Below are 122,643 nucleotides of genomic sequence, written 5' to 3'. Positions count from 1 at the left end.
ACAAATTGAATATCAATCAGATAAATAGTTTGTAGGTTACGGGCTCAAAGTTTTAAGTTAGAATACAATTAAATTAATATTGGGTTCTCGAAATAAATTCTAGAGTTCGAAAAATAGACAAACGTCAGAGAAATGCTACGCGAAAACTTAAACACACGCACAGTCATATGAAAACAATACAGAATATAAAGTTTGGTTTTATTTTCAACATCAAATTCATTCTTGTTTTAGAATTTAATTCTATCAGCTTATTTATATATACATATTTATATATATATATTGTCATATAAGTACGTCTAAATACGCGACAACACTACGCCAGATCCATGTATTAGATCACCAGTGAAGGTGGTACACATATGCACATCTTTTTAAGTCATTGGTACGACAAAAAATAAATACCTTGTAAAAGTCCCAATTCCTTAATTTTCAAATATTTTCAAAGCTGTCATTTTTTTTAATTTAAAACTTAAAACGATAAAATAAACAAATTTGACATAAAGACAAGTAGTTACTCAACAATAGATTCTGCCTTTCGAACATATATTACCGAATACTTGTCAACTTTATTCCCGGTACTATGTTGTCTAGAATTATAAAATTAAATTTCAATCTAACAACTGACTAAAAGTTTGATTAGATAATTCTATTGATTTTCAGCTCTGATAAATTCTTATTAAATTGACAGTCTTTCTAATTTATACGTAGGTGTAACATTTTCTGGGATTTGAAAATAATTGCAAATATTTTTATTTCAATTCAATCCAACAAAATCTATGAATTTCAACCGTAATAAATTACAAATTTCAAATAATTTTCCACTTTTATACATACTTATAACGAGACACTATAAAATTATATTATAAATCTAATGCAAACCATGTAAATCTCCCAAATTCAATTTTCTTAAACCTTATATTCTATAGAAAAATCTATAATTATGTAAAAATCAGAAAAAAAGTAATTTGAAATTATCTCAAGCTGAAATTTTATCAGTTATGGAAACGTCCCATAATGTGTACAACACCAGTTCAAACGGAACACAATTATGGCAATTGAAATAAGGTTTCCGCTTTCAAAATGAAATAGTCTTTCAATTATAGTGTTATTCTTTTCCCCCATTGTACTACTCCAACATGACTTGTGATGGCCTTTTATTGCATATAAACTATATAATGACAAATTTGACCTGCCTGTACTGATAGAATGTGATCATATTTCTAAAAATGGGGACGGAGTACCGACTCCTGAATTCACAATGAATAACCCTCATTTACAAGAACTCAGAGTTAGCATCCACCAATAAAGGAAAATTGCAAAATTCTTCTCTAAATTGGCAGAGACCTTATAGAGGCACACCACGTCCTTGATCAGCGCATAAGACCACCAAGAACTCCATATGCACAACAGTTGAAGCTTGCTAGGAGAAACTTGCAATATAACAAGCAGCATTTGTCTCTTGAATTAAATGTCAAATTAACCAACATTATATTTTTTGGTGAGACGACCGAAATACCGGCAATGTCTCGAATAACCTTAGTATCCAAGGTCGACATCACATCGGCGACGTCACATTTGCTTTAGTTGTAGTAGCAAGTCAATATATGTAAATAAAATTCAGAGATATATAATATCTACGAACGGGACAAGAAATACTCAAATCTAAATCACTGGGAAAAAACAACTTAAATGAATTAATAGATACCTTTTTCAAAAACAGTAAATGCATTGTTGATACGTATATATACAAATGTGCGACGAAATTGTACTATATATACGACAATTTAAAAGTGCTTAGGACATATTTACACAATTAACTTAGTCAACTGTTCTAATTCTACAATACTATACCATCCTAGTAAATAACTATTATGTATCCAAGAAAGATAATGTCGACTAATTGATTACTTTCACTGTGTCATTCAAATTTTACGTGGTACACTATAATACCATTAATAGCAATGGTCTGTCAATAAAGTACAAACCATTTTCTTATAAATTACCAATTGTAAAAAAATAGATTTAGGGCGGCAGTTTGATAACATGGGGATATGTTCAGCTGTACACATCAAAAGCTTGGTACTTACTGTAAAAAAAAAACCAAGATTATGTCGGGATTAAATTAAAAAGTTGTTTTGTTTAACAATAATAAATTAAAATGTCTGTGCTAAGTTAGGAATATGACAGTTGTTATCCATTCATTTGATGTGTTTGAGTTATTGATTTTCCCATTTGATTTGTGTTTTGAATTTTCCCAGGAGTTTGGTACTTTTGTAATTTTAATTTTTGGTATATGTTGCACAATTATCTGTTGTGTCCAACCTGAAAACATCGCATTTGAAACCCAACGTAACAACGATCTTTTTACAAATCACGAAATTGGATACGAAAATAGAAAAGTATTTCCACAGTATTATGTATGCATATGTGGTTCCGATTAATCGTATTTCAAAACATTATTATTTAAAGATACCAATTCATACAGGAAAGGACAAATTTTTATCTTATTTTAGAATTATGTAATTTTCTGTTATTTGAACTAATAATTTGTAATTTACATGCTTATAAAATATTTTCGTTTGACTCGCTAATTACATAATGCTTTGAAATACTAACTCAATTATACTGAATAATAATATTAACATTTATTTTGCGGGGTCTGTCGTTTAATGTTACACTTGTATAGTATCCTTTTACTTCTGATGATGAATGTCAGTAGAATCTAAAAATCAAAACCTCATAGTTGGTTCCTGCTAAGTTAACAAAACTAGATGTGCCAGAACTGCAAATATGAGACCATACAAATCCAAAACAATAGATAATAAACCAAACAACACCCAACAGTTATAGTAACAACACCTGAGATCACCCCACGTTTTTAGTGGGGATCGTGTTGCTTAGTTTTTAGTTTTGTATGTTGTGCCTTGTGTACTATTATATATCTGTTTGTCTTTTTCTTTTTTTGTTAGCCATGGCGTTGTCAGTTTGTTTTCGATTTATGAATTTTAATGTCCCTTTGGTATCTTTCGCTCATCTTTTATAACTCCGCATAAATTCGCTATCATTAATTGAAGTAGATTAGATCTCATTTTAAAATTAAATAACTATCATTTCTTTATATGTAGCGAGAGTGTTCAAAAGAATTTCGTATCGTGAACAGATAGATGTTTTTATCATGCACGTCAAGCAGGTAATTTCAAATTTTATCATTATAAGTATAAGAGGATTGAAATAAAAATTTTAATAGTTTTCACAGTACAACTGATCTTAGAATGCATTTAACACCTCCACTGTGCAGATAATTCAATCGAGCATTTACAGTACACGGTGTGTGACAATAGTATTCTCAATTGTATTATGCATTGGAATTGGCCAAAGTGTTGTAGTTTAGTCTAATCATATGAAAGGATCAGACACAAGTAAATTACGTTTATTTTGTATAATCAAAAGTACTAGTATTATTACAAGAAATTGAAATGAACATTTTGGTGTGAGCCGAGGCTCCATGTTAAAAACAAAAGGGATGGTATAAAGACAATCTCGTGGATTAGCAATGCAATGGTAGTGGTATCGATACAGATCAGATCAGATCAGATCAATGCATGACTTCTGAATCTGAGACACCTGCGAGAATTCACAGTATCAAATACTAAAACAGCTCTGATTACTTGCTTCTTGATATGAGATAGTATCAGGGATTTTCAGTTCTTTGATTTTGATATCGAACCAGCAGTTTGACTTACAACAAGAGAGAAGCCGGGTTTGGTGATTTTCAATAAAATGACAGAGGTATGGAGCCAGAAGTATAATATACAACAAGACATAAACCAGCCTCTGTTATTTACAGTGAACTCAGAGTGGTGTGGAGTCAGCAGTATATAACTTACCACAAGATAGAAGCCAGTCTCATTGATTTACAATACATCGATAGTATTATCGAGTAAGTAATATAACCTACAATATAGATGGAAGCCAGCCTAGGATCCGGAGATTTAGAGTACATTGACAGTGGTATCGAGCCAGCAGTATAACCTATTTGTAGTTAGCTAAGGGATTTACAGTACATTGGCAGCGGTATCTAGCCAGGAGTATAACCTACTACAAAATAGAAGCCAGCCTAGGATATTTACAGTTCATGGACAGTGTTGTCTAGCCAAAAGTATAACCTACTGACTGGATTCGATATCCATTCGTTTGATGTGTTTGAGCTTTTGATTTTGCCATTTGATTAGGACTTTCCTTTTGAATTTTCTCCGAAGTTAAGTATTTTTGTGATTTTAGTTTCTACAGCAAGTAAGGAGTTAGTATCATTGATTTACAGTACATTGACAGTGGTATCGAGTCAGCAGTATAACCTACTACAAAATAGAAGGTTGGATAAGTTGTATCAAGTACATTGACAGTGGCATCGAGCCAGCAGCACACGTTAGAAGCCAGTATCATTAATTTACAGTGCAGGGAATAAATCCAGTAGCACTACAAGAAAGAACAGTTTTGAAGACTTTTAGTAGTGTGACGCTTTTATCAGACCGGTTGCATTACTGACTAGTACAAAAACTTGGATTACAATTCCTTAATAGCATTATCGAGTTCGTTGCGTTAGAGAATTTGAAAACATAGTGAGCGAATAATTAGTAAAACTAAATCAAAATATTCAATTCGTTCAACAGCTGTGTTTGTGTTCTGTTCATTGTTTACCTTTTGGTGTTTACGTCATCTTCTATTGTTATATTTGGTGAATCATTCTTATTAGTAATCACACAGCATCTGTCAGTTGTCATGGAGGATAAGTCTGTTATAAAAGAAAGAACAGTTGCTGTCACACTCAATCACCTTATTGTTCTTTCTGTAATGTTCAATTCCGTTTCTTAAAGAAAAACAATACCTATGCACTAAACTTACTCAGTTACAAGACTTTTAATTTGGCATTTTGAAAGATCTGAATACGGAATTATCTGTTTTTTACTATTTACTTGAAAGCGTTAATTTTAACGTTAATCAAACCTTCCTCCAGCGACATGGCATTAATTTCGTTACCCCTAATAAAATAAATATCATTACAATAGCAAACATAAAAAATAAAGGAACATCCCATAAACAATGTTGATCTCAGAAGTCACGCATATGTGGGGTTATTGTTTTTCCACAAAGCTATGCACTCTTAACCAAGAATTGAGTTCGAGGCATGAACCTACACGATTATTATAATTGTTTATAAGTACAATGGAACGTGTTGAAGAGACTGTTCATTCTATAAAACTAACCTAAGTTCACGTTAATGAATAGATAATAAAGTATGAAGAAAATATTCTTTTATATGTGAGATCATAAAAATGTTACTTTTTTTAACAATGTTTTACTTATATCCTTTTATAAATAAACAATTGAAGATAAAAGAGGGACGAAAGATACCAGAGGGAAAGTCAAACGCATTGATAGAAAATAAACTGACAACGCCATGCCTAAAAATAAAAAGACAAACAGACAACTATTAGTACAGAAGACACAACAAAGAAAACTAAAGACTAAGCAACACGAACCCCACCAAAAACTTGGGATGATATCAGGTGCTCCGGAAGGGTAAGTTAAGACGGATGTACCTTAAAAATCACAATAAAAAAAATAGCATTTTTGAAATACTATGCTTTTCTACCTGATGAATAGATTACCTTAGCTGTATGTTGCAAAACTTTTAGGATTTTTTTGTCCTCAATGCTCTTCAACTTCGTACTTTATTTGTTTTTTTTTTAACATTTTTTTATTCGGGCGTCACTGATGAGTCTTTTGTAGACGAAACGCGCATCTCGCAATCCTGGTATCTATGATGAGTTTATATATTACGACATAAAGGAACTATAATTATTCTTAATTGTGATATGTCAATTCATATAAAAAAAGAAGATGTAGTATGATCACCACAAGAGACCGGTCCACAAGTGACCAAAATGACACACAAATTGACAACTATAGGTCACCGTACGGCCTTCAACAACGAAAAAAACCAATACCGCATAGTCAGCTATAAAAATCATCGTTTGTATTTTCTTGTTTGATATGACTATTTTAATGAAAAAGTTAACCGCAACAATAAAAAACGATTTTGATACATGAAATTGTAAGTGCACTTTATTTACCTTTACTCGGATCGTTAGTTTCTTTTTTTATATAAATCGTTGGTTTCTTTTGTGAATTGTTAAAGTATTCGTTTTTTGAAGCCTTAATAGATTATTATGTTTTTTACTGTAAAGCTACCTTGCCCTTTGAAGTGTTTTTTTGGTTTGTTAGTTTTTTGGGGAGGAGGGGGTCATTAATATTTGTGTCATTAGCAATATTATCAACACTACAGAATTTAATCAGTTTCTTATGACGATCTATTTTTTACCAATATATTTAAGAAGATGTCGCATGAGTGCCAAATGAAAAAGTGTCCATCCCAGTCACAATTAGAAAACGTAAACCATCTTAGGTCAAATTATGGTCTTCAACACGGAGCCTTAGCTCACACCAAACAGCAAGACAATATATTGTGGATTCAATATTAAACGTTGGATATCAATTCTCAATTTTCGTGGATTTCGTGGGTAAAGGTTAACCACGAAATTAAATGTTTATTGGCTGGAATGCAGACCTCGTCAAAACCACAAAATGAAATGTCAATGAACATTTCAGTTTTCCTTAAAAAAATTAATCCACAGAAGTAAATTATATGTTTATGATACATTTTCATTAATCTGCAACAAATTATAAAAGCATGTTGTTTATTCTTAAATTGAGAAAGGAAATGGGGAAAGTGTCAAAGCGACAACAACTCGACCATATAGAAGACAAAAGCCGAAGGCCACTAATAGGTCGTCAGTGTGGCGAGATTTCCCGCACCCGTAGGTGTCCTTCAGCTGGCCCCAAAAAATATGTATACTAGTACAGTTATAATGGACGTCATACTAAACTCTGAATTATACACAAGAAACACAAATTTCAAATCATACAAGACTAACAAAGACCAGAGGCGCCTGACTTGGGACAGGCTCAAAATTGCGGCGGGGTTAAACATGTTTATGAGATCTCAAACCTCCCCTTATATCTCTAGCCAATGTAGAAAAGTAAACGTATAACAATACGCACATTAAAATTCAGTTCAAGAGAAGTCCGAGTCCGAAGCAAAAGATGTAACAAAAGAACATAAATAAAATGACAATAATACATAAATAACAACAGACTACTAGCAGTTAACTGACATGTCAGCTCCAGACCTCAATTAAACTGATTGAAAGATTATGTCTTCAACTTATGAATATCAGGCAAAATCCCTCCTGTTAGAGGTCTAGTATCTTACTATCATAAAATATATGAGAAGAAAATAACCCGTGTGACGCCAACAACTGTTTTTTTTTTTTTAAAGTGAATCAATATTAAAGCCAAAATATGCAATCTTTAATGACCTGACAACGGTATCGTAACTATATCTCTTCTCAATAATTCTGTTTAAAGGTTTTGTAAGTATTTGAGATGAATACTGACATAGTTGTGCTTTGTAAAGAATAGTACCATAAAAGATTGGATGTGAAATACCTGAACGTATAAGATGTCTGCATGTTGTGTTATGTTTGCGAGTTATTTCCTTATACCGATGATAAAATTTATTAAATGTTTTGACTAGTTTGTCATATTGAAAACACTGGTGTAATAATTTTTCAGTAATACATAAATTTCTCTCGCTAAAATCTAATACGTTGTTAAATACACGAGCGAATCGTACAAGTTGAGATATATAAACACCATAAGGTGGTGACAAGGGAAGGTCACCATTTAAAAATGAATAATTAACGATAGGAAATGAAAAATCATCTCTTTTATCATAAATTTTTGTATTAAGCTTCCTGTTAATGATATAGATATCAAGATCGAGGAAAGTTGTTTTGTCATATATTTTAACATCATATCTTGTTATGTCGGATATTCAAACGAATCAAATGGCTCCTTCTAAAAAGTAAAATCACAAAAATACTGAACTCAGAGGAAAATCAATTTGGAAAGTCCATAATCACATGGCAAAATCAAAAAACAAAACGCATCAAAAACGAATGGACAAGAACTGTCATATTCCTGACTTGGTACAGGCATTTTCAAATGTAGAAAATGGTGGATTAAACCTGGTTCTATAGCGCTAACCCTCTCACTTTAATAACAGTCTCATCAAATTCCGTTACATTTACATGATGCGTTAAATAAACAGTCACAATCAATAAAATAGTCAAAATATGGGAACATCAGTCATCATCGTATAACAATTTAACAGGACACAACAACATCTACTATCTACGAACACATGGATTGATTTGAGTGTCTGACGTCAGAAAAAATATATACGTCACATAAATTTGTCGTTCAATGTGCATACAATAGTTATCAAAAGTACCTGGATTATAAACAATTTTAAATTTTACATAGGCAATGAGCGCAGACAGGGTTAAAAAATCAAAAGTATGTAAGAATAAATTACAGAAATCGAACTAGTCCAAAAGTTATACATAGAATAACTAATATTTACACTCATCACTTTATCCATCGCATATTAATTGGAGATTTTTGGTTTTTGATAATACAACATTTCATAAAATATACATAATGACTGGAAAGCAAATAAAACAAAAATGTATCTGCATAATGAACAAAAAAACTTGATATTGAGAACATCTTCTTAATATTTATCGATCGACCCCCTTTATAAAAACGGGTTAGCTAAGAAATCCATAAAAGAAGAGCCGCCAGCAATCGGACAGATCAGCTTGGAAGAACCTGCATTAGGACCAACAGCTTGTGCAATTTGTGCAAAAAATGCGGCATCTGCATGAGGACAATTTAGCTTGGTTAATTCATAAGAAAAGAGAGGCCTGCCTAAAGACAAGTAAGTTTATGTAGTATTAAACTCCGAGGATAATTTAAAACTGAAAGTACCTAATCAAATGACAAGATCAAATGATTAAACACATTTAACAAATGGACAACAACTGTCATATTCATGACTTGGTACAGACATTTTCAAATGTAAAAATGGTGGATTGAACCTGTTTTTATTTCGCTAAACCTCTCACTTGTATGACAGTCGCATCAAAGTTAAAGTATCATAACTATAACCATTAAAATTTGATTCAACGGTTGAAATCTGAAAGATATGATGTCATGGTATTGTCGATGCAGCCATTAGTTATGAATTATAGTGTAAAAGTAATTAATAAAACCACTATGTATTGCCATTTCTATATGGCCTTTGAGAGTTGACTGTGGACAATTCATTCGTACTTTTTTGAACCCTTTCATTTTCAAATATAGTGTGCAGTAAGCATGTTATTGAAATATTTATTCCAAACCTAATGGCCGTTTAGAAATAGAAATCAAATCTTTTACAAATAATTACATCACGGAACTACGTACAGTTCAGTGGATTAGGGAAAACATTAGATTTATCAAGTCCAATTATATTTACATCTTCAAAGTTAACTTTCTATAATGAAATAAAAATATTACAATGAGAGTACATTTGTAATTCGTTATTGGTAACGATGAAATCTTTGATGTATGAGTATCTAAATAAAGTTTAATATAGATAGTAGCTTGATAATTCCATAATTGATGTCAATGGAATAGTTATTAATTAATTTTATTTTCTAAATCTGTCGAAATTACGCGTTATAGCGATATCAAAGTATTTGGTGGAAATGATGAAAATGCTATAATTGTTGTATTTAAGTGTTTAGTTGTATGGACCGGGAATATTTTGTAAACCACTGCTTAGCATGATAAGAATCATCAATGGGTTTTTCGTGTAGGTCCACAATCTTTTTAACTGCGTTATCTGATTACAGAATTTCCTAATTTCACTTAAATGTTTTTCTTCTATGCTTTTGACGTTTTGTAACATGTTTTTACACGTAACAACTTTGTTATTTCGTAAAATAAATTGGATTTGATGGTTTAAATCAAAAGAGAGATTGAAATGAAATTGTCATGCATGAGTCTGTTGTATAATATGGACGTTTGTTAAATATGAAAGACGTGAAGTCTTGAGGATAAAAAAGTTGGTATAAGCAATCGGTAGGATAAAATATTATCCCTCCTAAAAGATCAGTAAAAGAATCGCTGGAATATGTGAAAAATTTGTAAGGGTTCCGAGGAACCCAATGTCTCGCCTACTTTTGCTGTAAATCGCAGGCTCAACAAAAATGAGGAAAAAAATTAATAAAAATATTCCTCTTGATACTATCTCATGATTGTAAGAAGCTTCTGTCCAAGTTTGGTAAAATTCTAGGATAGTTGATGAATCTAATAAATGTTTTGAAAACTTTAACTGCAGACTGTATGTAATGTTAACTGGGAGAAAATCTAAGTCCATATAAAAGTAAAATACAGAAATGGAGTTATCTTTTTTTACAAAATTTACTTCCGGATACTATCGTATGATCATAAACAAGCTTCTGTCTAAGTGTGGTGCAAACCCAGGATAGTTTAAGAAAGTTATTAAAATTCTAAAAACTTTAACCACAGAGTGAATGTAATATTTCCCGCAGAAAAACTAAGTCCATTTAAAAGTAAAATACGGAAAAAATGGATTTATTTTTTTACAAAATTTACTTTTGGATACTACCTTATGATCATAAACAAGCTTCTGTCCAAGTTTGGTACAAACCCAGGACTGTTTAAGAAAGTTATTGAAATTCTAAAAACTTTAACTACAGAGTGAATGTTATGTTTCCCCGCAGAAAAAAACTAAGTCCATTTATAAGTAAAATGTGGAAAAAATGGAATTTTATTTTTACAAAATTAACTTCTGGATACTATCTTATGATCATAAACAAGCTTCTGTCCAAGTTTGGTAGAAATCCAGTATAGTTTAAGAAAGTTATTAAAATTTCAAAAACTTTAACCACAGAGTGAATGTAATATTTCCCGCAGAAAAACTAAGTCCATTTAAAAGTAAAATACGGAAAAAATGGATTTATTTTTTTACAAAATTTACTTTTGGATACTACCTTATGATCATAAACAAGCTTCTGTCCAAGTTTGGTACAAACCCAGGACTGTTTAAGAAAGTTATTGAAATTCTACAAACTTTAACTACAAAGTGAATGTTATGTTTCCCCGCAGAAAAAAACTAAGTCCATTTATAAGTAAAATACGGAAAAAATGGAATTTTATTTTTACAAAATTAACTTCTGGATACTATCTTATGATCATAAACAAGCTTCTGTCCAAGTTTGGTAGAAATCCAGTATAGTTTAAGAAAGTTATTAAAATTTCAAAAACTTTAACCACAGAGTGAATATTTGTGGACGCCGCCGCCGCCGACGACGACGACGACGACGGAATGTAGGATTGCTTAGTCTCGCTTTTTCGACTAAAGTCGAAGGCTCGACAAAAATTAGGAAATGGAATTCAAAACATTAGGGAATAATATTTCATAGTGACAGACGATTATCTTTATAGTCCTGAATTTGAACATGTTAGATATATTTATATGGTAATACCTTCAGTGTTATTTATTAAGGGGTACTCGGTTTTAACGTCACGAATATGTCTTGGGTGACAAAAAAGTCATCAAACATCTAGCCCTCCATGCTGTATATTATCTACAAATTAATCTCTTCTGTGCCAAAATTTAAAATACTCCTATCTACTATCTTTACTTCGAATTTGAAGCTTTTTTGCAAGATTCTCTTTCTCGTTGGGTCGCTTTCCTTAATGATTCTTTTTTTCATAGCCCGGGCTTCTCTCTTTCTTTTGGGTTTTTTGTCTTCTCTTTCCCTAAAATATCATGCCATATAAAATTTGATATGGTTTTACTGTTCATGAGACATTATCCACCACACACCGATATATAAACAGGAGGATACAATATTACTCGAGAATGACCTAGACAATATGCAGAAATGGGAAGGCACATGGTTCATGGAATTCAATCCTTGAAAATGCGAGGTTCTACTGGTAACCAACAATTACCTCAAACTACACAATACATGGAAAGACATAAGTAGTAGTAAAGATCGAAAAAACCTAGGCCTTCATATCAACAACAAATCATCATGGAACTATCATATAGGTAGAGTAACCAAGTAAAAAAACAACATAAATTCTTTCTTGTGAAGAAATATCAGCTCCTGTCCAAATAAGATCAAGGCACAATGTTATACCTCACTAGTAAGAACAATTATAAAGTATGCTTGTATCATTTGGGACGATGTAACTCAGAAAAAAATCGGAGAAATAGAAATGGTGCACAGAAGAGCAGCACGCTTAGTACCTAGAGACTACAGACCCGCCAGCAGAGTAACCCTTATGTTTTAAACCCCGGAATGGGCTGAAATACAAGAACGCAGAAAGAGAGTAAAGACTATCATGCTCTGTCGCATAATACACCATTCTATTGCAATACCATCAGAGCAATACTTGATACCACGGGATGAAGCAGTAACAACAAAAGGACATGAAATCAGATTCATACTACCCTAATTATGAATACAAAACCCTCAGCAATCATGTTTTCCATCTGCAATTCGTCTGTGGAATGATTTACCATCTGCAATTCGTCTGTGGAATGATTACCATCTGCTATCGTCACAGCTTCCACAATGGAAGGATCCAATGACAGCCTCCAGACACTTGCTTCATGTTAGTCATTTCAGTTTTAATTGAATATAACATCACGATCGGTATGTGTACATAGTATGTTGAAAGGATGTTTCCTTTGGGCATGTGAAAATAGTTATTTGCGATAATACATCAGAGGTGGTATGCAATTATTATTAGAAGGAGAAGAACCGTAAAGAGTTAAAATCTGCTCATGTTGTGATCATTGAACGACAATCAGTAATCTGCTCAGTCCTCTTCGTTAAGGTATAAACATTTCTGTAAAAGCAAACGTAAATGCACTCTAAAACCCTTTGGCAAGACAAAAGTAAAATCACAAAAATACTGAACTCAGAGGAAAATCAATACGGAAAGTCCATAATCACATGGCAAAATCAAATAACAAAACGCATCAAAAACGAATAACAATTTAAGTTTGTTGGAGGTTCAAACGTTTTCGTTCGGGCTCAATACCCCATCATCCCCACTACATCTACCTGTACATATGCAACTGTTATACGTTTTTTTAACAAAATATTCAAGGACTCTCAAACCCAAAACTCAGTTTTTATTTGCGGAGTGCCCGGAGAGAACCAATGACTTTCGGCAGGAAACTGGCAATATTAAATCTTATTTAATTAGATTGGAATCGAGAACACCTGCCACGTGCAGAGTTCGAACTAAAGGGATAGTAATAGTTGGAGTTTTTATATCACTCAGCCACTATGTCTCCTAAATATACAGATAAACAACCCCAATTAAAAAGAAACAAAAACAAAAAAGACAGTGCAAAGCTTAATCGAATAACATGCAATATACAACGACCATAAGATAGAATCTTTCTTTTTTTTGTCACATTGTACACAACGCTCAAATGAAACATAGTTAACAACCAAGACGCTAAGAGATAACAAGCAGTGTGGTAAATGTTGATCCATTGGATAATAAATAGCCAGTTACAGGTCAATTCTACCTCTACACAAAACTGTTTTTCGTCCAAATATGTGTATATCCCCCTTAAAACAGTAGGTGTACTGTTTTGCCTCTGTCCGTCCGTCCGTCCGTCTCATGAAAATATTTCGTCGCATCTTAGTCAGAAACAACATCATAAGGATTTTTGAAATTTTGTTTCAGGGTTTGTATACGTCAGCTATACCGTATGGTGCATTTTTAGAATCGTCACTCAACATCTTTATCGGCGGGCAGGGGTATCATCAGTGAGAAATGGGTCGCAGTTTCACTTGGTTTTTTTATTCTCTTCTCTCGTTTGTATCAAATGTGTTATATTACTTTGTGTTACAAAATTATTGAACGGATATTTGACAAAAAGCTTGTGCAAACACTTCCATAATTATATAACTGTGAATGTTATGGTACGACCTTATGTTCCGTGACTCCGATCCTAACAGACACATCCTATTACTTACAGTAAATAGCTTTCAGACGTCCAGACAATGCATTCATAGACATGATATTAATATACCATTATACAACGCGGACGTTCTTGTAGACACTATTTAAAATCTAGACTAAAATCGTGACTTCGTCTTCGGGCAATAATGTGTATTGTGACAAATTATATCCATCATCGCTAGCCAAGGGTTACGATCCACTCCCGCACTCTCTCACTTGGGAGAGAGCGGGAGTGGATCGCAACCCTTGGCTAGTGAAGATGAATTATATCAAACTGTATATTTGAAATTCATAAAAGAATTAAAACAATTGGAATTCATAAGTCAACAAAACAATACGCACCAACATACAGTCAGCATCAAACCCGTTATTATTTTGCTTAGGTTTTTTGCTTAAGAAATATGATTACACCTAGAGTGATCGATTTTCCCCCTGATAAAAGAAATTAAACTAAAATTCATAGAATTTGTTTTACACTGCAAAAATAGTAAATACCAAAATTATAGAAGATACGATTTGTGACAAAGATGTTGAGTTCTTATTAAGAAAAAGTATTAGTAAAAGAAAAAAAACATATTCTGCGATAAGATTTGAAATCGCAGCTATTGAAACATCAGCGGAATACCACCTGCGCATATAAATCAGCGCCTTGTGAAACTGCATCAACTATTCCTTATAAAGAATATTTACGTGTATCTCCTGTTGTTTTTCCTCTATGGTATATCTGCACGGCTCATTTTACTTTCACTATACCGCATAACAATATGGCATTTAAGGAATTTCCGGTTGTTGTGGCGGATTAATTCACATGTTTCCATCTCACTTCTTCTATAAATATATCCCATAGCTTCTTTGTCCATTATATGCGTGTGATTGTCTGTATATATGTCTTTCGGAAATTTTCTATTTTTTTGTTTGAACATAATCTCCTTAAAGACATATATTTTAAAATATCTAAAAATATATGAGGGACATAAGATAAAAAAGCTTTGCTCAATTCGGTTTGTTGGTGACATGATATATGACAAAAAAAGTCATTAGTAATACAATGGTCCAATTCAAATTTAAGCTTTAAATAAATTTCGAGAATCATGAGAGAAAATTGCTTTAGTTTGCATGGAGTAGACAAATATTCCTCACTTTAAGTACATTTGATAACTATTTACACCACTGGGTCGATGCCACTGCTGGTGGACGTTTCGTCCCCGAGGGTATCACCAGTCCAGTAGTCAACACTTCGGTGTTGACATGAATATCAATTATATGGTCATTTTTATAAATTTTCTGTTTACAAAACTTTGAATTATTCGAAAAACTAAGGATTTTCTTACCCCAGGAGTAGATTACCTTAGCCGTATTTGGCACAACTTTTTGGAATTTTGGGTCCTCAATGCTCTTCAACTTTGTATTTGTTTGGCTTTTTAACTATTTTGATCTGAGCGTCACTGATGAGTCTTATGTAGACGAAACGCGCGTCTGGCGTATAAAATTATAATCCTCGTACATTTGATAACTAAGCCCAAAATCCAAAATAGTTTTGTGCTTTGAAAAACAGCCAAAAACAGCATGCAATAAACGTAAAACAATAGTGTATAGATTAGTAATCATTCGACCATTGGAAGAGAAATGCATATGTAAACTTAGTTTTTCGTTTTCATTTGCAAGGACATAAATAATTTTGTATTTCGTGATGCAACGGCATGAGTATCGGATGACAAAATCTGATTTTACAGAAGCCATTTCCGTCTCGTGACCATCAGAGCAGACGACAGTTTCTGGGACATGTTTTACGTTCTATTTCCGGTAGCGACTATCAAATTACGTAAGATAGGCTTTTAAAGTATTTTTTTCTTGTTTTCTTAATAAAAATAGATCAATTTATTGTTAATTAAGTATTTATTTTTCCTAGCAATTTTTAAAGCAATCTCCATGAAATGATAGGTCGGGAGACATTGGGACTAAATTGCCAGTAACAATTATTACTGCTGATTGCATGTTTATTTTATTATATAGTCACATAATAGAGCCAGCATTATAAGTTGTATTTATAGGTAGCTCATAACAAAAATGAAAGACGATACAAAAGAGGTCAATCCAAAAAAAATGGCGTATGGCGCCGTTTCACAAAGGAGGGGGGCAAGGGGTTTAACTGTTATTCTGTTATGGGGCATTTTAATTCTTTGTTATCTGTTATTTTGAAAATATATTTACTGTTAGCTGTTATTGTCTTATTCTTTGTTGGCTGTTATAGGACTATTATCTATTTTGTTATCTGTTATTGTGAGAATCTATTTGCTGTTAACTGTTATTGAAAATTGGAATGTTAGCATTTTGACAGCCAATATTCCGAAGAAATTGAAGATAATTGAAAATTGTGATTTTAATGGATAATAGTCTCATTGGCACGCTTACCACATCTTCTTTTAATGTATATCTATTGGGGTCTTTCTACTGGTAATATCGGGTGGCCGTATTTGCAGAAGAATTTCAGTAACATACATCGCATAAACAAATAAAATCAGTTGGACCCAGGACCATTCCAGTATATGTTATTATTATCCTTTGTAATAAATTCCATTGTCTGTGAACATGTAGCATTTTGTACAAATTATAATTCACTTATTACTTGTACAATAACTTATAGTATGGATTTTGTTATAAAAAAGGCATTGGTACACCCGATACATTTTTTGTATTCAATGACCACATAACTAATCTTCATGTTAATTGTACTATTCCACTACTGTCCCTGATTAGGGGAGGATTGGACACTAACTAGCATGCTAAAGTTGACGCAGTCACATTCTGTATGTGCCTATTTCCAAGGCAGGAGCCTGGATTCAGTGGTTGTAGTTTGTTATTGTGTTACTAAGTTTCTCGTTCACTATTTTTAGGCAGTTAGTTTTTCCCTTTGAACTGTTTTATATTACTAAGTGGTGTGGGTTTGAATTATGGCTTCGGGAATTAAACATATTTTTCTTTTAGCACTTATATTTTTAGAATTTATATTATAAGTGCTACTCCCTCTCTTTTCCTTTACATGAAAGAGAACCCTGACCACCATATTTTTAAAATTAAGCTTTTAATTGCTTCACATGGCGAAAATTGAAGCTCGGAAACCATTGATGCAAATACAGATGTGTCTTGATAGTTTAATTTTTCACCGAAGAACTCTCTTTTTAAAATCCTACAGTTTCTCCCATGCTGTACCCAAATTTTCCATATTCTATAATTTTACATAAGATACACAATTTTCACTAGGTCCAATTTCTATTATACTATCAGAATTGTCACTTGAGTCAATTTCTATTATCAGAATAACCATAACTGTCATGCGTGTTTTAGTTACATGTTCTGTCTTCACTGATCTGAGTATTTTTGTATTTTATAAGTAAGTTTTATCATGAGGTCAATAAATACAAAAAATATATTGTGCATCATTGGTTTTTTCATTACTTGTAAAGTATATATTGCTTTTCAGATTTTTTTCTTCTAAAAATCAAATTGATAATAAAGTGTCACTGGCTGCACTATTTTCAAAAATTAAATAAAAAAACCTAAATCATTAAAAATGGATCCCTCAAATGCCCTAGATTAAAAATTTCCCTATATCAAAAACAGAAACTAGTAATTTCGTTAAAAAAAATCAACATCGATACTATAACTTATTGTACATTGTTACGGAAAAAATCAACCAAAGCAGAACTGCCTCAACGGCCGAAACATCTTGTTTAAACAAATAACAATTTTCTAGGTCCATACCACAAGTTATATACTAAGATCTACGAATCATCTTCTGGATTGGTCCTGGACAGATTTATTTTCATATTTTATTTACTGTTATCAGTTTTTATCCCTTTTTAATTCCTTGTTATCTGTTTTTCACCAAATCAATTCACTGTTTTGCTGTTATGGGGACCCCCTTGACCCCTCCACAAAGGGAGAAGACTGTGGATACTTATTCTCAAACGTTTCAAGGTGTTCTAAAGTAAAGCCAAATACATGTAAGTGAGCAAACTTGGTTAAAAATGTAAATCAAAATTTGAAAATCTGTGTTGCAACATATGCTAGTAGATAAATTTAAACAGATGAAAAAAAATGTTGTCAATTTGTAAAGCGTTTGTTGAAAAAGTAAATTACATAATATAGAGTCAATCGTTCTCTACAGATTCCTTAAGTATCAAACGAACATAATGTCAAGCTTGAGTAAGAAATAATATAAAATATACATTAAAATAATTTGGCACTACAATGCATTAATACTGCTTCACTTCAGTTTATCATAATGTTTGTTTGCATATTGATCGTGGTTTTAATGTTACAATTACTATTCCCGTTGTGTTTCTTTATAAAAGGATAGCTACAATTGCTATTCCCGTTGTGTTTCTTTATAAAAGGATAGCTATTCTTTGAGCCGTGACACTTTTGCTCATCAGGAGACAGCAGAAATTCATAAAATCATAATAGCTGGGATCAAACTCAGTCTTCAGGAAACACTCGATAGGAGCGTTTAATGGTTAAAGTTAGAACGATTGCGTACATGTAACAATTTGACGACATCGGGAGATGAATTTCACTAGAAAAGACGGATTAGTTTATCCTCTTGAGCATCAGAGGTCACTCCCGATTTTTCTTATAGAATATTTTTTGGTGTAGTGTTTATATGGACCGAGTACACAGTTATTTCGTAGTGCACTTCTTTTAGACAATAAATGAAAATAAAAAAATACCACCTGTGCTTTCTCAATAATGTTTTTACAGTGTGTTGTACTACTTTTGGGACAAATTATATCAAAATTATAGAAAACTTCATCAGCTCTAACTCAAAATATGGACAATTTTATGTTAATGGGGTCTTGAAATCTTTTGACAGCTTCCGAAATGCTATTTTTTTTTACCTTTTTCAACTGGACCAAATCACTACTTTACATTATAATTCATGAATCAAATTTTTTTACAATGTGATTATTAGAGTGTAATTCTATCCCCCTTCTTGCTACTTAGGCATTAAACATAAAGAAATAAATTTGGAAGGGGTATACACAAAATTGACAAGTAACACACTGTCCACACTAGGGACGAAAAATCAAGGGACGATAAATGTGTACTCGGACCATATGACTGTTTATACACTGGGTTATTTTATTTGTAAGCTCCTACTTTTTACCATATTTTTTTCGTTTTTTCTCTTACGTATGATGTTTTATTGTCCTTTTGGTATCTTTTATCATTTCTTTTTGTTTTGTCCATTTTGTTTCTTATGTCTTTTTTTGGTATCTGTCTGGTTTTTTTTGTTAATTGTGTCACACATGCAGTATCCTATGCTCATGTCAACAAGCAAATAGTTGAATGAATTCAATTGTAATATAAAGATTTTAATTGGGCAGCATTTGAAAGATTTTTTCGCTCATTCAACGAAACTGGTGATGTAATAGATAATTTGAGAAAAATTATATTAGCCGCCATTTAAACTTGTTCATTTTCAATTTATCTCCCTTACTTTTCATTGTTTACTTCCTGCACATGTCAATAACTACACGTTTGTTTACATTTTTCTAGAAAACATTTAAACGTTGTTGTTTATCGCTCTGTTTACATGATATATATGAGAAGTTAGTATAAAATATGGTGCTTCATTCTGGATTATAAAACTTTTAATGTTCAGTGTCCAAACGTGTGCCAGTTACGTACATGGCTTACGTTGTTCCAGAAACATTCCAGCCATGTAAAGGTGCACGGAAAGAACTCCCACCAGGGCTGAAGGAACTTGCAACACTTAATGAAGTTCAAATAAGCAGGAATGTTAACTTCTTTGAGCGTAGGTTTACTGTTACATTTTTATTATTCTTTAATTATTACCCATGTTACCCGGTCTTTCCCTCCCCCATTAGTCGATTTCCGCTGACAAACTGAATATTTCGGCATAGTTCAAGGTTATTAACAAATTTATATAAACATGTATAGATTTTTATGAAACTTTCTCATCATCAATCCACTTCAATGACTACAAAGTCATATTGTATTTAAAGATAGCAAATGTTTGTATAAAACTTTTTTTCAATAAGAATGTGTCATAGGGTGAAACTTTGCATATTTAATTCTTATCTCAGATCTGTATTTAATTGCCCATTTTAATTTCCTATGGTCATGTGTATTAAGTATTTGTAGTTTTATTGTTTTCATGAACTTTAGCAGACTGTCTGATTGACCGTTAAATTTAATGTATGATGCAGCTGTGTTTTAACTGTAATCATTTCTAATTAGAAGCGTATAATTTATGTCTCTGTTTGTTTATATTCTGTCCCTATAGTTGTGTGGTCTGGGAATGAATGACGATTTTATGTGTGAGAAAGTCATGAAAGTAGCAAAGGCCTTTGCGATGATAAAAGTGAGTGAATGTAAAGTTTTGGGAGGATTGAAGTAAGTTAGTGTAAGAGAATGGACGTGTCTCTGGATTAACAATGTAAATTAATTGAACTGTATATTTTGAACCTGTGAATAATAAATTTGTATATATCTGAACACAGTGTTAAAAACCAGTGCCTTATAACAGCTCCGTGACATTATGGTGGCCAGCGGCGGGATTTATTGATTTATTGATTTATTGATTTATTGATTTATTTAATTTGGATTTATTTTGGATTTTAATTTAACATTTTGGACTTAACTTTTTCTCTTCAAAATGCTACCTAAAGGAGGAAAAGGAGTATATCGGAAGAGATTGCAACAATAACAATAAACTTGAAGCTAGCCTGCTTCTTTAGCGAAAGGGAAGGCAGAAGAAATATATGGCATGTGGATTATCCTATGTACATGTATGTGAAAATAGAACTTTCAGAAATTCGTCTATCGCGACGTCTGTTCTGAAGTATGTGGAATTTACTACTGAATAAGGAATTTCGGAAATTCGTCTGTCGCGACGTCTGTTCAGAATGAAGCTTATGTCAGATATTGTAAAGGGAAAAGGAAATGAATCCTGTTGTGGAAATACAAAATTCGGAAATTCGTCTGTCGCGACGTCTGTTCTGAATGGAGGTTATTTCAGATGATGGAAAAGTAAATGTGGAAATAGAAATGTTGGAAATTCGTCTGTTGCGACGTCTGTTCTCAATGATGTGAAAATTAGTACTGAATATTCTTGTCTCGCCAAGATTATGTCAGATGTTCTAATGAAAAATGGTATTACATGTTATTCAAATCCGAAGTTTTTGTGTCGCCAAAATCAGAAGATGACGAGTAAATGTGAAAAGGGTCTTAAATGTTAGTTGATATGGAATCAACAGTCAGTGTTTTGGAAAATAAGTGTGATTTTGTGTATAATGTTTATGTAGCTAGAAATTGTTTGTATCCGGGTATTATATGTCAGGATTAGATATTCTGTGTGATTTTTCATGCACGTCCATGTAGATTTAGGAAAATTTATTGTGTTAATGATAATGTTTGCCGTTTTAAAGTTGTTTGGCGTCATGGGGCTCCAAGACAGTTAAAAACTTTCGATCAAGCCTTTTGAAAGAAATATGTAAACTTAAAGAACAGCATACCATCCTGAGACTGAGGGCTTATTGGAACGTTTAACAGAACATTAATTGCAAAGTTATTAATGGATGTTAGTGGACACCAGCGTGATTGGGATACCTTTATTCCTTTTGTTTTGTTCGCTTACAGAACTTTGTTTCACGAAAGTATGCAAGAGGAGACTCCGTTTTTCGTAATAATTTGCCGTGATCCCGTACTATCAGTAGATGCAGTGATGTGTCCGCCTATTACAAACTGTACAGGTACATGTTAATCGTATAAAACAATTTGTTGATCCTGATGATAGGCCCATTACAGATGAAAGAGATATTGGTCAGAACATTGATCCGACAATAAAATGGTGAAAATTTTAGATATAATTTGATCGCGAAATGAGTCTAAGAGATTAGAGAACATTATTTTGACAGACCCAATTAAAGATTTTGCCATTATAAATGACTTTCATATGTTGAGAACAATGTATATAGAGACGTTGACTTTGTTTAAATATGTTAAAAAAAATAATAGTTAAAAAAAAATATATAATAATATTGTGTATGTATATACTTATACCATGTATGAATAAGAGTGTGTTTGTGTGTCGGGACGCCACAGTTAATTGGGGAGGTATGTCATAGGGTGAAACTTTGCATATTTAATTCTTATCTCAGATCTGTATTTAATTGCCCATTTTAATTTCCTGTGGTCATGTGTATTAAGTATTTGTAGTTTTATTGTTTTCATGAACTTTAGCAGACTGTCTGATTGACCGTTAAATTTAATGTATGATGCAGCTGTGTTTTAACTGTAATCATTTCTAATTAGAAGCGTATAATTTATGTCTCTGTTTGTTTATATTCTGTCCCTATAGTTGTGTGGTCTGGGAATGAATGACGATTTTATGTGTGAGAAAGTCATGAAAGTAGCAAAGGCCTTTGCGATGATAAAAGTGAGTGAATGTAAAGTTTTGGGAGGATTGAAGTAAGTTAGTGTAAGAGAATGGACGTGTCTCTGGATTAACAATGTAAATTAATTGAACTGTATATTTTGAACCTGTGAATAATAAATTTGTATATATCTGAACACAGTGTTAAAAACCAGTGCCTTATAACAGCTCCGTGACAAATGTTACTATAGTCGATCCTGATCCTAAGGTCATCAATTATATATGTTGACATTATTCTCGTCTTAAATATTGATACCAGTGTCTGATCCATGGGGTTCCGGGAGTTGGACCCCCTTTTTTTTGACGATCAATGCATTTGAATGGGGATATATAGTTGGACCCCCTTTTTGTCCTTGGTTGGGAACTCCCCCTTTTTAAAATGGCTGGATCTGCCCCTAGATACTATAGTTTCTTCGAATAATGTCACACTGTACTTGTGTTAATTTGTTTAGGTGCAGGATTGGGATTATTCAAGGCTCAGTGTGTTTGAATTTGTTTGTTAGCCTTTTGGTCATGAATGTTTGTCTCTAATATTTAATTAACTGTGCAGTTGTATTCAGATATCGCAGATCAAATTTATTCGTTCATTGTGTAATCATACGTTTTTAGATTGAGTTAAGTCTGCCAATTGATATTTTATCGTATGTTTTTCGATGTTGTGATGTTATGCTATTGTTTCAGAAAAAGGGAGAAGGTTTGGGCCCATTAAAACGTTTAATCCCGCTGCAAATGTTTGCACCTGTCCTAAGTCAGGAATCTGATGTACAGTAGTTGTCGTTTGTTTATGTTATATATACGTGTTTCTCGTTTCTCGTTTTGTTTATATAGATTAGACCGTTGGTTTTTCCGTTTGAATGGTTTTACACTAGTAATTTTGGGGCCCTTTATAGCTTGTTGTTCGGTGTGAGCCAAGGCTCCGTGTTGAAGGCCGTACTTTAACCTATAATGGTTTAATTTTTAAATTGTTATTTGGATGGAGAGTTGTCTCATTGGCACTCACACCACATCTTCCTATATCTAAGTCAGTGTATTTTGATATTGCTCTGAACTCTTTAAATATTCTCATATAACACGTATAAAATGTTCCGCTGTTCTCTCGTATGTTTCTTTCTTTACTGGTGTTAAAAAGGTTTGAAAATCTATTGGGATGTTTGTATATCCAGATTTTCTGACAGTATCTCATACAATTGACATTATTTATTAGGAAGTGTTCTGTGATTTCTTCTTCACCACATTCGCAGTATGCATTGCCTGCGGGATTTTCCTATATGATGTTGGTATATGTGATCTATTGTTTGTTGTTCTTAATTCTGACATGATTCTTCTTATAATTGGATTTGGATAATCAATAAGATGTTCCTTACCAGCAATATATGCTAATTCGTGTAGTCTCTAAGTTTAACTTCTATAGTCCATCCAGTTTGCCATAATTTTCTCACATCTGACATTGTTATAACGTTGTACTGGTCATTCAGATGTGATGTGCTGTGTATTTTGCTTACCGGACTGCTATCTCAATCCCGGCTACACCTAATATTGCCTAGAATCCAAGATACATGAAGGGTAATTTTTTTCCGACTCTCGGAAAGGTCACAATGATTTCTTTAATTCTTTCTTTAATTTTGGTGTTAGTGTCAATGTACATTGTAGTTAAAATTGAGAATGAAAATGGGGAATGTGTCAAAAGAGACAACAACCCAACCAAAGAGCAGACAATAGCCGAAGGCCACCAATGGGTCTTCAATACTCCCGCACTCGGAACCAGACTCAAGCTGGCAGCCACTTTTATCGGCCAATCAAGTTAGCAGCCACTTTTTTCCAGCAGCCAATTTTGACGATATGTCTAAAAACCCAAAAACCGCATGAGACTCAAACGTTCCAAAAATTGCTAAATCTTAGTTAAATAAAGTTTAACAGCGGAATTCGACAATTTCGCGGCTTGTACTGCTTCTAAAAGCATTTAATTACGTTTTGAATATGTATGTGAAGTTAGCTGCCGGTTTGTTATTAGATATTAGATATTCGATATTCAATATACAACCGGTTGCTAGCAGTCGGTTCAACATCAAATTTAGTTGAAAATCAAAAGTATGATTTCATAGTTAACAGGAGTGAAAAATTACGTCGCAAATAGTTTTATGACCCCTTCAAGCTGTCGTAAATTCTCGTTGTCCTCGAATATAAACCCTTATATAAGTTGCATATTTGTCTTTATGTAATACAGATTTTTATCAATAAAACGAGAGATTCAACAAAGATTTAATTCAACATATAATATATAAAACTAAAACTAAAGCCGGCAACTCTAAAAACATTCCAAAATATAAAAAGAAATATCTATGGAAAGCCAAAAATAGAATAAATATACTGTGAAAACCTACGGGAGACTGCTCAGGTGACAGTTATACCCCTTGTGTTTTAATACACAAAATGCAACGATATTATAGACTCTGTAGTATATAAAATTGGGTGTAGAGATTAACGTGACTATGAGAATCTTGGATTATGGGTATTGAAAATACATAAATGGGCAACTTTGAACCTCTGTGGTGGCCAGACGGGCCCGGATCCCAGAAAAATATTTAAGTGGGGAATAGCTTGGGTTAATACCTTTAAAATGAGCTAGGTCCGGTTCGGAACTTTGCCGTAGGGATATACCGAAGAGTACCGAATGTGTAGTTGATATGAAAAATACGTAAATGGGCAACTTTGAACCTCTGTGGTGGCCAGACGGGCCCGGATCCCAGAAAAATATTTAAGTGGGGAATAGCTTGGGTTAATACCTTTAAAATGAGCTAGGTCCGGTTCGGAACTTTGCCGTAGGGATATACCGAAGAGTACCGAATGTGTAGTTGATATGAAAAATACGTAAATGGGCAACTTTGAACCTCTGTGGTGGCCAGACGGGCCCGGATCCCAGAAAAATATTTAAGTGGGGAATAGCTTGGGTTAATACCTTTAAAATGAGCTAGGTCCGGTTCGGAACTTTGCCGTAGGGATATACCGAAGAGTACCGAATGTGTAGTTGATATGAAAAATACGTAAATGGGCAACTTTGAACCTCTGTGGTGGCCAGACGGGCCCGGATCCCAGAAAAATATTTAAGTGGGGAATAGCTTGGGTTAATACCTTTAAAATGAGCTAGGTCCGGTTCGGAACTTTGCCGTAGGGATATACCGAAGAGTACCGAATGTGTAGTTGATATGAAAAATACGTAAATGGGCAACTTTGAACCTCTGTGGTGGCCAGACGGGCCCGGATCCCAGAAAAATATTTAAGTGGGGAATAGCTTGGGTTAATACCTTTAAAATGAGCTAGGTCCGGTTCGGAACTTTGCCGTAGGGATATACCGAAGAGTACCGAATGTGTAGTTGATATGAAAAATACGTAAATGGGCAACTTTGAACCTCTGTGGTGGCCAGACGGGCCCGGATCCCAGAAAAATATTTAAGTGGGGAATAGCTTGGGTTAATACCTTTAAAATGAGCTAGGTCCGGTTCGGAACTTTGCCGTAGGGATATACCGAAGAGTACCGAATGTGTAGTTGATATGAAAAATACGTAAATGGGCAACTTTGAACCTCTGTGGTGGCCAGACGGGCCCGGATCCCAGAAAAATATTTAAGTGGGGAATAGCTTGGGTTAATACCTTTAAAATGAGCTAGGTCCGGTTCGGAACTTTGCCGTAGGGATATACCGAAGAGTACCGAATGTGTAGTTGATATGAAAAATACGTAAATGGGCAACTTTGAACCTCTGTGGTGGCCAGACGGGCCCGGATCCCAGAAAAATATTTAAGTGGGGAATAGCTTGGGTTAATACCTTTAAAATGAGCTAGGTCCGGTTCGGAACTTTGCCGTAGGGATATACCGAAGAGTACCGAATGTGTAGTTGATATGAAAAATACGTAAATGGGCAACTTTGAACCTCTGTGGTGGCCAGACGGGCCCGGATCCCAGAAAAATATTTAAGTGGGGAATAGCTTGGGTTAATACCTTTAAAATGAGCTAGGTCCGGTTCGGAACTTTGCCGTAGGGATATACCGAAGAGTACCGAATGTGTAGTTGATATGAAAAATACGTAAATGGGCAACTTTTAACCTCTGTGGTGGCCAGACGGGCCCGGATCCCAGAAAAATATTTAAGTGGGGAATAGCTTGGGTTAATACCTTTAAAATGAGCTAGGTCCGGTTCGGAACTTTGCCGTAGGGATATACCGAAGAGTACCGAATGTGTAGTTGATATGAAAAATACGTAAATGGGCAACTTTGAACCTCTGTGGTGGCCAGACGGGCCCGGATCCCAGAAAAATATTTAAGTGGGGAATAGCTTGGGTTAATACCTTTAAAATGAGCTAGGTCCGGTTCGGAACTTTGCCGTAGGGATATACCGAAGAGTACCGAATGTGTAGTTGATATGAAAAATACGTAAATGGGCAACTTTGAACCTCTGTGGTGGCCAGACGGGCCCGGATCCCAGAAAAATATTTAAGTGGGGAATAGCTTGGGTTAATACCTTTAAAATGAGCTAGGTCCGGTTCGGAACTTTGCCGTAGGGATATACCGAAGAGTACCGAATGTGTAGTTGATATGAAAAATACGTAAATGGGCAACTTTTAACCTCTGTGGTGGCCAGACGGGCCCGGATCCCAGAAAAATATTTAAGTGGGGAATAGCTTGGGTTAATACCTTTAAAATGAGCTAGGTCCGGTTCGGAACTTTGCCGTAGGGATATACCGAAGAGTACCGAATGTGTAGTTGATATGAAAAATACGTAAATGGGCAACTTTGAACCTCTGTGGTGGCCAGACGGGCCCGGATCCCAGAAAAATATTTAAGTGGGGAATAGCTTGGGTTAATACCTTTAAAATGAGCTAGGTCCGGTTCGGAACTTTGCCGTAGGGATATACCGAAGAGTACCGAATGTGTAGTTGATATGAAAAATACGTAAATGGGCAACTTTGAACCTCTGTGGTGGCCAGACGGGCCCGGATCCCAGAAAAATATTTAAGTGGGGAATAGCTTGGGTTAATACCTTTAAAATGAGCTAGGTCCGGTTCGGAACTTTGCCGTAGGGATATACCGAAGAGTACCGAATGTGTAGTTGATATGAAAAATACGTAAATGGGCAACTTTGAACCTCTGTGGTGGCCAGACGGGCCCGGATCCCAGAAAAATATTTAAGTGGGGAATAGCTTGGGTTAATACCTTTAAAATGAGCTAGGTCCGGTTCGGAACTTTGCCGTAGGGATATACCGAAGAGTACCGAATGTGTAGTTGATATGAAAAATACGTAAATGGGCAACTTTGAACCTCTGTGGTGGCCAGACGGGCCCGGATCCCAGAAAAATATTTAAGTGGGGAATAGCTTGGGTTAATACCTTTAAAATGAGCTAGGTCCGGTTCGGAACTTTGCCGTAGGGATATACCGAAGAGTACCGAATGTGTAGTTGATATGAAAAATACGTAAATGGGCAACTTTGAACCTCTGTGGTGGCCAGACGGGCCCGGATCCCAGAAAAATATTTAAGTGGGGAATAGCTTGGGTTAATACCTTTAAAATGAGCTAGGTCCGGTTCGGAACTTTGCCGTAGGGATATACCGAAGAGTACCGAATGTGTAGTTGATATGAAAAATACGTAAATGGGCAACTTTGAACCTCTGTGGTGGCCAGACGGGCCCGGATCCCAGAAAAATATTTAAGTGGGGAATAGCTTGGGTTAATACCTTTAAAATGAGCTAGGTCCGGTTCGGAACTTTGCCGTAGGGATATACCGAAGAGTACCGAATGTGTAGTTGATATGAAAAATACGTAAATGGGCAACTTTGAACCTCTGTGGTGGCCAGACGGGCCGGATCCCAGAAAAATATTTAAGTGGGGAATAGCTTGGGTTAATACCTTTAAAATGAGCTAGGTCCGGTTCGGAACTTTGCCGTAGGGATATACCGAAGAGTACCGAATGTGTAGTTGATATGAAAAATACGTAAATGGGCAACTTTTAACCTCTGTGGTGGCCAGACGGGCCCGGATCCCAGAAAAATATTTAAGTGGGGAATAGCTTGGGTTAATACCTTTAAAATGAGCTAGGTCCGGTTCGGAACTTTGCCGTAGGGATATACCGAAGAGTACCGAATGTGTAGTTGATATGAAAAATACGTAAATGGGCAACTTTGAACCTCTGTGGTGGCCAGACGGGCCCGGATCCCAGAAAAATATTTAAGTGGGGAATAGCTTGGGTTAATACCTTTAAAATGAGCTAGGTCCGGTTCGGAACTTTGCCGTAGGGATATACCGAAGAGTACCGAATGTGTAGTTGATATGAAAAATACGTAAATGGGCAACTTTGAACCTCTGTGGTGGCCAGACGGGCCCGGATCCCAGAAAAATATTTAAGTGGGGAATAGCTTGGGTTAATACCTTTAAAATGAGCTAGGTCCGGTTCGGAACTTTGCCGTAGGGATATACCGAAGAGTACCGAATGTGTAGTTGATATGAAAAATACGTAAATGGGCAACTTTGAACCTCTGTGGTGGCCAGACGGGCCCGGATCCCAGAAAAATATTTAAGTGGGGAATAGCTTGGGTTAATACCTTTAAAATGAGCTAGGTCCGGTTCGGAACTTTGCCGTAGGGATATACCGAAGAGTACCGAATGTGTAGTTGATATGAAAAATACGTAAATGGGCAACTTTTAACCTCTGTGGTGGCCAGACGGGCCCGGATCCCAGAAAAATATTTAAGTGGGGAATAGCTTGGGTTAATACCTTTAAAATGAGCTAGGTCCGGTTCGGAACTTTGCCGTAGGGATATACCGAAGAGTACCGAATGTGTAGTTGATATGAAAAATACGTAAATGGGCAACTTTGAACCTCTGTGGTGGCCAGACGGGCCCGGATCCCAGAAAAATATTTAAGTGGGGAATAGCTTGGGTTAATACCTTTAAAATGAGCTAGGTCCGGTTCGGAACTTTGCCGTAGGGATATACCGAAGAGTACCGAATGTGTAGTTGATATGAAAAATACGTAAATGGGCAACTTTGAACCTCTGTGGTGGCCAGACGGGCCCGGATCCCAGAAAAATATTTAAGTGGGGAATAGCTTGGGTTAATACCTTTAAAATGAGCTAGGTCCGGTTCGGAACTTTGCCGTAGGGATATACCGAAGAGTACCGAATGTGTAGTTGATATGAAAAATACGTAAATGGGCAACTTTGAACCTCTGTGGTGGCCAGACGGGCCCGGATCCCAGAAAAATATTTAAGTGGGGAATAGCTTGGGTTAATACCTTTAAAATGAGCTAGGTCCGGTTCGGAACTTTGCCGTAGGGATATACCGAAGAGTACCGAATGTGTAGTTGATATGAAAAATACGTAAATGGGCAACTTTGAACCTCTGTGGTGGCCAGACGGGCCCGGATCCCAGAAAAATATTTAAGTGGGGAATAGCTTGGGTTAATACCTTTAAAATGAGCTAGGTCCGGTTCGGAACTTTGCCGTAGGGATATACCGAAGAGTACCGAATGTGTAGTTGATATGAAAAATACGTAAATGGGCAACTTTGAACCTCTGTGGTGGCCAGACGGGCCCGGATCCCAGAAAAATATTTAAGTGGGGAATAGCTTGGGTTAATACCTTTAAAATGAGCTAGGTCCGGTTCGGAACTTTGCCGTAGGGATATACCGAAGAGTACCGAATGTGTAGTTGATATGAAAAATACGTAAATGGGCAACTTTGAACCTCTGTGGTGGCCAGACGGGCCCGGATCCCAGAAAAATATTTAAGTGGGGAATAGCTTGGGTTAATACCTTTAAAATGAGCTAGGTCCGGTTCGGAACTTTGCCGTAGGGATATACCGAAGAGTACCGAATGTGTAGTTGATATGAAAAATACGTAAATGGGCAACTTTGAACCTCTGTGGTGGCCAGACGGGCCCGGATCCCAGAAAAATATTTAAGTGGGGAATAGCTTGGGTTAATACCTTTAAAATGAGCTAGGTCCGGTTCGGAACTTTGCCGTAGGGATATACCGAAGAGTACCGAATGTGTAGTTGATATGAAAAATACGTAAATGGGCAACTTTGAACCTCTGTGGTGGCCAGACGGGCCCGGATCCCAGAAAAATATTTAAGTGGGGAATAGCTTGGGTTAATACCTTTAAAATGAGCTAGGTCCGGTTCGGAACTTTGCCGTAGGGATATACCGAAGAGTACCGAATGTGTAGTTGATATGAAAAATACGTAAATGGGCAACTTTTAACCTCTGTGGTGGCCAGACGGGCCCGGATCCCAGAAAAATATTTAAGTGGGGAATAGCTTGGGTTAATACCTTTAAAATGAGCTAGGTCCGGTTCGGAACTTTGCCGTAGGGATATACCGAAGAGTACCGAATGTGTAGTTGATATGAAAAATACGTAAATGGGCAACTTTGAACCTCTGTGGTGGCCAGACGGGCCCGGATCCCAGAAAAATATTTAAGTGGGGAATAGCTTGGGTTAATACCTTTAAAATGAGCTAGGTCCGGTTCGGAACTTTGCCGTAGGGATATACCGAAGAGTACCGAATGTGTAGTTGATATGAAAAATACGTAAATGGGCAACTTTGAACCTCTGTGGTGGCCAGACGGGCCCGGATCCCAGAAAAATATTTAAGTGGGGAATAGCTTGGGTCAATACCTACGAAGTGAGCAAGGTCCGGTTCGGAACTTTGCCGTAGGGATATGCCGAAAAGTACCGATTGTGTGGTTGAAATGAAAAGTACGTTAAAACACAACTTTGAATCCTTACGATGGCCGACCTGCCCGGATCCCAAAAAATTACTTAAGCAAGGAGTAGTCCAGGTCAATACCATTGAAATGAGCTAGGTTTGGTTCGGAACATTGCCGTATAAATGTGCCGAGAAGTACCGAATGTGTTGTTAATATGCTAAGTTTGCTGAGATGCTACTTTAAACTTCAGGGTTAATATTAAACGTTACAGTCTGACTGCTGTTAATTTACACTAAGTTCTGTAAGTTTATTGCATCAATACAGGATATAAAAAAATACCTAAAATGACAAAAATCCGAGTAAAACTGATGTCATACCTAGCTAATAAAACAGGGTCATATTTTCATAGAACCCTTTCAAGATAATTTACAATTGAATTTTTTTGTTGTTGTAAAGAATATTTAAGTGTATGTTGAGTTAAAGAAATAAACAAAGTTTTTAGAAAAATGATGCATTAGATTGGGTATGACAGCGAGTACTTTCCAGAATACCAAGTCAAAAAGGCACAATCATTTAAAAAAATACAATTCGAAACATTACGATATTTGCAGGAATATGTACAAGAGGAACTTTTCAAAAACCACCTTGAGCTGGGTAGACTAGTCACATTTTGCATGAAAATAATATAAAGGAAACAAATATTTTCCGGAGTAGGTACTCACCAGAAAATCATTCCCAACGTCTCATAAGGGCTAGTGATGCCCGACAAGTATAAGTTTACTTCTTAAAACGGGTACCCTCTTGGCAAAGGATTTTGGGTTAAAGGGATAAAGTAGAAAACCAAAGGAAGTGCTGGTAAAGCTTATTGATGTCAACGCATCATGTGTAAACCCGTACAGAAGTGTTTCCTAAAAATGAATTTATACTACAAGCAAAAAAAACGTGGAATACCTTAAACATCTAGATTAAGGAAATACGACTTCAACAAGACATAGCAAAGGAATCTGTTATGAAGGCGAAAGATGGTAGAAAATTACCACAGTGACCATTGAACCATTTTTAGGCAAGTCGAAGTGCTTTGCATACACTTGATTAGTAAAATGTCAGAAGCACACAAGTTAAGAAGGCATCGAATGTACAGTAGATGCTTCGAGTAGAGTTGGTAAAAACCAACCCCGTAACAGGTGAAAGTTGTTCCATTTTTTGGTCAACTGAAGTTATTTTTACTGAATCAACTAACTAAGACACTTAACTAACGTTCAAAGTTATGAAAGTATAGCATATTGCATGCGTGATTGAAGGGGGTGACCGTTAAGACATATTGTAGAATTACACCTTCATATGTATAAATTGTAACCCTAAAGGGTAAATCTTACATTCGCCTTTCAGTAAAACTAGCACAAAAGAACGCCATTATTAACGTTAGCTGTGTTATAAAGAGTACACATAAAGAGGTGAATCAGAAAAGTACACACAAAGTGCGCCAATATAAAAAAAACACGTGAAAATGAGTTGAACAATAAGGGTTTAGTTTCCCCCATGTGTTTGAAACACATTGACCAATTGTAAAGGCTAAATACTAGAACTAGCTTTTCTATCAACGTGTTTGGGTATGATGGTGTTGAAATAAACAACAACGATTGAAAAAATGAAGAACCCGAGAAAAATTTCAAAGAACATCGGAAAGGACAGAACCCACGCAGACATGTAACTAAACAACATTACTGATAGATAAAAAAAAAGTTTATCACATTTGTTCAGAGCCAAAGTGTCATCTACAATGTTAAAGTATTTTTATCGAAAGTGTAAGAAGCACTGTTTGAGAGAAGACATTTAAGACGAAAATTCATAGTACTAGTATTTTGATTAGAGGGCTGGAGTGAAAATCAAGATACCTGAAGAAGATACCTTTATAAGATATACTGTAAAAGTAAAATGCGATTTCCTTATGTTAATTATGGTGACGTTTAATGTTACTTATAACATATAGACACATGACAACCTGACAAGTCAAAAGCTCACACGAATGCTTACCAACAAAATACACCTTCAGGTTTTTTACTACCGCGTCAGGTATGATGGCGGAAATTCAAAATACAAAGAAACAAAAGTGTACCCAGGGGGTGACATGGTTATATATGTGTGGCTTGTAAGGAAGAGGAGATGAAGGACATTGCAGACTTGTACATGGATAAAAAGACCTGGTGATGACTGAAGAATATCCCCAATGTTTTAAAGCGAGTTCACGTTGTCACATGTACGATGATGAATTAGGGCAAGGCAAAGTGCGTGATCGCGACCACTTGATCGTAAGTATCGTGATGCAGCACAGATAATTAATGTAACTTAAACTTACTTACCTATGTTTCCATTATATTTCACAACTTAACAATGTATGACGCCCACTTGTTCGTAAAGGCATTGGGGTATACTGTGTTTTGAAGTGAACTGCATTCCAAATACCGATGAAGAGAACATTAGTCTTTCTAAGAAAGTTGATGGGTAAGACATTCTATTCATTGATTAGTGTATGTTTATGTTATTTTATATATCTAGCCATTTAAAGCTGAACCAGTGTAAGGTATTGAAGTCTTGTTTTAGGAGCATTATGAATGAATGATAAACAAAGTGTGTACCCTTACGATTTCATGAAGGGTCCTCATAAGAAGAAGAAAATACAACTACCATTTGCTGACCAGTTTTACAACCGACTTAACAATGAACACATTAGTGTGGCTGACTGTGCTCAAGCAAAACATGTGTTAACTAGATTTAATTGTCAAACATTACAAGACTACCGTGATGTGTACTGGAAAAGAGACGTTGTGTAATTGGATGATATATTTGAAAACTAGTGTCATTTGTTTAAAAGCTTACGGGCCTTGATGTATTTCATTATTACACACACCAGGGATAGCTTACGATTCGGCGTTAAATATCAGCAAAGTTAGATCATAATTGTTACACGACCCAGACATGTTACTTCTGTTTGAATAAGCAACACGAGAGGGGACTGTGCTCAAATAAGCCATGGACATTGGGTGGCCAACAACAAATACACGAGTGAATGCGACCCTCCACAACCTTCCTGTTAGATTTGAAATGTAATTCCAAATTGTTGGGTTACTTCATTAATTATTACTGAAGTTATTTATTTTATTTGTAATACTTGTAGATACGATTTGGGGTATTTGCGCATACATGTAACGTTGCGCTCTTATGAATTGTTATATTTCCCGTTTTTAAAGTTTTATGACGTTAGCCTTTTACGTACGTTACGTTGTCTAGTTTTTATTCATTACAAATTATTTGATTACGGAGACACATCGTTATTTATAGAGAGATCATAATCGGTAAGAAATAATTTATGTACATTTTTAAGAACAATATTTATTTAAAGAAAGAATATTAAGAATTGTAAAAGTATTTATAAAGTAATATTTATTTAAATTAACTTTTTACTTTAACAAGTTATTCATTAAGCGTGAAAGAAAGTGTTTCCTATTGTTTGTTTAGTATTATGATTTTAGTGTTTTAAGTTATATTTTTACTTACGATGTATGTTTATGTGTATTTGTATTCTATTGTAGAGAATCGGTTGATATAATATATGAGTATAAGAAGCCAAAATTAAGTGTAATTTTGAGGAATAAAAGATACATATTTATACCGCATACTTGAGTTATCGTCTTATTATAATTTGATGCCTGCCTGAATGATGTGATCCGCTACACTTCCCAATGACTTTTTTTGGAATACTTAACTAGTAGTACTAAGTATGAGTATGTGTTGGCCATGTCAGAACCGTAGCCAACAAGGGTTTTGAATTAGTGGACGACTTTGAAGTCATTGACATGTGGAAAGAGGAGGATGAGGTTGGGTACATAATTGAATGGGATTTGGTTACTCAGTCGACCTTTAAGATAAGCTTAACGATGTATAGTTTTCACATGAAAACAGAAATTAATAAGTTTCATAAGTTGGTACCGTATTCAAATCCGACAAAGGTGTACAGTATGTTCTTTATGATAGAAATTTGAAACAGAGTTATTCAAATGGGTTGGTATTAACAAAAGTGTATCATGTGTTAAAATTTAAACAATCATGTAGGCTTGAAATTTGCATTTACCTGAATATTCACCTTATAACCATAACTACCACTCGCACCCTGTCTGTAAAAAACCCATTTTTTTCAAACTGATGAACAAAGTTTGGAAATACCATGGTACACATACTCAAACGGATGAATATAAAATAAGTGACTACCGAAAAACAATCGTACACATGAAGAAAACCGAACTCAAATTTGACAAGCCTGTGTATTTTGGAGCATGCATCTTAGACATTTCAAAGATTTTAATGTACGACATTCATTATGAAACCTTCGGAAACAAAGTTCGACTATTATTTACCGACACTGATAATCTAGTCTATTAAATTCAAACTGACGACTTTCTAAAGACATGGTATCTCAAATTCAAACAAGTCTGACACACTTAACTATTGTACGAACACCCTATAGTTGAATTCCAAATAACGTCAGCAAATAGTGATTGATGTGTTTGAAGGTACGTTTGGTGGTCAAATGATTGCTGAGTTTGTAGGGCTTCGTGCAAGATGTTTTAATATCGAATGAAAGATGGTTAAAACACAAGGAAAGCTTAAGGAAAAACCAAACAGGTCAATCGACAGAATATTCCGTGTAACCATTACCAGCCGTGTTTTATGACCTACCAAAGTTGTCATAGAAAAATGAACGTCATTCGCAGTTACCTTGAAATCGTGATGACTTAAGAAACTAACACACAAGATGACACACGTTACATTTTAAAAGATGGAATCAGAACACTGGCACATGGACATTTTCAAATTGAAAACGAATACCTAAGAGACGTATGGTGATAGAAGTAACAATGCCTGGATTTATCAAACCTCTAAAACATATTGTTATATAAGGAACAACAACATTTATCATATGTTAAAATAATATGAATGATATTGAAAGATGATTGCAATTTCGCGCCCGTTTGGAGGCTCGAAAACTTCAAATAAGTGTTAAGTGTACACAACATTCTGCTTCCAAAAAAGCCACTCTCAATGGGAAATTGTAGAGAACAGTTAAAACTTTTCATATTTGAGAAGTTTGTTAATGCGGGTTACCCTGCTTTCCAAACCTTTTTATCCTACCGTTATGGAACATGTAACCCATTGGACGACAACTAGCAAATAAAGTTGAGAATGAAAATGGGGAATGTGTCAAAGAAACAACAACCCGACCATAAAACTTCCTTCCCTCCCTACTTAATGGTAAATTTCTTGAAATCAAGATCTGCTACAACACATGACAGACAATTTTGGATTCTATGGAAATTGAGAAATACCGGTACATTACAATCCCAGTGTAACCTATTGGAGACGAATATAAAACGACTAGAGAAAGATTTAATAACAACCATTAAAGAACTTGAGAAAAAGGTAGATGAGTTTAAGACCACTCTGCAACAAAAATTTAGGTAAATAAGATTAAAAACTTGACCCATAAAAACATTGATGCACTCTTGGAACGTCCATTGTCAATGGAAGCTTAAGAGCAAAACAAGGAAGATCGAGAGAGTCTGATGATCTGTGAATTATTGAAACATGCTGGTGTGAGATCAAAAACCCTAGGTGGTTCTTCACCTGGTAAAGATATAACCCAGATGTTTAAGCCTTCACCATATTGCTCGCATAGGGAAAGTAGCCTTTATGATCTTGTGCAAACTGCCAAAGCTTACGACTATACTTGCTAAAAGGTTTTTACTGCAAATCTGATTGTTAAATACAGGAATTAAAGGACTTAAAGTACATTTTCCATTGAATAAAGATCTATTTCAAACCACCCTTGGTTCGGTTTTTTTAAGTTAAGGTTCTTAAAAGGACCCTTTTACGTAGACTTCATTAAAATCCATGGTACGATTTTTACAGATGGCTTATCATTAAACATGTTAAAGAATTTCAAAATAAAAAATGGGGGTCACCTGGCAAATTTTTTCAAGGCATTTAAATGGGTAAAACCAGAGAATTCCGTAAATCTGACAAAAAATCCAAAACATGACAAGCCAGCTTCCTTAAACACGCTTTTCTTAAAAAGTACGTCAAACTGTATCGACTACTTTAAATTTACCCTGTTTTAATGGAAGAAGATTACCATAAAAGTTCCGTACACGTTGTGTTCGTGTTTAGTTTAACTGTCATTAAAAGGAGTCATCCTAATGGATCTATGTTTGGAGGTGTTATACTGATGAACGAGATTATTCAACACATCGATGTTAGTACGCGTAGAATAAGCCAAAAGTATTTAAAAAAGATAATTTTCATTGTTCTCATCCAACATTCAAAGAAACTTGTTTTTTCTTCATTCTCGGTAGAGTACAGTTCAATGTTGTGTTTCTGACGAAACTCTTCAGCCTCTTTGCTGCAAAGTTCAGCACCTTTATCTGTTCATAGCTTTGGAACAACCCATGATGGTGAGATGAACGTTTGTAATGCAAATTTGACCGTGACACATTTCTTGTTATGAGGGACCAATGCTTCCCCTAAAAATTCTGTCCTTACCAACATCACATTAAGTACTTCACGGGATATCACTACGGAAAATTTTCTATCAAAACCCATCCCAATATCTAGGTATTGACACGGTCTATTACCTGCTTAAATATTTTTTTCTGGGATCCGTGCCTGTCTGGCCACCACAGAGGTTTACAGTTGCCCATATTAAGCGTATTTTGAATTATAGTTTTAATGAAAGGGTGTTTTTATAATGGCCTTGTTATATGTCCAAGGTCTGTATTAATGGTCGAGGATGTCTATAATGGCCCGAGGCATAATTACTACACATTCGGTACTTCTCGGTATATCTCTACGGCAAAGTTCCGAACAGGACATACCTCATTTCAAAGGTCTTGACCCAGGCTATTCCCCACTTAAATATTTTTCTTGGATCCGGGCCCGTCTAGCCACCACAGAGGTTCAAGTCGCCCATTTACGTTGCCCTTATGGCAAATTTTCATTATTAATCCCACACTCGGTACATTTCGGAATATCCCTACGGCAAAGTTCCGAACCGGACCTAGCTCATTTTAAAGGTCTTGACCCAGGCTATTCCCCACTTAAATATTTTTCTGGGATCCGGGCCCGTCTAGCCACCACAGAGGTTCAAGTCGCCCATTTACGTTGTTTCCATACCAAACACACATTCGGTACTTTTCGGCATATACCTACGGCAAAGTTCCGAACTGGAACTAGCTCATTTCAAACGTCTTGACCCAGGCTATACCCCATTTAAATATTTTTTTGGGATCCGGGCCCGTCTAGCCACCACAGAGGTTCAAAATCACCTATTTACGTATTTTCCATACCAGACACACATTGGGTACTTTTAGGCATATACCTGCGGCAAAGTTCCGAACTGGACCTAGCTCATTTCAAAGGTATTGACCCAGGCTATTCCCCACTTTAATATTTTTCTGGGATCCGGGCCCGTCTGGCCACCACAGAGATTCAAAGTTGCCCATTTACGTATTTTCCATATCAACCACACATTCGGTACTTTTCGGCATATCCCTACGGCAAAGTTCCGAACGGGACCTAGCTCATTTCAAAAGTATTGACCCAAGCTATTCCCCACTTAAATATTTGTCTGGGATCCGGGCCCGTCTGGCCACCACAGAGATTCAAAGTTGCCCATCTACGTATTTTTCATATATACCACACATTCGGTACTTTTCGGCATATCCCTACGGCAAAGTTCCGAACCGGACCTTGCTCACTTCGTAGGTATTGACCCAAGCTATTCCCCACTTAAATATTTTTCTGGGATCCGGGCCCGTCTGGCCACCACAGAGGTTCAAAGTTGCCCATTTACGTATTTTCCATATCAACCCCACATTCGGTACTTTTCGGCATATCCCTACGGCAAAGTTCCGAACGGGACCTAGCTCATTTCAAAAGTATTGACCCAAGCTATTCCCCACTTAAATATTTGTCTGGGATCCGGGCCCGTCTGGCCACCACAGAGATTCAAAGTTGCCCATCTACGTATTTTTCATATATACCACACATTCGGTACTTTTCGGCATATCCCTACGGCAAAGTTCCGAACCGGACCTTGCTCACTTCGTAGGTATTGACCCAAGCTATTCCCCACTTAAATATTTTTCTGGGATCCGGGCCCGTCTGGCCACCACAGAGGTTCAAAGTTGCCCATTTACGTATTTTCCATATCAACCACACATTCGGTACTTTTCGGCATATCCCTACGGCAAAGTTCCGAACGGGACCTAGCTCATTTCAAAAGTATTGACCCAAGCTATTCCCCACTTAAATATTTGTCTGGGATCCGGGCCCGTCTGGCCACCACAGAGATTCAAAGTTGCCCATCTACGTATTTTTCATATATACCACACATTCGGTACTTTTCGGCATATCCCTACGGCAAAGTTCCGAACCGGACCTTGCTCACTTCGTAGGTATTGACCCAAGCTATTCCCCACTTAAATATTTTTCTGGGATCCGGGCCCGTCTGGCCACCACAGAGGTTCAAAGTTGCTCATTTACGTATTTTCCATATCAACCACACATTCGGTACTTTTCGGCATATCCCTACGGCAAAGTTCCGAACGGGACCTAGCTCATTTCAAAAGTATTGACCCAAGCTATTCCCCACTTAAATATTTGTCTGGGATCAGGGCCCGTCTGGCCACCACAGAGATTCAAAGTTGCCCATCTACGTATTTTTCATATATACCACACATTCGGTACTTTTCGGCATATCCCTACGGCAAAGTTCCGAACCGGACCTTGCTCACTTCGTAGGTATTGACCCAAGCTATTCCCCACTTAAATATTTTTCTGGGATCCGGGCCCGTCTGGCCACCACAGAGGTTCAAAGTTGCCCATTTACGTATTTTCCATATCAACCACACATTCGGTACTTTTCGGCATATCCCTACGGCAAAGTTCCGAACGGGACCTAGCTCATTTCAAAAGTATTGACCCAAGCTATTCCCCACTTAAATATTTGTCTGGGATCCGGGCCCGTCTGGCCACCACAGAGATTCAAAGTTGCCCATCTACGTATTTTTCATATATACCACACATTCGGTACTTTTCGGCATATCCCTACGGCAAAGTTCCGAACCGGACCTTGCTCACTTCGTAGGTATTGACCCAAGCTATTCCCCACTTAAATATTTTTCTGGGATCCGGGCCCGTCTGGCCACCACAGAGGTTCAAAGTTGCTCATTTACGTATTTTCCATATCAACCACACATTCGGTACTTTTCGGCATATCCCTACGGCAAAGTTCCGAACGGGACCTAGCTCATTTCAAAAGTATTGACCCAAGCTATTCCCCACTTAAATATTTGTCTGGGATCCGGGCCCGTCTGGCCACCACAGAGATTCAAAGTTGCCCATCTACGTATTTTTCATATATACCACACATTCGGTACTTTTCGGCATATCCCTACGGCAAAGTTCCGAACCGGACCTTGCTCACTTCGTAGGTATTGACCCAAGCTATTCCCCACTTAAATATTTTTCTGGGATCCGGGCCCGTCTGGCCACCACAGAGGTTCAAAGTTGCTCATTTACGTATTTTCCATATCAACCACACATTCGGTACTTTTCGGCATATCCCTACGGCAAAGTTCCGAACGGGACCTAGCTCATTTCAAAAGTATTGACCCAAGCTATTCCCCACTTAAATATTTGTCTGGGATCCGGGCCCGTCTGGCCACCACAGAGATTCAAAGTTGCCCATCTACGTATTTTTCATATATACCACACATTCGGTACTTTTCGGCATATCCCTACGGCAAAGTTCCGAACCGGACCTTGCTCACTTCGTAGGTATTGACCCAAGCTATTCCCCACTTAAATATTTTTCTGGGATCCGGGCCCGTCTGGCCACCACAGAGGTTCAAAGTTGCCCATTTACGTATTTTCCATATCAACCACACATTCGGTACTTTTCGGCATATCCCTACGGCAAAGTTCCGAACGGGACCTAGCTCATTTCAAAAGTATTGACCCAAGCTATTCCCCACTTAAATATTTGTCTGGGATCAGGGCCCGTCTGGCCACCACAGAGATTCAAAGTTGCCCATCTACGTATTTTTCATATATACCACACATTCGGTACTTTTCGGCATATCCCTACGGCAAAGTTCCGAACCGGACCTTGCTCACTTCGTAGGTATTGACCCAAGCTATTCCCCACTTAAATATTTTTCTGGGATCCGGGCCCGTCTGGCCACCACAGAGGTTCAAAATTGCCCATTTACGTATTTTCCATATCAACCACACATTCGGTACTTTTCGGCATATCCCTACGGCAAAGTTCCGAACGGGACCTAGCTCATTTCAAAAGTATTGACCCAAGCTATTCCCCACTTAAATATTTGTCTGGGATCCGGGCCCGTCTGGCCACCACAGAGATTCAAAGTTGCCCATCTACGTATTTTTCATATATACCACACATTCGGTACTTTTCGGCATATCCCTACGGCAAAGTTCCGAACCGGACCTTGCTCACTTCGTAGGTATTGACCCAAGCTATTCCCCACTTAAATATTTTTCTGGGATCCGGGCCCGTCTGGCCACCACAGAGGTTCAAAGTTGCTCATTTACGTATTTTCCATATCAACCACACATTCGGTACTTTTCGGCATATCCCTACGGCAAAGTTCCGAACGGGACCTAGCTCATTTCAAAAGTATTGACCCAAGCTATTCCCCACTTAAATATTTGTCTGGGATCCGGGCCCGTCTGGCCACCACAGAGATTCAAAGTTGCCCATCTACGTATTTTTCATATATACCACACATTCGGTACTTTTCGGCATATCCCTACGGCAAAGTTCCGAACCGGACCTTGCTCACTTCGTAGGTATTGACCCAAGCTATTCCCCACTTAAATATTTTTCTGGGATCCGGGCCCGTCTGGCCACCACAGAGGTTCAAAGTTGCCCATTTACGTATTTTCCATATCAACCACACATTCGGTACTTTTCGGCATATCCCTACGGCAAAGTTCCGAACGGGACCTAGCTCATTTCAAAAGTATTGACCCAAGCTATTCCCCACTTAAATATTTGTCTGGGATCCGGGCCCGTCTGGCCACCACAGAGATTCAAAGTTGCCCATCTACGTATTTTTCATATATACCACACATTCGGTACTTTTCGGCATATCCCTACGGCAAAGTTCCGAACCGGACCTTGCTCACTTCGTAGGTATTGACCCAAGCTATTCCCCACTTAAATATTTTTCTGGGATCCGGGCCCGTCTGGCCACCACAGAGGTTCAAAGTTGCTCATTTACGTATTTTCCATATCAACCACACATTCGGTACTTTTCGGCATATCCCTACGGCAAAGTTCCGAACGGGACCTAGCTCATTTCAAAAGTATTGACCCAAGCTATTCCCCACTTAAATATTTGTCTGGGATCCGGGCCCGTCTGGCCACCACAGAGATTCAAAGTTGCCCATCTACGTATTTTTCATATATACCACACATTCGGTACTTTTCGGCATATCCCTACGGCAAAGTTCCGAACCGGACCTTGCTCACTTCGTAGGTATTGACCCAAGCTATTCCCCACTTAAATATTTTTCTGGGATCCGGGCCCGTCTGGCCACCACAGAGGTTCAAAGTTGCCCATTTACGTATTTTCCATATCAACCACACATTCGGTACTTTTCGGCATATCCCTACGGCAAAGTTCCGAACGGGACCTAGCTCATTTCAAAAGTATTGACCCAAGCTATTCCCCACTTAAATATTTGTCTGGGATCCGGGCCCGTCTGGCCACCACAGAGATTCAAAGTTGCCCATCTACGTATTTTTCATATATACCACACATTCGGTACTTTTCGGCATATCCCTACGGCAAAGTTCCGAACCGGACCTTGCTCACTTCGTAGGTATTGACCCAAGCTATTCCCCACTTAAATATTTGTCTGGGATCCGGGCCCGTCTGGCCACCACAGAGGTTCAAAGTTGCTCATTTACGTATTTTCCATATCAACCACACATTCGGTACTTTTCGGCATATCCCTACGGCAAAGTTCCGAACGGGACCTAGCTCATTTCAAAAGTATTGACCCAAGCTATTCCCCACTTAAATATTTGTCTGGGATCCGGGCCCGTCTGGCCACCACAGAGATTCAAAGTTGCCCATCTACGTATTTTTCATATATACCACACATTCGGTACTTTTCGGCATATCCCTACGGCAAAGTTCCGAACCGGACCTTGCTCACTTCGTAGGTATTGACCCAAGCTATTCCCCACTTAAATATTTTTCTGGGATCCGGGCCCGTCTGGCCACCACAGAGGTTCAAAGTTGCCCATTTACGTATTTTCCATATCAACCACACATTCGGTACTTTTCGGCATATCCCTACGGCAAAGTTCCGAACGGGACCTAGCTCATTTCAAAAGTATTGACCCAAGCTATTCCCCACTTAAATATTTGTCTGGGATCCGGGCCCGTCTGGCCACCACAGAGATTCAAAGTTGCCCATCTACGTATTTTTCATATATACCACACATTCGGTACTTTTCGGCATATCCCTACGGCAAAGTTCCGAACCGGACCTTGCTCACTTCGTAGGTATTGACCCAAGCTATTCCCCACTTAAATATTTGTCTGGGATCCGGGCCCGTCTGGCCACCACAGAGGTTCAAAGTTGCTCATTTACGTATTTTCCATATCAACCACACATTCGGTACTTTTCGGCATATCCCTACGGCAAAGTTCCGAACGGGACCTAGCTCATTTCAAAAGTATTGACCCAAGCTATTCCCCACTTAAATATTTGTCTGGGATCCGGGCCCGTCTGGCCACCACAGAGATTCAAAGTTGCCCATCTACGTATTTTTCATATATACCACACATTCGGTACTTTTCGGCATATCCCTACGGCAAAGTTCCGAACCGGACCTTGCTCACTTCGTAGGTATTGACCCAAGCTATTCCCCACTTAAATATTTTTCTGGGATCCGGGCCCGTCTGGCCACCACAGAGGTTCAAAGTTGCTCATTTACGTATTTTCCATATCAACCACACATTCGGTACTTTTCGGCATATCCCTACGGCAAAGTTCCGAACGGGACCTAGCTCATTTCAAAAGTATTGACCCAAGCTATTCCCCACTTAAATATTTGTCTGGGATCCGGGCCCGTCTGGCCACCACAGAGATTCAAAGTTGCCCATCTACGTATTTTTCATATATACCACACATTCGGTACTTTTCGGCATATCCCTACGGCAAAGTTCCGAACCGGACCTTGCTCACTTCGTAGGTATTGACCCAAGCTATTCCCCACTTAAATATTTTTCTGGGATCCGGGCCCGTCTGGCCACCACAGAGGTTCAAAGTTGCCCATTTACGTATTTTCCATATCAACCACACATTCGGTACTTTTCGGCATATCCCTACGGCAAAGTTCCGAACGGGACCTAGCTCATTTCAAAAGTATTGACCCAAGCTATTCCCCACTTAAATATTTGTCTGGGATCCGGGCCCGTCTGGCCACCACAGAGATTCAAAGTTGCCCATCTACGTATTTTTCATATATACCACACATTCGGTACTTTTCGGCATATCCCTACGGCAAAGTTCCGAACCGGACCTTGCTCACTTCGTAGGTATTGACCCAAGCTATTCCCCACTTAAATATTTGTCTGGGATCCGGGCCCGTCTGGCCACCACAGAGGTTCAAAGTTGCTCATTTACGTATTTTCCATATCAACCACACATTCGGTACTTTTCGGCATATCCCTACGGCAAAGTTCCGAACGGGACCTAGCTCATTTCAAAAGTATTGACCCAAGCTATTCCCCACTTAAATATTTGTCTGGGATCCGGGCCCGTCTGGCCACCACAGAGATTCAAAGTTGCCCATCTACGTATTTTTCATATATACCACACATTCGGTACTTTTCGGCATATCCCTACGGCAAAGTTCCGAACCGGACCTTGCTCACTTCGTAGGTATTGACCCAAGCTATTCCCCACTTAAATATTTTTCTGGGATCCGGGCCCGTCTGGCCACCACAGAGGTTCAAAGTTGCCCATTTACGTATTTTCCATATCAACCACACATTCGGTACTTTTCGGCATATCCCTACGGCAAAGTTCCGAACGGGACCTAGCTCATTTCAAAAGTATTGACCCAAGCTATTCCCCACTTAAATATTTGTCTGGGATCCGGGCCCGTCTGGCCACCACAGAGATTCAAAGTTGCCCATCTACGTATTTTTCATATATACCACACATTCGGTACTTTTCGGCATATCCCTACGGCAAAGTTCCGAACCGGACCTTGCTCACTTCGTAGGTATTGACCCAAGCTATTCCCCACTTAAATATTTGTCTGGGATCCGGGCCCGTCTGGCCACCACAGAGGTTCAAAGTTGCTCATTTACGTATTTTCCATATCAACCACACATTCGGTACTTTTCGGCATATCCCTACGGCAAAGTTCCGAACGGGACCTAGCTCATTTCAAAAGTATTGACCCAAGCTATTCCCCACTTAAATATTTGTCTGGGATCCGGGCCCGTCTGGCCACCACAGAGATTCAAAGTTGCCCATCTACGTATTTTTCATATATACCACACATTCGGTACTTTTCGGCATATCCCTACGGCAAAGTTCCGAACCGGACCTTGCTCACTTCGTAGGTATTGACCCAAGCTATTCCCCACTTAAATATTTTTCTGGGATCCGGGCCCGTCTGGCCACCACAGAGGTTCAAAGTTGCCCATTTACGTATTTTCCATATCAACCACACATTCGGTACTTTTCGGCATATCCCTACGGCAAAGTTCCGAACGGGACCTAGCTCATTTCAAAAGTATTGACCCAAGCTATTCCCCACTTAAATATTTGTCTGGGATCCGGGCCCGTCTGGCCACCACAGAGATTCAAAGTTGCCCATCTACGTATTTTTCATATATACCACACATTCGGTACTTTTCGGCATATCCCTACGGCAAAGTTCCGAACCGGACCTTGCTCACTTCGTAGGTATTGACCCAAGCTATTCCCCACTTAAATATTTTTCTGGGATCCGGGCCCGTCTGGCCACCACAGAGGTTCAAAGTTGCTCATTTACGTATTTTCCATATCAACCACACATTCGGTACTTTTCGGCATATCCCTACGGCAAAGTTCCGAACGGGACCTAGCTCATTTCAAAAGTATTGACCCAAGCTATTCCCCACTTAAATATTTGTCTGGGATCCGGGCCCGTCTGGCCACCACAGAGATTCAAAGTTGCCCATCTACGTATTTTTCATATATACCACACATTCGGTACTTTTCGGCATATCCCTACGGCAAAGTTCCGAACCGGACCTTGCTCACTTCGTAGGTATTGACCCAAGCTATTCCCCACTTAAATATTTTTCTGGGATCCGGGCCCGTCTGGCCACCACAGAGGTTCAAAGTTGCCCATTTACGTATTTTCCATATCAACCACACATTCGGTACTTTTCGGCATATCCCTACGGCAAAGTTCCGAACGGGACCTAGCTCATTTCAAAAGTATTGACCCAAGCTATTCCCCACTTAAATATTTGTCTGGGATCCGGGCCCGTCTGGCCACCACAGAGATTCAAAGTTGCCCATCTACGTATTTTTCATATATACCACACATTCGGTACTTTTCGGCATATCCCTACGGCAAAGTTCCGAACCGGACCTTGCTCACTTCGTAGGTATTGACCCAAGCTATTCCCCACTTAAATATTTTTCTGGGATCCGGGCCCGTCTGGCCACCACAGAGGTTCAAAGTTGCTCATTTACGTATTTTCCATATCAACCACACATTCGGTACTTTTCGGCATATCCCTACGGCAAAGTTCCGAACGGGACCTAGCTCATTTCAAAAGTATTGACCCAAGCTATTCCCCACTTAAATATTTGTCTGGGATCCGGGCCCGTCTGGCCACCACAGAGATTCAAAGTTGCCCATCTACGTATTTTTCATATATACCACACATTCGGTACTTTTCGGCATATCCCTACGGCAAAGTTCCGAACCGGACCTTGCTCACTTCGTAGGTATTGACCCAAGCTATTCCCCACTTAAATATTTTTCTGGGATCCGGGCCCGTCTGGCCACCACAGAGGTTCAAAGTTGCCCATTTACGTATTTTCCATATCAACCACACATTCGGTACTTTTCGGCATATCCCTACGGCAAAGTTCCGAACGGGACCTAGCTCATTTCAAAAGTATTGACCCAAGCTATTCCCCACTTAAATATTTGTCTGGGATCCGGGCCCGTCTGGCCACCACAGAGATTCAAAGTTGCCCATCTACGTATTTTTCATATATACCACACATTCGGTACTTTTCGGCATATCCCTACGGCAAAGTTCCGAACCGGACCTTGCTCACTTCGTAGGTATTGACCCAAGCTATTCCCCACTTAAATATTTTTCTGGGATCCGGGCCCGTCTGGCCACCACAGAGGTTCAAAGTTGCTCATTTACGTATTTTCCATATCAACCACACATTCGGTACTTTTCGGCATATCCCTACGGCAAAGTTCCGAACGGGACCTAGCTCATTTCAAAAGTATTGACCCAAGCTATTCCCCACTTAAATATTTGTCTGGGATCCGGGCCCGTCTGGCCACCACAGAGATTCAAAGTTGCCCATCTACGTATTTTTCATATATACCACACATTCGGTACTTTTCGGCATATCCCTACGGCAAAGTTCCGAACCGGACCTTGCTCACTTCGTAGGTATTGACCCAAGCTATTCCCCACTTAAATATTTTTCTGGGATCCGGGCCCGTCTGGCCACCACAGAGGTTCAAAGTTGCCCATTTACGTATTTTCCATATCAACCACACATTCGGTACTTTTCGGCATATCCCTACGGCAAAGTTCCGAACGGGACCTAGCTCATTTCAAAAGTATTGACCCAAGCTATTCCCCACTTAAATATTTGTCTGGGATCCGGGCCCGTCTGGCCACCACAGAGATTCAAAGTTGCCCATCTACGTATTTTTCATATATACCACACATTCGGTACTTTTCGGCATATCCCTACGGCAAAGTTCCGAACCGGACCTTGCTCACTTCGTAGGTATTGACCCAAGCTATTCCCCACTTAAATATTTTTCTGGGATCCGGGCCCGTCTGGCCACCACAGAGGTTCAAAGTTGCTCATTTACGTATTTTCCATATCAACCACACATTCGGTACTTTTCGGCATATCCCTACGGCAAAGTTCCGAACGGGACCTAGCTCATTTCAAAAGTATTGACCCAAGCTATTCCCCACTTAAATATTTGTCTGGGATCCGGGCCCGTCTGGCCACCACAGAGATTCAAAGTTGCCCATCTACGTATTTTTCATATATACCACACATTCGGTACTTTTCGGCATATCCCTACGGCAAAGTTCCGAACCGGACCTTGCTCACTTCGTAGGTATTGACCCAAGCTATTCCCCACTTAAATATTTTTCTGGGATCCGGGCCCGTCTGGCCACCACAGAGGTTCAAAGTTGCCCATTTACGTATTTTCCATATCAACCACACATTCGGTACTTTTCGGCATATCCCTACGGCAAAGTTCCGAACGGGACCTAGCCTTTTCAATACCCATAACCCAAGATCCTTTTAGAAACGTTTGTATTTCACCCAATTTTATATATTACAGAGTCTATATAATATGTTGAATTTGGGACATTTAAAGCCCACGGGGCTATAGGTTTCACTATATATGTTTTTGGCTTTCCATAGATATTTCTATTTATATTTCAGTATGTTTTTACAGTGGCCGGCTTTAGTTTTAGTTTTATTTATCAAGTTAAATCTTTGATGAATCTTTGATGTCGTTTTATTGATAAAAATCTATATAACATAAAGACAAATATGCAACTTATATAAGGGTTTATATTCGAGGACAACGAGAACTTATGACAGACTGAAGGGGTCATTCATAAAACTATTTGCGGCGTATCTTTTCACTACTGTTAACTTTGAAAATCATACTTTTAACTGATTTTCAACTAAATTTTAATTTTGAACCGACTACTTTCAGCCGATTGGATATTGAATATCGAATATCGAATAACAAACCGGCAGCTTACTTCATATACATATTAAAAACGGAATGAAATACTTTAAAAATCAATAGAAACTGTGAAATTGTCGATTTCTCCTGTGAGATTGCATTTTACTAAGATTTAGCGATTTTTGGAACGTTTGGGTCTCATTCAGTTTTTTGGTTTTTAGACATATCGTCAAAATTGGCTGCTGGAAAAAAGTGGCTGCTATCTTGATTGGCCGATAAAAGTGGCTGCCAGCTTGAGTCTAGTGCACTCCGGATACTAGTTCAGTGATAATGAACGTCATACTAAACTTCAAAATACAATATATATTAGAAACTAAATAAAAAATCATACAAGACTAGTAAAGACCAGAGGCTCCTGACTTGGGCCAAGCGCAAAAATGGGGAGGGGTTAAAAACATCTCTTTTGAGATCTCAACCGTCCCCCTATACCTAAAGCCAATGTAGGGGGAAAAAAACACAACACTACGTACAGTAAGACTTAGTTCCAAAAAGTCAGAGTCCGATATCCGAAAAGGTAACAAAAGAAACTAAACAATATGACAATGATTCATAAATTAACAAGCAGTGAACTATTCTTTAAGTTGGTAAATGCAGTGTAACAAACCCATCAGGATATATACTATTTCAGCTAATACTATGGTGTATTTGATAGCTACTGGTTTTTTTATCTGCTTCCTTTTCGGTTCTTGGTATATATAAATACTCCTTCTCCACATGGTCCTGAAATTCCCGACAAGAGCCATCTGTAAATGAAAATAGGTGTTGAGTCTGGGCTTTCTCCTATAAGTTCGTGTTCCATTTGTTTGCTCTTGGCAGTTTGTTGAAAAATATCAAAAGTTTGTATTAACAACTAATATTTAAATTTATTAAATTGATACTAATACATTATTTTGATATGAGACTGCAAAACAACATTTCATATTAAAAAATAATGAAGGAAAATCAGAATGTCTGGAACAATCATAACTTCAAATTTTGACAAGGTTGGAAAATCATATTATGATAAAATGGATAAGTTTTACTCGTTTTTTTTTATCTTAATTTCAATTCTACAGTTGAAGCACGCTGTTCCTCTTGAACAAGTTTATAGATAGATTAATTTCAATAATATAGTTGAATCGCGATGTTTTGCTGGTTAAAGATTATGCTATAACAGTACTATAAGCATGATAAGATATATTAATTCAATACTACAGTTGGAGCGTGATTTTCCGCTAGTACAAGTTTATAGATATCTTGATTTCAATCCTACATTTGAAGCGTGGTGCTCCTCTGGTTCAAGTTTATAGATAGATTAATTTCAATACTATGCTTAAATTTAAGCGCGGTGAGTTTAAAGATATCTTTATTTCTGTTCTATAGTCTAAGCGCGATGTTCCGCTAGTTCATCAAGTTTGTAAATATCGTAAGTTTAATACTAGTAGTTAAATCGCGATGTTCCGCTTGTTTAAGTTTAATGATATATTGTTTAAGTGCGATATTCAGCTAGTTTATCAAGTTTTTATTAATCTTAAGTTAAATGCTATACTAGTAGTTGAAGCGCGATGTTCCGCTTGTGCAAGTTTCAAGATATGTTGATTCCAATCTTATAGTTGCACGATGTTCCGCTAGTCTTCTTCTTCGTTCGTAGTTCCCTCCTGTCTAGAACCACTCGGATGAGTACAAGTTTACCAAATAAATATCATTTTTTTAGATGGGTACTTTTTCCGTTATATGTTTTTTTTTAAATGTTTTCTCCAACTCTGCGAAATCAGCGACATTGTACCGTCTCATTTATATTTATGTAAGTCATATCTTGTATAACAAGGACTTAGGTCATTGTTAATGAATATATGTGAATGCGAAGGATCAAGAACCGTTTTTTTCACAACAATCTGTTTATAGTATGGTATCAGTTTTAATCAAGGGAATTACGAATAAAGAACACAGTAATACTGACCAGAATAAACTCTTGTGTTTTTTTTACGTTAAAGTAGAAATCCATTATTGAGAACCTTGGATGTTGAATACATATTGTGTCCGTTAATGCTTCAGAGACGTCCCAACATGCCAGTGAGTGAAGAGCGTTAATTAGTAGCGTTTTTTCTTTGCTTATATTCGGCACCTAGTAGTTTTTTTTCTATTCTTAAGATAAAAGACTTCAAAATTATGCTGACACCGGCAGAAAATTTATACAAAAGTGACATTGTCTGTTAACATTTTCCTGTGAAAGCCATTAGGAGCTTCTATACTGAATTTTATTATTACAGAGTTTTCATTCTGTACTCCTCGTCATAATATGATTAACGAATGGTAATGCTGTACTCCGCGTCATGCCAGTTTTATTGTTTCAGAGTGTGTATGATGTACTGCTCGTCAGTTTAGTTTGATCATTTTAGAGTTTCGTTCTGAATTCTTCATCAGTGCAGTTTTATTATTTCAGAGTATTCATCAGTGCAGTTTTAGTATTTCAGAGTATTCATCAGTGCAGTTTTATCATTTCAGAGTATTCATCAGTGCAGTTTTAGTATTTCAGAGTATTCATCAGTGCAGTTTTAGTATTTCAGAGTATTCATCAGTGCAGTTTTATCATTTCAGAGTTGTTATGTTATACTCCTCGTCGCAGTCCAGTCTTATTATTTCAGTCGCTTTATGCTGTACTTCTCGTCACTCTTGTATACATTCTCCTTTGTACTTTAATTATTTGTATTTTAGTTTTTTTATGCTGTACTCCCCGTCAAGCATCGTTTACTGTTTCTACATGTTCAACATCACCAGAAGAAATCTTCTCTATTAAAGAATGTAAGTTTATGTTTTTAGACATTCTGTTTGTATCGTCTTTTTGAATATTTTTCTCTCGCATATCCTTTCATATGAAAACAAAGGGATGGTACGATTGTCAATGAGGCAACTATCACCAGAGTTAGAAAGAAGTAGATATATTAAAAAGAAGATGTGGTATGATTGCCAATGAGACAACTCTCCACAAGATACCAAAATGACACAGAAATTAACACTTGAACTATAAGTCACCGTACCGCCTTCATCAATGAGCAAAGCCCATACACCGCATAGTCAGCTAGCCTATAAAAGGCCCCGAAATGATATACGCAATTATAGGTCACCACATGGCCTTCAACAAGGAGAAAACACATATCGTACAGTTGGATATGAAACGCCCTGACATGAAAAACATGAGTGCGAACAAATAACTCAGCATATGAGCTCAACATACAATCCGTCGTACGAGCAAACAATAAAGAAACGAAGACATGTGATAAAGTGCTCCGCCATGAGCATATGATACGTATGTCGCTTTTTAAAAGAATAAGTTCCACAACTCCTCAAGTCATATCAGAAATTTATTAAAAAGAAACAAAAACTCAAAGGATATTATTTCAACAGTCATCAAAATTTCATGAAAACAGCACAAAGCACTTTAATGTTATCGTCCGAAAACTGTAAAATATCTTCCTTTTATATATATGATCTCATAGCTCGGAAACGTAATTCTAAAATTTATAAAAATCGAAAGGAAACTTACGTCAATAAATAAAATCAAAGTTTCATGCAAATTCATCAAAGTCTTTTTGTTGTATTGTTCGACATGTTGACGACAGACGAAAGGACGGACAACGGTTTACCATATTATGGTCCGTAAACGGGCGTATAAAACAGGACGATTACTACAATACGCGTACACAACAATCAAACAAAAACAAATGAACCATAGAAATACAAATGCATAAGGCACGTGTTGTGTTGTCTTGTAGTAAATTGAAGCAAGACCATGAGAAGTGCATAGTTTGTTTTAATTTGTTATATTATTAAATATAACATAATTGCCAATGAAGCAACAATCAACCAAAGACCAAAGAGACAATGATGTGAACATACAATTGGTTTGTACATACTGTGCATGTTACCTTTATGTCTGGGGTTATCTTCGATGTTATAGCCCCAGTATCGTATTTTATTTTATACTTCTTGTAAGCTGCTAAAGAATAAAGCCGTGTTTCTTAGATGTCTGTGTTTATTTTCTTTATAACAGCGTGGATGTACGTGTTTCTTAAATGTATGTGTTTATTTTCGTTATAACAGCTTGGATGTATGTGTTTCTTAAATGTCTGTGTTTATTTTCTTTATAACAGCTGGTATGTGCATGTTCCGTGAATGTCTAGGAGGGGCAAGGAATCTAATGCTTCGGATGAGCAATAACGAAGATGAAGATGTAGCGTTCTTTTCACGTTCTATGACGTGTACACGTGGGTGTTGCGGTTCTGCCTGTTGTCCACCTAATATGGGCATAAATTCTCCACCATATATCAGGATAGGAACTATACAGGAAAGGTAAAGTGTCATATTAAATAAGTCAACTCACTTGTATTTTCTCCATCTGATGAGTATAGCCTTTTTCAACTATTTTTTATAGTTCGTTCTTACATTTGTATGTTGTACTGTTATACCACGTCCCAGGTTAGGGGAGGGTTGGGATCCCGCTAGCATGTTTAACTCCGCCACATTATGTATGTATATGCCTGTCCCAAGCCAGGAGCCTGTAGTTCAGTGGTTGTCGTTTGTTTATGTTTTCGCTCATTTTTTTTAAATAGATAATTAGTTAGTTTTCTCGTTTGAATTGTTTAACATTGTCATTTCGGGGCCTTTTATAGTGACTATGTGGTTTGGGCTTTGCTGATTTTTGAAGGCCGTACGGTGACCTATATAGTAGTTAATTTCTGTGTCATTTTGGCCTCTTATGGAGAGTTGTCTCATTTGCAATCTTATCACATCTTCTTTTTTATATCGTCCGCCTACTAAACTGAATATTCGTGATAATTATTTCAATTTTTAAATGATCATAATGAGGTTTCTATTTGTTCTGATACAGATAAATATGTTATGATGACATAGATAAAGGATAATTTATTAAAATGTGCATTGTGTCCCTTACGGAAGTCACTGTCGTTTTCCATGTCATTATTGCTTCGCACCATGGTGCGAAGCTATTAGTTTCATTCGATTATCACGTCAGGTTGAAAAATATTACTTAACAAATGAGTGTTCTGATTTGTGTCCTTATGATGTGGGATAGAATGAGATGTAACATTGGGAATATGTCCCAGATAGAAGAATATATTAGATACGGAATACACTTACAATATATATGTATTAAATACCGGAGCAAAATAATTGCTTCATGTTGACGCACTGTATGATAATTCAAAGTACTCCATACCTTTTTAGGATGGTAAAAATTGTAACTACGTAAATGCTTTTTAGAATATTAGAATGGTTCTATCTTTTAGTACTTTTAATGTGTTTTTTTTCGTCATGGTTATAAAATTTTATACACTTTTATTCCAGAGTAAATTGTTGCTACCCACGGTTTGATGCTATGAATTATAAAGACAATGAAAACTTGCTTACATATCATACTGACTGTTGTTACATAAAAACATGTGGACTCTGTTTTGATCTAGAAATAACTGTAAGTATGTTGTTGGAAAAGCAGGTTCACGTGAGTTGTAAGGTACAAATGACTTAATTGACCTTACAAATTGACCTTCTGCTGTTGTTTTTTTATTTGGTCGGGTTGTTGTCTCTTTGACACATTACCCATTTCCATTCTCAATTTTACCTCTGCGTGATGCATGACATTTTGTATTGAAGATTCTGTAATGTTGGAATACCTGCATATAGCGTGCATTACAAGTGAATATTATGACCTCATTCAATCCGTATTCCCTGTGACCTTCAATTTGATATTTTAATCTATAGTATGATATCTAACAGACCTAGAAAATCCAATTGTATGAGTTCGCTATCTATCTTTATTTTTTTATTTTGGGTTACATAGCCGTCGGTAGTCTTCGGATGTCACACCAAAGCTTAATACGGTCGAACCCATGTACTGTATTTTTGACTTTTTATAATTTGGATATATGTAGTATGTAATAAATCATACATGAGAATTTGAGTCAAATTGGTGAACATAAATTTGACAGCTACATGTCATACCCCTTTAATAAGCTATCCAACCTTGTGTTAGCATTTGTCACAACGGGCACATAATTTCACTTCACGTTTATTTTAGGTCCATGATGCTAGCACAGAAGAATGTGTTGCTAAAATAGTAAAGAAATCAAAATCCGATTGTCTGGAATGGTGTAATTTTAAAAATGATTTTATTGTACAATGTAAGTATAATCTTTTACAAATTTTGTTCAAAGAGTATTAGTGTGTGTTCTTATACAGAGGATTGTTTGTAGAATGCTAAAATTTAATCTATCAAATAATGGGATTGGTTAAACATGTGTATATAAGTTGTAAATTTTAATTCTTTTGTATCAATTCTGCTTAACTTGGAGACTGTGTTTACAGAACTGCGATTCCTCCGAAGTTATATGGTAACACAGTTAAACCAACAATGTTTCACTAAGAACAACGCACCAGTATATCCTTATATGAAAATAATAAAATTGAAAATTGATCAAAGACTAACAATATTAAGTGCATGGCAATACATTAGTAATAACTGCAAGAAAATAACATAAAATCTAATTCACTTGCCGACTATTCGGCATACATTTTGTAGTTGTGATCTTTATTATGGCCAATACAATATTTAATGGACAACTAATACACTTGCTAATGGCATGACCTAATTATAAAATTCAAGGTAGCAAATACCGTTAAAAATAATATAGTCTTCTTGTATAGGACAAATCTTTTTAACTTTATTTAGGTCGTTCACGCTAGACTAGAGTGGATGAAAGATTTTACTTTCGGTACATCTTTTTGAAACCGATTATATCGTCCTATGTTGTAAATTAAATGTAAGTTAAATACTGCTATTTCAGGTTAGGGCGAATGTTGGCGCCTGTTAAATCATTTAAACCCGTTGCATTTGTTTGCACTTGTCCTAGGTCAGGAACATGTTATTCATTGGTTGATGTTGTTCATAAGTGTTTCTCGATTTTATACGGCCGTTTACGGGACGTATTATGGTACACCGTTGTCAGTCAGTCCTTCCGTCGTCAACATGTCGGACATTAACCCAAAAACGCTGTAACCAATTTATTTAAAAACTGAATTGTTAATATCTATTGACGTGAGCTCCCTTTTTTATTTTTTTATTTTAGAATTATCATTTTATGGGGTTTTATTCATTAAAAAAGGGGAATTTTCCAGTTTAAGTACATGAACTGAAAAATCCTGTCTGCAGTTCTCATGAAACTTTGGTGAATACTTAATATCTATTGACGTAAGCTTTCTTTTGATTTTTATAAATTTAAGATTTTACATTTCCGAGTTATGGGGTTTTATTTCATAAAAGGGGAGATTTATTTCATTTTTCGGACGACAACTCAAAAATGCTTTCAGCAGTTCTCATGACCTTTGGTGAATTGTTTATATCTATTGTCGTAAATTTCGTTTCATTTTTATATATTTCTGATATGACATTGAGACGTTATTGAACTTTTTCTTTGAAAACGTGACTGGCGTATCATGCGCTTATGGCGCAGCTGTTTATTTACATAGATTAAACCGTTGGTTTTCCTGGTAGAATTTTTTTTATTAGGCATTTTGGGGCCCTTTATCATCTGAACTCATCCCTTCGTAAATTTTACGGACGCCATTACGAGTTGGTTAACCGTTATTGAATAACCGTTTCACAAATGATATCGGATATGTTCCTTACGTCGTAACTACAATCCCCTACCCTTTCATTAATGTGACCTACCGAATTAGACTATTTACCGGATTTGTTATCACATAAGCAACACGACAGGTGCCACATGTGGAGCAGGATCTGCTTACCCTTGGAGCACCTGAGATCACCCCTAAATTTTGGTGGTGTTCGTGTTGTTTATTCTTAAGTTTTATATGTTGTGTCATGTGTACTATTGTTTGTCTGTTTGTCTTTTTCATTTTTTAATTTAGCCAAGGCGTTGTCAGTTTATTTTCTATTTATGAGTTTGACTGTCCCTTTGGTTTTTTTCGTCCCTCTTTTATAGCTTGCTGTTTGGTTTGAGCGAACTTGAAGGCTCCGTGATATAGGCCGTACTTTTACCTTTTATGGTTTACTTTTTACACAGTGTGACTTGGATGGAGAGTTGTAACCTCATTGGCACTCATTCCACATCTTCTTATTTCTTTATAGCTTAATATTTTTACTGCTTTGCTATTTCAATAGTTAAACTCTGGCGATTAAGATTTATAGGTTGCTTGTTTATTTCATTATTTACATCAAGCTAATTGTTTTAGGCTACAATTCGGACGGTAAGGACATTGCACTAATTTAATATTGCATTACAAATTTTCGTTTGTACAATGCTACTATAACATGCACAGACAAGTCATATAATGTTTATAACTCCTAAATTATTATATCTCTCGAACGTAATAGTGAACATATATATGAAATGACAAGTGTAGATTCATCTTAGTTTTACCTTTTATCTTTTCCAGAATTTTTAAAAATTGCAAAAAAATGTTTTAATGATGGCCACATTTCTGGTAAAATTTCATATGCAAATGTGCTTCGCGTGGTTCTTTAGAAAAAAATATCGAGAAATGTTGTAAACAACTAATTCAAATATATATAAGAAGACGTGGTATAAGTGCCAATGAGAGAACTCTACATCCAAGTCACAATGTGTTAATTTTTAGGTCAAAATACGGTCTTCAACACGGAGCATTTGCTCACAACGAACAGCAAGCTATAACTGGCTCCAAAAGTATTAAACCATTCAAACGAAAAAACCAACTGTCTAACTTATAAATATAGAAAAGCGAGGAACACTTATGGGCCACATCAACAAACGACAACCAGGTCTAAGAGGGGGCCCACTGACTGCCTAAGAGGGGGCCCACTCCAGTCACGCTACCGTGATTCCCTTTATAAGCAACAAAATTGTTTCCCCAAAAAGGAGGCCGGGCCCCCTGCCCTCCCCCCTAAATCTGCCTGTGCGCAATATAGCATGTTTGTGTTCATACGGCGTAAAACAAACACCAATCAATCAATCGCAACATAAAGGATACAAAGTGTGAAACTGTATACCGCGGTCTAGCTTTTAAGTCAGAACTTATCACACACAAATGTTTTAGAACGTGACAAGAGAGATAACTCTGTGCATTCTTTTTCTTCTTCAGATTTAACAGACTTAGACATTATAAAAAGACTAATGGTGATAGGTGCCTGTTTATTAGCAGATTTTAACAACTTTGAACATGATCGAAGATACTGCTGTTGATTTGAACAATTGCTGTCTTAGTCAATATATGAAATATCCGAATTGTTGAAATTTATGCTAAACCATAACTTTTATACATATATTTTTTTTTATATATATCTAGTCAGTCAAATATTATACACTTTACAGATCTTTACAGAACTATAATATCAAGATTGAAGCAGGCATTTAGTAATTCTATTTATTTCTCAAACATTTTTGTGATACTGTGTACAACTCTTACATACATGATTAGCAGTGACTTTTCTGTTCCGAAATTGTTAGCAGTTACTTTTCTGCCCCGGAATTGTTAGCAGTCCTTTTTGACCACCGTTAAATATCTTTTTCTGGTTAACAAGTTGAACCCGTCGTGTTTTCAGCAACACGTCAATATTAAAGTGCCCTTTTTTGCTCCGAAATGATCAGCAGTACAAAAATAGTCATTTACTGTTCATGAATGGTTAGCTGAAGTTAGAACCTTGTATGCTTATAAAAAGAAAGCAGTTCCATTTCTGATCTGGAATAGTAAGCGCTCTGTTTTAAATCGGAAATGGGTAATACTAACTTTTCTGCTTCGGAATGGTTAGCATTCCTTTTTAACAACCGTTACAAGTTATCAATGACATGTCAAAATTCTAAAAATAGGTTCGAGATGAAGGGATGAATAGGTGGATGGCTGTTTGAATTCCAGTGGCAAATCAAAATGCATATTCAAGGTCAGAACATGTTAACTCAATATGCATATTATGGACTTGAATTTGTACTCGATATGCAGAGACGGATTTTTTCGTACTAGTCCACAAGGTAACTTTACTATAAACTTTATTTACCAAACCGACAGGTAAAATTTGATATACAAATTACTTAAACAAAATGAGTAAAAGTAATATGGGAAACAGATAACACAACATCTACGAAACAACCACAATTAAACTCGCATGCCACAGAGTTGTCACTTTCAAACATCCAAAGAAATCTTACTCAAACACACCCAGCAAATCATTCAGCATCTACATTTTCGAACTCCAGTATGTACCATAAACTACAAAAGCTTAACCATAGAGATTCCTTTTGTACAGCAGTACATGAAAATTTGTTCATAAATGATTTACAGAATTTTAACTATTAAAAGTCTCAACTGTACGGAGAAGGACGCCAGTGCATCTCAGGTTTACAAATTTCGCCAAAGCCTTACATAATACATGTAATGACGGGATGTATAAGTACAGAGCCACGTCATATATGTATCAAAGAAACATAAAAATGCATATAGACAAAGCATATATAAAAAATGAAAGACAAGCATATTATAAACATGTTTTACAATAGCAAAAAAACGCCCCTAAATAACCTTGAAAATCCGTAGTTATGTGATTAAGTACTTACTTCATCGAAGAGAACACCTACATCTACATCGTTGAAATGCAAAGGGTCTATGACCCATCACGCAAGTACTAATTTGGTAAATCAATATGGAACTCATTAAAAACATATTTACATGTGAATTTAAAATAAAATGTTTGTTGCGTGATTACTCTGTTAAATAAGATGTGAGGCTGTTCTTGGATGCCTCTGCATCTTCTATATTTAACAGTCTTATTGGTAGGGTATTCCAGTCTGTGATGGTACGTGGAAAGAAGCTGTATTTGTAGATGTTTGTTGAAGTTTGAAGGTTTCTAAATTTACTTTGGTGGTGTTTCCGTGTTGTCCTGCCTTGTTGTTCTACATAATTTGGAATATTTATGGCTATCTTTTTATGTAAAGCTTTATGAAACAAGCAAAGCCTTTTTATTTTCCGTTAAGTTTCTAATGATGGTAATTTTAGCTCATTCATTAGACTAGTAACTGACCCAGGTTCTCTGCTGTATTCATGTTTGATGAAACGTAATGATCTTCTTTGCACCATTTCAATCTGTTTGGTGTGGTTTTCTTTATATGGATCCCATGCACTGCTAGCATATTCGACGTTTGGTCTGACAATGGCTTGATATGCTCTATTCTTAATTTCTTCTGGGGGTTTGCCGATGTTTCTCCCCAGAAAGCCTAATAATTTATTTGCTTTTGTCATGATTTTATTGATGTGTATATCCCATTTCAGAGTGTTAGTAAACTGAACTCCAAACTATGGGTTTTGGCTTGCATTTTCTTTAAACTTGGCCATGCATGTGATAGTTATCGGTTATTCTTAGAACATTACATTTTGAGGCATTCAATTTCATCTGCCATTAAGATGTTCAGTCAATCAATTTGTCCAGATCTTTTTGTGGTGGGTTACAGTCATCTTTGCAGTCTTTTGCTAGATATAATAGGCTGTCATCTGCAAAAAGACGCAGTTTTGACTTGATGTCATCTCCAATATCATTGATGTACAAAAGAAACATCAATGGACCTAAAACTGTACCTTGTGGTACTACTTATGTTACAAAGGCATTTGTTTCAACTGCTTCACACGGCTGTCGTTGTGTGAGCCAGGCCTTTACCCACTCTTTTATTTTGCCAGTTATTCCATAGTGCTCAAGTTTTTGCAGAAGCCGTATGTGAGGCACTACATCAAATGCTTTGCTGAAATCTAGTATAAGCATATCCACTTGCTATTTTTTATCTAGATGTTTTGCGCTATCTTCAATTGCTGTTACTAATTGAGATTCGCATGATCTTTTCTGTGTGAAGCCATGTTGGTAATCGACTTATATTTCATATTTTTCAAGATGTTGAAAAATGTGTTTGAATGTAACTGACGTCAATGAAACAGGTCTCTATAATTTACTGGCAAGCTTTTGTCTTCTTTTCTAAGAAGTGCTGTGATGATAGCTGTTATCCAATCGTTTGGGACAGCCCCTTCATCATATGTTTTCTTGAATAATGTTGTTATGTATGTCGAGATACTTGTAGCATATTCCTTTATGACTCTATTCGGTATGTTATCTGTTCCATTTGCTTTTTTCGGATTGACATTGTAAGTAGTTTTCTTACTCCTTCGACTGTTATCTCTAGATGATCTATATCAGGCGATGGGCTGCCATTTAATTTTGGTTGACTTGATGTATGTTCATCAGTAAAAACAGTTACAAATTGATGGTTTTAAAAGTGATCCTGCTTTCTCTTTGCTGTCCATATGTTTTCCATTTGATATAAGTAGTGCTACTCAACGGGGGATCTCTTTTCATTGATTTGACCATTTCCAAAACTTTCCTCCAACAACAGGTGTTTTTCTCTCACCCTCTTCGTCTATATAGCTACTTCCAATAGTTGTGATATGTAGTTTTGATGTGCTTCTTCTAATTTAGTCTTTACTGTTTTTCTCAGGAGCTTAAATTCTTTCCAGTGTTTTTCATTATTGGTACGTTTTGCCTTGTTGTAATCCCTTTGTTTTGTTTCTGATACTAGTAATTGTTTAAATCTCTCGATTGATCCAAGGTACATTCCATCTAGTTGACAGTATTTAAGTTGGGATATTTGATCGTTTAGCCTGTGACAATATATCTTTAAAATCATTCCAGCATTCTTGTATGGTACTTGTATTTGCTTTTTGTATAAAACTATTCAGCTCTTTATCTAGTTGTTTATTTATTTCGTTCATGTTGCCAATATATACTTTTCTTGGTACTTGCTTTTAAATTTATGTCAGTGATGACTATGCTATAGTCACTCATTTCATTTTGGACTGATTTATTTTCAATGCTTGTTGGATTTGTTGTTAGTACAAGGTCTAATATGTTGTCTTCACGTGTTGGTTCTTTTACTATTTGTTTTAGACCGTTTTCTTCAAGTGCTTCTATAAACTTGTTATTGGTTTCCATATAGTTGTGTGTTTTTTTTTATTTGAAAACTGTTATCTTCATCTATTTCCCACTAGGTTTGGTAGATTATTTGAATATGTTAGCCTGGTTAGCGATGTATTCAAGGTTTCAATGGGTTCTATATTATTATCTGGTGGTCTGTAAAAGCAGCCTGTATAAAGTGGTTTACTTCCTTTTATCTCAATCTTATTCCAGCATATTTCACAATAGGTGTCTAGTGTGATTCCAGCTGTAGATAATAGATATTTTCGTACCAAGTGTAATACCCCTCCACCTTCATGTCCTACTCCAAATACACGATCTTTTCTGTACACTTCATAAATATTTGTATCAATGAGTTCTGCATTTGAGATGGTTTTATCTAGGTGTGTTTCGGTTGCATTTATTATATGGGTTTCATGTGTATCCAAAAGTGTGGTAAATTCGTTTCTTTTTTGCTCACTTCTCACGCCTCTACAGTTGACTGTTATGATTCAGATGTTATTTCTTCGCCTTGTTGATGAGTCATGTATATTTGCGGAGTCAAGTGATGTTTCAATTTGACTTATTTCAGATTCAGATATATTTTCCGATTCGTTAAAAGAATTTTGTTGGACAAGATAATCTTCTATTTGGCCTGATGTATCTGACAGGTTTATTGTGGAAAAAGATGGACATTCCCATGAGAATTCTTCACATTTAATGTATAACACATGGATTGCGTGTTGGACCTGGATAAGCATGTATGTCATTTTTTTTTGAAATACTAAGGCTTTTCTACCTAAGGCATAGATTACTTACGCGGTGTTAGGCAAAACTTTTAGGAACTTTGGTCCTCAATGCTCTTCAACTTCGTACTTTCTTTCGCCTTTTTAACTTTTTTGGATTCGAGCGTCACTGATGAGTTTTTTGTAGACGAAACGCGCGCCTAGCGTATATACTAAATTTAGTCCTGATATTTATTATGAGTTTATTTACAACAACTGGGTCTATGTCACTGCTGGTGGAGATTTATTTCCCCGAGGGTATCACAAGCTCAGTAGTCAGTATTTCTTGTGCTGACATGAATTGTCATTGATATGGTTATATTAATAAATTTACTATTTACAAATTGTTGAATTGTTTTTATTAACTAAGGCTTTTCTACCTCAGACATAGATTACCTTAGCTGTGTTTGGCAAAACTTTTAGGTATTTTGGTCCTCAATGCTCTTCAACTTTGTACTTTATTTGGCCTTTTTATTTTTTTTGGATTCAAGCGTCACTGACGAGTCTTTTGTCATTTTTGTTATTTGTTGGTCTGCTGACAATTGATTGAAGCCAGAAAACATGAACTATTCTTTTGCACTGATGAGTCTTTTGTAGACGAAACGCGCGTCTGGCGTATATACTAAATTTAGTCCTGGTATCTATGATGACTTTATTTACAACCACTGGGTCGATGCCACTGCTGGTGGAGATTTATTTCCCCGAGGGTATCACAAGCCCAGTAGTCAGTATTTTTTGTGCTGACATGAATTGTCATTGATATAGTTATATTTATAAATTAACTGTTCACAATTTTTTGAATTTTTTGAAATACTAAGGCTTTTCTATCTCAGGCATAGATTACCTTAGCTGTATTTGGCAAAACTTATAGGAATTTTGGTCCTCAATGCTCTTCAACTTCGTACTTTATTTTGGCCTTTTTAACTCTTTTGGATTCACTGATGAGTCTTTTGTAGACGAAACGCGCGTCTGGCGTATATACTAAATTTAGTCCTGGTATCTATGATGAGTTTATTTACAACCACTGGTTCGATGCCACTGCTGGTGGAGATTTATTTCCCAGCGGGTATCACAAGCCCAGTACTTTTTGTGCTGATAGTCCTGATATGAATTGTCACTGATATGGTTATATTTATAAATTTACTGTTTACAAATTTTTTGAAATACTAAGATAGGAAGTTTGGTCCTCAATGCTCTTCAACTTCGTACTTTATTTTGGCCTTTTTAACTCTTTTGGATTCACTGATGAGTCTTTTGTAGACGAAACGCGCGTCTGGCGTATATACTAAATTTAGTCCTGATATCTATGATGAGTGTATTTACAACCACTGGGTCGATGCTACTGCTGGTGGAGATTTATTTCCCCGAGGATATCACAAGCCCAGTAGTCAGCACTTTTAGAGCTGACATGAATTGTCATTGATATGGTTATATATATATATATATATATATATATATATATATATATATATATATATATATGAGGGTGGACGTGCATCGTGATTTTCAAAGTCTTAGTTTGCGTGCTCGTTTTTTTTTTTAAATAAAATTCAAACACAGGCAGGGATCGTCAAGAAATACTTTTTTAAAAGCCGTAAACCAATTATCTCCGACATAAATGTGTACTGTGTATATATACTAAATCGGGAATGTCAAGTAAAACAAAGATAAATATATACAAGAAGACAGTGACTCAGTCACAAAAGGTTCACATAAAAGTATTTATTTTTTTCGTGCAACGTTCTATACAGATATTATTTCACGTTCAACGTATAGAACGTTGCACGAAAAAAATAAATACTTTTAAGTTCACGTTTTTTTTCGTGCAAGCACCCCCTTTACCACCCTCATATATGGTACACATATTTCTTTTGCTGATCGTGTTTGTAGATGTTTTCAGCGATCATTAAAATCTAGGCGTATTTCTCATGGTTTCAGGATTGAATTAATATTATATTGTACTCCAGAGTCTATAATCTTTACAAAAAGTTTAGAAAAAAATTTCACTGAAAAAAATAGAGCAATCATATTGAATGACGTATTTCCTGTAAAAAAAAAAGGGAAAAGGGGCTTTCAGTGCTCATCTCTACTGGTTGTGTGATGAAACAGAAGTTCATTCATATAATTAGTACCAAATGGAAGAAATTGGTATTCTTTCATGTCCCTTTTGGTTATAAAACTTATCTATCAAAGTATGGTGAACGATAAATAGTGTTTATTTAAGAAGAAAAGACATGCTTCTGTTCTTACAAATACATCTTGGACTTTGCCTCCTTTTAAACTGTTCAATCATAAAAGTATTAAAAACTACTTACCTCCCGTACTTTATACAATGTTTACATCCGGCACATGTCAATAACTATGTACACAAGTTTTTAAATTAGCAAATTGTTGAATGAAACTTAGCATTTTCATTTATTTGATTAAATGATTTATACGAAGGATAGCAGTTAATTATGTAAACGATCACATAAACATAATTATGTACATGTATTACAACTCACGGGCCGGCTACTACACTTTAGCCTGAGTTTTTTGGTGTTGAAGTCAGATGGCATACACTGTGCCGGAAACTCATCAGCCCTGTAAAGGAGAAAGGAAAGAATTACCAAATGGCCTGAGGGAACTTGCAACTTTATCTGAAGTTCTAGTCAGTCGGAATGTCAATGTATGTGAAGGTTCGTATGTTGTTATATTTATATGTCTGCCGGGTTGGTATAATGGTATAGGTAGACTCTTCTTTATCCACCTGGAGTCGAACTCACAGTTGCGGAGGAGCCTAAGGTTGGGGTTTTATAGAACTTGATAGATATACGTCGATAAATACAAATTAATCATGACACCGCACGTGCATTAAGTGGGTCATCTTCTTCTTTCTCTTCTGAGCATGCTGAGTTGGGATAGGACCTTTATCGGGACTCTGGGATCGGGTGTTTTCAAGCTCGGGATTTCGGGGTTGACCCTTTCGGGGTCCGGGAATTCTTTTTTCGAATTTATGGATGTCGGGATTTAAATTTATTTTAGTTCGGGACCTCGGGATTTCGTGATAAAGACCCTTCATACCCCTTCTTCTCTTCTTCCAAGTAAGGAACCGAATTCATATTGAATGTGTATGGTCCTGCGAAAACTTTGTAACGTTGCACAGTGTCGGGCATTATTGCAAGTCGTCTCGATGTATTTCCATTTAAAGCATGCACCAATTTACATTAAAACTATTTAGTACTATTTAGTAGTCTTAAAGCCAATCTAATTAAAATATTGATCTCTGATTACGTTATACTGCATATGAGCAGTATAACGTAATCAGAGATCAATATTTTAATTAGATTGTCTTAAAGCCTGCTTTTATATGTTTTATGGCAGTTCTGAATACCACTATAAATATAATATTTTGACTTAAAGAAAATCAATTCGGAGTGGAAAGATACTGCTAAAGATGACATGCTTAAACTTAAAATAATACTTAACCCCACATTTCACAGTCAAATTAAAAATACAGTTTCCTTTATAAGACAGTCATTAGAACTGAGGACGGGAGACCCAAAACAATAATTTTAACTGATACATTTTGTATTTTAATATTGTATTGTGTATTTTGTATATAATTTATGTGTTATGTTTGCCACATATCATGTTTTTGATTTATATGGCAATAAAATTATTTGATATACTAGTAATCGTGTCCCCCGATGTTGTTTTAGATGAAAGTTGATTTCAAGCCCTGGTGGTCTGGGCGTATTGCATTTCCGCTAATTTTTCAAAGTCCTAATACTACGTTTCCGCAAATTTAAAGTATACGTTTCCGCAATTTGTATTTATTACTTTTCCGCAAATTTACCTGGTAAAGTATAAAGATTTGAATGTACATATATAATATTTTTCAATATTTTTTTTTAATAAAGAAAATGTTCTGATCTCAGTATAGCTAAAATTCACTAGATATAACTATTTTACTCGAGTAAGGGTGAGTTAAACTTCATTGAGAGATCTTTGGTTTGGCTTACTTGCCAACTAACATGATTGAAGAATGCTTTGTTGAATTAGTTGCGATGCCCCATCTGACGATAAATGCATGAGGTCTGCCGATTAAATGCTGGAATTTATATAGATGGCAATTGAGATTTCCACCAACCATTTGGGCATCACCTCCTGATCCCGATGAAAAGAGAACAACGAATGGTGTCGAGTCTTTTCGTGCCTATCTGAACGAGCAGTTTTACGCTAGCCATCCTAGCATATTTGTCGTTGTCGATGTTTTATTGAAACTGAAGACAACACCTTACATAAAGATTAGAACTCTAACTGTAAAAGCACCCGTTAGGAAATATGAAAAGGAGAAGATGGACTTTCTTCCTGAACAAAATACAAAACTTGTAATTTTTAAACATACGTTAATGATGTATTTTACATACAATTTATGATGACCTTTAACTTAATACATATTCACTTTTTTATTATAGCTTTGTTTTCGAAAAATAGGTATTCCTGAACTATTTGCGGAAAAGTAATAATTTATTTTTTCCGGAATAGTGACTTTTTTTCCGGAAAAGTAAGATATTTATTTGCGGAAACGTAAACTTTTTTTTCCGGAAACGTAATCTTTTTTTCGCGGAAAAGTAATGCCAATTTGCGGAAACGTAAAACGCCGGGTGGTCTATGAGAAGAATGACTGTACAATGGTGTCCATATGTCATTGTGTAATCATACGTTTTTTGATTGAGTTTAGTCTGCCAATTGATATTTTATCGTATGTTTTTCTATGTTGAGATGTTATGCTATTGTTTCAGAAAAAGGGAGAAGGTTTGGATCCATTAAAACGTTTAATCCCGGTGCAAATGTTTGCACCTGTCCTAAGTCAGGAATCTGATGTACAGTAGTTGTCATTTGTTTATGTAATATATATGTGTTTCTCGTTTCTCGTTTTGTTTATATAGATTAGACCGTTGGTTTTCCCGTTTGAATGGTTTTACACTAGTAATTTTGGGGCCCTTTATAGCTTGTTGTTCGGTGTGAGCCAAGGCTCCGTGTTGAAGGCCGTACTTTAACCTATAATGGTTTAATTTTTAAATTGTTATTTGGATGGAGAGTTGTCTCATTGGCACTCACACCACATCTTCCTATATCTATATGTGTCAGTGTTTGCTCTTTCTTGGTAAAAGTGGTCTATACCTCTGGTCCAGCAAACGCTAGGGATTATATTTTGTTGTCTGTCTATATCTATTAGCTGGATTTTAAATAGCAAAACATAATCTGTTGGTTTTCCTACGTTCTTCCAGACTTTCCCACTTTAATTGTTTAACCATGCACATATGTTACACAGCCAGGTGTTCGGTCTTGGAAACGGTGGTTGTTGGTTCCAATCTTTGATAGTGTTTTGTATGAAACTGAATTTTAATGTGTCTGATTTTGTTTGAGGTCTCAAGAAATGTTGGCTTTTTATGTTCTTGATTGTCTTTGATGTGTTTTTTTCAGTTGGTCAAATACCCCGTAGTCAATTTGCTTGATCTGGTATACCTTTGCAGGAGAGGATAATTTTGTTTTTTGATCGTCGATCTTTTAGTGTGGTGATTGCAGCTTGTTTAAAATTGCTGTCATACTTCCTGATTCGTAGTTGTAGTTTGATGTTATGAACTTATTCGCTCTTTTTTGTACACTTTTGAACTGGTCTGGATCTAAGGTATGTTTGATGTGGGTCCAAGGCAGTGCAAACATATTGTGGGACAAGTCGTATCAGTCCTTAATTATATGCATGGATTTTAACTTCAAGCGGACATTATAAAAGGTTTCTTTTTATTTATCCTAGTGTCATATAAGATTTGTTGCATATCATCTCTATGTGCTTCCCCGTAGATCATTTGTGATGTTTACTCCTAAATCCCGTCCCCCTTTCACTGAAGTGACCTATCGAAATAGATTTATTACTGGGTTTGTACTAATTTAGGCAACAAGGCGGTTACCACATGTGGGACAGAATTTGCGTAACCTTCCGAGATCCTGAGATTATCATACTACATATTGTTTTAAAAATTATCGGGCAAATAATTGCAAAGAATGAAAGATGTCAATATTTTCTATTTATGTTATGATAGGTCTAAAGTAAAATACATGGAGGTAAGCCATGTATGAAGGTTGTGTCTGTGTCATTTTATAGCATAACGTTAACCAGTGGCGGATCCAGAACTTTTTGTAAGGGAGGCCCGTTGACTGACCAAAAAAAAGGGGGGGCTCCAGTCACGCTGCAGTGGGTACCTATATAATCAACCAAATTTTTCCAACGAAAGAGGGGCCCAAGCCTCCTCCCTGGCTCCGCCTATGAATTAACAAATTCTTATTCTTGATGAGATATAAATAATGTTTAAATGTGTTTTCTTGATTTGCAGTGTTTTTGTGCTGTACACCTCGACAAGCTTCTTTTAGTATATACACAACTGGTTCTGACCAGGATGAAATACTCAGCATTAAGGAATGTAAGTACATACATTTAGCTTCTCTTGAAGTAAGACTAGATTTTTGCCTTCAGCAGATATATCATCGATCACACTGAGCTTCTTTTTTTAAAAATTTGACGAGAAATGAAGTCATAAACAAATGTTGATCAAGTTTGATTTGTTTTACTCCTTTTAAATTGCCAATAATAAAAAAAAAAATCGTACCAAAAAACAATATAAGAGCAACAAGAATGTGTCCCCAGTACACGGATGCCCCATCCGCACTATCATTTTCTATGTTCAGTGGACCGTGAAAATTTGGTAAAATGTCTAATTTGGCATGAAAATTAGAAAGATCATATCATAGGGAACATGTGTACTAAGTTTCAAGTGGATTAGACTTCAACTTCATCAAAAAACTATCGCGACCAAAAACTTTAACCTGAAGCGGGACGGACGGACGGACGAACGTACCGAGACGGACGCACAGACCAGAAATCATAATGCTTATAAATGGGGCATACGAATACCCAAATCCAAGGAAACTTCAAAACAGACAGTCCAATGACAAAATCATAAGCTGAAACACAATCAAACGAAGGGAAAACAACTTCTAGTACTTTATTCCTGACTTGGTGAAGGCATTTTCTGATAGAGAAAATGGTGGATTAAACCTAATTTTAAAGCTTACTAAACATCTAGTAAGTAAACCTAAATCAACAAATCATAGAAAGACATCGTTTTGCTCTATGTTCACAGCTGGTATGTGTTTGTTTAGAGAATGTATTGGAGCTGCTAGGAACTTGAATCTCCGTATGAATAACTGTGACGATGAGAACGTGGCTACATTTTATCGTACAATGACATGTTCACGTGGATGTTGTTTCTCACCAGGACCTCCTTCAATGGCAGTTAACTCACCACCTCACATCAGACTGGGTAAAATAGAAGAAAGGTAAACATTCTTGTTTTTCTGAACTGTTGGTTTGTTGTCTCAATTGCTTTTAACACACATCAATTGCAGTATAGTGTTTATAAGGATATATAAGACCCAGCTGGCAAGTTATCCTATATTCTGCTTTGGGGAACACAGTCTTTCAAGGAACTACTTTGGCCGATTAGATTGATGGATTGGTGTTTGCTTAACATCCAGTGGCAAATATTACATGCATGACCATTATGCTGAGTCAGTTAGAAGACTTTAATCAATCCAGATTCATTTTGATTTTTAACATGATCATTGATAATTTCAATACAGTCTAGTTCCACAAATTATGACTCAAATTTAATCTTTAAACAACCAACACTGAATGACAATAGGCAACTCAGAGCTTGACACTTGTCTATGTTGAAGGCTATATTTAGACAGATCAATAAATTTAGGTAATATATAACCTAGGGGTTCTGTTTCAAAGTCCAGTGGCAAATATTTCATACATCTTTAAAGGGACAATTTACATGTACAACCATCTCAATTTTTGTTCCTGTATTTTCTTACAGAGTAACCTGTTGTAATCCCATTTTTGATGTATTACCTCATAAAGAAAATGAACCTACACTGACATATACCACAAACTGTTGTTATATGAAGACATGTAACTGGTGTACTGATGTAGAAATTCAGGTAACATTGTTTACTCCTTGTTGTTATGGTTACATTATTTTGGGACTGATAACACTTAAAACTCTTCTAATAATGGTATACACAACTTATGATATTAATAGTTCTTGCAAATTACACAAACATGTTGCAGTTATAATACAATGTTCTTATTATTACAATGAATAAATAAAATTGAACATTTTGTAACACACAACACTGGGAAATTATGAATTATGAATTTTCTTTCCTATTAAACACTTGTATCAATGTATTCATTTGTAATTAATGGAATACAATAATCATCAATGAATTTACATTTGTAACCCTTAGCTAGCGAAGATGCATCAATGTATATACATTTGTAATTATGTACTTAAATGATGATCATCAATGTGTACATTTGTAATTATGTATTGCAACCACCATCTTCAATGTGTACATTTGTAATTATGTATTGCAACCACCATCTTCAATGTGTACATTTGTAATTTTGTATTACAACCACCATCTTCAATGTGTACATTTGTAATTATGTATTACAACCACCATCTTCAAGGTGTACATTTGTAATAATGTATTACAACCACCATTTTCAATGTGTACATTTGTAATTATGTATTACAACCACCATTTTCAATGTGTACATTTGTAATTATGTATTGCAACCACCATCTTCAATGTCATGAATGTGTACATTTGTAATTTTGTATTACAACCACCATCTTCAATGTGTACATTTGTAATTATGTATTACAACCACCATCTTCAATGTGTACATTTGTTATAATGTATTACAACCACCATTTTCAATGTGTACATTTGACATTTGTTATTTTCAGGTCTATGACCCAGATACAGACATTCTTGTTGCTAAAATTATAAAGAATTCAAAATCTGATGGTGCTGAATTATTTAACTTGAAAAATGACTTCCTTGTAGAGTGTAAGTAAATGGATATAACGATAATGTTTAGATGTGTAATAAATGTTCAGATCTACTAGGTGTGGTAAATGAGGCCTTTAACAGTTATCAGTCAATCAGATTTACAATTGGCCAGCATTATATTTCCTAATTGTTGAGCTATTTAAGAAATAATTGATGCAAGCTATACTTTATTGTAGTTTTAACATGGGTAGGCATTATATTCGTGATTAAATTTGCCCAAGCGATAGTGAGGGCTAAAATAACACGAATATAATGCCTACCCATGTTAAAACTACAATAAAGTATATTGTGATATGATTGCCATGGCCCAAAGCAACAACTATCCCACACAGTTCAAATAAAGTTGATGTAAGCAAATAAAGGCAACCGTACATCCTTCAACAATAAGAAAACATATAGATCTGAAACAGTTCAATTGAGAAAACTAAATTTATAACAATTCACTAAAAACAAATATGACAGACATGAACCAACCTGAACCATCACCTGACATACATACATAAGTAGTGGACAATTTTCACACCACATATATAAATGAAGTTTACTTTAAAAATTGATTTTCAAGTAGAAGCATACTATCAATGAGAAGTTTAACTTATAGAGTGTGCTTTTGATGTTTCTCCTTTTTTTAGTTTTAACAGACCTGGATATTGTAAAGAAACTGATGGTTTTAGGAGCCTGTTTACTGGTAGATTTTAACAACTTTGAACATGACAGGAGATTTTGCTGTTGATGAATATTTGCATATTGGTTTTCATAATGATAACAAAACTGTGAAATATCCGTTTCATTCAAAATGAGAAAGAACTAAACATTGTTATTTTGAAAGTAGTAAATTTAAACATAAATTTACAATTTGAGAGTATTACAGGCATATTGCTATAACTTCAAGGGTCACTTTTATATATAAATTGTCGTGCTGTCATAAAACTTTCGAGTCAGTTTTTTTGTACTCATACTCGAAAATCAACCAATGAAATTGCTTGATTTCTTGTTTCGAGCATGATTTTTGTGCTCCAAGCACTGAGCAAAGTTTTATGCCTTCAAGGCCAGGTGTTTTCTGCAGCTGCTGCTACTTTTAAGTCACTACAAAGAATCTATGAACTGTTGTAAAATAATGATGACTGTGCATCATCCAAACTTATTATGGAGATATTTCTGTTAGTCGGTGCTTTGCATTTGTGCCAATTGGTATTTCATTTGCCCCACAAACAATGTTTCATTTGCGCCAAAACTGAAACATTTCAGGTAAATACAGGTAAATAGTATAAAAAAATTTATAAAAATATTCTTCAAAAACCTTTATAATAATAAAGGCAGTTTTTGTTTGCATAATTTAATATGTTCCTCAAAAATCAGTCATCATAAAACCACACGAGCTATGTTAGAACTTTGCTTAAACACAGTTCTATTATAAATTCACATGATCATAAAACGTAATATAACGGCTAAAAGAAACACATGGAGCCTGTAATTCAGTGGTTGTCGATTGTTTAGGTGTTACATATTTGTTTTTCGTTCATTTTTTTACATAAATAAGGCCGTTAGTTTTCTAGTTTGAATTGTTTTACATTGTCTCATCGGGGCCGGTTATAGCTGACTATGCAGTATGGGCTTTGCTCATTGTTGAAGGCCGTACGGGGATCTATAGTTGTTAATGTTTGTCATTTTGGTCTTTTGTGGATAGTTGTCTCATTGGCAATCATACCACATCTTCTTTTTTATACTATATACTGGAGTAAAATATTGGGACAGTTCACTTCTTAGCACGATACACTATAGTAAAGATATAAATCTGTTCTGGCACAAAACTGGTTAGCGACGGTCCTGATGTATTCATGTCTTGAAATATTGCCTCTCATGTGCATACCATATTTATCTATTAATCCAAAAGATAGTCCTTTTTTTTTCTTTCTCCATCGTTGCACTGCATTCCATATCAGTTGTTATTCTAGCCTCCTAAATAAAAGGTTTTGATACATCTAAACCACTTGTCTCCATTTTCAGAACATATGATAAAATTGAGAATGGAAATGGGGAATGTGTCAAAGAGACAACAACCCGACCAAATAAAAAGACAACAGGAGAAAGTCACCAACAGGTCTTCAATGTAGCGAGAAATTCCCGCACCCGGGGAGTCCTTCAGCTGGCCCCTAAACAAATATATACTAGTTCAGTGATAATGAACGCCATACTAATTTCCAAATTATACACAAGAAACTAAAATTAAAATAATACAAGACTAACAAAGGCCAGAGGCTCCTGACTTGGGACAGGCGCAAAAATGCGGCAGGGTTAAACATGTTTGTGAGATCTCAACCCTCCCCCTATACCTCTAACTAATGTAGAAAAGTAAACGATAATCTATATGTGTGGTCATCACAAATTGTAGACTTATTTCCTCTGTTAGTTTCTTAATTGACAAGGTCTAAATTGAAAGATCAAACATATTAACACTTCACATAATTTGAAACCTTTGTAACTCTCAGTTTTGTATCAGAAAAAAAATGTGAACTAACTTAATTATCCAGTGGGAACACTGTAATGACAAACCTTTCAGAGCAATGAATATTTAACTTTTCTGTTATATATATATCTTGCTTGTATTACATGTCAAATGGCACAAATGAAGTTTTTATTTTTGGCGCAAATAAAATATAACCTTGTGGCGCAAATAAAAGATTGGATTTTTTTCAAAATTGGCACAAATGCAATGCGCCCCGGTTAGTCACATTTTATTGGCATCTATCCAAGAATAACTTTAACAACATAAGTGCAATAATTTAATGACAAAAGATGTTTTAAATGAGTTTTTTTAGTATCTAAATTTAGAAATTTTAGTCTCTCATTGAAACTTCACAACAAGCCTCAAGCTTTTACAAAACTTAGTATTGAGAGGTTTGTATATGAGTAACACAGCAGGTGTCAACAATGTCATTACACGTATATGTGAGGGACAATATTGTGCATAATAAAAATGTTAAGTGTTAATGTACCTGGAAGTGTTTTCATTCTGTTATGAATATTTTCTAGAACAAACATTATTTTGCATAATAAATTATAAAGTATTGTAATTAAAACTTAAACATCTCACTATAGAAGTTTATAATTTGAACAAGTGAAAAATTTTGTGATTTGTAGGAACTTATGTACATTAGTTAAGAGATTTGTAATAAAACTGCCATGAAAATTTATTGTATTCCTCTTTTTATGCCCCAACTACAATAGTAGAGGGGCATTATGTTTTCTGGTCTGTGCGTCCGTTCGTCCATCTGTCCCACTTCAGGTTAAAGTTTTTGGTCAAGGTAGTTTTTGATGAAGTTGAAGTCCAGTCGACTTCAAACTTGGTACACATGTCCCCTATGATATGATCTTTCTAATTTTCATGCTCAATTAGAGATTTTACCCCAATTTCACGGTCCACTAAACATAGAAAATGATAGTGCAAGTGGGGCATTAGTGTACTGAGGACACATTCTTGTTATATCAATAATCCTTTTGTACCTGCAATTACATATGGTAAACCATTACCTATGTGATGATTGCGTGGCACAGAATATAGCAGATGGATACCTAAAGGTATTCCTAGTTGTTTTTCACCAAGATAATAGAAAACACCACTATTCCTACCAAAGCATTGAGACCCAAATAAATTATCACTTTGGGATAACATATTGGTGTTTTCTAATGTAATCTTTTGGTATCAAGTTTTTCCAATTATTGACAGTAATCCCAGAATCATGAACACATGTTTTACATACATTAAGGTATCTGGCCATGGCTTGTCATGTTTTGGAATTTTGGTCAGATTTTCGGATCCTCTGCTTTTTTCCATTTGAATGCATTAACAAATTTTGCCCGGTGACCCCCATTTTTCTTTTTATAATTCTTTTACATGTATAATGATGAGCTGTCTGTTAAAGTCTTAAAATTTTAATGACTTTTTAATAGTTTTTGAGGACTTTTAGTTGTCAATGATAAAGCTATGAAAAGTCAAGAGAGAACATTTTCCCGCCAAAATTACAATGGCTAATACATGTATATCGAAAACAAGCACTGTGACCTATACATTTTTTTTGCTCTTTGAATTCCTTTATTAATCCCCTATCAATACAAACTAGTGTTTCGAAAAGTTAATTACTTTGAAACTGAGAAGCGAACTTCTTTAAACTGGTTTGACCTCAATATATTTTGTGTCCAGACCAATTGAAACTTTCTGGATCTTGTGTTTGTCTATGTATATTTGATCAGAAGTGTTCACCTTTTTTGGTCTTAATGGTCTTTTGTACTGTCAAATACTTTTGGTAATTCATGTTTCCCTTTTTGTGAATTATAAATTGGTATCAATTTTATACTTTTTTGTGTAATAAATAATGAACCACTTTTTCCCTATTTTTTTATTGAAATAAATTCTACCACTTTCTAGATGTATCTATATATTGTCCATCAGGTGAATCAAAGTCATCAGCAGGAGGTGTCTCAGTGGGACCATTAAACTGATAAATAATATCACCTTCATGGATCTACAAAACAAAGGTTTAATATATCTTTACAATATCACCTTCAAAGGCAAATCAACAAAATAATTACAAAAATGTAATACATATTAAATTCATACATAAAACAAGAATGTGTCCAAAGTACATGGATGCCCCACTCAAACTATCATTTTCCATGTTCAATGGACCATGAAATTGGATAAAAAATATAATTAGGCATTAAAATTAGAAAGATAATATCATAGGGAACATATGTACTAAGTTTCAAGTTGATTGGACTTCAACTTCATCAAAAACTACCTTGACCAAAAACTTTAACCTGAAACATGCACTTTCATTTTCTATGTTCAGTGGACCGTGAAATTGGGGTCAAAAGTTTAATTTTGCTTTAAAATTAGAAAGATCATATCATAAGGAACATGTGTACTAAGTTTCAAGTTGATTGGACTTCAACTTCATCAACCAGATGCTCCGCAGGGCGTAGCTTTATACGACCGCAGAGGTTGAACCCTGAACAGTTGGGGCAAGTATGGACACAACATTCAAGCTGGATTCCGCTCTAAATTTGGATTGTGATTAAATAGTTGACACAGCATAGGTTTCTGACACAGAATGAATGTATTCAAATGAACTTAAAATTTTTGTTTTCTCTTAGAGCAATTCACTATGCTGTTGAATATTAATCCTCTCAAAAAAATGTTTGAAGAAATTTTCTTTTTATTTATGAAATTTCAAATGAGAAAAATTGAACCCAATTTTTTAATCACATCCCCCTTTCCCTTATTCCAAAACTAATTTCAATTAAAATATTCTAATAGAGTTTGCAACAATTACTACTCATTTAAATACATCATAAAATATTAAGATGTAAAAAAAACTGCTTGTTATCACTGAATGGTAAAGATAATTTAAATTTATCAGTTGGTAGTAAAAAGTGAATATACATTGTATATTGTATATAACAAAGATTTAAGTTGATTCTGGACAAAGAAAGATAACTCCAATTAAAAAAAATTCTTGCAGATATTTCTTGCTTACTTTACTGGACAAAGGAAGATAACTCTTAATTAAAAAAAAATTTGCTATTTCACAATATTGTGAAATTAGATATTTCTTGCCATTGCACAATACTGTGCAATTGAAAAGACTTGCTATTGCACAATACTTAATATAATAATTTTAGATCCTGATTTGGACCAACTTAGAAACTGGGCCAATAATCAAAAATCTAAGTACATGTTTAGATTCAGCATATCAAAGAGGCCCAAGAATTTGATTTTTGTTAAAATCAAACTTAGTTTAATTTTGGACCCTTTGCACTTTAATTTAGACCAATTTTAAAACTGGACCAAAAATTAAGAATCTACATACACAGTTAGATTTGGCATAAAAAAAGAACCCCAATTATTCAATTTTTGATGAAATCAAACAATGTTTAATTTTGGACCTCGATTTGGGCCAACTTGAAAACTGGGCCAATAATCAAAAATCTAAGTACATTTTTAGATTCAGCATATCAAAGAACCCCAAGGTTTCAATTTTTGTTAAAATCAAACTAAGTTTAATTTTGGACCCTTTGGACCTTAATGTAGACCAATTTGAAAACGGGACCAAAAATTAAGAATCTACATACACAGTTATTCGGCATATCAAAGAACCCCAATTATTCAATTTTGATGAAATCAAACAAAGTTTAATTTTGGACCCTTTGGGCCCCTTTTTCCTTAACTGTTGGGACCAAAACTCCCAAAATCAATACCAACCTTCCTTTTATAGTCATAATTCTTGTGTTTAAATTTCATAGATTTCTATTTACTTATACTAACGCTATGGTGCGAAAACCAAGAAAAATGCTTATTTGGGTCCCTTTTTGGCCCTTAATTCCTAAACTGTTGGGACCGAAACTCCCAAAATCAATACCAACCTTCCTTTTGTGGTCATAAACATTGTGTTTAAATTTCATTGATTTCTATTTACTTTAACTAAAGTTATTGTGCGAAAACCAAGAATAATGCTTATTTGGACCCTTTTTTGGCCCCTAATTCCTAAACTGTTGAAACCAAAACTCCCAAAATCAATCCCAACCTTTCTTTTGTGGTCATAAACCTTGTGTCAAATTTTCATAGATTTCTATTAACTTAAACTTAAGTTATAGTGCGAAAACGAGGAAAATGCTTATTTGGGCCCTTTTTGGCCCCTAATTCCTAAAATATTGGGACCAAAACTCCCAAAATCAATACCAGCCTTCCTTTTATGGTCATAAACCTTGTCTTAAAATTTCATAGATTTCTATTCACTTTTACTAAAGTTAGAGTGCGAAAACTAAAAGTATTCGGACGACGACGACGACGCCAACGTGAAAGCAATATACGACGAAAATTTTTTCAAAATTTGCGGTCGTATAAAAACTACCTAGACCAAAAACTTTAACCTGAAGTGGGACAGACGGACGAACGAACAGACGGACAGATGGATGGACAAACAAACAGACAGACGAAGGGACGCACAAACCAGAAAACATAATGCCCCTCTACTATCATAGGTGGGGCATAAAAAAAACCATTAAAATACCCGATAATATATTTAAGAGCTAATTTCACCATCACACTATAAACATTATAGCATTGCATTTAACCAAAAGACCATAAAAGCTGTTTGCTGACCTCTAGATTTCTTTTGAGAATGTTAGCTTTTTTTTAAATTGTTTTTTTTTCTTTCTTTTCTTTCATACTATCAATTTATAAAAGTCTTTTATAAAGTTTTTTATTTTGAAATAATTTAATTTTGGATGTAACATGGCTTCTGATTGGCTGACGTCGTTTTGTTTATATGTTTATCAGGTCAGACATGAATTTTTCATGATTTACTCCAGTTCAAAATTAAATGGAATTAAGAATTAAATTATAAGAAATAACTATTACTTTTTTCTTCCTTTTTTTGAAATAACATGAAAAATGTGGTTCACACTTTAAAATAATACGCTACTCAGTGTGCACCACATTTTTGATATTATTTCAAATTCTTCTTAGACAGAAAAAATATTGCAGTCAATCTAAAAACCTAGTTGCTAACATCCTGAAAGGTAAATGTATAATGATTGTGTTATTTGGTTACTCAGTTGCTGTGTCATTGTCGTTTACCAAACACATTCTTAATTATTTCATAACTGTTTTTTCCCTGAATATGGAATATTTGAGATTAAAATTATATCATGCACAATCACATACTTTGGATTCATTATTATTTATAGTGGGATACCAATTTTCATGTATAGTTGTGGGTGCATGTGAACAGTGAACCACAAATTTTAACTGTTCATAAATATTGAAAAAATTCTATTTAAAACAAAAAACATTATATATCAATGTATGATATAAATACAACATAGAACCAATATTATTATTACATCTATAGTATGTCTAAGATAAAAAAAAAAGTGGAATAGAAGTCAAATTACTTCTTAATAATAATAGATACACTGTTATCACACAGATACATGTACATGATGTATGTCTCGCCTTTTTGTAATTTTGATTATGTAAATGTTGAAATCAAAATAGCAATATAACTTACATCTCACACAAGTTATGGAAATATATTCAAAGTCAATGAACCATGACTGAATTACATGGCTCAACAATCTCCATGTAAATGAGATGTGCCAATGCTAATACAACTGCATACCAAATACCATTGACCTACCACTAAAGGTTCCCCTTGAACAGACCTAATCACAAACTAATACATGATAACTTTGATTTTTTTTTAAAGTCAATAGACCATGACTAAGAGCCAGTAAGAGGGCAGAGCCAAATTATCTCCATGGAAATGAGATATATGCCAATGCTTATACAACTGAATACCAAATATCATTGACCTACCACTTGTGGTTCTCCATAAACTGACCTCATCACAAACTAATACATGTAAAATAAGCACAGGTTTCCAAGTCAATAGACCATGACTGAAGGGGCAAAGCCAAATGATCTCCATGGAAATGAGATGTGCCAATGTTTATACAACTGCATACCAAATATGACTGACCTAACATTTGTGGTTCACCATAAACTAGACCTAATCACAAACTAATACTTTTTTGACGCCATCACAGACACTGGAAACAGCATACCTATGTCTCACTTTTGACTCCGACAAGGAGAGACTAAAAAATGAATCTTGTGCAATATGTCAAACTCATAATCAAACCAGATGCTCCACAGGGCCCAGTTTTATACGACCGCAGATGTCGAACCTTAACCTTTGGGGCTAGTATGGACACAACATTCAAATTGGATACAGCTCTGAATATGGATTGTGATTAAATAGTTGACACAGCATAGGTTTCTGACACAGAATGAATGTGGTCTAATGAACTTAAAATGTTTTTTTTTGCTTTTGAGCAATTCAGTATGCTGTTGAATATTAATCATTTGATATTTGAAGAAATTTCTTTTTCATTTCTGAAATCTGAAATAAGAAAAATTGAACTCCAACAATTTTTTTCACCTCCCCCTTTCCCTTATTCCTAAAATGATCTCAATTCAACAATAACTACTCATTTAAATACATCATAAAACATAAAATGTCATACAGTCATGATTTAAGTTAATTTAACTACTTTTCTTGACAAAGAAAGATAACTCCAATGCAACATTTAATATTGGCAAATTTCCAATGAAGTTCATTAACCTAAAGTTTTTGGCAAATATCCAATGGAATTTATTAATAATAAAATTTTTGGCAAATTTCCAATATACATAATTTAAGAGCAGTTTAGGTGAGATATTAAAATGAGTTTCGATTACCAACCTTACACTGCTTTTAAATTATGTTTTGTAATTGTCCATTAACCTGGAAACCCTTTCCCCCCTTTTTTGCACCTTATTCCTTAAGGGTTAGAGCCATACATGTAACTCCCAAAGACAATTCTTACCATCCCTTTGTGGTATTCCAATATCCAAGATCTAAATACATGGTTAGATTCATCATATCAAAGAACCCCAAGAGTTCAATTTTTGATGAAATCAAATAAAGTTCAATTTTGGACTCTTTCGACCTCAATGTGAACCAATTTGATAACCGGTCCTAAATATTAAAAATCTAAATGCACGATTAGATTCAGCATATTGAAGAAACCGATATATTGAATTTTTGTTGAAATCAAACAAAGTTTAATTTTGGACCCTGATTTGGACCAACTTGAAAACTGGGCCCATAATCAACCAGATGCTCCGCAGGGCGTAGCTTTATACGACCGCAGAGGTTGAACCCGGAACGGTTGGGGCAAGTATGGACACAACATTCAAGCTGGATTCCGCTCAAAATTTGGATTGTGATTAAATAGTTGACACAGCATAGGTTTCTGACACAGAATGAATGTATTCAAATGAACTTAAAATTTTTGTTTTCTCTTAGAGCAATTCACTATGCTGTTGAATATTAATCCTCTCAAAAAAATGTTTGAAGAAATTTTCTTTTTATTTATGAAATTTCAAATGAGAAAAATTGAACCCAATTTTTTAATCACAACCCCCTTTCCCTTATTCCAAAACTAATTTCAATTAAAATATTCTAATGGAGTTTGCAACAATTACTACTCATTTAAATACATCATAACATATTAAGATGTAAAAAAACTGCTTGTTATCACTGAATGGTAAAGATTATTTAAATTTATCAGTTGGTAGTAAAAAGTGAATATACATTGTATATTGTATATAACAAAGATTGAAGTTGATTCTGGACAAAGAAAGATAACTCCAATTAAAAAAAATTCTTGCAGATATTTCTTGCTTACTATACTGGACAAAGAAAGATAACTCTTAATTAAAAAAAAATTGCTATTTCACAATATTGTGAAATTAGATATTTCTTGCCATTGCACAATACTGTGCAATTGAAAAGACTTGCTATTGCACAATACTTAATATAATAATTTTAGATCCTGATTTGGACCAACTTGAAAACTGGGCCCATAATCAAAAATCTAAGTACATGTTTAGATTCAGCAAATCAAAGAGGCCCAAGAATTTAATCTTTGTTAAAATCAAACTTAGTTTAATTTTGGACCTTTTGCACTTTAATTTAGACCAATTTTAAAACTGGACCAAAAATTAAGAATCTACATACACAGTTAGATTTGGCATATCAAAGAACCCCAATTATTCAATTTTTGATGAAATCAAACAATGTTTAATTTTGGAGACCGATTTGGGCCAACTTGAAAACTGGGCCAATAATCAAAAATCTAAGTACATTTTTAGATTCAGCATATCAAAGAACCCCAAGGTTTCAATTTTTGTTAAAATCAAACTAAGTTTAATTTTGGACCCTTTGGACCTTAATGTAGACCAATTTGAAAACGGGACCAAAAATTAAGAATCTATTTACACAGTTAGATTTGGCATATTAAAGAACCCCAATTATTCAATTTTGATGAAATCAAACAAAGTTTAATTTTGGACCCTTTGGGCCCCTTTTTCCTTAACTGTTGAGACCAAAACACCCAAAATCAATACCAACCTTCCTTTTATAGTCATAAACCTTGTGTTTAAATTTCATAGATTTCTATTAACTGATACTAACGCTATGGTGCGAAAACCAAGAAAAATGCTTATTTGGGTCCCTTTTTGGCCCCTAATTCCTAAACTGTTGGGACCGAAACTCCCAAAATCAATACCAACCTTCCTTTTGTGGTCATAAACATTGTGTTTAAATTTTATTGATTTCTATTTACTTTAACTAAAGTTATTTTGCGAAAACCAAGAATAATGCTTATTTGGGCCCTTTTTTGGCCCCTAATTCCTAAAATGTTGAAACAAAAACTCCAAAAATCTATCCCAACCTTCCTTTTGTGGTCATAAACATTGTGTTTAAATTTCATTGATTTCTATTTACTTTAACTAAAGTTATTTTGCGAAAACCAAGAATAATGCTTATTTGGGCCCTTTTTTGGCCCCTAATTCCTAAACTGTTGAAACAAAAACTCCAAAAATCTATCCCAACCTTTCTTTTGTGGTCATAAACCTTGTGTCAAAATTTCATAGATTTCTATTAACTTGAACTAAAGTTATAGTGCGAAAACCAAGAAAATGCTTATTTGGGCCCTTTTTGGCCCCTTTTTCCTAAAATATTGGGACCAAAACTCCCAAAATCAATACCAGCCTTCCCTTTATGGTCATAAACCTTGTGTTAAAATTTCATAGATTTCTATTCACTTTTACTAAAGTTAGAGTGCGAAAACTAAAAGTATTCCGACGACGACGACGACGACGACGCCAACGTGATAGCAATATACGACGAAAAATTTTTCAAAATTTGCGGTCGTATAAAAAACTAAGTACATGTTTAGATTCAGTATATCAAAGAACCCCAAGAATTTAATTTTTGTTAGAATCATACTACATTGTAAGTTTAATTTTTGACCCTTTGGACCTTAATCATGTTAATGTAGACCAATTTGAAAACAGGACCAAAATTTAGGAATCTAAATACATGGTTAGATTTGGTATATCAGAGAACCCTAATAGTTCAATTTTAGATGATATCAAACAAAGTTTAATTTTGGCCCCTTTTGGCCCCTAATTAGTTGGGACGAAAACCAAGAAAAATGTTTATTTGGGCCCCTTTTTAGCCCCTAATTCCTAAACTGTTGGGACTTCAACTCCCAAAATCAATCCCAACCTTCCTTTTGTGTTCATAAATCTTGTGTTTAAATTTCATTGATTTCAATTGACTTATACTAAAGTTATTGTGCGAAAACCAAGAATAATGCTTATTTGGGCCCTTTTTTGGCCCCTTATTCCTAAACTGTTGGGAACAAAATTCCCAAAATCAATCCCAACCTTCCTTTTGTAGTCATAAACCTTGTGTTAAAATTTCATACTTTTCTATTGCCTTAAACTAAAGTTATTGCGCGAAAACCAAGAAAATGCCAAATTGGGCCCTTTTTGGCTGCTAATTCCTATACTGATGGGACCAAAACATTAAAAATCAATCCCAACCTTCCTTTTGTGGTCATAAACCTTGTGTTTAAATTTCATAGATTTCTATTGACTTAAACTAAAGTTGGAGTGCAAAAACTAAAAGTATTCGGACGCCACAGACGAGGACAACGCAAACGTGATACAAATATACGACGAAATTTTTTTCAATTTTTGCGGTCGTATAAAAAAGATCAAAAATAGATAAATCATTTTTGTATGAAATAGCATATAACTAGAAGAAATGAATTATTTATATTTCAGGAATAATGTATTTTTAAGGTTGGGAGAATAATAATAAAAAAAATAATCTTTCAATTAGAATCCCCTCTCCATCTTGACAAACTGGAACAGCCAGCAAATCAGTAAACCAACAAATGAAAAATCCCTCTCTAAACTAACCAGTTAACTTCAATGGATGTTCTAAATACAAATCAACTAGTTCAGGTGTAGTTTGATGCTGATAATATGATAATATTTACCTCTTTTGCTTTTTGATACAATTCTTCTGACTCCATTCTAAGTTCATTTAAAGCTTTAGTTTGGACATGTATTGCCTTCTGTAAGGCTTTCTCCTCTGTAAAATGTTGTTGGTTTTTATAATGGCCCCATTCCTTTACTAAAAGAGCTCTCCTTTCTATTTCCTCTACTGGTAAAGGTTCAAATTCTCTTCTTAGTTTGCTGAAATAAAAATAAATAAAAATATTTACAACACCATGGATTTTTTTTAGATCAATATCTACAACACCATGGATTTTTGGAATAGCGTTATCTACAATACCAATGATTTTGAATCATGAATAACAAATGTTTACCATCAAGATCACAGACTATTGGAGACAATAATTGGAAAATTAAATGAGTGTTGGAACAATACAAAATTTGATTATAATTTTGCAAAATCAATTCTGCTGCTGAGGTATCACATTGAGCCGCTTAAAAGAGGGTGGTAAAGGGTTAATTTCATGCAACGTTTTTAGACATGTTTTTTACGTGCAGTCGAGAAAAAGGTTTGTTTGTTATTCACCATGTTTTGTGAAATCAATGTGCAGAAAATTTTTAATTGTTCTTTTATCATGAAATGACAATTTTATTTCACGTTTTTTCTTGCAGATACCCCCTTTACGCCCCCCTTAAAACTATATGACCGTTGATTTCTTAAGACTACACTTTTCAGATGACCATGGATGTATTTCCTGGTTTTTTAATCCATGGGGTGTAAATTCTATACTGTAACTGCATTACAAAATTGAACAAAGCTTGGGGGCAAAATAATCCAGTAAATGAACATTCAAATATTAAATTATTTTTGTTATTTGTGTTGTTATGTTGCTATCACACTGATGTCATGGTCATTTGTTGTTGTGTTGCTATCACACTGATGTCATGGTCATTTGTTGTTGTGTTGCTATCACACTGATGTCATGGTCATTTGTTGTTGTGTTGCTATCACACTGATGTCATGGTTATTTGTTATTGTGTTGCTATCACACTGATGTATCACTCCCATCTGTATTTATTCATGTTATTCTTATGCACTGAAATATCTTGTACTACTAGAACTATTAAGTGTGAAATAAACACAGCATGAAACAGAAATCTAATATACATTAAAACTAAGGGTATACATGGTATACTTAGTCTTGTATTATTTTAATTTTAGTTTCTTGTGTACAATTTGGAAATTAGTATGGCGTTCATTATCACTGAACTAGTATATATTTGTTTAGGGGCCAGCTGAAAGACGCCTCCGGGTGCGGGAATTTCTCGCTACATTGAAGACCTGTTGGTGACCTTCTGCTGTTGTGTTTTTGTATTTTGGTCGGGTTGTTGTCTCTTTGACACATTCCCCATTTCCATTCTCAATTTTATGGTACCTAGGGATGGCAAATTAAAAATGGGGTAAACAAACCACATATAGATAGAGCCAAATTGAAATTCGACATACATTTCCACTTTGCAAAAGATGACACCTATCCATTGTTTGGATTTGAAAGTGCCTTTCCTGGGTCATACAGCCTTCACAATTAATTTTTGAGTCCACAAGCCTGAAGCTCAATTGTTTAAAAATTTAGTTGGATTCTGTTGGCTTGTAGAGAAGAATTTTACCAGTCTGAAAGTAATTTTATGAGCCAATGCCATTTGACTTGTGGTTAAGATATAGAAGTGCCTTCCCTTAAGATAAAGAAGTGCCTTTCCTCTGTCTCATGATTGATTTTTATGGAACAGTCCTAATAAACTTACTCTCTATTTCTCCTTATTGCTATGTTGCCTGTAATTTCTTCAACTGGTTTGAGAGTTCTTCCAAATTTCTCTTCTCTTTTTCTCATTTCTCTTTCCATTTTTCTTATTTTCAGTTGAGTAGACTGAATGACTTTTGAAAGATCAACTTTTTTCCTTCTTTTCATAGGTTCAGCACTACAAGCAGATTTATATAAAATAAACAATTTTGTAAGATTAATCTCTACAATTCAGGTTCAAGCAAAATAATGAGATTTGATTGGTTCTGGCTATTTATAACCAGATGCTCCGCAGGGCGTAGCTTTATACGACCGCAGAGGTTGAACCCTGAACGGTTGGGGCAAGTATGGACACAACATTCAAGCTGGATTCCGCTCTAAATTTGGATTGTGATTAAATAGTTGACACAGCATAGGTTTCTGACACAGAATGAATGTATTCAAATGAACTTAAAATTTTTGTTTTCTCTTAGAGCAATTCACTATGCTGTTGAATATTTTAAACTCTCAAAAAAATGTTTGAAGAAATTTTCTTTTTATTTATGAAATTTCAAATGAGAAAATTGAACCCAATTTTTTAATCACATCCCCCTTTCCCTTATACCAAAACTAATTTCAATTAAAATATTCTAATGGAGTTTGCAACAATTACTACTCATTTAAATACATCATAAAATATTAAGATGTAAAAAAACTGCTTGTTATCACTGAATGGAAAAGATTATTTAAATTTATCAGTTGGTAGTAAAAAGTGAATATACATTGTATATTGTATATAACAAAGATTTAAGTTGATTCTGGACAAAGAAAGATAACTCCAATTAAAAAAAATTCTTGCAGATATTTCTTGCTTACTATACTGGACAAAGAAAGATAACTCTTAATTAAAAAAAATTTTGCAATTTCACAATATTGTGAAATTAGATATTTCTTGCCATTGCACAATACTGTGCAATTGAAAAGACTTGCTATTGCACAATACTTAATATAATAATTTTAGATCCTGATTTGGACCAACTTGAAAACTGGGCCCATAATCAAAAATCTAAGTACATGTTTAGATTCAGCATATCAAAGAGGCCCAAGAATTTAATTTTTGTTAAAATCAAACTTAGTTTAATTTTGGACCCTTTGCACTTTAATTTAGACCAATTTTAAAACTGGACCAAAAATTAAGAATCTACATACACAGTTAGATGTGGCATATCAAAGAACCCCCATTATTCAATTTTTGATGAAATCAAACAATGTTTAATTTTGGACCTCGATTTGGGCCAACTTGAAAACTGGGCCAATAATCAAAAATCTAAGTACATTTTTAGATTCAGCATATCAAAGAACCCCAAGGTTTCAATTTTTGTTAAAATCAAACTAAGTTTAATTTTGGACCCTTTGGACCTTAATGTAGACCAATTTGAAAACGGGACCAAAAATTAAGAACCTACATACACAGTTAGATTCGGCATATTAAAGAACCCCAATTATTCAATTTTGATGAAATCAAACAAAGTTTAATTTTGGACCCTTTGGGCCCCTTTTTCCTTAACTGTTGGGACCAAAACTCCCAAAATCAATACCAACCTTCCTTTTGTGGTCATAAACATTGTGTTTAAATTTCATTGATTTCTATTTACTTTAACTAAAGTTATTGTGCGAAAACCAAGAATAATGCTTATTTGGGCCCTCTTTTGGCCCCTAATTCCTAAACTGTTGAAACCAAAACTCCCAAAATCATTCCCAACCTTTCTTTTGTGGTCATAAACATTGTGTCAAAATTTCATAGATTTCTATAAACTTAAACTAAAGTTATAGTGCGAAAACCAAGAAAATGCTTATTTGGGCCCTTTTTGGCCCCTAATTCCTAAAATGTTGGAACCAAAACTCCCCAAATCAATACCAGCCTTCCTTTTATGGTCATAAATCTTGTGTTAAAATTTCATAGATTTCTATTCACTTTTACTAAAGTTAGAGTGCGAAAACTAAAAGTATTCGGACGACGACGACGACGACGACGCCAACGTGATAGCAATATACGACGAAATTTTTTTCAAAATTTGCGGTCGTATAAAAACACCAGGGAAACTTGTTCAGCTTAACATTTCTGATCATAATAAAATATTCAGATGTCCATTGTCATGATTGTCCAGTCATACAATTCAGATAGATCTTGGTATCTACATTAATAAAGGCTGTTTTCAATATCAAATATATCAATATAATTCAATTTTGGATGTAACATGTCTTCTGATTGGCTGACGTTATTTTGTTATCAGCCCATAGACATAATTTAGTCATGTGACCGTGACGTCATCTACGTTTTTTCATGGTTTTCTACGGTTTAAAATGGAATTTAAAATTAAATTATAAGAAATGACTGTAATATTTTTTCTGTCTTTTTGAAATAACATAAAAAAATGTGATGCACACTGTTAAATAAATAAATATTCAGTGTGCACCAAATTTTTTATGTTATTTCTTTATAGGCAGAAAAAATATAAGTCATTCCTTAAACATGTTAAATAAGATTTACAGCTTAAAACATGTAAAATTAATTGTATCTGTTTTACAATTAATATTAAATCACTTTTTCATTTCAGTTCATACATATGAAAAGAAAAACTCAATACCGGTAAATCACTTTGTTTTTATCTATTTCTCTCTCTTCCTTGTTGTGGATTGTAAAGTTACATGTAAAACCCTTTCAGTGCAAAGAGGTAAAACTGTAGTGATCCTGTGTAGTTTTCAGTGGACTATTGTTGGTTTCAGCCTTTTTGAGGTAATGATGTTGTCTCTTCTCCATGAACTTTTGATTTTTCAGGAGGATGGGTATTTTTTTGGCATTTTTGAAATCAATAATATACATGACAATGCATGATATATATAAGTGAAAATTTTCACATTTCCCATGTTTACAGTGATACGATCGATTGATATGAGGAAATGGGGGATGAAGTAAAAGCCCAAGGAATTTATCCTCTGAATCAAGGCTTCCAAAATTTCCTGACGACAGCTGGACATTTTACAAAGAAATATTTTTGACGGTCAATGATCAGCTGGATACTTAAGATATATGTGTCTAAGTAATTGGAATGTTATATGCAATAAAATTATTTATAACTGTTTTGTTGTCTTCATTCTTAAAATAAATAAAATATTTTCCTTGGTATTGTGTCATTTTTCTGTGTATCGTAATACAGGAACCATCATTGCATCAGTCAGCTTCAGTATCTGACTTTTCTCATGTTTTTGTTTATATAATCAGAGTCTGAATGTTAATATCAAACTACAACCAAGGCGACTCAACAAATACTTTTGTTCTATCATAATAGTATCTATAGTCACAGTTAGAATATATCCTTTAAAGAATAATACTGACCTGAGGTTTGGAGTGGCGTAAAATAAAAGTGGTTTAGAATTTGTATGGAATGGTCTGGTTACTCCACAGGAACAACATAACCTAGAAAATAGTATTACATTTTGTAAATAAAAAAATTAAACATATACATGATACATGTATAGCAAACTATGTTTGAAAAAAGTTGATCTGTTTATCACAACCTAATGTTTGGAAATCCAAAACCAAATAATGCAATGACAGCTCTAACATAGGAACACACTTAATTTTACCAAACTTGTACAATTAAAATGCAAATTATCAGGGCCTTTTATAGCTGACTATGCGGTATGGGCTTTGCTCATTGTTGAAGGCTGTGCAGTGACCTATAGTTGTTAATGTCCGTGTCATTTTGGTCTTTTGTGGATATTTGTCTCATTGGCTATCATACTTCTTCTTTATATTAAGTATCATTTACTCTATGTACAGGTAAATTTTGTTTTTCTTTTGTGACACATAGAAGGTACAACATTTAATACCAAGGTTTACAGAATCTACTTGTTTTTGTACACTTTAATTTTCACTTTTTGTTCGTTTATGAATTTGTAACGGTGGTGGAATCTATCTTTTTACATACATGTGAGCTTTATGCAGTGTCACTAACTTATGTTTGTCAAATTTTCTCTGCAAATTAGATTTTGTATACTGTTACATGTAATTCAGATATAAATGTGTGCAATTATTTTTGCATTTATAAATATTTATTATTTTTGAAAAAATTGTGAGATTGGTTATTGCAGTTTCAAGAAATGTAGCATGCAAGTTGTGTTCTTAAAATTGAAAATGTGCATTTTGAGTTTTGCAAACACTATTGCGTCCCAATATTCCCAACATTACAAAAACAAATGTTATCAGTTTCCACTACCCGATGATACAATATATATATATATATATCAGATTCATTATTCAAAGCTTATACAATAACATTTTTTATTATGAACAAAATGATGAATATGTTCCAGACCATATGAGTATTTGGACCATATGCGTACAGTCGGACCATACGAGTATACGCGTACGGTCCAGTACGAGCTGACCATACACATGATACATGTTATTTGATCATATGGGTTAAATTGAAACAATCTTTATTTTTAGTTTTACAAATTGTTATTGATAATTTATTACAATAAGATAGATAAAATGAACAAACGAACAATTGAAATTAGATATTTGTTTAATTGTATATCTGAATCCTATTTTGGTACTCTCGCCCAAGGTGACACAATTCAAGTAACGTAATATTTTTAGCATTTTCAATTATGCAGTTCATGCATGTTCTTTTGCATTTGCATTTTCTTGGTAAAGTTGCTAAATATTATAAAACAATTGAACTCCCACATTCATGACATTATATTTACTTTCGATATCTTCAATTTCAGTGTTCATTATACAATTAATGTATTACTGATCGGCATGCTTATTACAAAAGATTAACATATTCAATAAGCGTTAATTAAAAAAAGTTAAAATACATGTATAAAGTTTTTGTTTCAATTAATCGATTGTTAAGAAATGTTGATTAAAACAGAGCTGTTGCTTGGAAACACACATAGGATTTCCCACACTTTCATACTATTTCCACCTCCTTCCAAAAAATCTACCTCCTATCCAATATGGCCGAACTAACCGTGAAGAGCCCTATTTAAAAACATGTCATTTAAAACTTATGACGAAGCTGCCCTTGAAAGATTCAGGACCCTGGGCACAGACAGTTAGGTAAATTTGGGCAAGGTGTTTCACTCTCTCATTGTTCTTGGATAGAACAACTCCTTAAGTACAGTTGTTTTACATGATGATATTCCAAGTGCCTTTTCTTCTTCTTCTTTAAGGTCAACAAGGCTAGCTTCAATACTGAAGAATACATGTTGTTTTCATTGTTATTCTGGAAGGGCGTTCATTTGGTTTAAGCTTACTGGGTGTATTGACTTTGACAATGGAAAAAAAATAACCTTACAAGACGTCATAATTATTTGGACTACCCATACATCAATCTCGAGTACATTTATTATGAAAGAGTAAACATTACACTGTTCACAGTCGCCTGAAGATTTCATAATTATAGCGAAAAAATGGGGGAATTCCCCAAATATTTTTTGTAGTATTATATAATACTACAAAAAATATTTTATTTCACCCATTTTTTCGCTATAATTATGACAAATGTATGAAATCTTCAGGAATACTACAAAAAATATTTTATTTCCCCCATTTTTTCGCTATATTTATGATATCTTCAGGCGACTGTGCACTGTTTGACAGGTTGGGAACAAACCCTCTATATGGTAATTATACATGTATAGAGGGATAATCCTTCTATAGAGGGATAAATTTATCCCTCTATAGAGGGGTATTTTTGTTTAGACTGGATTTAAATCATAATAGGACAGAATGGCATTCTCTACTTATTATGGCAGTAACCTGCAACAGATGATGCACCAATTGATGTACTTAGTTTAATATGCACATGCCCAGTTTGCTACTTATCTGACTAAATATAAAATCTATTGTTCACCATGATTGAAAGCTGTGATGATTAGGTAAATTCTACTCACTTACATGTATGGCTCACTGAACAGAATTTCTATTGTTAGATTTAACATGAAATTTAAAGGTCAACTATTCCTTTTGATGTTGATCAGGTGTTCAGATAGGTATACAATAGATCGCAAGTTTTGTCACTTTAGCAGAAAACTGGTTATCCCAATTTTTAGTAAAGTGCATATATTGATGCATATAATGCTAGAGATTATAGCCAATAGGGTCTCACTAATTAGCGACAACAAGCATCAACAAGCGTCAACAAGCGACAAGAAGAGACAACAAGAATTATTTTAGCGACAACAAGCGACAAGAAGACTATTTAGCGACAAGAAAACATATTTTTTATTAGATATAAAGAAATTTGTATGTAATATTTTTTTTTCTAAATTTCAATTTTCAGGACAATGATGCACAAATAATTCATTTTGCGAGCTTAATATATAGGTCTATTGCACGAAAAGAGTTTTAAAAACAAATTATAAAATAAATAATTAATATGTTCTAAAACACAAGGAAAAGTAATCTCATAATACAATAATTAAACGTAATACTGGCTGTTATACATAATAGATGATAAAATAAATGTAAATAATGTTTAATTTGTTTCTATCAATTTTAACTTTCTTGTCACTAAAATTATTTTCTTTTGCACATTCTTTTAATATTTATTGCAATAATTAATTTTAATGAAAAAAAATATGTTTTCTTGTCGCTAAATACATGAAATAGTTTCTTGTCGCTTGTTGTCGCTAAAATAATTCTTGTTGTCGCTTCTTGTCGCTTGTTGACGCTTGTTGTCGCTAAAATTCTTGTTGTCGCTAATTAGTGAGACCGTAGCCAATGGTAGTACTTCATTTGCCACAGCGGCTTAGCCCGGCTTAGCCCGGTTGACGCTTCCGGTATAAGCACAGTCCCTTCATTCAGGGGCGGATTTAGGCGGGGGCGTGGCGGGCGTGCGCCCCCCCCTAAAATTTGAAAAGCATGGGTTGACTTCAACATATTTGAGTATCAGAAGAGATCATTCGATCTTTTTTAACATTCAAAAAATATAAAACAGTCAGTTTATCAGATTCAACGTGATTACTAACCAAGTGACCTACGCTTTATTAAAGTTCTATAAATAATTTCAAAGGAAGGTGTCAAATGTGAGCCTCAGCTTCGTTTGATGACAAATATAATAGGTTTTTACATAGCAGTTAAAGTAAAAACAAATGTTGCATTGTATTTGCGGTTTTTATAATCAATTTGTTTGATAATCGAAGTTCCAAAACATCCCTTACTCACTTTCACAATTTCGTCATGACACAGTCAAGAAAACAGTCGGCAGGTGAGATTCTTTTATAATATCCGTAATGAAAGATAGAAATACTGTTTCAAGCGAAAGGTTAGTTTATTAATTATATCTCTGTGTTTATATTTATTTCTCACTTGCAACCTAAATATTTAGCCGAATTCTGTACCGTATTACTGTATGCTGGGGATCCCAAGAAAATAAATATAACTGCGTAAATGCATCTCATTCTGATTTTAGTTGTTTGTGGCGAACACAGTTAAGTCTGGCACGACCTTCGAAAATCAAAAAAGTAAAAAATAGATAGTATGAAAGGACAATTAAAAATCGCTGGTAAAAGTAGAAGTTTTCATTTGAAAAATATATTGGCCAGGTGAGCAATTGTGATCTGTCTCGTCTCACTTTGCGTCCGTCTGTCCGCCCGTCTCTCTGTAGATTGTTGTCAGGTGTGGATTAAGGCAGCTTTAGCTTCAAACTTTAATTCCTCGCTAATTTTAACACACAATATTTCGAGATATCTACATTTCACCTCTTTAGAAGAATATTTCAATAATTTTACCTAAAAAAAACCTCCGAAATAAAACTTTGCGCCCCCCCTAACTGGAAATCCTGGATCCGCCCCTGCCTTCATTTGCTGTAAAATCAGCCGCCGGCGCAAATAGGCTTACGCCCCTCTCGCCGGTGTACACTAACCGGCAAGCAATCAGCCGGTCAAAAAAGTATGGCAGAAAGTGCAATTTTAGATAAATTAGCGGAATTTAAAAGGTGAATATTGATTTTTGTCAATCAGACTAGAATGATACTTGATACTGAATTAGTCCACTACGACGATATTAAATTGCCATGCTATATTTTATTTTCAAATTTATAAAATTATCTCGGAGAAACGTTTTTATGATGAATAAGGCCTCATAAAAAAAGACTGCATCTTAAAAATATATATTTATTGTTAATAGGTTCATATTTTATAATCCCTAGCTTAGAAAGCAAAAATGTATAAATTTGAACTTCTGTCGCCATCTTTAAATCAGCCGGTTCCACTCGTTTTATTTTCAGCCATATTTAACCCGGTCACGTGATAGGGCGAACCGGGCATAGCCCGACCTAGAACAAATGAAGCAGGCCCAAAATAACTAGAAAATGCCATTCTGCCCTAATTTGCTTTAATTCCAGTGCAAACAAAAATACCCCTCTATAGAGGGATAATTTTATCCCTCTTAAGAAGGATTATCCCTCTATACAGGTATAATTACCGTACAGGGCGTTTGTTCCCAACCTGTTTGACGTCAATCAGCATAAACGTCATACCTTTATACCTTTATACCTTTATCTTCGGGTCGTTAAATAAGCCAAAGGCTTCTACTGACCCCTCATCTTGGATTGTCGTATATGCATTTCTCTTCTCATAATTAATATATATATATATAATATATATTAAAACTTATAGTAAAAAACACTTATTTGGGTGTGCGCAGCTGAACGCTTAATTAACACGAACATATGAATTTATAAGGGTTCCAGTTTTCGCCATTTAGTGCAGACTTAAAATTATTTAGAGTCTTTGCCGTCACTGTTAAATCAGACAGGTTATTCCACTGATCCACTACTCTAATTGAAAAAGTATTTAGTCTATGTGTGGTCTTACACTGTTTTTTAAACAGTTTTAATGAGTGACCTCTAGCAGTCAGAGCTCAGACATAAATAAGTCTGAATCTGCTTTTGACTCATAGAGGTCTAAATATGTAAGTTTTAGAATTTGTCTCCCTTTAATGTAAGACAAAATACGACTTGCATAAGTCAAATATTGTAAAACAAGAAATAATTGACCAGAATCAAAAAGTTGCAAATATCGACTCCTACAAGTCGATGAGTGATCAAAATTGGTTAACTTCAAGACCCACGCATACTTATAAGGAGGTCATGCATCTAAATCAAATAATGACCACATTGAAAGCTAATGCTTTGTCTTCTAAAGAAAAATGTGAATTAGAGTCTAAAAAATCGGAGATAATGTTAATTAACCTTACAATGCAACCACCTGGAATCACACTTAATGAGGTAAAACATCTGTGTTTAGTAAGGATGTTCAATTAGATAATTAAATATAGATAGCTCAAGTCCTTGTGAACTCTCATACAGGTTTCTGCTGTCATAGGTGGTGTAGTTTTGCCACAAAGTAACATTAAGTTTTTTCACCAACATAAATAGACCTAAACAAGTCTGTCATTTTCTGACTTAAATAAGTCTAAAATTGAAACTAAATTTTTATAATAAATACATGTTTCGACTTATTTAAGTCAAAAACAAAAATGGACTTGTTTATGTCTGAGCTCTGACTGTCTAGTATTATTAGATGGTGCTAAAGTAAATAGCTTCATCCAGTCGATGTCATCTATACCATGCAACGATTTGTAGACTTGTATCATGTCATTCCTATCCCTACGATATTCCAAAGTTGGCAAACCCAATGAACGTAGCCTGTCTTCATAATTAAGATGACAAATATTTTTCACCAGTTTTGTGGCCCTCCTTTGTACAGATTCCAGTTTACGGATGTCTTTTTTAAGATACGGTGACCAGACGCATGTCGCATATTCAAGCAGCGGACGCACTATTGATTTATAAATAGTAAGAAACATATCTTGATCCATGTAATCAAAAGAATGATGAGTAAGAGACAACACTCTCTGCGCTTTGTTATAAATATCACTTATATGTTTTTCAAATTTCAAATTAGACTCGAAAGTTACTCCAAGATCCTTTTCTTCATTCACTGTAGATAATGCAATAAAATTTCCAGATTCATCCAACATGGTATAACGATATTGCAGGTCATTGTCAGGATTAATATGCAATACTTTACATTTAGCAGCATTAAATTTTAATTTCCACATATCTGACCGTTCACATAATCTGTCCAAATTTTCCTGTAACTTACTTTGCTCATAATCTGACGAGACTTTAGAATAAACTTTACAATCATCAGCAAAAATTTTCACTATGCCCTCTACTACATCATGTACATCAGTCATCTACCAACCAGTTCCACCAGCAAAAGCATTGAGACATAAGGAAATAATGGGATAAGGTGCATAAATCTATGAGCTGTGTATATAACAACTACAAACTTGAGGTGTCTATAACAAACTATAAACAAACTATCACTGTGAATCAGGCTACATCAGTCATCAAACCCAGTACTACATGCAGCTGCGTACTACATGAATGGGTAGACATCTTGACAACTAAATTAAAACTTCCCCGATTATGAGATGAAATAATATTTAGGCATGCCTAATATTTATGTGACATTGAAATTGTAAATTAAATAAAAACACTACTGGGATTTGGATAAAAACCTTGAAACTTTGGATATTTTTCCCAGTGACATTTTCAGTTTTTTCGTCTGTTCGAGTTTCTCGGGGTCTAACACGGATTATTGAGGGAGAGTCTAAAACGCGGAAGTGTTGGGTTACACTAATGTCCTGACAATGTCCTGACAATGACCTGACAATGTCCTGACAGAAATGAAAATGCTTAATACTTTTTTATTATTGGAAGGATTTACTTGAAATTTGGAATCAAGCAAGTTGAGAACTTACATTTAATAAATAAAATTTAAAAAAAATAAAAAAATATTTTGAAGAGTTAGAAAACTTGACCTGACCAACTTGACTTTGAAACTACTAATGTCCTGACCGATATGAAACGGCTAAGAAATGTTTTATCATTGACAGGATAGACTTCAAATTCGATACCAAGGAAGATTAATACATTTGATACAAAAATATAAGAAAAAAATAAGAAAATAAATATTTTCAAGAGTTAGAAAACTTGATCTGACCAACTACGTACTCCCGTGATTAATGTCCTGACCGATGTAAAATGCTAATAACTTTTTTGTTCTTTGAAGGTTCGACTTCAAATTTGATGTCAAGGAAGATTCTAACATTGAATACAGAGATATAAGAAAAATATTAAAAAAACTAATTTTATTAAAGTGTTAGAAAACTTGACCTGACCAACGTCGACTCTGCAGAGACTAATGTCCTGATCAATGTAGAAAATGTTAATTGCTTTTTTGTTATTGACTTAATTATAGATCCTTACCAAGGGAAATTATAATATTCATAATAAAAGTTTATGAAAAAAAATGTTTGTTATTTTTTTAAATGTAAGAAAGCTTGACCTGACCAGCTTGATCTTAATATCATAACTATGATGAATTTCCTGATCGTTCAATAACTTTTTTGTTATTGAAAGGGATATAATTAAGTTTAATATCACTGAGAAAAGTGATATGTGATTAGAGATGCTGTAGATATAAGTAAATGCACCTTTTCTACATTTAATATGAAAGGATTATAAAGATGTACAGAATGCAATTAAGTCCAAAGACAGTGACATGAATAATTAAAATTTATTCACACATACATTAATTAAAATTAACACAAATTGGAGTGTTTACTTAACTATATTTTTCTTATTTATTTCACTCATTTTTTTGTTGTTTAGTTAATGAGGGATTAAACATGTCAAATAACATAAACATGATAAATAAGGACAGGAAATGGGCTTCTTTTGATATCGATATATTGTTTTTACAAGCATTCAAAGTAAAATTATGTTAGAATCACACAGACATATAATTTTATTATGTCACTGTCTTTTGCCTTTCTTATACACATATATTACGAATAATAAAAAGTGCATCCAAGTTCTTTCTTTACTATGTTTGAATAAAAAAAAAATATCAATATAATTTAAAGAATTAAGTATATATTCTGTCTTTAGATAGAGAAAAAAAAAACAGTTTTATAATATTTGTCTTTTCTTCATCAGTCAGAATATTGCAAGACAAGGTAAACATTGGTGAGGTCAAGTTTAAAATATTTTTTTACATGCTTATAGTAAGTGTTGTAATCTTCCCTGATACCTAACTTGGTAATGTCCCAATAAATAACAAAAAGGTTATTGATATCTTTATAACGGTCGGGAAATTCATCATGACAAATATCAAGTTGGTCAGGTCAAGTTTTCTAACATTTTTAATTTTCTATTTTAATCTTTTTCTTGCATCAATAAATTAAGTATTATAATCTACCTTGACATTAAATTTGAAATCCATACATGAAAGAATAAAAAAGTTTTATGCATTTTCTACATTGGTCAGGACATTATAGTCATGGGAAAGACGTAGTTGGTCAGGTCAAGTTTTCTAACACTTAACATTAGTTTTTTAAATATTTTTTCTTATATCTCTGTATTCAATCTTAGAATCTTCCTTGACATTAAATTTGAAGTCGAACCTTCAAATAACAAAAAAGTTATTAGCATTTTACAACGGTCAGGAGATTAGTCACGGGAGTACGTAGTTGGTCAGGTCAAGTTTTCTAACTCTTGAAAATATTTTTTTTCTTATTTTTTCGTATATTTTTGTATCAAATGTATTAATCTTCCTTGGTATCAAATTTGAAGTCTATCCTGTCAATAATAAAACATTTTTTAGCCGTTTCATATCGGTCAGGACATTAGTAGTTTCAAAGTCAAGTTGGTCAGGTCAAGTTTTCTAACTCTTAAAAATATTTTTTTATTTTTTTTAAATTTTATTTATTAAATATAAGTTCTCATCTTGCTTGATTCCAAATTTCAAGTTAATCCTTCAGATAATAAAAAAGTATTAAGCATTTACATTTCTGTCAGGACATTGTCAGGTCATTGTCAGGACATTGTCAGGTCATTGTCAGGACATTGTCAGGACATTAGTGTAACCCGGAAGTGTTCTGTTCAGGTTATTTCCTCCGTTATATAACGGAGCACTCCCACATGGGGATATATGGTTTTAAAATATTTACACAGATATTTACAGTGATCTAGACTACAGTGTGGTGGGGTGCTTAAGTTAAAAAAAAAATATATGCAGGTAAACCTGTTAATTTTAAGAACAAGTGTTCAAAATTTTGTGCTATTTACATCATTTATAATTCTACAGTACCTAGGTTAAAGTCATTCACGAAGTTATAATTTAAAAAAACCGTTTCTATCATAAATGTTTAATAAATTAAAGGATAACAATATGAAAGAAAAAGGATAAAATCAAAGGATAAAAGGTAAACATAAGTTATCTACATTCCAAAGCACCCCTAATATATGAAATAGGTATTTTTTGTAACCCCTAAGATGTAATTATTTTAAATTATTTACTGTTGCAAGACACTCAGAAAGTGTTGCGTAAAAGTGAACCTGTCAGATGAAAAAAACCCAAAATTTCACCCCTAAGATGTATAGATTTTACACCCCTCAGAAAGGACCATCCATCCCCCATTATCAGATATTAACTGGAATGGCCCATTATAATAAACAGCTGTGTCCCTAACAAAATGTCCACTACGAAACCTGAGACTACTATAACACAGTGTTATAGTAGTCTCAGACGAAACGAAGTCATTAAAATTTGCTAATAAACCGTTTTATAAAATCAATGTAATTTTTGTTTGCAAGAGATATAAACATTAGGGTCTTACAAAAGAAGTGATGCTTTTATAACGGCAATTAAATTGTTGGTAAAAAAAAATGAGCACATCAAATGGACCAGATACCGTATTTTTGTAAATGTCCACTACGAAACGGGTCAAATCTCCATCAGTATCTGGTTTTAAAATTATGAAAAAAATATCAGTGTACAGCTTAATACATGCTTTGATGAATACAATCAGTCTTGTTACTTTTGCAATAAAGGGATTGTAGGAAAAAACACGTGAATACGTCCCCTACGAAACGGTCACCTACGAAACAAGTATGGGAGAAAAACGTTTCGTAGGGGACACTACCACTACCATATGCAGTCTTTTTTTACTCTTTTTTTCAATTATATTCGCGCAAAGCAAATACCAAGGGTCAGTTTCATGTAATTTTTATTATGTTTTTATTAACATAGAATAGGGTTGATGTCAACTACGAAACTTTTTGTCCACTACGAAACGGATTTGTCACCTACGAAACGCACCAAAATGTCCACTACGTAACACGAGTTGTACCTTCAAATGTGAAGTACTGTGTAATCTTTATCGATAAAAAATGGTTCTCCAATTCAGAAAAAAATAGATTTTCCTAGTATATAACCTAAACAAACTTGTATGTCTATAGGAAACATTTAAAATTGCAAACATATGTGTGTTTAGAAGCAGTTTCGTAGGGGACACAATTAAATTCCCCTACCGGCGAAACAGTACTCAAATTATAAAAAAAAATATCATTCATAAGGAGTATTTAAGATTGCACTTTTTGTTTACAAACAGGTCTATAATAGAGGTATTCAAAATAACTCTTGAAATTAAATTTTAGACAAGTTGATTTTCCATTTTTTTAGGTCTGAAATATACGCTTTTATTGAAAAACGCCCGTAAGCTCCAGATAGAATTAAAGTCTAAGGAATGAACCATGTGATTTGAGGTTACAAGAGCGCAATTATTTGTTTACGTTTTACCGGCAAGTTTCTTTTTACCCCAAGATGGTACTCAGAATAGAATCCGATACGGCTTCTGATTGGTTGATACAGGATTGGAATTACATTTAATCGAAAGCTTATTCAATTAGGTTTAAAAATTGCCGAAAATCATATTCACATTTTACGAAGTATAAAAAATATCTTCAATTTCTGCACGTCGGAGCCATTAAAAATATGCCTTTTTCATTAAGCGAAAAAAGTAGACGATTTTTTTCAACTGCATTTTAGGTCAATTTGAGCCGCATGACCCTATATTTTATTTTGGTTGTAATGCAAAACTGGTATTTCTTGTAACAGGAACTGCCACCCGTTTTTCCCTAGTTTGTGTAGTCTTCGAGAAAAAAAATACGGAACACTAGTGGTATCCTATGGAAAATGCATAACGAATAATTGCGCTCTCGTAACCTTGAGGAGGCAGTCAGTATTAGATATATTTGAGAGAAGAAAATTGACTCTGAATTTTGCCTTAAACAAGTTCTGGCCGGAACTGGATTAAAAACAATAATCTTGTTCACTTTTTTGCTATTAGAAACCAAAATTTCAAACAGATTTATTTAGCATTGAATGAACATGCTGAATAAAAATGGGCGTTCTTTTTTTGTGGTCAGGGTTTGCGGCATGTCTGACCGGAATGTCTGTTTCGCCGAACTGATATATGGAATACTTTTTTCAAGACAAGACTTCAAACTGCCTGCTGGGTGTGGCTTTTATGTCACCATTTGTCGACCGTCATTCTTAAACTCGTTGTCATAAAGACTCATTCGTAGCTTTTGATTTGTTTTTGAATCCCTCACTTCCCTTAATTTTGATGGGTGAAACAGAACAACAAATAATTGGGATAAAAGTTGCTGCTTGTTCTCTTTATTAACTCTTGTCGGTCGTATTGTAAATTCCATCGAATAGCCAGGCGTATATCTTGATTACAACAAGAAATCTGGGAGGTTATGTTAAGATAACTTATAGGGACTTATCATTATTTATCTGGAAGGGGGGTTGGTCAAAATACAGGGAGGGGGGATCAAGTTTTTTTCTGTGTGTGGAAAAGGGAGGTTCAATGTTTCCCCCCTAAAATACAAAGCATGTTGCATCATGAAAGAATATATTGTAGACATGGTAGAGTAATAAATTCTCCAATAAATGCTTAAATATTCATCTTAGAATCTGCATACAAACAGTTGAATATTGAATACAAAATGATCTTGAGATGATGAACACCACCAATGTAACTTTTTGTTTTCATAACAAGATCTCTTTGGGTCCATTTATACCTCTTTCTCCAACAAAATTTGTAATTTTATGCTAATAAATCAAAATTTTGAGGCTACACGTACTATCAAACATTTATGAATGAAATGTGGCGATGAATGAGTAACTTACTTGTTCAAACTGAAAGCATGAACTACAGTGGAGAAAATGCACTTCTGGAGTATCAACATTTTAAACTTGTTTGCATTTTGTTAGCTATTATTCGTGTGTTTCTTTGTCAATAGTGTTCTCCTATTTATTCATATTGCATTCCTGTAATGTTTTGTTGTCATTTTAATGTTTTATTTTACATGGCCACAAAAGAGGGAGGTTTGGCATGCCACAAAACCAGGTTCAACCCACCATTTTTTCCTTTAAAATAGTCCTGTACCAAGTCAGGAATATGGCCATTGTTATATTATAGTTCGTTTCTGTGTGTGTTACATTTTAACGTTGTGTTTCCGGTGTGTCGTTTGTTTTCTCTTATTTTTGAGTGTGAATTCACATTTCTATAAGACGTGTCACGGTACTTATCTATCCCAAATTCATGTATTTGGTTTTGATGTTATATTTGTTATTCTCATAGGATTTTGTCTAATGCTTAGTCCGTTTCTGTGTGTGTAACATTTTGATGTTGTGTCGTTGTTCTCCTCTTGTATTTAAAGCGTTTCCCTCAGTTTTAGTTTGTTACCCCGATTTTGTTTTTTGTCCATGGATTTATGAGTTTTGAACAGCGGTATACTACTGTTGCCTTTATTTACAATAAATATTTGAACAATATCCTTTTTAACAACATGTAACAATAAATCTTTGAACATTAGTTTTTTTTTTAGCCATATCTTAGTTCAGAACTGAAACAGGTGATCTACAGTACGAGATACTAGTTCTAAAGAGGAAATCGTTAACCTTTATTGTTATTTTATGTACCTATAAGAAGGTGTGGTCTGATTGCTATTACGTCAAACTCAAAGGAGGCAAAAATGACACAAAAATTACCAGCTATAGTTCACCATAAGGGCCGAAACAAGGAACAAAGCTCATAGCGCATAGTCAGCTATAAAATGTTCCGATTGCACAAATGTGCGTCAATATGAAAGAGAAAAAACCTGCCTAATTTATTTACAAAAATAAATATATAAATGTGTTACACAGCAACAAACGAAAATCACTGAATAACAGACTACTGACTTAAGAAAAAAATATATAGAATGCAGCAGGGTTAAACAAGTCAATATTTAGCGTCAACCTCCCCCCTGACATGTGACACTGGTGTAACAGAACAACATAAGAACAAACATTAAAAATCAGTTCAAACTCATCAGATGGATAAAAATTATATTTAGATTGATTTTGATTAACTGATTACACCAATCAAATGGATATTCAGAAATCTAATAACAGTGTTGAATTGATAACATTTTAAAATACGTTTATTTTAAGGATCGATTAATTTACCCGAGTCGTTTCTAAATTGACGAGCTTGGTAAACAATATCTCCGTATGATATGATATCCCGTTTGTAATAAAAAGTAAAAACACAAAAATGCTGAACTCCGAGGAAAATTCAAAAAGGAAAGTCCAAAATCAAAAGGCAAAATCAAAAGTCCCAACACATCAAATGAATGGATAACAACTGTCACAAAAATAATGCTTTTAATCTCGTTTAGTATCGTGCAGTTGTTTTTACAAGAAGTACTGTCATCGAAAATGCTTTTAACAATTCAACATAAGCATTTGTTCAAGGCGATTTCATTTCGGTCATTGATTTGAAAGTTTATTGTACATATTTCCTGTTAGAACTGTGAGGAATGGTCACAAAGGAAACGACATATGAACCAAGGTTACGTCGGAAAGGTAGACCAGAAGGATTGTTCCGATGAGTAAACTAGTTCTTTAAATCATATGAATACAAATAGGAGTACATCTAAACAATCTAGAGGACTTGACAGTTAATTTATACATTCCCACAACATAAGGTACTAATTAGAACTGATCTATGATTGGTCACATTTATTGAAAGCTAGTTCAAAAGTTATAACAACTATTAAAACATCATGCATCTAAGACTTAAATAATAATTAAAACATATCTAACATTAGATGGATTTTGTTTTAACACGTCATTATCAGTCAGAGAAAAGCACGACCTTGTGCAATGCCATAATACAGGTATCGAAAAATTGAAAATTCATGAATTTGATATGTTTATATTTAGATTGATTTTAATTAACTGATAAACAAATCAATATTATACCAATGAAATAAACATTCAAAGATATAATTACAATGTTGAGTAGGTAACCTTTTCAAATACGTTTATTTTAAGGATCGATTAGTTTACCCGGGTCGTTTCTAAATTGACGAGCTCGGTAAACAACATCTGTAACACTTATATGCTATCCCTCTTGAAATAGATTTCTACGGGTATACATAAACTTCGAAACACGAACCACACCAAAGAATCGGGGAAAAAACATTAAATTGATTGGGAACTGCTCTGCAATTATTTATCATTTTTTTATGTTAAAAAAATAATGCTTTTAATCTCGTTTAGTATCGTGCAGTTGTTTTAATAATAAGTCCCCTCATCACCAATGCTTTTAACAATTCAACAAAACATTTATTAAAGGCGATTTCATTTCCGTCATTGATTGGAAAGTCAGATATACAGACTTCCTTTTATAACTGTTAGAAATTGTCACATAGGAAGTACATATGTATTAAGCTTACGTCGGAAAGGTAGAACAAAAGGATTTTCCTGACGATCATACTTTTTTTAACACCATTTATATACGTTGAATTTTTGATGTATTAGTGATTTTATTAAATGTATAATTGTCTTTCTATATAGAGCTGATTTGTACAATTAGCATTTTAAATATTAGTTGAAAATATTCCATATATTTAGCCATTTGTAACGGAAATGTTGTGGCTACATGTATATACGTCAACAATTCAATAACCCGGTAGTAAAGTAAAATAAGAGAGACATTCATGGTTCAAACAACGGTCTAAACGACAAGATAGATACAAACGTGGATAACAACGTATAAAAGAAGTAAAATCACAAAAATACTGAACTCAGAGGAAAATCAAATCGGAAAGTCCCTAATCACATGACAATATCAAATGACAAAACACATAAAAAAAGAATAACAAAAATTATATTATGTCGCAAAGTGTCTACAGACGTTTGTGATTGTCGATAAACATGAACGAGACTGCAGAAGGTGTCTAATCCTATATACTGTCAATCATTTCTCACTAAGATCAATTTTGTTGTTATTTTGTACAATTCAAGGTACAGTAGTTAAGAAAAAGGTGCGTTAAGAGTCCTCTTAAGGTCCCAAGTTATTTTAATTCAACTAAATGATATGGACACTAGCAATTTTAGTTTTGATCATTGTTTCACTATACTGAAATGTTTTGGCAAATAGTCAAAATTATAAAAAAAAAAAAACCACCTGCGGCAATATCAGTCTCACCAAACAGAACGATATATGATGCATTAGAAAGGTATCGGTTATCTCCATGCATAATCCGATCAACAAATCCTTTTTTAATAAAAAAAAAAAAAAAAAAACAAACGTCTTTTGTTGTGAAAATTTTATCAAAATATATCTTTATGAGCAGTTCAAAAAAAAAATACTGGTTCTCACATGAATGTTTAATCACGAGTGGAGTTGTAAGTTTGTTTTTTTACATATAAGTTTTTATATCACGTTTAGTGATGTTACTTTTTAGTATCTCTTTTGTGACACTTTTGCGGTGCATATTTCTGGCTACAGTAATTCATCGATATGTATATCTCGTTCATCAATAAATATTAGAAAAGTCAAGGTACTAAACAGAAACTGTAAAAATCACAGGAACTTCAAATGGATCGAAACCTAGCACAATGCAATAACACGATAAGCGTATCCAGCTATGCAGACATCTCTAGCCATACGAATGTACGCTCAGTCAAAATGTAACAATTAACAGTTGAATCTACAGTTGAAACAGATGAACCGTTATCAGAAGATTTAAACCGCGAAAACATGTTGATAGTTAGCTGTGACATTAAACATATCGTATCGACCTATCAATTCTTGATATTGGTAAAAAAAGCTTATTAAAGAAGAGGGACAAAAGATGCCGGAGGGACAGTCATACTCCGACATAAATTGAAAATAAACGCCATTGCTAAAAATTAAAAGGAAAAACAGACAACAATAGTAAACATGACACAACATAGCAAACTAAAGAATAATCAACACGAACCCCACCAAAAACTAGGGGTGATCTCAGATGCTTCGGAAGGGTAAGTATATCCTGCACCACATGTGGCACCCGTCATGTCACATTTATGAAAGGAAACGGGATTGTAGTTACGACGTAAGGAACATACTATATAATGTGTGAAACGTTTATTCCATAACAGTCAATGAACTCGTTATAGCGTCCTAAAATTTACGAAGAGATGATTTCAACATAATAATTTGGAACTCTTGATTTAATAGCTTCCTTGTGAGCAACAACCCTATATCAAGAAAATCATGATAGGAAATGCAAGCACGGGAACATCGTATCAATTAGGAGATATATACACCGTATGCAGGTGACGATTTCAGTTAATTTCCATAATCAATCAATTGAGCCATGTTTTTGTGAATGGAGTTCACCTCGATAATACATGTCGTGTAATATGAACATGCACGATTGTAGCATGTCAGTTGAGATATGTAAATGTCATTCGTTGGGTCAAAGGGTATGTTTCTTGTAAGTTGTAACGATATGTATATGTTTATAGTGCGCCCCATAGATTAGCACTGATACTGATGACGTTGTACACGTACATGATGTAACTGTTTGGAATTATACTTGTGTGCCTAAACTATTGTTTGTACTTCTTATTGCCCTCATATCGTAGGAATAACGATACATGGTGTCAGATGTGGTTGCAAACGAACAATATAAATCATATTAGTGAATTATGTGCACCGAAAAGTTTATAAATAACATTTGAAGCGAGACGCCAGCATCCCGGCATTGTTTGGATTACACGTTTTGTTCAAGGACATACACTTCGCTATGTACCGTGAGTTATTTATGACTTGTTAACAATTTATATTCGAAAAACATTCTCAATTATTGAAGAAAACTGTTCATATAAATTATATTATCAAAATGGCTGATAATGAAGCTGAAGTGGTCGCTGAGGCAATAATTTCTACGGAACGGTAATTAACACTAATCTGCCGTTTCCACAGAAATTGGATTTTCGAGGAAACATTGCTACAAATTGAAAACGTTTTAAACGAACGTGGACTAACTATGAAATTGCAACAGGATTAGAGAAGCAAGAGGGCAAAACAAGAACTGCTACGTTCTTAACGTGCATTGGCGCAGATGCGCTAGAAATTTTTGACGAATTCGTGTTTGCTAACGAAGTTGAAACTAATGATATAGATGCCGTTATTGAGAAATTTGAGAACTTTTGCATTGGTAAAACAAACGAAACTTATGAGAGATATTGTTTCAACAAACGAGACCAAGAGCAAGGTGAAAACATTGATACATATGTTGCTGCATTACGCACATTAGTCAAAACATGTAATTATGGCACAATAGAGGAAAGCTTAATTCGAGACAGAATAGTAATTGGCCTACGTGAAAATTCAACAAGAAAGAAGTTGTTACAAGATGCGAAACTGACTTTAAATCGGTGTGTAGACGTTTGCCGAGCAAATGAGAAAACAAGCATCCAAATGAAGGACATTTCACAAGAAGAGGTCCAGTATGTAAGGAGACGGGATCAGAAACCGAGAAAAAACTTCACTCCGAGACCGCAAAACAATAAGAAGTTCGATGATTGCAAATATTGTGGTAGACAACACGTGCAGAAAAGAGAAGCATGTCCAGCATTGGGCAAAACATGTGGAAAATGTGGCAAGTCAAATCATTTCAAAATCAAATGTGAATCCGGAAAAACTACTTCGAGTGCAAATAAGCCGAATTTTAAACAAAAGAACAGAAGAACCGTACACAACATCGAACAATCCGATGATGAAAATATGTCTGATGAAGAATATATGTTCATTGTTGAAGACGTAAATACCGTTGGACTAAAAAGAATAAATGCAATTATGAATGTTCAAAACAAGCAAGTTAAGTTCCAACTCCACTGTGGATCGACCGTCAATGTTTTTCCGACAAAAGACTACAAGAAGATATTCAATGATAAAGAACTTGTGCAATTAAAACCGTCAAATCAGACACTTGTTATGTTCAACAAGACCGAAACTAAACCTGCTGGAAAGAGGAAAATCACAATAGTCAATCCGAAGAATAAGAAATGGTACAATTTAGAATTCGTAGTTGTAACTGGAAATGTACAGCCGATTCTAGGATCTGAAGCAATTCAGAGGATGAAATTAATTACTGTGAACAAAGTTAATATTCACAATGACAATATTTCGAAAGTAGATGATAAAACTGAAAATCAAAGAACTGATAGCACTGTAAGTGTTGTATCAAAACAGATGCTTGAAAAGCAATATCCAGATGTGTTTAAGGGAGAAGAAAAGCTACCCGGAAAACTGAAGTTAGACATTGATGAAACCGTTAAGCCAGTCAAGCTCGCTACACGGAAAGTGCCAGTTGCACTTAGAGACAAAATAAAAAATGAACTCGATACTTTGATTGAAAAAGATATTATTTCACAAGTTGATGTTCCGACCGATTGGATATCGTCGATGGTGGTTGTCACGAAATCGTCCGGGAAAATAAGACTTTGTATAGACCCGAAACCACTGAATGAAGCGTTGAAAAGGAATCATTACCCGACTCCGACGATCGACGACTTGTTACCAGATTTAGAAAAAGCAAGATGGTTCTCAGTAGCAGATGCAAAAAAACGGATTTTGGCATGTGCAGTTAGAGGAAGAGACTAGTTACTTGACAACTTTCGGAACTCCGTGGGGACGATACCGATGGAAGAGAATGCCGTTCGGTATATCGCCAGCGCCCGAGGAATTCCAGCGTAGAATGGATGAAGCGCTCGAGGGATTAAAAGGCGTGAAAGTTATTCATGATGATATCTTGATATATGGTTGCGGAACTAACGACAAGGACGCACAAGAAGATCACGATAAGAACCTGATAGGGTTAATGGATCGTTGTAGACAGAAAGTGTTGAAACTAAATAAAGACAAACTGAAACTAAGATTACAGAAAGTAAGCTATCTTGGTCATAGAATTACCGCTGAAGGACTGAAAATAGACTCCCAAAAAGTGAAAGCTATTACGGAAATGCCAATACCTGAGGACCGACAAGCAGTTCAGAGACTTTTGGGCATGGTGAATTATGTACAGAAGTTTGCACCATGTCTATCCGATATCACCGCTCCACTTAGACAATTGCTTAAGTCCGAAAATGATTTCAAATGGGATCCTCACGTACACGGACTATTATTTGACCAGATAAGAACTGTATTGTCAAATACACCGGTACTTCGATACTTTGATGAAAAGAAAGAAGTCATTTTGCAGTGTGATGCATCGAAATCAGGACTGGGTGCTTGCTTGTTGCAGGAGGGACAACCAGTATGCTATGCGTCGAGAGCATTAACACCAACCGAAGAAAACTATGCTCAAATTGAAAAAGAATTACTAGCAGTAGTTTTTGGAATGGAAAAATTTGAAACATACACATATGGAAGAAAAATCGTCGTCGAATCGGATCACAAACCGCTGGAGATTATATGTAAGAAATTTTTGCTTACCGCTCCGAAACGACTACAAAGAATGTTGTTACGCTTACAAAAGTTTGAATATGTTGTTGTTTTCAAACCAGGTATTGAAATGTACATGGCAGATACATTGAGTAGAGCATACATTAACAAAGAACTAAGTGGACAAGATAAAAGATCGGAAACCGAGAAGGAAGTTGAAACTGTGAATGCGATTCAATTCTTACCGATCACCGCCGAAAGGTGTAAAACACTACAATCAGCTACCGCAGAAGATGAAGAACTTCAAATTCTTTCGAAAGTTATAAAGAAAGGATGGCCGATTAACAAGGATGCCGTAGATATAAAGATACATAAGTATTTTCCGTTTCGAGAAGAACTTACAATTCAGAATGGATTGATTTTCAAAAGTGATAGGGTTGTAGTGCCGAATAGTGCAAGAGCAGATCTGACAGAAAAAGCACATTCTAGTCACATAGGAATACAAGGTTTCTTACGACGAGCAAGAGAATGTTTATATTGGCCGAATATGAACTCGGACATTGAAAGTTACATTAAAACATGTGAAACTTGCAATGCATTCAACATGGAACAACAGAAAGAAAGTTTGCATAGTCATGAACTCTGTACAAGACCATGGGAGAAAATTGCTTGCGATCTCTGTGAGTTTAATCAACAAGACTATTTAATGACTATTGATTATTATTCCGATTACTTTGAAATCGACAGATTAAATAACAAGAAAGGAAAAGAAGTAATTGGAATCTTGGAGAAACATTTTGCGAGATATGGATTACCTGATTGTGTATTTTCAGACAATGGACCGCCGTTCAACAGTCATGAGTTTAGACATTTCTCAAATCAGTATGAATTTACACATACAACAAGTTCACCGAGATTCCCACAATCAAACGGAAAAGTTGAAAACGCTATCAAAACAGCGAAAAGGTTAATGGTGAAATCTCATAAGGATGCGAAAGACCCGTATTTAGCATTGTTAGATTGGAGAAATACACCATCTGAAGGCTTGGAAAGTTCTCCGTCACAACGCATGTTTGGAAGAAGAGGAAGAACGTTATTACCGTCGGCGTCAAGATTATTGAAGCCAGACATTCAAACAGATGTTGTAGGACACAAGAGGGTTCAAAAGGAGAAACAACGTAGCTATTACAATCGTAGTGCTAAAGATAAGACCGAACTAGCGAAAGGTGATATAGTCCGAATAAAACCGTTCAAAAATGGAAAAGAATGGACAAAAGCAAAGGTTGATGAGAAATGTAATATTAGATCGTACACTGTGACCACCGAAGATGGCAGCACTTATCGGAGAAATCGTAGACATTTAATATTAACTAAAGAGCCCGATGATTGAACAGTCAGAATTAGATCTACCAACTCAAACATCCGCAGATCGTACTGACAATCACGCACAACCGATCGCCATCGAAAATCAAGTAGACGACAAAGTGATTGAACAACAAGAACCAAAACCAACTATCAGAACCTCAGAACGTATTCGTAGAAGACCGAAACATCTTCAGAACTATGTATGTACAGTAGTGCGTTGAATGGACTTTGTAAATATGTGCCTGTTTGATTTTTTGAAATATTGGATTAGATTAGGGTTTTGATATTGTGAATTTATAATGGACTTATAAAAGTAGGGTTTCTAGTGATGGACTGTAAATATGTTCTGTAGTAAAAGTTAATACTTTAAATGGCACAATCGCGAGTTAAGATCAGTTTAAAGAAATTTTGAGAACAAGAACTTTAAAGATTTTTTCTTAAGAAAGGGGATGTAACGATATGTATATGTTTATAGTGCGCCCCATAGATTATCACTGATACTGATGACGTTGTACACGTACATGATGTAACTGTTTGGAATGCCTAAACTATTGTTTGTACTTCTTATTGCCCTCATATCGTAGGAATAACGATACATTTCTTAAATGGGATCTTGACAAATGGAAAAGTATAATCGTCACATATGTCATCAGTTCTTGCCTGAAGTCGTCCAACAGTGAAAACATCAAGATATAAAACAAAACTTCTTGTTTATGAAGTACTGTGCATTGTTGTTCGTGAATAGATTAGTGATTTTGGAAATCGTGGTTTTGCAAAAGTGTGCACAAACAAAAGACTAAAGAAAATGTTTCATTTTTTGAAAATTCAGATTCTGTACCCACGGAATCCTCGTAAAATGGAAACAAACGAATACTAATGAATCACTAGGATCCTTAATTCCACATGGATACTAGTATTTGAACTGCAAGCTTCCATGGAAATGAATGCAATTCAATAAACGTACATTTATCAGTACACACAACCAGTTTTAATTAACTAGCTGGCGGCGTTTTGTGCAAAGGTTAAAGTTTCTTTTCTGAAATAGTTTAACTCCTCTTAAATAGTTGATTTTGTATTTACATTGTTTCATTTATAGAATTTATAAGATTTCACTGGTTGCAACTTCAACGACTCTTTGTTTTGCAGGCTATCTTTTACTGCAATTAAAAGTATTGTTATGATTTAGGATCATGTTAAGAGTATCATCTACATCGTTCTTAAAAAGATTTCTTTCAAGTGTCCAGTATATGAATATATTTATAAATATATATTGCGTGAATGATGTAAAGGTATACTTGGGATTCCCAGTTTTACTGCGAATTCGTAGTTCTTTAAAAAAGCATTTTAACAATTTTCGAGACTATGTCAGCTGGAAAGCACGTCCTAATCTCTCTAAGTTGTCAATGTGCACATTCATAAAAGAATCTGCAGAACCATATTTGTATGAGAACGATGAACAGTAGCATTATAGAATGTTTTTTTTCTTATCCTTGAAGGTAGATGTTTTTAAAACCCTTCAATGGTTACAAAACAATTGCGAAAAATTAACAGTCTTTTATTATTCTTATACCATGTTTACTATTTTACCTGGCATTTTTTTGTTGTTTTGTTTTCATCGTCTCTGCTGAATTTTGTTAATGAAAAACTCATAAGCCGTGTCCAATTTCAATCCTTGTATCTATGATGAATTTATACTGTGTTGTTTTCAAAAAACCACTCCATTATATTTTGCCACTTTGTACTTTATTACACTCGCAAATATCGTCACATTTTCAGAAAGCATATTATTACGTAGCCTTTCATGTTTTTTTGATTTTCTGTGTATCGTATTGTCATACGACTAAAATTATCATATGCGGGAGAATAATCTATTTCAATATGTGCACTTTTGTATGTTTCGTCTATTTTGAAATATATGTCATGATATTTGATAATACCTAAGAATTCGTCACATAGGTCTTTTAATTTAGGAATTAACTTCGTTCATGACGACAAAGACTGATTGTAAGAACAAGAGTTGCTATTTACTGGTGTCTGATTGTTTTCTCCGGCACATTGACCTAAAATTCTCAATTGCAACACACATTTATTAAAACCGGACATTTTTATAATTAGTCTGTTAAAAATACACTCATACATGCATTAATATTTGTTATATAGTTAAAAGCAATGAATTTATTAGTACCTATACATAATTATATATATATATACATAGAATATTTGCGTTCAATACATTGACCAAAACAAAAATATACATATTTATATATATATAAGAGAACTCATTGAAAGTGTCAAATTTCATAATGATTAAGCAGTCCTTGTCAGATACATACACAAGTTGTCTTTCAATGCATATAAGAATTGAATTAATAATTGATTAAGTTCATTTTGTCGTTTGACATTCAGATTAACGCAATTTCGAATCTTACAAATATCTCTCCTTTAAAAAAAAAAACCTTCACATATACACGAACTTCTGTTTTATCCATGGACTTGATTTGAAACAATCTTCTGTTTTCATTTAGCAGACATCAAAGCTTCAGTTTTCACATGCACATCAACTTCAGTTTTCGATGCGTCAATTAGCGATGTTGTCGTTGTGTCGATTCTGTTGCCTCGTGTCGTATTAGATGTCGAAGACAACAACGATAGTGGATTGGCTTTTCTGAACAACTGAAGGACTCTTCTGTTACAAATGAAGGAAATAAAAATAAAAACTCCTTGCAGAGCGTTAAGCATTGAGACAACGGAAGAAATAGCGGACGCTGGAAACAGGGCATCTATTATTTGAAAAATCCATGTTATGCCCGTGATTGTGAATAATTTGATGTAAAAAGAAAAATGTACACGGTTTAACGTTGAGTTCTGTTCTTCTCTCTTCATTTTCGGTGTTGAGACTATTTTTACTGACGTCACAATAAAGAAGTATATATTTGTCAAACACACTAGCGTTATGGGTATTATAAATGTAACGATAATGGCTGTTGGTCGATTTAAAAAACACATGCGTCCTCCGTATCCGAAAGAACCATCATGCAAAAAAGTCGTTATCATATTGATTGACACTATTAAAACTGGCAGTCCGTAGGAATATAAAACATATGAAAATAAGACTTTATTGTATCCCGACTGTCCGGAGGAATATAGTAATATCTTACTTCTAAAAACACGGAACATATGGAACGAGCAAACACTTAAGCAACCGAATTCTGCTAACCAAAACATGTGCATAAAAATACCAATCAATATGCATATCGAGTTTGATTGAGTTGCGTATAACCCAAACTGGAACAACAAGTGAGCGAAAAACATGGCAAACACTAAACACATGTTATTATTTCCTGGAAGTGATCTTAGAGTACTAAATAAGCAGTAGGCAATAAAAGTTAAAAATAGGCACATTAAGGACAAAAGTGTACAACTGGTCATTAGTATACCTAAAAGAGTGATTTCTGGATTTTCGAAATCTGGTTGACTTGCAAAAATGTCTTTATAATCCTTGAGACAAAGTCTAGCTTTTTTGTCTGACATCAAAATGTATTCATTTCCATAATGCTTCATCGATTCACTGATATTAAGTATCAATGTTTTATTGTCTTTGTCAATTTGGAATTCACTATCATCAATTTCTACTTGCTCACAAACTAATAATCCACTGACCTCGGAATATGTATACCAGTGCGCATTCGTAATAGTACGAAAACGTTCGTAACCACAAGTTTCTGCGGAATTAAATCTTTTTGTTCTTCCTGGAAAATTATGTAATTTCCGGTATTGTTTTATACTGAATTCAAATAGTACATTACTGTATAGTATAGAGAAAGTGCTGTGAGTGAGATTAATTATCTGCTTTTCGATTAAAGATCTATCAACAGTCTCGTTTATAAATATCTTTTGATCTAATGTTATATCAATGAAAGTTCCTTCTATCAGAGTTGTTGAACACCTTAGATTTACATGCAGTGCAGATGAACCACGAAGCAAACCATTTACGTTTAAATATGTTTGCAAAAAAATGAAAAACGAATTCTCGACCGTATCTAAAAACTGAGTTGTTTTGTTTATCGTACTCGTAGCTTTGGCTCTCAATGTTAATGACAATATATAGCCAAGATTACTTGTAAACGGTAGTAAAGGAACACAGCCATTGTTCGTCAAAATTCTTCCAGGATAGCAAATGATATCGCGGCACTCGTGCTGCAAAAAAAAACCACAGTTAAATCAAGATACATGTGATAAATAACAATATTTATTATGAACATTAAGCCTACCGCAAATACATATGCTTTAATCAGTACTCAGAAGATGTTGGATTTTGTTTGTGTGTTTAACCTGTCATATTGTAGAACTGTTTTGTTTAATTGACATACATTGTGGTTTTCATCATAGTCATTATCTCAAATTGACAACCGGAAAATTCGCGTTGGATTTGACGCAGATAAGTTGATTAATTATTTTTTCCATGTGTAATAATGTTTGGAAAATTATCCAATGAAACAAAACCGAATATTTACTTGTCATTCGTAAAATAAAAGGGGCACTGGTTTTGTCTATCAGACTTAAACCACTTATTAGATCTATTTGATGATCTTATTTTTATACATCCAGATAATTTCGTAAAACAGACTTTAGTTCATTGCATTTATTTACTAATCTAAACAAGTGAGATGATTTTGAGGAAATTGGTTACTGTAAAAGCAGAAATTTTCGTGGAGGGTTTAATTTCGTTTATTTCGTGGAAACAATATATCCACGAAATTAAAACGCCACGAAAAATTTCACCTCCATATAGTACCACTTACATTTAAGGAAACACTAAATTAAATCGCCATGAAATCTTATAAAAAGACAAAACCACGAAATTTTAACCCAACGAAAATTAATGTTTTTGCAGTATATTATTTACCTTATGCTCGTCAAATATCTGTGTTTTGTTGCATATTTTCTCAATTTTGTTGTCTTGTAAGTCATCAAATACCTCAAGAGCAAATATTTCCCGAAATGATTTCGGAAGTGGCCCTATAATGCCTGTAGGTTCCGTGATTGATGGTGTTACTTGCGGACTTTGAAGCCATATGAATGTTATACCAGTTCCTGTGATGCAGACATGGCAAAAATAATTTTTATATGGGGCAAGAGCCTGTATTGACGGTAGTTCATGACATTTTTCTACGTCATTTGTTGTATGCACATTGTGTAACTGTGTTTCATTACAGGTTGTATATATCACGTTGTTGTGATTTGAAGGATTACACATTCGGCAGAACGGATTTTCTCCATTGAACCAGATGAGAGGCAAATTTAAAACAGCGCACGCATATTTGATATCTGGGTCATTATTTATCCAATAGCCTGTAATATTACATTTATCATAACTTAAATATTTTGAACATTTCGTTCCCTGTTTTATGGGTTTCATGCTATATCGACATTTTCTGCGAATAGCATGGGTTATGTAGTCTTGAAATGACACATGGTAGGTTGGAGAAATATATTCATCGCAAAATACTGCAACGCTCCAATACATAATTGATTTCTGAAGCTCATGAGGTGAAATATCTTCATTGCATAGCATACAGAACACGTTCTTGTAATGCACTGAAAAATTTCTCACGCTTACTTCAATCGGCAAACTAGAATATAAACTTCTTTCAGAACTACTTTGACATAATCTGTTAATTTCAATGTTTGAAGTATTTTTGCATTTGTTATATACAAGAAATCTGTCACCTGTTGACGACAATCCAATATCAGTACATGCTGTTGACCGTTCAAACATTTTGTCAATACAACAAGGTTTTGATTTAAAATAGCAATTATCGTCACAATCACAAGCATTCATACTTTTTTGCGTTGATTGTCTGTCACATAAATAACCAGTTCCCATCATAGCATAATACTTTCTGTGTATATTTGTTAAATTTAGCGTATTATACATTTTAATATTTTTTTCTGATTGCACTTCAGTTTTGGTATTCATGGTAAATTTTCTACTCTTTTCCTTTTCAAACTCATCTTGGATATGTATATCATTGATGATTTTTTCTTTGATGAATCTTATATCAAGAGCCTCGATATGGAACTCAAGTTTGAAATATCGATCGCTCATCATCTCGCTTATGTTCATCTTAGCATCTAAATATTTAGAACTTCCAATGGTACTGTTACGGTTGCAGAGGTAACAGTAATAATTTTTGAATGGTGTTGTTATACCACTCTTGGGTGTTCGAAGACATGCCTCAAGTAAATCAACGTGATAGCTATCCCAGTATCCTGTAACATTACACTCAGATATTAAAGTTGTTGGTTCTGGTGGATTGCACATAAAACAAAATATATTCCTGAAAAGTTTATACCGGTTGTCGTAGTGATGACAAGCGTACTCTAGACTTGAATCATAGTTTCGCCATGTTCCCGTTATGTTACATTTGTTCACAAAACCCGGAGCTTCATTAACAGTAGAACAATTTCTTGGTTGTTTTATGCTGTCACTGGCAATATAGAAAATATTACACTCTTGCTCTGTTGCAAGACTTATTATTTCTGAGTAGGATGAAAGAAAGTTAAAATCGGCAAAATTCAAGCAGTCTATTTCCAATCTCCATGGAATTAGGTCTGCAATGCTTTCATTTAAACATTTAGAACAATGTTTATTTCTATATGTCAATCCAGTTTTCCTTGATGTGACAGGTCCATTTTGCAAATGATCCCTTGGTGAAAATACCGAATCGCACTGTCGTGTCCTTTCAGACTCTGTACCATTGCACGTGCCTACCATAATAAATAATGGAGCGTCTGGTTTATTATATTTTTTATGTAGGAGTTTTGTCTCAGTACATGAAAGATGTAGAGAGAAAAATAAATCTGGACAACAGTCGCCTCTTGTTACACAGTCTAAGTCACATTCACATGAAGGACAAACCCCTAAATTAACTGAAGTATTATATAGAAGTTGATATCCATGGCTTATATTTTTACTTTGATCGCATAATTGTTTTCCACATGCCGAGACATACATATCTAGAATTTTGGAAATGTTGAATGTATATATTTGATAGAAACTGGCGCTTAAGAACAGGTAGCATAACCAGATTGATGTCTTTTCCATTATTAGAGTTCAGCTCTTCTACAATATAAAATAAAAACATTTTCAATTCAAGTACACAAGGCAACATTTATATTTTTTATTGTAAACATTTAAAAACTCAGGTCGATAATTTTCAAAAACTGAGAACATTCTTAACTTATTGAATACCATGTAATGCAATTATGGAACATGTGGTGTAGTTTGAATAATTGAACGAGTTCAGAATCTTTGAAAAAAATCGCTTAATTTTCAAAACGCGGTACAAATTCGAACCAAAAAAGTGTCTGTCAAACTGTTAAACTTCCTCAACATAACTGTGAAATAACATAAAGAAAATATGCAATACTTTATGAAAAAACACAAAAGGCGCAATGCATGTCTTTGAAATTAATTACAAATAACACGCTTTTTGTACCTTTAATGTTTATATTTCAGCTTATCAGGATCTATTTGAAATTTAATCTTTGGTGTTTCTGATAGTTCAGTAAAATAAAAGTATGTTCTTCCCTTAAAAGCATTAATTTGTATATGAAAACCTTGAATTAGTTGAACTTCCATTAAACTTGATCGTGAAAGATCAGGCAACGCATTATTTTGATCGTGAAAGATAATGCGTGACCAGACTTGCTACTAGTAATAAAAAATCAGTATTTCTTTAACCATTTGATAAACCTGCAACTGGTTCAAGCCTGCATGTAACTATTTGGATAAGGATGTGCATTATAGGTTGCACTTTGTAAATACAGCTTTTTCTCAAAACACGCCTTTTTGGGGAGATCTAGAATATTCATAGACAATTAATTTTGTTTACATACGGGTTCCCAGTTATGCTCTCTGTGTCCCATCTCATAGAGACATAACTTGGGAATGTTACCAGTAAATATACATGTGCATATTGTTTACATTGAAATATGTGGTAACCCTTCATTCGTGGTAGGGGTAGTTAAGAAAAATAGTGTTGGTTTAAAATCTGAAATGTTCAGGACATATAAACGTTGAAAAAATACCTCACAGCACTATATTTTGACTTTTGAAAAAAAAATGTAGTGCATATGAACTTTCAATTCTAGGAAAAGTTTTTTTTCCAAACTTCTTAGTAAAAGTGGCACAGTTTTAGCCATAAAAGGAGTTTCCATGGGAAATTGCGTTGTCAATATTAACAGAAATGCAACCTTTAACTATTATTTGTTTCCATTCAACACTTTACCTCGAACGTTTAAAAAGCAACAACTAAAAACGTGTCTAAATAAGTGTGAAAGATTCAGCTGTGAGAATCGGTCAAGTGCAATTCAGACAGACCGACACTATTTAGCCAATAGTATGGATATGCAACGTTTTAACCAAAATGATTTCCATCAAACAAAAAATTACAGCAAAACAGCATCTTTCATGAGTAATTTGAGATTGAACGATAACCAACATGTTGTGGAACAGTACTTTCTTAAGTTCTTTTTATACAACGCAGATGTGGATTGATTTAACTATATACTACATACTATAGAATACTAGAGCTCAAATGCTGTAATGTCTCGTCTGCTTTACTTATGATAAGTTATATATATTATTATTTGTTAAACGTCTATAATATCAAGGGTTTTACTAGACGTTTCAAAAGATTATCAATGGTTCTTAAAAGGAGTTCAAGGTCAGATGAACCATGCCATACAGATCTCTACAAATATCCCGTACACCAAATAAATGTGTTCCGATCCTTACAGTGCCTTAGAAACTGACAAATGTAAAAGTTATGCTTTGCCAAGTAATTCGGAACGTAAGGTCAAAAGTATATGAACCTTGACCGACAGCCAGACATAGACATCTTACTATCATTCAATATATATACGTACAATTGACGTCAGCATGGTCATACATGACACATGCAGACAGACATGTACACCATACACGAAATACCTTGGCGCTATAGCATACATGCAGGTATATATCCAAAAGGCTGGACAACATAAAACGAACATTGCAGAATGATGCATGATAATGAGTTCGATGTTATTTGAAACCTTGCAGAAGTAAACAAGAGTGCACACGCTGAAATGTCTCGCCTTCTTTACTAATCATTGATATTATGTTGATAGTCCTAAGTATAATGCTTTATTACAACTGTCACATAAACTTAACATCAACCAAGATAACCAAATAAAGAACCAATGAGCCATGAGAATGAGGTTAAGGTCAGATGAATCATACCAAGCAGACATATACAATGTACAGCTAACAATACTTCCATACAACAATTATAGTTGACCTATTACTTATAGTTTAAGAAAAATAGACCAAAACACAAAAACTTAACACTGTTCAATGAACCGTAAAAATGAGTTCAAGGTCAAATAAAACCTGCGCCACTGACATATAGATCACAAAATATTTCTATACACCAAATATAGTTGACCTACCAGGCTTATAGTATTAGATAAAGAGACCAAAACTCAAAAACTTAACTTTGATAACTGAACCATGAAAATGAGGTCAAGGTCAGATGACACCTGCCCGCTAGACATGAAGACCTTACAATAATTCCATACAACAAATATAGTAGACCTATTGCATAAAGTATGAGAAAAACAGACCAAAACACAAAAACTTAACTATTACCACTGAACCATGAAAATGAGGTCAAGATCAGATGACACCTGCCAGTTGGACATATACACCTTACAGTCCTTCCATACACCGAATATAGTAGCCCTACGGCTTATATTATCTGAGATATGGACTTGACCACCAAAAAATTAACCTTGTTCACTGATCCATGAAATGAGGTCGAGGTCAAGTGAAAACTGTCTGACGGGCATGAGGACATTGCAAGGTACGCACATACCAAATATAATTATCCTATTACTTATGATAAGAGAGAATTCAACATTGCAAAAAATCTGAACTTTTTTTTCAAGTGGTCACTGAACTATAAAAATGAGGTCACAAACATTGGACATGTGACTGACGGAAACTTCGTAACATGAGGCATCTATATACAAAGTATGAAGCATCCAGGTCTTCCACCTTCTAAAATATAAAGCTTTTAAGAAGTTAGCTAACGCCGCCGCCGTAGTCGCCGTAGCCGCCGCCGGATCACTATCCCTATGTCGATCTTTCTGCAACAAAAGTTGCAGGCTCGACAAAAAAGTACACCTTACAATCATAACAACAGACAGTGATCCTAAAGCTTAACGAATCAGCGATACGAACTTGACCACAAAAATGAATCTTCATCCATAAAATGAGGCAAATTCGGGGTCAGGTGAATCCTGTCTGACGGACATGTATTTTATAGGATCCAATATACAAAATGTGGTTATCTTATAACTTGTGAGTACTTCACATGACAATACTAAAGCTTCATCCTACAATCATCCAACTATTTCACATTTCATTTTCATTTCATTTTCTGAAAATATTAATACTTTGAAATGCTTAAACCTATTGAGGATGCTGACCTATCTAGCTGTTCTCAATACCAATAGCAAATATATTAATTATGATATAACTGCAGAATAATTTGAACATTTCGTAGCATCAGACCTTTCACGATTCTTTTCACGATCTTCAAAAAAGCGGTACGTGGTCTTTGACGATCCGAAAAATCACTGTTTGTGTGAATAGTCCTTTATTTACACAGTTTCAGATTATGTTTATACAAAATAACTATGAGAACCATTTGATTAATTTAAATAGAATTCC

General features: G+C 34.9%; 5 protein-coding genes and 1 long non-coding RNA gene across 8 annotated transcripts; 4 read left to right on the top strand and 2 right to left on the bottom strand.

The window, feature by feature from the left end:
- Positions 1 to 19,562: 19,562 nt before the first annotated feature.
- Positions 19,563 to 59,905, top strand: LOC134723280 (phospholipid scramblase 1-like). 2 transcript variants are annotated; one of them, XM_063586900.1, is made up of 6 exons: positions 19,563 to 19,852; positions 52,037 to 52,123; positions 53,473 to 53,671; positions 54,686 to 54,809; positions 55,416 to 55,518; positions 58,478 to 59,899. In XM_063586900.1, the coding sequence occupies exons 1-6, from the start codon at positions 19,726 to 19,728 to the stop codon at positions 58,576 to 58,578; spliced, it is 741 nt and encodes a 246-aa protein (XP_063442970.1). In that variant the 5' UTR covers positions 19,563 to 19,725; the 3' UTR covers positions 58,579 to 59,899. The 2 variants fall into 2 exon arrangements, with proteins under 2 accessions (XP_063442970.1, XP_063442972.1); XM_063586902.1 differs by having other exon boundaries at positions 19,574 to 19,646; positions 58,478 to 59,905.
- LOC134723279 (uncharacterized) lies at positions 34,508 to 34,865 on the top strand. Its single transcript, XR_010108036.1, has 2 exons — positions 34,508 to 34,544; positions 34,782 to 34,865. It is a non-coding gene; the product is annotated as an uncharacterized LOC134723279 (long non-coding RNA).
- Positions 59,906 to 65,443: 5,538 nt separating the features above from the next.
- LOC134720993 (phospholipid scramblase 3-like) lies at positions 65,444 to 72,988 on the top strand. The gene is made up of 6 exons (XM_063583629.1): positions 65,444 to 65,781; positions 69,484 to 69,570; positions 70,291 to 70,486; positions 71,032 to 71,155; positions 71,974 to 72,076; positions 72,712 to 72,988. Exons 1-6 carry the CDS (start codon positions 65,655 to 65,657, stop codon positions 72,810 to 72,812), a joined length of 738 nt encoding a protein of 245 aa, XP_063439699.1. The 5' UTR covers positions 65,444 to 65,654; the 3' UTR covers positions 72,813 to 72,988.
- A 3,458-nt stretch (positions 72,989 to 76,446) lies between these two features.
- Positions 76,447 to 97,503, bottom strand: LOC134720992 (large ribosomal subunit protein mL40-like). Of its 2 annotated transcripts, none has more exons than XM_063583627.1 (5): positions 97,389 to 97,503; positions 90,177 to 90,257; positions 86,805 to 86,978; positions 85,043 to 85,241; positions 76,447 to 76,602 (listed from the first exon to the last, which is right to left on the bottom strand). In XM_063583627.1, exons 1-5 carry the CDS (start codon positions 97,418 to 97,420, stop codon positions 76,492 to 76,494), a joined length of 597 nt encoding a protein of 198 aa, XP_063439697.1. In that variant the 5' UTR covers positions 97,421 to 97,503; the 3' UTR covers positions 76,447 to 76,491. The 2 variants fall into 2 exon arrangements, with proteins under 2 accessions (XP_063439697.1, XP_063439696.1); XM_063583626.1 differs by having other exon boundaries at positions 97,371 to 97,465.
- A 12,261-nt stretch (positions 97,504 to 109,764) lies between these two features.
- On the top strand, positions 109,765 to 111,885 carry LOC134722446 (uncharacterized protein K02A2.6-like). The gene has a single exon (XM_063586066.1). The coding sequence runs from the start codon at positions 109,765 to 109,767 to the stop codon at positions 111,883 to 111,885; it is 2,121 nt and encodes a 706-aa protein (XP_063442136.1).
- A 2,295-nt stretch (positions 111,886 to 114,180) lies between these two features.
- Positions 114,181 to 118,988, bottom strand: LOC134720991 (uncharacterized). Its single transcript, XM_063583625.1, has 2 exons — positions 116,767 to 118,988; positions 114,181 to 116,057 (listed from the first exon to the last, which is right to left on the bottom strand). The coding sequence occupies exons 1-2, from the start codon at positions 118,966 to 118,968 to the stop codon at positions 114,378 to 114,380; spliced, it is 3,882 nt and encodes a 1,293-aa protein (XP_063439695.1). The 5' UTR covers positions 118,969 to 118,988; the 3' UTR covers positions 114,181 to 114,377.
- Between the last annotated feature and the right edge of the window lie 3,655 nt (positions 118,989 to 122,643).

Source organism: Mytilus trossulus, chromosome 6, assembly GCF_036588685.1.
Source record: "Mytilus trossulus isolate FHL-02 chromosome 6, PNRI_Mtr1.1.1.hap1, whole genome shotgun sequence".
NCBI lineage: Eukaryota > Metazoa > Mollusca > Bivalvia > Mytilida > Mytilidae > Mytilus > Mytilus trossulus.
The sequence above is the reverse complement of the archived record's forward strand: the minus strand, read 5'-3'. Positions and strand labels throughout refer to the sequence as shown.

Coding starts and splice junctions, on each gene's coding strand:
- LOC134722446 (XM_063586066.1), top strand. CDS start 109,765: ATGCCGTTCGGTATATCGCCAGCGCCCGAGGAATTCCAGCGTAGAATG.
- LOC134720993 (XM_063583629.1), top strand. CDS start 65,655: ATGGCATACACTGTGCCGGAAACTCATCAGCCCTGTAAAGGAGAAAGG. Junction 70,487..71,031: donor CTGGGTAAAATAGAAGAAAG/GTAAACATTCTT, acceptor ATTTTCTTACAG/AGTAACCTGTTGTAATCCCA. Junction 71,156..71,973: donor GTACTGATGTAGAAATTCAG/GTAACATTGTTT, acceptor TGTTATTTTCAG/GTCTATGACCCAGATACAGA.
- LOC134720991 (XM_063583625.1), bottom strand. CDS start 118,968: ATGGAAAAGACATCAATCTGGTTATGCTACCTGTTCTTAAGCGCCAGT. Junction 116,058..116,766: donor AGATATTTGACGAGCATAAG/GTAAATAATATA, acceptor TTTTTTTTGCAG/CACGAGTGCCGCGATATCAT.
- LOC134720992 (XM_063583626.1), bottom strand. CDS start 97,420: ATGTCACTGGGAAAAATATCCAAAGTTTCAAGGTTTTTATCCAAATCC. Junction 85,242..86,804: donor GCAATAAGGAGAAATAGAGA/GTAAGTTTATTA, acceptor TTTTTATTTCAG/CAAACTAAGAAGAGAATTTG. Junction 76,603..85,042: donor TGTATCAAAAAGCAAAAGAG/GTAAATATTATC, acceptor TTTGTTTTGTAG/ATCCATGAAGGTGATATTAT.
- LOC134723280 (XM_063586900.1), top strand. CDS start 19,726: ATGGCTTACGTTGTTCCAGAAACATTCCAGCCATGTAAAGGTGCACGG. Junction 19,853..52,036: donor GAATGTTAACTTCTTTGAGC/GTAGGTTTACTG, acceptor TTTGTATTTTAG/TTTTTTTATGCTGTACTCCC. Junction 55,519..58,477: donor AAATGATTTTATTGTACAAT/GTAAGTATAATC, acceptor TTTCTTCTTCAG/ATTTAACAGACTTAGACATT.